Genomic DNA, 127,757 nt, shown 5'->3' with positions numbered 1-127,757 from the left:
CAGATCGCGGAGATATTTGCCTGGAAGACGCTGCACTCGTCAGAGAGTCTTATGACCGTTTAATATCTATCAACCACCGTGACCGTTTCTATCCATCAGTAAAAACTGCACCCCCATCAAACAGTTGATCGGATACAACTAGGGATGCTATCTGAAATCGCATGATTTGTTGAACATTTATTTAAGAAATAGTAAAATGTCATAAAACATATGACGTTGTCGCTGGAAAAAAACTCTCTCGCTGATTGTATATGTTGGAGAAATCCAAAGCATGACAAAGAATATTGTTACGAAATTGTACTTGAATTCAAATATAACGATTTTAACGGCTGATTTAAAAGTAGCCTAATGCTTTCAAATAACAGTGCTGTAACATATCTGTGGGAATTATTAACATTGAATAAAAGCTTTCAGTTGACCATTGATCGTAAGTTGGCAACGCTGTTTGCTGCGTCCGTATATTCGAATATTCAGTTAAAGAACATTATAGAAAGTACACCACAGATGGCGTATGTATTAGCAATCTCTAGACAGTTAAAGATAAATCTAGAGTGCAGATGGCAGTGTTATAAATAGTGGCAGAGGTTGTAGTCGTTAGTGAGTTTATCAGAGACGCTATTCGAATAAATATCAACTGAGTGCCTTAAAGTGTGTTGTGTTTTTCAAGTAAATTCGTGTACATTATAAATTGTGTCTGTAAATTGTGTCGGTTTATTTAAAGGAAATAAACCAGCGTTTTGAAAAGGTTAAAACGTAACAATATTCAATATCTCAGTTCTTTTTTTAGTTTTTTCTAAGCATATAAAATCCTTAGTTATACCATTGAAATCCTTTTTGGATTGTTTTAGATTTTGAATACTTTTAATAGTTTCGTTTAGTTATGATAAAAGACTCATTTCAAAAAAAAAGTTTCGTCTATATTATTACGAAATTGTGAATTCAAATATAACGATTTTAACGGCTGATTTAAAAGTAGCATAATGCTTTCAAATAACAGTGCTGTAAAACTGTAACATATCTGTGGGCATTATTAAATAAAAGCTTTCAGTTGATTTGATCGTAAGCTGGCAACGCTGTATTCGATTTCGAATATTCAGTTAAAAAACATTGTAGAAAGTACACCACAGATGGCGTATGTATTAGAAGCCTCTAGACAGTTAAAGAGCTTTCTAGATGGTAATGAAGTGTTATAAATAGTGGCAGAGGTTGCAGTCGTGAGTGAGTTTTATCAGAGACGCTTTTCGAATAAACATCAACTAAGTGCCTTAAAGTGTGCTGTGTTTTTCAAGTAAATTTGTGTACATTATAAATTGTGTCTGTATTTCTGAGAACTTATAAACGTGTATAAAAAAACATTGAGTGGCTATTTAATTCTGTTGTTGTTGTACATTTTGAATAAATAAAGAGTTGTTATAATTTTTAAACTACTAAACGGCTTTTATTTGCAATCAAAAGTATCCGGTTTATTTAAAGGAAATAAACCAAACGTTTTGAAAAGGTTAAAACGTAACAATTGGTGTCAGAAGTGGGATTGCAAAATAATAAGCATGAAGTTTGAGGAACTAAAAGTTGAACAACTCAAGAAAGAATTGAGTAAGTTCAGCTACCAACAGCAGGTAACAAAGCAGAATTGCAGAAGAGGCTCATAGATGAATTCAAGCGGCGTGATATTGACATCGGTGCTTACGAATTCGAGTATAAGGAAGAAATGGAAGTTTCTACACGTTCAGCAACAAGCAGCATGGATTTAAGCACAATGTTTGCGGCTATGATGGAAAAGATGGAGGGAATGCAAATGAAACTTCAAGAAACTTCTAAAGTAAACAACGAGAACCTGGAAGCGAAAATGAACGAAAATTCGAAACAGCTTGCGGAGGTTAAAACTGAACTTCTAGCTGAAGTCAAAGAAGAATTTCAAGAAACTTCTAGAGTCAACAATGAAAAATTATTAGCTGAAGTTCAAGTCAACAACGAGAAACTCCTAGCTGAAAAGGAAGCGAAATTTCAAGAATCATCTAGAGTCACAGACGAGAAAATTCAGGAAATGTCTGAAGCTTTTAACAGCAGAGTGGATGGTATTGACCAGAAGGTGTCAGATTTAGAAAATGGTGTTGATCAAAAACTGCATGACCTAGAAACAAAGGTTAATAATCTTCAATGCCAAGATGGACCGGTGCGAGTTATTTCAGAAGCATCTAGCAGAATAAAGGCCCCTAGTTTTGATGGCAGCACACCATTTAATGTTTTCAAGTTCCAGTTTGATACAGTTGCCATTAGAAACATGTGGAACAATGAAGAAAAAGCTATAGAATTGATATTGGCCTTAAAAGGGAATGCCGCAGTAGTTCTTGAAAGCGTGCCAGCAAGCAATAGAAATTGTTATGATGACATAATGGAGGTGCTACAACGTAAGTACGGTGGCGAGCATAAGAAAGAATTATACCGAATGGAATTGCGTGGTAGAGTGCAGAATGCCAATGAGACGCTACAAGATTTTGCGATGCAAATCGAGCGTTTGCTACAGCTTATTTATCCTGGAGAGAACCATCCGATTTTGGAGCATTTGAAGATAGAGGCATTTGTGAATGGTATTCGCGATCCAGAGATAAAATATGCGGTATGTGCCACACCAAAGTCATCATTCTTTGAAACCGTCTCATTCGCGCTTGTACAAGAAACAGCAAAGATAATTTCAAAACCCCAGGTGTGTAATGTGCGGAAAATCGAGGTTATGGCTGAAAATGATAGAAGTATGGTCAACGAATTAAAGGAATTAATAGAGGCAGTTTTAGAGGTATTAAGTAAGAGACAAACTAAAGCCAAAGTTAAATGTTATAACTGTGGAAAAATGGGTCACATTCAGCGAAACTGCAGAGCACCAAAAAAGCGAATCAGATATGTTTCAGCGTCAAGAAATAACCAGCTGGCGAATCATCAAGCATTACAGGAGCCACCTTTAAAGCGAGCTTGCACTGAGGGACAGGATCTGACTCCCACACCTGATGGCCCTACCATCTCCATATCAGTACTGCAGCAGGAAAATAACAATCTTACTGCTAGTGGGTACATCAACGGACGGAAGCACATCCTTACTATGGACACGGGAGCGTCGCAGTGGTGCAGTGAAATAAGGCCATAGGTAATAAGGCCATATGGCCTTATTGCACATTGCGTTGAGAAATAAGACCATATGGCTTTATTACCACCGAGGGAGTGAAATAAAGTCATATTGAATTAATGGTCAAAGTGGAAATAAAGCCATATCAGTGTAAAATAGTTTGTTATAATTACAAACATATGTATAGTTATTTTCTCGTGACAGGCGACAAAAAAAATATTTTATAATCATTTGCAGGAAAGGCTTCATTTAGCGAAGCCGCCTGCCGCGTTCCATGTAGGAAAAAGCCCCTAAGAGCGGCCACAGGCCGCCAATAAAAAAAACCTTTTCCTGCGAAACCGAATAGTTGCAAGCCATACTACTGAGTGCAAAAACACTTGTCTTCGCAAATAAAGTTCTTCTCTTAGGGACTTTCTCCTCCATGGAACGCGGCAGGCGGCTTCGCTAAATAAAGCCTTTCTTGTAAATAAATTATTAAAAAATACTTTTTTTTTTGGAGTGGATGTTCCTTAATTTTTGATTGAACTTTCTTTTTTTGTCAAATTAAATAAATCATTTAAGCAAACAAAAAATTTTCTAAGATGCAATAATGCCATAATGGCTTTATTTCACTACCTCGGTGGTAATAAAGCCATATGGTCTTATTTCTCAACGCAATGTGCAATAAGGCCATATGGCCTTATTACCTATGGCCTTATTTCACGGCACCCGTCGCAGTCTATCATCAGAACAGATTTAGTAAAGAAATCGATGGAACCAATTTGCAATGTAAGTCTACGCACCGCTACTGGAGAGCCTGCCACTGTCCATGGTAAAGTTAATGTGAAACTAACTATTGGTGGTATTAGCGTAAATCATGGCTTTGTTGTTGCCGATATTGTGGACGAAGTAATCATTGATGCAGACTTCATGATTAATCATAGCATTACTTTGTACATGGGACAAAAAGTCATGAATTGCCGAAATGTTAAAATACCCCTTGACGTCGGATATTAGAGCAAGTCTCAAGTAAGAAAGTTAGTTTTTGTTGAGCACAAAAGGTTGCCACCGCAGTCAGAGGATTTGGTATGGGCCCGTGAGGAAGTGGAGGATTATGGTTTGTTGGTGTTGGAACCAGCGGATGTGAGAAGCGGCCATGTAACAATGGAGGCCCTCGTTGAACAGTGCAACGACGGAATGGTTCCTGTTGGAGTGCTTGGTCTGTCCCGCAGAGAAAAGATCATCAGGCCGGGTTCCAAGATGGGTGAAGGTGCTTCAACAGAAAAAGAAATGCATGAACTCGTTCGGAGACGAATTAAAATGACAAATGACCAAATGAAAACTAGATATAGCTCACAATGTAATAGGGGTTTGTCATCCAAATTAAGGAATCACTGCAAAGGACCACATAGGGTAATTAAGAAATTGGACGACATGGTTTATAGAATACGGAAATGTGGAAGACCGATATCGGGAATTAAAGTTGAACATCTGAAACGACTAGCCGCCTATGGGAGAAGTGAATCTATGCCTATTCGGGACGAACAGGCTTAAGCGGGGGGCAGTGTTACGAAATTGTACTTGAATTCAAATATAACGATTTTAAGGGCTGATTTAAAAGTAGCATAATGCTTTCAAATAACAGTGCTGTAATGGCAGACTGTAACATATCTGTGGGCATTGTTAAATAAAAGCTTTCAGTTGATTTGATCGTAAGTTGGCAACGCTGTATTCGATTTCGAATATTCAGTTAAAGAACATTGTAGAAAGTACACCACAGATGGCGTATGTATTAGAAACCTCTAGACAGTTAAAGAGCTTTCTAGATGGTAATGCAGTGTTATAAATAGTGGCAGAGGTTGCAGTCGTGAGTGAGTTTTATCAGAGACGCTTTTCGAATAAACATCATATAAGTGCCTTAAAGTGTGTTGTGTTTTTTTTTTCAAGTAAATTCGTGTACAGTATAAATTGTGTCTGTAATTCTGAGAATTTATAAACGTGTATAAAAAACATTGAGTGGCTATTTAATTCTGTTGTTGTTGTATATTTTAAAGAAGTAAAGAGTTGTTACAATTTTCAAACTACTAAACGGCTTTTATTTGCAATCAAAAGTATCCGGTTTATTTAAAGGAAATAAACCAGCGTTTTAAAAAGGTTAAAACGTAACAATATTTTTTACTGGACAAAAAATGTCCAGTAAAAAATATCATGTTCTCTATCTACGAACTGTCACTTTTAACACTCTCTTGCTCTCTCGTTACAAGTTTTTAAAAGTAAACGAACGGAATCCCGTAACATCCAGTGATAATTTGTACAAATTATTACAAATTATAAAGTACGCGAACACAACTAATATTATCAGAAAAAGAGTTTTACTTAAGTTATAGTGAAAGAACTCCTGTTGCTAAAAAACATATGCTGAAACAAAACAGGTTAAACAAATTTTTTCTTCCATTTTTTTAAAGTTGTGTTTTTATGTATTTATGATATAATTCATTACTAAAAAATATAATATTCTCTCTTGTGACTTTTTTGAAAAAATTTGTACATTTATAAAATTTTGTGAAAAACAAAAATTAGATTTTAAATTAAATTTATATTAATGTAAATACATATAATAAATTTATTATTTGAATGTTTTAATAGCACATTAAGTTTGCTTTAATTTCCAATTTTATTCAATAATTTATCGCTTTCCATTCCAAAGTTACAGCATAAATTGTGAACTAAGGACTTTTTTTCATAAAACAATAATGCGCTTAACGGGTTAAAATTTTTTTTTTCTAAAATGCTGTGTTTTTATGGATTTATCATTATTAAATACCAAAAATTTGGGGTTTTTTGGTATATGGACGAGTTATTTTCGATCTCTGTTAAATGCTAAAAAATTATAATACTCTCTTTTTCGACTTTTATGAAAAAAATTGTACTTATATAAAATTCATTGTAAAACAAAAATTGGATTTTAAATTAAATTTGTACTAACACTGCAGCTACACGATCAAGTTTTTCTTGATAGTCTTTTACATATACTGTTTGTCAAAATTTATAAAAATTGAAAGCTGTGACGTAGGCTGCACGCAACTTGAAAACAATTTTAGTACAAATTGGGCAAAAAAATGTAATCACCTGTTTTCTTGAATGAAAAATTGAACACCAACTTGAATGAGAAATTGAATGCAAGTTCGTTTCAATTCTTAAAAGTGTGAGTGTATTAGTAAAAAGTGTGAGTGTATTAGAACTTGAAAGGCAAAACTTGATCATGTAGCCCCCAAGTAATATAAATACATATAACCCCCATTTTCTCAATATCTGGTTATCGTTTTTCGTAACGATAAACCTCCAATTAATTTTTTTTTGTGTGTCGTCATTGAATTATTATTTGAATTATTATTTGAAAGCTCATTAAGTACGCTTTAATTTCTAATTTTATTCATTAATTTATCGCTTTCCATTCCAAAGTTACAGCATAAATTGTGAACTAAGGTATTTTTTCCATAAAACAATAATAAGAAGATTTAACTTTTTTTCTAAAATGCTGTGTTTTTATATTCATATAATAACTCATTAATAAAAAATATAATATTTTAAAACTACGGCTTCTATGAATTAATCGCCACTTTAGGTAGAATTAAACCCACTGTGCAGTGCATCCATTATTATGATGAAGTACAATTTTTTACAACCAATATACAAATTTCTGATTACCAACACTGCATTATTTTCTTTAGTGTGGCAACATTGTATCATGCCGCATGTAGTAACCGCTTTTATAATAGAGTAATCAGTATTTGATAGAAAAAATAGTCTGATTTTCTCAACGTTGTGTAGCTGTATGGAAAAAAAGAATATAAATTTTGATTATTTTTCTCTGAATTTCTAAATAGTCAATGTGTAATTTATTCCTATTATCAATATTATTGCCAACGATAGATGGATGTAAATAAGGAATAATTGGAAAAACACGTCTGCCAACGTATATAGATCAAATCACACAATTTTTTTAGGTGCTCTTCCCCGACGAGCAGTAAAGTGAGTCTACGCAAGGTTGACACTTGGCACGCCGTCCATCGGCTTTACTTAAGCAAAGTGGGAAATTTGATTGTCGATAATTATTCAGAGCATACAAACTAAAGTATTATTAAGTTTTTGTAGTTTCAGTTTGTACTCAAAATTATAAACAACAAAATAATGTCATATCCACCACGCCCACCTATGCCACCATACATGAATCCCTCCATACCACCGCCTCACGTACGTATTTCCAACATTTATATATGTAGATAGACATTGATGAAAATGATAAAAAATTGTTTTTTCGCACAGATGATGGGACCGATGGGTAATCCGCCACCACATTCAAGAGGTTATAGAAATTCAGCAACTATTAGTTCGCAGCCGACGGTTTATCAAAGGCAACCAGATCCAGTACCTCAATTCAAAGGACCAGTCATTACGGTGTTTGTCGGTAAATATATTGCTTTGCATAAGCCACAATATGAATATTTTTAAATGTAAAGCTATGTTGTTTAAAACTTAAATATAGGAAACATTAGTGAACGTGTACCAGAGATGTTAATAACACGCATATTGTCTACTTGTGGACCCATTGTTAATTGGAAACGAGTTTCGACATTTGGTTTCTGTGAATACGAGTAAGATTAGCATTATTGTTTTACTCTGACAATTAATTTCTAACACGATTTGTTCTTTGTGTAAAACTATAGTGGGCCCACTGCAGGTATGCGAGCTGTTCGTTTACTTAGTGAAATTGAATTGAACGGCAAAACTTTGGTAGCAAAAGTTGATGCTAAAAATAAACTATTGTTGGACAACTTTAAAGAGGAAGAACGTAAAAATGGAGCTAGTGAAATTGAGCCTGATGAGAATGTGGACGATGAAGATGCGTTGCGTGCTATGAGACGAATTATCGACGAGCACAAGCATGAAATGGACGAATTTGATCCTAATGCACGCCCTGATTTATATGGAGTTCGTGGTGTTAAAACTAAACCAACCCGCAGTGATGAAATCAAAGTTCCCAAAGTACTGCACGAGACTAATTTGGAAGAGGAAAAGCGCAACCTAATTAGTAGTGAAATTGGCAAATTCCGTAAAAGAGCGGAAGCTGACGAGCATCGCAAGGAGAAGGAGAAAGAGCGTGAAAAAGAAAAGGAACGCGACAAAGAGCAACAGAAAGAGAAAACACGTGAAAGAGAAAAGGAAAAAGAAAAAGAAAAGAAAAAAAAGAGCGATAGTGCCGTTGAGCAGGACTGGGATATCGTCGAGCAGGTTAGTGGAAATGATTGCGTTCCAATTATATCGGCAACTAAAAAGGAACGCATAGCTGATATTTCATCACCAATCAAAAAAGAAAAGGAACGTGATAGTGGTTCTAAGGAATCGCGTCGTAAACGCAGTCGCTCACGTTCCAAAGATCGTGACCGTGAGTATAGAGAACGCGAGCGTGAAAGGGAACGCGAACGGGAGCAAAGAGAAAAGGAACGGGAACGTGAAAGGGAAAGAGAGAGAGAGAGGGAGCGTGAACGGGAACGGGAAAGAGAACGTGAAAGAGAGCGTGAAAGAGAAAGGGAGAGGGAACGTGACAGAGAACGTGAAAGGTATGTTTTCCCAATATCCCAATTATTATCGATATGTATTTGAAATTACCAATTGCACACACAAATTTCTAATAAACTTTTAGAGAACGTGAAGAAAAAGTGGTGAAAAATGTTAGAGATGTTCAGCGCGAAAAGGAAGTAGAGGATGAGATGCGCGAACGCAAGAAGGCGGAAAAGAAGGCACGTGAAAAGGAAGAAGCTTATCAAGAACGTTTAATAAATTGGGAGCAACGGGAGAAGCGTAAAGCCAAGGAATACGAAAAGGTTTGTTTTTTTTTAAATTACAAAACTCAAACTCGATCTCAATTTGACGATCGTTCTTCTTGTTCTCATTTTAGATACGTTTAAAGGAAAAGGTTAAGCAGGATGAACGTGAAAAAGAAGCAAAACGCCTAAAGGAGTTCCTAGAAGACTACGATGATGAAAGAGACGACGTTAAATATTACAAGTAAGTAGATACTTTTATTCGAAATGCTTTAAATACAGTTTTATGGATATATTCTATCTATCAAGGGGTCGGGAATTGCAAAGACGCTTGGCGGAGCGAGTACGAGAAGCAGATTTGGATGCCAAGGACCGCAACAAGGAACAAGAAGAGTTGGAAGAACTAAAAAATAAAATATTTAGTGGTGAATTTGAAAATCCCTCACAGGAATATGAAAGAGCCAAAAAGGAACATGAAAAACTATACAGGCCTCAAATAATCATTGATGTTAATTTGGAAAACTTGCAACGAAAGGAAAGAGAACAAGAACGTAGCAGGGATAAACATAATACTAATACTATGTCTTCGGAAAAACGTTCAAACTCAAATGAAATCTACCATCGTAGTGAGGATAGTGCGGTGAGTGGTGGTGTTGGTGGTAGTGTGGTTGCGCCTATGCGGCCACTTTCCAAGGCCGGTTCAGTTGATTCAACGTCAAATGAAGACGCTGCCTCCAGACATGAGACCATGTCTAATGCCAGTAGTCGATATAGTCGCCAAGATTCCGAATCTCGCGATTTTACAAGTGCTCCCGATATAGAATCCATGTCACCCGCAACACCTCAAGCTTTTGCTGCACATTCACAAAATAACGATTCCGCCTCAACACCGCCTATGATGCCTACCGTTGGCATAAGTCTGAATCTGGGCGCCAATGCCAAGAAAAAGAAAATTGAATCTACCGCCGGAGTGTTTAGCAATGACGATGACAATGATGATCTTTCAAATCCTAAAAAACGAAAATTAGTACCTTTAGGTAAGTTTATCAACAGAGTTCGAGTTTGTTTGTGAACGTGATTTTATTTTACATTTTCTATATAGACTATGAAGATAATCTGACAAAACAGGGCTCACATTCATCTAGTACGCACACAGGTGACCGACACGATGCTGCTGCTGGAGGGGGTGGGGGAGTAGGTGGTGGCACTGGTACTGGAACATCAGTAGCTGGTGGCGGCGCTGGAAAGGGGGGAAATGCAACAACAAACAAAAAACATGGTAAGAATGATACTTCTGCTGCAGCTGCTGGTAATACAGATGCAGCAAATAGCAAAAAGGATGATAGTAGTGGTACAAAGGTACACGATGAAAAACGACGCCACATAAAAAGCATTATTGACAGGATACCCACCCAAAAGGAGGATCTCTTCAACTACAAACTCGATCGCAATGAAATCGATAACAATCTTATGGAACGGAAAATACGCCCTTGGATAAATAAGAAGATTATTGAATACATCGGTGAACCCGAGCCAACACTGGTCGACTTTATATGCTCCAAGGTTTTAGCCGGCAGTTCGCCTCAGAGTATTCTGGACGATGTTCAGATGGTATGTATACATAAATTTTCAATTCACTCACTGAACAATATCAATTTTCATTTTTTATTTCATCCTCGTAGGTACTTGACGAAGAAGCCGAAGTTTTTGTTGTCAAAATGTGGAGACTACTCATCTACGAAGTGGATGCTAAAAAGATTGGTTTAGGTAAATAATTTCTAATTTTAATGCAATTCATTTTTTGTGTGTATTAACAAAATTACATATTTGCAAATAATAATTATAGTAACCACATATAAAGAACAAAAAAAAAAAGAAACAAAAATGAAAAACTAATTAATATTACTATTATACATATAAATATGAAGATTACAGTCAAAATTTTAAATCTATCTGTCAGTAAGTCAGTCGTTCATTCAGAACGACCAACCGATAGATAGATATTCAAATAGACATCATTCAAATTATTTCTGTCTGCTGTAGCTCTTGCAGCAGCTACACAGATTGATTAATAAATAATTAAACAAACAACAACATTTTACTTGAATAAATCTTTAAAGATTTTCACTATTTAAATGAACAACTAAGAAATAACTGTTTTTCTTTCCCGCCATCCATCCATCCATCTCTCATTATCTTGATATTGAAACTAAACTACGGTAAGATTAGTCTGTCTACAACCATAAAATCAAACAAAATATTTGTTTTTATTTTTTGATTAGGTTTCCCAACCTACATTTTGATTTTATTTATTTCTAATTATTAATCTTAACAAATTGCTGGTACACAAATATTTTTTTTTAATATATATATATTTACTAAACATGATTTAATGATTTAAGAAAAAAAGAAATAGGAAAATTATAAATAAAATTAAAAAATAAAATAAATGTACAAATAGTATTTCTTTATTACATACACAAACAACACACACGGAGACGACAGTGCAGACAAACATTGTTAATTGATGAACACCATCATATTTAGAATTCATTGTTGTTAATCAAATGATCAACATCTGCAACTGGATGCATCTGTAACATCAGTATCTTCATTAACATTCACCGTATTTCCATTATTTAGACTTTCATAGTGATCTGAAGAGACAATCTAAAAATAAAAGAAAATTTACATATGTATATTCAATTATTGTTCTTTATTTTTAATAAAAACTACACTTTGCTATTGATCACATTTTTCTGTCAATAGAATTGGGATGACGTTATTTATTGTGATGAAACAAAAGTAATGCTCTACAGCCCCGGAGGAACGAACATGGTTTGGAGAAAACCACTGACTGCCCTTGAAAACAAAAATATAATACTCACGATCAAATTTGGAAAATTGTCTGTAATGGTAAATTAGAATTAGAATTTTAGAAGACGTAATGACCATTAAAAGGTTCACTGACAATTAGTGCTCAAAAATTCGGTTTCTTTACCCTGAAAATGTCGAAAAATTTAAATACAAACTACAGCAAAAAAAAAAAGATGTATTATTCCATAGAACTTTATTTTGAAAACAATTATTTGACACTCTTGAATACTGTCATATTTTTTTCCTACATTCTTCCTAACTATAATTAGAATTTTAGGTTTCCTATGACTTACTTCTTTAAATTAAATAAAGAAGATAAATTGGAAGAAAAAATCTGCAAAAAATAAAAACATAAGCGCATATTCATAAACGATCACCAAGTGTTAACTTTTTTAAGTACCTATTTAAGTTATTCACAATTGGTTACTTTCAGCACAATTAGTTAGCACTTAATCATGAGTAAAGTTGTAACTAAATGGCAACTAACTAATACATTCAAAAAAACAGCTGATTGATTTCATTTTAATACATCTATACAAAAAGAAAATAATCTAGAGATGTGTTTTTTTTTGTCAACAACATTCTATTGAAAAATTTAATTTTACATGCCCTTATTTTAATTGATATACATACAAACTATAACTATAAATTTTGTATGTACTTTTTAGAGAACAAAAATAGTTGTTTAATAGCTTTATAAGCCTTTTAATTAATTACAGTATATATCGATCAAAATATTATCGACATTTTGTTTTCTCTACATGTCAAAGCAGTAACTAAGCTAGTTATGAATTGTGAATAAGATCTAGAACTATCTATGAACTATTTTTAGTTTCTGTTTTACTAGTTCCGACTTTAGTTATGATTTATGAATATGCGCCATAATCTTTTTATTTATTTACTAGTTGACCGCCCCGGCTTCGCCCGGTATCATTTACTAATGTTAGTTCTTCATCTGCCAGTTCTTATTTATTTGCAAATAAAATATCTAAATTTGTACTGCATACTTTAGGGAGCTTTTTTATTACAGTTGACTGGACTCAAAAAATAACAAAAATTTCGAGTTTTACCCGGAATTGAATTTTTTTCTTTACAAACCATCTCCAGAAAATTTCGAATCGAATAAAAAAAAATAACCAAATCGGTCCAGCCGTTCTCACGTGATGCCATTACATACATGGACCATTTAATTTTTTTATATATAGATTAAATTATAAATAAATATGTTGAATATTTTCAGTTTTGAAAACAATTTATTGACGAACTGTATATTCAATTATTAGCGGTATTCACAATGTAGAGTACTTGGGCTGGTAATGTAGTAAAACAGCACAATATCAAAAAACTGAAAACAAAATACATTATAAATTGAAATGTTTGTCAACAAATAGCTTCTCTGCTTTTTTTACTAGGCCATGTACTCTACATTGTGAATACCGCTATTGTTCTTTATTTTTAATAAGAGATAGAAAAAAGTTAGGAGAAATAGTTTTATCTCGAAAAAAAATTAACTATGAATCATTGATATTTTTATATAGAATATGTATTAGGGTATTCAATTAATCGGGTTTCTGGATTAATCGGTTAATCGAGCAAATAATTAATAGTTTTATTCGGTTAATAATCGCTTAATTTAAATTTACTCGATTAACCGAATAATTTCTATTTTCATTTTAAATTGAAAATACAACAACGAATTTTGTGTACAAAAACATAAAAAACAGCAAATAAGGTATTTGAGATCATTTTTGTAAACATATAGCCTATTTGCTGCATCAACGTCATAACTCAAAATCCGTGTTTTATGAACTGCGTAATACAAAATATGCGCTGTTCTATAATCTTTCATATAGTTTCATCAGTTTTCAAAAAAGTCAATTATTTTTTGTGTGAGAGTGTTTTTTGTTGTAAACATCAAAATTAAAATTCATGTTTTCTCGTATATGTATTTGATAAGTAAAAATTTGGGTTAAATACAGATTAGAAAGATATTAACATCTACTATTTATATTTCTGAAATCGTATTATTTGTTGAAAATATATTTAAGAAATAGTAAAATGTCATAAAATATTCAAAGACGTTTTTCTCGAAACGACTTTTTTTGAATTATGACGTTGTTGCAGCAAATGAGCGATGCGTGAGTTTTTTAGGGTTTTAGTGAGATCTTCTGAAATAATCGTTTATAAAAAGGATATAATAAAACTTTTTTGAAAAAAAAACTCGCTGATTGTATATGTTGGAGAAATCAAAAGCATGATAAAGAATATTCCTTTTTTGGATTGTTTTAGATTTTGATTAATTTAATAGTTTCGTTTAGTTATGATAAAAGACTCATTTCAATAAAAAGTTTCGTCTATACATGTAAATACAAACAAAGTTTCAAATACATGTAAATTAAATATGTCAGTTGTTATACTCACTAATCATGTTTATTGGTTGCTCAAAAATATCTAATTTTAATTTGAAATTTGTATTTGAATTGAAAGGGAAAAATAAATATGTACAAAAAAAATTTTTAAAGTGCAAAAAAAAAGGAATTTTGGTTAATCGACACAAATTAATCGGTTTATTTGTTATTTGAAAATCGACAATTTCAAATTATTCGAACAGTTAACCGTCCAAAATTAATCGGTTAACCGATTAACGGTTATTCAATTGAATACCCTAATACGTATGTACATTAGAGTGTCCCTTAGAATTAAATTTTTTGAAATGTTGAAACGGTACCCCTGAAAACTTTCGTAATGACCTAAAATACAACCAACAAATTTTTAGCTTGTTCTAAGAAGGCCAACCTGTGCCGACTTTCGATTTAGTTTTGAGGTGCATTTACAAGGGGAAAAATGCATTTTTTTCAGTTTTTTTTTTAAAAAAAATTTGCTATTAAGTAATTACTTTTGCAATTTAATTTAAAATAATCGAAATGTGTACGTAATTGTCATTCTAATGAAATATAAAAGACAAAAATTGGTTAAAAAATGTTAAGGTTATTAAAAAATCAATTTTTTTTTGTGGTATTTTAGGTCATTACGAAAGTTTTCAGGGGGTACTGTTTCAACATTTCTAAAAATTTAATTCTAAGGGACACTCTAATGTACATATATATTTTATATGAATATCATTCGATTAATCAACTCAAATCAAATAATCTCGGCAACAAATACAATATTTGTTAGTTGTCAAGTGAGTGAGAATGTCAAAACATATATGACATATGAAACATTATTTTCATTTAGCCATTTTTATGACTAAATCAAAACTTATATATTTACTCTAATGATCTGAAATTTTTGCGGTTGAAAATTAGTGAAATCAGTTCAAAAAAATTGGCAGGGATTAGAGTGTCCAAAAAACCGGCAAATTTAAAAAACCGGTTTCCGGTTTAACCGAAAAGGTGTGTTTTTAAAAAAAACCGGTTTTGATTTTTATCTTTAAAAAAAACGATTATCCGGTTTCGGTTTTTGTCTTCAAAAAAACCGGTTAACCGGTTTATATTAAATTTTTATTCAATATAAAAAATACGCTAATTCAAAATTTTTGAATTCTTAAGGCAATAATTTTATATATTTCACGAAATATTGTCAAATGCAACAATTTTCTATAAAACTAATCAATATTTTAAAAAATGGTATCATAAAAATATGTTTAAATGAGCTTTTGAAAATATGTTTCATAAAACCGGTTAACCGTCTTACAAAAACCGGTTTTTCAAAAAACCGAAATGTTTAAGAAAACCGAAACCGGTCGAGTTTACAAAGATGAAAAAACCGGTTGACCGGTTTTCGGTTTTGGATACTCTAGCAGGGATATTATGACAAAAAGTAATTAAAAATGTTGAACCAGTAAACAATTTAAGCACATACAAATTGTTGGACCTTCCATACATTAAAAAAAAATGCCATAACTAATATAGAGAAAATGAAAGTTATTTGAATAAAAATTGTTAATAAATATGTTAATGTTTTACGCGCGGGTCCGGGCGTTTATAAAATCATATATAGGGTTAAAGAGAATACTTTTAACTTTATCTGGGCGATGTATTGACGTAAATATAGTCCTTTAACAAATATTTTATAACACATGCCATGTAGTATACCGTTTTCAAAGACTACAATCCAACCAATTTAGAAAGAAAAATTCAGTTCATTATCGATAATAATTTAGCTATGGTCATTTTTATCTGATCAAATATAGAAAATTAACTTTTTTCCAAAATTAAATTAAATATTTATGTTTACATATTTTGGCTACCTTAGTTTTGATATGTTTACTAACTAATGGCAAAATTTATGTTTTTGCCAATGAAAATCCGGCGACGTGTATAATTTTTAGAATATTTTTTTTCTGCATTACATGAGAGGCATATATTCTCCATCGAAGTTATCACAAAGGATTACTTTATACATAATTCGTCTTTCATATAAAAAAAATTTGCTAGGAGCATTTTGTAGGCCAGGTGATAAATACGAGGCTTTAAAAACATCGGTATATGATATACGTGTGGCCCCATATTACGTTATTTTAAAGTTAAGGATCAACATACAGGAATAAATATTATTATTTTCTTGCATTTGAACGTGTGTTATATTCATACATTTTTGTTTGTCTATTCGGTATAGGCAAATGTAACATTCTAAGTAGTTTTTTGTGTCAAATGTATGTATTTTTTTAATTAAAAATGTTAGCCCATTTTTAGCCTTTTTTCTAAGTGTTTAGCCCTTTTTGTTCACCATGAATTGGCAACACTGTAGATATCATTAGAGATTTTATTGCGGCCTGACTGTCAGTATATATACGAATATCCCTGCCTGTTATCTTGTTATAACTGAGCCAGTTAGCCGCCCTTTTGATGGTTGATATTTCTACCTGAATAATGCAACATTCATTTGGAAATCTAAAAGATAATATAATGTCGAATTCCTGAATGTAGACACCTGCGCCAACTCGATCTCCCTTCATAGAACTGGCGTTACCGTATGGAGCGTGTTTCCACGCCCCAATCGCGTTAAGCCTGAATGCAGAGGTAAATGCCATTTTCCTTGCCATTATATCCACGGGGATCCAGTTCAATATAGTAAAGAGCGACTTTGTTGCGATCGTCCTTAGAGCTCCTGTTATCAGGATTTCCATTCTTCTTAAAATCTTCTCGAATAAACTGCTTTCTAGTGCCTTCCACCAGACAGAAACTCCATAAAAGAGTGTCGGCTTATTGACTGTATCAAATAGCCAGTTAACGAACTGGGGTCTAATACCCCACTGCGTACCTATGGCCTTCTTACAGACATACATAGTCGTCAAGGCTTTTGACGTCCTTAAAAGGGTATTGGGTTTCCATGATAGTTTGCTATCCAGAATAACTCCTAAGTATTTCGCATTGTCCGATAGTGTTAGTTCAACACTATTTAATCGGGGAAGCGAGAAATGAGGAATCTTGTACTTCCTTGTGAACAATACAAGTTCGGTTTTGCTTGGGTTAACACTCAATGCACTGTCCGTACTCCACCTTCTTAGTAAACTGAGTGCATATTCCAAGCGTTGTGATAAAGTGCCCAAGTGGATCCCAGAGACTGCCACTGCGACGTCATCCGCGTAGGCGACAGTTTTATAACCCATGAGATCCAATTTTATGGCCAGGTTCCACAGAAGTGGAAGGACACAAAATAGGTATAGACCGGTATTCGCCTGGAGGATTGTCATTCAAAATAGCTAGCCTAATCCACTGATAAATTCTGGAAGCTTGCCTATATCATATCTAAGTATATTCCCTATTGTCATTTTTGTGTGCCTTTTTTATGCATTTTGACATTCTACATGCCCGAATATCGCAAAGTGATGTTCAGCAAAGGAAAGCGGTATTTTTGGTTTTCCTAGAGTGGGGCTCTGGAAAATCAATTCTTCACATTTTCTTGTAACAAAACTCAATTTAAATCCTCTTCAAACGAAATTGATTTTATCTCAGATGAGGAGCTCGAACAAAATGAAAATATTTCGATTGCTCGATTGCTCGAAGGCTAAAAGATATTATTAATAAATGTAAAAAACCCAAATAACAATAACGAAACTAAGTTATAATGTCGATTTGCAACTTGCAAAAGAAATAGATCACTTTTTTTCTGAAGGAACAAGAGGAAAATACTTGCAGGATTTTCAAAAATCAGTCCCGATTAGCATCTCTACTCTTACCACACTGTACAACCATAAGTTTTTTTGCACATCTAGAGAAAAAAACCCTTTTACTCATCAATATTGGTGGACAATAACATACTTAAAAGTGTACCACAAAAAAACGTGTGGCCTATTTATATATAAGATGACATTTTACAATTTATGGCCATTTTCTTATGGTTCGGTTTGAGGAAATCTGCATTAATACTGCCAATAAACGTATTTGAATAATTCCACTGGAAGATCCATAGGATCTATTATGATACCCTTCAGGAATAAATCTAGACGTGAAAAAAGAAATGAAAACAAAGAATTGAGGTGAAAAACAATCCCAGGATTATCCGAGGATTGTGAATTAAAATATCCAGATTATTCCCCTGATAAAGGCTAATAGATTTCCTAGATCATATCTAGCTATGTTCCCTAGTTCATCGTGGAACCTATACCCTAGCCATTTGAGCTCACACGGTTAAATTAAAATTTAAAACTTTTTTGAAAAAAATCTGTTGCCTGCAGAAAATGTTTAAGGTACCAACACAAGTGTAATTTTATTACTCACGCATATTTAGAGTTAAGTACTTTTTTACTAACACATATACAGAGTTAGGAATGTTACCAAAGAGTCGGACTACTTGTTATACTTTGATTTATACCATAGAGAAATCATTCAATCACTTAATTCAAACACCGCAGAACAAAAATGAACAACTGAACAAAATGAACAAACTTGTTAATTTTTTCTTCTGAATAAAAATAAACAATCAGTAAAAAGAACAATTATGCCCTGCTCTACTTTAACACCTCAAGGATCCAAAGTGGTTTACCTCGGGTATGCGAAAAATTAAAATGATGCCAAATTGTTGTCTAAAATGTTTCTTAAAATTACCAATGTTTGTAAAAAAAGAAATACATACTTCGATGATGGTGAAATAATGATTCACAACCAAAACTTACTTTTTCCACAATATCCCTGAAAACATCTGCAACAAATTTATCATGTTTTGCTGAAGTTTCCAAAAACAGCGACCGATGTTTACGGGCAAATTTCAAGCCCTCTTCACGACTGATAACTCGTTCATTATCGATCTTATTGCCAACAACAATTGTAGCTATATTCGGATTATCACTATAGTTTTCCAATTCTGTAAACCATGCCTCTAATTTCACCAACGATTCGCGGCTTGAGATGTCATAAACCAGAATGGCTCCCAACGCTTTCCTATAGAAACTCGGTGTTAGACTGCGAAATCTTTCTGCTCCAGCTGTGTCCCATAGGGCCAATTTGTAGTCAACACCATCGATATTCATCACTTTACTCTTAAAGTCCATTCCAATTGTAACATCGTGATTTTCGTCAAATTTATTCTCCACAAAACGGCGTATAAGACTATGTTAAAAAATAAATAAAATAATGTTAATTGTAAATTCATAAGTTGAAAAAGTATATATGTAGGTATATAACACAAAGTACTAATCATAGGGTAACATAGAGACGAGACGTAATTGTAAAAACCTAAGTCTGTTGTCAAAAACCTATCTCTCGCAATAACAAAATACATGCTAGTCAATGTATTTTGATGTATCAAACAAATTTTTTGTTGTATTTTTGTTTGACAAATCGTAGTGTCTCGTCTCTATGTATAATTCTCTATGATACTAATAATAATGTATATTACAGTTCTATAGTGGAGAGAAAAAAATCTACTTTTTTCGATTTTTAAAAAATTTTTGAATGGTCGACTTTATGAAAATCGACTATTTTCGAATTTCATATTTTAAAATGATTTTTGTTGTAAAATTTTTTCTCGGGATATGGGCCCTAACCCCCTGGTAATACCTGATAAATTTTTATCATGATAAACTTCAAAATGGTTGTCTAGATAAAAAATTATCAGGTATATTCTCCATTTATTAGTATTATTGCTTCGTTATGATAAAATTGTTAGTGCTTTTGCTTAGACAACTTTGTCTTGAAATGTCATTTATTGTTATGATGAATATTTGTCAAGTATAGACAGGGGGTAAGTTCGAAGATTGGATATATTGTATTTTGGATAGGGTTTTAAAATACAATTTATATCATATAATTCCTAAAATTTCTGATAATTTTTAGAAAAAATATCTATTTACTTAAAATATGTCAGATTGAATGATATTTGCTTTCTTATTCCTGAGTTATGGGTCATTAAATAAAACTATTTTATGCGAAGCAGGTGTTCGACATACCATTGAGTTTAACATATAACTTGCGAGGTTAGGGTAATTTTACACCTATCTACGTATTTTAACTTGGATTCTGATATGAATTACATAATTCTATTATGAATAAAATCAACGATGAATTAGATGTTGAAAACGGATTTGTGAAATGAATGGATAACATTTTTTTATTCTGAATTAACATTTTGGCTCCATTCCATTAAATCCGATCGTCAATATCAAAGATATGATAACTCGGAAAATATAAACCAGATTTGTTCCTCGATTTTTTTTTTGGCAAACAAATTACTGTTCGAATTATAGACCCTCTGTCATAACTTTATGCTCTTAAAGTTTGCAATTCAATTATTTATAAAAAAACAACAAAAATGTTCCTACAGTGGCTCCATTGCATGACTACATGATTTTGTCTGATGTAAATGTGCTCTAAACATAAAAATAATGCACTAAAACAATAGTTTTTTTTCGCTTCTATTTACACTTCATATACCTACTAGGTATTACCTACTTACATACATATACACATCTGCTCAAAATAATAGATACACCTAATTGGAAAAAATTTAAATGGCGGTAACATTGAAAATTTCCTCGCAAGCGTTAAGAATACATCATATTATTAAAATTTCTATCTGGCAATGTCATGTCAGTCAAAAATCTGGCAACTATTTGCTTTCATGTTGATTTTTAAAAACGAATTTATTTGAATTACAAAAAATTATTTGCTCATAAAAATAGATACACATCAGTAATTTGTAATTTGTTTATATACAATTTTTTTTTTGTGCAATTTTTTGTTCCTATTTACGTGAAACAGTAAGTATAATTTAAATTATAGCAACAATTTTATAAAAAATAGGACTCTTTTGAAGAAAATGGGACGAAATCATCATTGTACCGAAGATGAGAAAAAAATTGTTCAAACGATGAGAAATCAAGGAAAATCATTACGGGAAATAGCAAAGAGCATAGGAAGATCTTTACATTTTGTCCAAAATGCTTTATCTAAAAAACAAAAAAGAGAAACTCGCGGTAGACCAAAGAAAACCAGTCCAGAAACAGATAGGCGGATCGTCCTTATGGTTAAAAAAGACCCTTTCATATCATCGAAAGCTATTTCTGCGGAGCTATGTAACGAAATCAGTCCACAAACAGTTCGTCGTCGTCTTTTACAAGCTAAATTGCCGGGAAGAATTGCCAGAAAAGTGCCACTAATGCGCCAAAAAAATATCAAGACAAGATTAGAATTTGCTAAAGAGCACTTACAATGGTCCGGGTGTGAAGGCGAAAAAAAATGGAGAAATATTTTATGGAGCGACGAAACAAAAATAAATTTGTTTGGAAACGACTGCCAAAGAAATGTACGCCGACCAAAAGGAAAAGAATTCCACGTTAAATTTACAAAAAAGACGGTAAAACATGGCGGGGGAAACATAATGGTTTGGGGTTGCTTTTCATGGAATGGTGTTGGTCCGATATTCCGAATAGAAGATACCATGAATGCTAGTGGGTATAGAGACATATTGGAAAACGTAATGCTTCCATATGCATCGGAAAATATGCCATTAATATGGACATTCCTGCAGGACAACGACCCAAAACATAGTTCAAGATTAGTTAAAAACTGGTTCTTGGAGAATAACGTACCTGTTTTAAGCTGGCCCAGCCAATCCCCTGATTTAAACCCAATAGAAAACTTGTGGAGTGAATTAAAGATAAGGCTTTCGAAGGAAGTTTTCAAAAATAAAGACGATTTATGGGAGAAAACGCAAAAAATATGGTACGAGATTCCATTGGAGAAGTGTCAGAACTTGATATCCAGTATGCCCAGAAGAGTGGAGAAAGTTTTACAAAACAAAGGTGGATATACTGGATACTAGCTTTACTTTAATAATAAACTAATTTTTTTAAGACAAAATTTATTAGCTTTTGTTTAATAAGAATTTTTAAAAATGTATCTATTATTATGAGCACCAAATTTTTCGAAATTTAAGAAATTTAATTTACTTTATAATATTTATTATTATGAAATATTTTGTTTTTGTTTTTTACTCTCCTTTTAACTATAAATAAAAATCGACTGATTTTTTTTTATAATTTTACAATATACCATTATTTTTTTTCGTTTTTAAAAAATAAATTTTGCTGTATCTATTATTTTGAGCAGATGTGTATATCTAAAAAATAACAAAAATTAAAATTTGCATAATAGAAACTGCAAATTTTTGCAGAAAAACCAAAATAACTCAATTTCTTGCGCTCAACACATAATCGGACAAAGTAAAATAAGTACTTCAAAGTGTGTGATCAATATTTAGTTGCATATCCTTTGATGTGTAGAATGGCCTGGAATGGCGTTATAATCGATTTTATCAAGTTTTGGCCCACTTTCGGCTCTGTTTCCATGCTTCAAGTAAGGACTCTTCTAGCTAATTCCTCCCAAAGATGCTCGACAGTTATGGATCAACTAACTTTTTCGCACTTTGCTTTAAATTTTCTTTTAAAATAGTTCAAAATGGTGAGAAAAACAAATTTGTCCATTTTGCTTTCAATAAAATGCAAATTGGCTATTCCTGCACTCTACATCCAGCTCCAAACTATAACCATAACAGTAGAAAAGTTTTATTTCTAGTTTTCATTATTTCAAGGGTTTGTCCAACGACGGAACTAAATTTAATTTACATGGGTCAGATTGCAAGTTGTTTGTTTGGCGGAAACCAAATGCCGAATTCCATTATAAAAAAACACAAAAGCCACTGTTAAGCAATTTGCATTGCCTAATGATACCCATAATGATCCATTAATTTTCTAAATATATGAGAAATTTGCTATATTATATATTGATTTTAAATTCTTATAACTCCTAAACTAACCCCAATTTTCTCAATCTCTGGTTATTTTTTATCGTGACGATAAACTGACAGTTCTCATACAAAAAAAATGTTAATTGGAGGTTTATCGTTACGAAAAACGATAACCAGATATTGAGAAAATGGGGGTAAGAGAGCAAGAACAAATTTTAATTTCAAATTGTTTTGACCATAGAGCTGAAACTATAGAGAACATAGAGCGGAAACTCGAAAAAACTCAAACAAAAAAATTACTCAAAAAAGTTACACATACCAGTGTTGTTTTTATTTTCACAGTTTCTTTTACTAATACGAGATTAGGTTTCTGACAACTGAGTTAGGTCTTTGACAACAGAGTTTCCGCTCTATGTCTATTCTCTATGGTTATTTCTACTAATACATTCTTACGACTTAGGTTTCTCACAACTGAGTTAGGTCTTTGACTGGAGATTCCACTCTATGGTTTTGACGATTTTGATTTATGTCAAAACGTAAAATAAAGTATTTGATTTTGTAAAAAAAGAAATTTAAACACACATTTTTGTTGTTTTTTGTAAATATGTAAGTGAATTACATACTTTAAGATCGTAGATTTATGACAACTAGTGTATGTAGGTGTATGCTACTTATTAATATCAACAAATTTTCATACTCAATGTGTAGTTTGATTTTTATTTTTTAACAAATACGTAGTAATTATTGTTCATGTCTAATTTAGTCATCATAGCCAGCCAGTCAGTGCTCTTTTTAGTCTGTTTCGCATTTTGTGTTCTCGGTCTGTGCCCTTTTTTAGAACTAACATCTCCATACATACATATAAATATTATTGATATATTTACAATTTATTTACCTGGACTTCCCAACACCACTCTCACCAATTACCAAAAGTTTTATAGCTTTATCGCTTAGCATTATTCCTTTCTTTAGGGGATTTATTAAGTATTTAACATTTATTGTTTAACCTATAGTTGTCTTGATTTAATAAACTTCTTAATTTTTACAGAATAGTAATGAAATGTATAAAAAAAAGCAGCAGCAGTAGAAATATTGTTAAAATTACTTCAACTTTTGATAAATCACTCCGAAAAAGGCGGTTGCCAGATGCTCAAAATATTGTAACAGAACATAAAAATATGGCATTTATTTATTGCTGACTAATGAATATTGGTAATGCAGTATCACTTCTAGTGTCGTTAACTGTGATGCCAATTTGTCACAATAAAAAGTGTGCATTTTATTTAGATAAAGATTTTGCAATTTTTTTAAAAAATAAGTAAGTGTATTTATTTTGAAATAAAAAACAATTATTTAACAAAAAATTTAAGTTACTAGTAATTGGTGAATTAAGCGCCATGAATTTTATGAAATACAGTTATCTTTTGTGTACATTTTTTACACATTATAATCAGCTCAAATTTAAATATGTAAAAAACGGCAAAATATACAGAAAAGCAAGGAAGGCATAGGAAAAATCAAAAATAAGAGTTTTATTGTAATAAACATACACATTTTACAAAGAACAATAAATTATTTGTCCAAAATTAAATTATATTTATTTGTTACATAAAAAGCCAAAATATAAAACAAAAAAGTATGACAAAAACTGACAGAGCTTAACCCCCTGTCTATACTTGACAAATATTTATCATAACAATTAATGACGTTTAACAATTTTGTCATAACGAAGCAATAATACTAATAAATGGAGACTATACCAGATAATATTTTATCTTCACAACCATTTTGACGTTTATCATGATAAAAATTTATCAGGTATAGACAGGGGCTAATCGTCTAAATTTCATAAAGACCCAATATACAAACAGTCAAGGAAAAAAGTCTACATACACCCTATGATTTAGGGGTTTTAGAGAGTTAGTGAAGAAAATTAAAAAAAAATGTTTATGTCAATATTTAAGCCATTACTTTATTTATAAAAAAAATTATTTAATTTACATAATAAAAACAATAATAACAAAAACATTAAAAATTCATAAGAAAAAAGTCTACATATAACTACAAAAAAATAAATATTATTTCAAAATTTTATTTAAAATTAAAAAAAAAATTAACTCTTAATATTTGGTTGGTACACCAAATTCTCTGTAATAGAGAGTGTTTTTCGGCTTATGCTCGAATAAGAACGGTTTTTAAAAATGTTTACAAAACGTCCCATATGTGCTCAATTGAGTTTAAGTCTGGTGACTGGGGTGGTGAATATAGCTGTCTTGGTGCATAATAAAAAAGCCAGTCTCGAACAACATGTGCAGTATGCTTAGGGTCGTTATATTGCTGGAAAATCCATTGATTTCCCACGCCCAAACTATTGATAGCTGTTCATGTTCATGTCAAAATACTGGTAACACCACGTCTCGAAAGCTTTATAGGTCTGCCAGATCTTGGCTTATTTTCGATTTTATTGGTGTTATTATAATTTATTTTGATCGTCTGTACAGTAACCGACTTAATTTTGTTGTCTTAGCAATTTCTCCATAAGATTTATTTTCCTTTCGGAGATTTACGACCATATTCCGAACTGGATTATGAATCTCTTTTCTATTTTGCCATTTTCAAGGATAAAAATTCAAAAAATATCTTTAATTATCACTTTAAAACATTATTATGTTTTAAACGACTCGTTTTACGCGGCAGAATCTTCTCGGCGTTTACTATATGTGTATGTATGTTCTTTTCGTATTTTATAAGGTTCTGTCTGACATGCCTCGGGGAAGACTCTAACTGTATGATGTTGAAGTTTGGATGACTCCTCCGGCGACATCACAGAAGGAACAGTTGCGTCAACATGACATAATGTTCCCTGACCGATAGAACCGTAGTTTCCTCGGGAAGGTGGTGTTCGGATGTAATTTAGAGGCAGCCTGTGACGGTCCTTAAGGCTGCATTACTCCACTGAGTATCACTTAACGAAGGCGACCACACTGGAGCAGCATAGTTAACCATTGACCGGCCAATCGTCTTGTAGGTTGCTAGCAAGGTTTCTTTGTCCATACCCCAAGTTCTGTCGGTTAGTGCCTTGAGGACCATGTTCCTATTTCGCAGTTTATGCGTGATTGCAGTGGCGTGTGCTGAGGAGGTGGTAAAAAGGCTATCAAAAGTGACACTCAAGATTTTCGGGTAGTTCACTGTCGGAATTTGTACGCCGTCGACCATGATGCATAAGTTGAGTTTTACCTCCTTCGTCCAGATGGTGAAAAGTATTGCTTCGTTTGGGAGTTTCTTTAACTCTATGGGGTTTTGAGCATTTGTCGCTATTCTCAACGAACGACTGCCTGCCACTCAGATAGTTTACTATCCATCTCTTCATGTTGTTGAGCATTGTGGACTGCAGAATGTCCTGGAAGAGTGTCGAAGGCTTTCGACAGGTCAAGTGTCACTAACGTAGACCATTCATTAAGCCCTGTGAGATCTGAGTGACTATGGTGGATAATGCTGTGGTGGTGCTGGTGCGTCTTACGAAATCCATGCTGGTGAAGAGCTACTAGTAGTTGACGTGATAGCTGGGGGTAGAGAAGAGCTTCGAGTACCTTCAGTTGGCGTGTAAAGTTGTGGTGTGTTCATAGGGTTGCCAGATAAAAAAAGTCAAATAACTGGACGATAGTAACAATTTACCTGAATTTTTAAAAAATAACTGGACATTTTAAAAACGCACTTATAGTTCAAAAAAATTTAAATTTAAGTTAAGTTTTTTATACAAAAATAAAAATAACATAAAAAAGAAACCTAAATTACCTTAAATGCAAACGGACGTAACCACATTTTTTTTATAGGAGAAGCGAAAAACGTTATACAATCATATACGATCATGAAAATCATTATAGTCCGAATTAAATTTTTTTTTCACAACCGAATCTATTATTCAACTTAATCTCCAACAAACCCAAAGATTAACCCCCATATGCATAAAAAGTTTATAAATTTATCAAAGGTTTATCAAACAAAATTTCCATACAAAATTTGTTCTATAAACCATTGATAAATTTATAAACTGTTTATGGGGGAAAATTTTAATCGAGGAATAATTTTTAGGATTTTCATTATCTTAAAAAAAATATCAAATATTTTTTGGTGTATACTCACATTTGAGGCTCACTGTACCTACATATCGTCACCTAAAATGTAAAACAACATATCAAAAAATTGAAATTGATTTTTTTATTGATTATTATTTATCATATTAAGCACATATGTGTAAAAAATTTTAAACTTTTACTTTCAAAAATAACTAAGTTATAACAAAAATTCAAAACAACGTATCATCAAGTGCATGATTTTCTTAAACAAAATAACTTTTACGTTTGTAGTAATTAATTAATAAATAGTTTTACCTTATTTTAGGTAGTTTCCTAATTTGTTTGCAATATGTATGGAAATTTAATGAAGTACATTTTTTTAGTTTAAATAAGTATCTATTAAAAAATACATAACTCCTTTTTTATTTATGATTTTAGTTTTTCATACAAATTTATATTGATGATACGTTATTTTGGTTTTAGAAAATATCAATTCAATTACGTAAGACGCATATCATAAAGTGTACTTTTTTATATATTTCTAGTTTCATTTAGTTTCAATATCTCAAGCAGTTTTAATTTTATATCGTTTTTTGCTTCCCCTATAAACTTGTAAAAAGTGATGATACATTAGTTGTGTTCGTGTACTTGATAATTTGTAATAATTTGTACAAATTATCACTGGATGTTACGGGATTCCGTTCGTTTACTTTTAAAAACTTGTAACGAGAGAGAGCAAGAGAGTGTTAAAAGTGACAGTTCGAAGATAGAGACATGATATTTTTTACTGCACATTTTTTGTCTAGTAAAAAATATCAACATAAAAAAACCTTTAAAACATATGGTTGCAAATACAAACAAAACTAAAAAGTTGAAAATTAATACAATTTACAAGTTTTGCAAAGAAAAGAAGTAAAATGGTACAAAACAAACGTTTTAAATTGATTTATAATAAAACACAACTCATTTTTACAAATTGTTGTTTGCGTACTTTGTTACTTTTCAGATTGAGAGTAATTTATTTTTACTCTCTAAAATAAAGTTACTGGATATTTTTTACTGGAAAGTATGCGAACACACCTATTATTTTGCATTTTAGGGGAAGATATATAAATTTAAAATACATAAAAAAGCAGAACTATATTATTTTAGCTGGAAACTCGACAAGACACAAAAAAACTGGACAATCCAGGTCATTCCAGGCCGTCTGTCAACCCTATGTGTCCGAGCCTGGAAGATCATGAAGTTTGCTGACAATACTTCTTTTCGACTTGTCTCTTTCGAGGTGCACAATAAATTGTCGGCAATAAGCACGAGCGCACCGTTTAGGGTCGGATATGGTGGTATCTGCAAACTTAATCGCGAACCTATCATCCTTCTTTGTCGGATTGAAGAAAGACCGAACTGTAGACCATAACTTGCCAACTCCAGAACTTAGGTTGCAGTACTTCAAATGATCCAACCAATTATTTCGCTTGTCCTCATTTACCAACCTGCTGATATCGCGGTTCAGCTGGACGATCCTAGGGTCGGCAGGATTGGTAATTCGGATGTCATCACGCTCATCTGCGAGTCTCGCTGCATATTTCTCTAGCCTAATTTCAATTTAAAATTTTTCCAAATTCCGACTTCAATTTTTAGCAAACTTTTGCACATACATAGATAGAAATATGTAAAAGCTTGAAATGCGTAAAATTGTTTAAAAGTTTTACATGGTCCATACAGGAAACAACTGAACAATATCCTAACTAGCTTCTACGGTTAGATTTGGGACATATATTATAAATATCTCGGATTTTCTAAATAAAAATTCTGTTTTCTTTCAACAGTTTTGACGTTTTTTTTCTCTGCGAATTCAATTTATTTTAAAAAATACTCAAGGCGAATTTATTGTACAGGTGGCGTTGATATTACAACAAGTACAACATAGCAAAAACAACATTGTGTTTTATTGTTGCTTGAGGGGCAAATGTGTCAAAACAAAATATGTCAAACAATCAAAAATTTGTGAAAACAAACAAAAATAATAAATTTAGTAAAAAATAATAAAGTAATTAATCCTTGTTATAGCATTTTTAAAATGGTTTGCTGTGCAAAATAAGAGAACTCCAAGGCGGACAACTCCAACAAGATGTGCCTCCAAAGAGGATGTGCCTAAGCCTGCGAAACGCAATGTGGTCCGAGCAAACTAGAGCTTGTCGGGAGAAGTCCAGACAGCAAATTTTGCTCCACTTAAGCAGGCGGTCATCACTTGGAATGCGAAAGAAGCTACCGTTTCCCGGTTTTTGTTTTTTTGCATAAGTTGATTTTATTTTATTTTCAAAAAAATAAATTTCAAATAATTTAATTTTGAAAGTAACATTTTTTTGAAATTGAAAATGTAAACGAAACACAACTTTTGACATAAAACAAATTCGCCTGTATACAACTTTTGACAAGTCGACCCCCAAGGCGAAGAAAAAAAAGTAGATCAGCTGTGCTGTTAACGCCACCTGTAAAATAAATTCGCCTTGAAAATACTTTTAGAAAATCATGAATAATCAATATTGCACAAAATTTTTAAACTCATATTTAAAAATTTTGTTAAAGAAATTAATGATAAAGACAAATTTGTAAGAAGTTTTGGAATGTCCGAAATCTCTCTACACCATCAAGACTGGAACAAGTTTGCAATGAATTCAATTCTTATAATCTGGATATTCTTGGTCTGATTTCGAAGGTTAAATAATAGCTGCATGCAACTTCCAACGGGACATACTTTTATATACTCTGGTCATGACAGAAAACGAATAAATCGTGTCGGTCTTCAACTTTAATCCAGGGCATGCAAAACTCTTATCAGGGCATTATGTACCCTTCTCGGATCGAATTGTTAAGGCAATATTTAATTCGAAATTCCGCAAAATAAATATCCTACAGTGTTACGCTCCTACCGAACTTGATGATGGAGAATCGAAAGAAATCTTCTACGAACAACCCGAGGCTGCATTTAACACCATACCAACTAGTGATATCAAAATCTTACTAGGCGACTTCAACGCTAAGGTGGATAACAACAACGTCAGCATGAGGAAATTTATGCGATGGGTATGGAACACCAACACTATGCCCAAGTCACTATGCCAAGACACTATGCCTCTCGCTTTTAGACCGAGAGAGTCAACCATTCCAAACTAATTGTGGCGCAAAACAAGGCTGTGTTCTGTCTGTAATTTAGACACATGTAGGGTAGCCAAGTTGATGCGGTCATCTTTTAACGAAAAACGTACTATGTAACTTATAACCCGGAATAGAAAGGATATATCAAGGTTGCTGGCAGTTTTAACGGAAACTGGACGTTAAGCAAGCATGCAAATCGCCTGGGACTCTCTTTTAACGACCATTGTCGTAGCTGTAAATATATGAAAAAAGGGGAAACGATTTTCCACCTTCTCTGCGAATACCCAGCCCTGAGTGTCAAGAGACATAAATTCATGGGCAACTATACATTGACCAACCGGTTCTAAACTACTTGGATATCTCACAGCTACAGGTTGGGTCTAGCAAGCTCGACGTTTTGTGCACATTTTAACCCTTTGATGTCAAATGTTGCTTATAGGCAACTTTGTATATTTTCGGTCATAGTTCCTATAGTTACTGTTATTTTTGCTGATGGTTTTTTCCAACTGAACCAATATATGTGAGCATTCGTTTATGAAGTTACATTTTTAAAAACTTTACAAGTGTCCATTTGCGAGCTAGTTGAAGTGGTGTTCAGACGCGTGCAAAAGAAAGTGGAATAAGTTGTTCTACAAAAATTCAAATAAAAACTAGTCACGCATGATTTTTTTTATAAAAAGTGAATTTTACTATAAATAACAGATAAGAAAATCAAATAAAAGTTGCAAACCTTAAAAAAAAAATTATTTTATGTCAGGAATTTTATGAACACATTGTTGCTTATAGGAAACATTTGTCCATAGTAGTAATTATTTTTTTTGAAATGCGCCCAAAAGGTCTCACAGAATCAGAATTAAAACAGATAATCGATTGGAAAATTCTGATGATGCAGATGGTGAAGAAGAAGAAAAATTATAATTTGGAGAGAGTAATTGAATCAACAGTTCATCAGGTAGCTGAAAATCCAGTTTCAGAATGCAAACGCAGATGTTGTAAACAAAAGAAGTATATGTCATTGTTGAATTTTAAATTGATGATAATATCAGATGCGTGTAGAAGCATACGAGCTTCTACACGCATCTGATATTACGCCAACAAAACAACGCAAAAGAGGTCGCCCATCGGCAATCCCTTCAAGCTTGCAATCAGATTCATCGTCTCCAGCGCCATCTAACATTTCATCACATCCATGCGTCTTGATCAAGCCGGTCATTGGGTTGAATGGCGAGCAAGAGGAAGGTGTAGATTATCCCACACCGGTATTCCAAAATCAAAATGTTCAAAATGTAAGGTACTCTTATGTTTCAAGCCACAAACAAATTGTTTTGTTTCATATCACACATGAAATGTATTAAAAATTAACAAAAATAACATGAAATATCAATATTTGTTTGTGTTTTAAAATGTACCACAATGGCGCAAAGTTGCTTATAACGGTAAAACCATAAGTGATAGAGGCTTGAAATTTATATCAGTTTATATTCGGGACTAAACCAATGACTTAATGTATTCAAAATATTTTTATCCACGACAACTTTAATTCTGACATCAAAGGGTTAAATACATTGCTATGTAAACGACATTACATCTGACGAGTGTTGTGGTCTTGTCAAAACGGAGTCCCTTCGACTATACTTGATTGTTCACACGTAGTGAACTACCACGTAAACCAACCAACCAACTGTCACCTACACTTTTCTTGCTTATGTTATGGAACAAACTAATATCGACTCTCCCCGTGGTATTCGCTGGAATTTCAATGAATATCTCAACGATATAGATTATGATTTGTGCTTATTAATGGTCCATCGTTTCTCCGATATCGAAGACAAACTCAAGAAACTGGCAGCCAACGCATATCTAGAAAGAAAAAATACGCATATTCAACTGCAGTGTATCAATTCTTCAATACGGCTGCACTACCTGGGATACAACACAACATCAAATAGCCAGAATACAAGCTTTCATCAATAGTTGCCTCAGTCAAATAAACGGAATATTCTGGCCCAATTGGGTGACAAACGAGCAGTTACTAGCGATCTATAACATGTCTCCTGTTACTACGGAGATACTTAGATGCAAATGGACTTGGATAGGTCACATAATCCTTAGACAAATCCCCAAGGCCTACGAAACAGTTGACAGCGGACAACACTTAAAGACTGTCAAAAAAGGCAAATAAATATTGGAACCAAAACAAAGCACTTTCTTTTTATCAAAAAGTAGCTTAAAATTTAGGGAATTTAAAAAAATTTACTATAAAAAAATTGTTGTTTGTATTTACCAGATCAGTTGCGGCGGAGTAGCTAATTCAGCTTTCGAAATCAATCACAAAACCTCGTAACACTATTATAAATTCAGCGATTCTAGTGGAATCGGTTCTCGCGATTTTTTTAGGATCATGAAAATCATTATAGTTCGACGTAAATCTTTTTTTCACAACCGAATCTATTATTCAATTCAATCTCCAACAAACCGAAACATTAAAATTTTAATCGATGAATAAATTTTAGGATTTTCATGATCTTAAAAAAATCAAATATTTTTTGATGTATACTTACTTTTAAGGCTCACTGTATAAAACCAACGGTTAAGCATGATGGCAGTTCTATGATGGTCATCTGGCGTTAGAGTTGGCAATGTTGCATTTATTATAGGTATTAATGGACTACCATTGATATTTGTTCATTCTGAAAAAAAATCGCAACTCAAGTTCTCAAAAATGCTTCTGCAGAGAAAAAGCTTTTTTTTTCTTGTAAATGTTTTATTATTTTATATTTCGTAATTTTTAACACAAAGGGTACTATAAGGATTAAATTATTACTAATTACATTTGGAAAATACATAACACGTATCCTTTTAACAAAAAGATTAATAAATTACAAGCTAATTTGAAAAAAAAAAATAAAAGAAACTCAAACAAATTGACTGGAATTTAAAAAAGGAAAATTACTTTTGTTACCTGTTAATTGTGATGCAAAATAATAAAATGAATAACAACTATACAAAAATGAATATTGTTACAATTTCTTTGGGTTTGTCTAAATATGCGTAAACAAAACACTTTTCAGATACACTGTATAGTATGTAACTGCACTTTTTATCGTTTGCTACACTTTTTGCGAAAAAAAAGGTACATGAATCAGTAATTTAAATTTGTACCAAACAAGCTCTGGCAACACAGTAATTTTATATGCAGTCATACATACATATTTACATAATAATGTAAGTATGCCTGTATGTATAAACTTATTTACAATGAAATGCAACAAGTTGCATTCCAAAATTATGGCACAACCGACTCTTAAGTTCATAGTGTTACAACAAGAATAAACAAACATAAATAATTTTATAAAATTAAGAACTTGCAAACACAAATTTTAGAAACACGAGAAAAATAAAATGCAGTGTAATAATATTTTATTTACTTTATGCATTCTACATCGTATATTTGTCATGCGATCTGTTAAAAACTGATTGCCTGTCGTTAACAAAAAGAAAAACAGCAACAACAATACAACTACCACTAAATAGTAGAAGCAACAATCATAGTACACGGACATTTTTTACTACCACCAGCAGCGAGCTGGTTGCTTGTATACAAAAATACCACCACTAAACTCTCAAGTAAATAATGAAATAACAACAAAAACCAACGTAACGACCGACAACCACAACGTAATAATATACAGAAATATACTGAAAGAAAAAACTACAACAAAATCAAATCATGTCTCGGTGGAGCACACAAAACAACAATAAAACAAAAAACAGAAATAAAGTTAAGTAAAGCAGCAAACTTTAATGCTACACTAGTCTCACATTAACAGTCGCCAAGTAACGATCTAAAAAACCAGTGCTCCAGTGATCGGACGAAAACACATACAAAAGTAGTGATTACAATTACACCCTTCTTCTTCTTCTTCATTATTATTATTGTATTGTGTTCAATTCTGTTTTAGTCATTTTGTTCGCTAGTTGATAATAAGAATTAGATCTGAGTTAACGAATAAGAAAACAAAGAGAAAAACAAAAAAGTAAAGAATAAAATCTTGAAAAAACGAATTAAGAAAAGTAACAAAGAAAAAACACGTTTAAACACGACGACTACGACGAGAACAACAAATAAGAACTACACATGTGTGTGTGTGAATATGTGCATGCAGAACGAAGCAAATTCAGGCAAATAAATTGAAAGAACTGTCGAAAAACAACACAAACGAAAAGAATAATAATAAAGCAACCAAGCACTTTTTTATTTTATCTGTCTTCTCAAGAATCAAAATAACAATCAGTAAATAAAAAAAATAATACAAGTATTTTCCTACATATGTGTATATACATTTTGATATTTTATTTTTTTATTATTTTTATGAGACTAATGTTTTTTCGTTGTTGATTCCTTTTCTGCTTCTTTGTCGCCTGTTTCTTCGTTTTTTTATAATTTAAACATCGTATCAACGTCGCCTCATCGCTATAGCTACTGCTCACTCTCCTTTAATTGTGTGTGCTTTTTTGAATAGCCGCCCGTCTTTCATAAAATACGAATAATAGTGATTGGAGATCATTGCGATATTGACTGGAGAGTTTTTGTTTCTTTGCTAGAGCTAAAAAATAAAAAAAGGAACGCGTAATTTGGTGAACATCGATCGGTTGCATTAGAAACAAAGTTTCAAATTGATTGAACCTCTCCTGTTGCCCATCTCTGTCCCTAATCAATGGAAAAATAAATAAAAGAAATACATATTTGCATCAATTGTAGGTCTGTAACACTCGTCCAGCACCGCCAAGACAATAAATAAACAATAATAAATGCAAATACGAAAAAATTAATAGCAATTGAGAACAATAGTTTAAATATAAAGTACATATCTATTGATGTATGTATATTAATTAAGTTATTTTTAACAAATATGACAAATCAAAAACTATAAAATTGTACCAACAAAGAATAAACCAGAATATAAGCAAATCAACAAGTGCCAAGTGTGTTAAACAATAACAAAATTTTGACTACCAACAAAAATTCACTTTCTATTGCAATCTATCTGTAAACAGACCTGTTGCATGTCATTGTTATTTAATAAAATTGCATTAAAATTAATCTAAAACAAATACAAAATGTCTGCAGCAATTGTGCAAAATAACACCACGACCATCACCTCAGCAACCACAAACTCCACCAGAGCCATTTATTTTGATTGCGGTGACATTTTTACAACGGTAAGTTTCCTTCGTTTAGCTTAATTTTTGCCTCTTTCTGCTTTTTCATACATGCAAAATATGTACATACATCTGTAATTTACATCCCTCAAGGGCAAAAAGGACATTGAAAATATGTATGTATTTCGCATATATTTATGTACATATTTATTTATTGTAATTGTGCTGTAATTAAATAATTTCTGTAAAATAAGTTGAGTTAAAATTTAACATGTGTTATTGTAACATAAAAACAAAACACATGCAATTTATTACACGTCTTGGATACTTGTGATTCCAAAACTGGAGGATGAATCATGTGCATACAAATTATTAAATTCTGTAAAACATTTCAAAGAAACTTCTTTATCTTTATTCATTCTCATTTTAAGCATTTCACATGTTTATACTTAAGTCATTTTAATTTTACTAACTGCGCAATTTAAAACCACAAGTAAATATCAAAAACTAATGAATGAAATATAAAATATAAGAAAACTACCCAGTAAAAATCTTGCAATAAAAATTAACGTTTTTACATACTTGTATGCGAATGTTTTTCCCGTTTTTCGATTTCTTTTAGAAGCTCCCAGATAACGTATAGAACAAAAAACATTTATGTGCTGTTTTTCTATAGCGAACGAGTACTTTGAGTGGACAAAATACATGGAAAACGTCCACTCAAACAGCACATAAATTAGAGTGGTCAAAGCCGGTTTTCGAGTCATTAATCGTTGAAATTTAAATATTTGGTGTGTTGAGAGTGCTTATGTGCCAGCCATGGTCTTTTGACCGATAACATGAACCTATCCAGTGTACTTTATGATTCAATAAATAAATAACAATCTGATGAACAATCTTAAAAAAACCCTATAATATTATCTTCTTAAGGATAATTTGCTTATTGTACCATTTGACATTTAATTCACAATTTATTTTGTTTGGTTTTCATATCACAACCTGAGATCTTCCTGGTGTAAAATAAATACCACATGGCCAGCTAATTCAAGCATATCGCAAAAAATAATAACAAAAATTACATCCATTTAATGAATCAGCGAATATGAGAAAACAACACCACTCACTGACTATTAGTTGAAAACAAACCTTTGTACACAGTTCATGGAATACACTACACATACTACATGTTGATATATTAGAATTCAAAGCTAATTAGAATGAATTTCATGTTGCTCCTCCTAAGTAGCGATTTGTTTACATATGTGCATACATACATACACATACAGTGGTGGCCACGAATTTAAGACAAAAATTGTTTGCTAAATTCCACGTGATTGTCAATTATTTTTTCAAATATTTCCACACATATGTATGCATGAGGACTGTTTTAACACACAAGTGTGTTTTATTCGACTGTGGCAATTCATACATATTCACCATGAATACATAAAATTTTTCTACAACTTGACCCAAAATTTTTTTTTTTAAATAAACATATTTTCTCACATTTATATCATTATAATTTTATTATTATAAAATATTCGGACCAAATTTCGTATTTTTAGTTTCATTAGTTTCGGTCATATCATGTTATTAACAGCGGATGTTCGCTGAGGTGGGTCAACGTATTTCCACATATCTTTGTCCATATATGTTTTACCGATTTTTCCAAACATTTTTCAGAAACTAGAAACATTAATAATAAATTTCATATCCTTAGAGGTCCTTTTATTTTGGCCTATCGCACTTAAAATTCAGTTGATGAAAAAAATTCAAGTATTTGTCTTAAATTGGTGGCCACCACTGTATGTATTAGGGTGGCCCTTAATAAACGAAAGTTGGATTTTGGCCATTCTCACCCCCCAGTTTGGTGAACATTAGTAAAAAATCATCCTGAACATTTTTTAGGTAAATCGGTTTGGGGTTAAGACGTGACGTGCCGGCAGTTTCAAAATTCCATTTTCAAATTTTTAAAAATTTTGTTAAACAAATTTCTGAATTTTTTGATCATCTCATAATAGGGAATAAAAATGTGAAAATATCTTTTAGAGTTTTTCCGTATCTGCGATTTAAATCTTGAAATTTTCGAGAAAAACCAATTATTTGGCCATTTTTTGCGAATAAGCTCTATTTCCTTCTGTTATGAATTATAACTAAAACCTATTCAGAATATTAGTCTAGATATTTCTAAATATACTCTGAAAGTTTTACTAAAATTGGAAAACGTTAAACCTTAAATCGTGAAGGTCAAATGTCAAATTTTTCAATATTTGGAATTTCTTTTGGAAAGATACAAATTTATACTTTTTTCGTATAATTTTTAAAATGAGTTATTAAGAACATTAATAATAACAGTTTATATAAATTGAATATTAATACCAACACAGTTTTTATACCCACCTCCAAAAATATGATTTTGTCATTCTGTTTGTAACACACATCGAATTATTTGATTGTAGTTCCATAAAAGTATATATGTATGTACAATGTATTTACTTATATTTTAGGTCGAATTTTTAGTAAATTATTTAGGATCGAGTTCATTTTCCTTAGAAAGACAAGTTTATTTATTAAAAAATAAATTATCATAATTTCAATATAATTATTTAGACATACGGCAGAATGGAATGCATTATTCTATTATTTTGTGTTGATGCATTACCGCTAAAGTCCCATTACCGAAATAACTAAAATTAGCGATGTCTTTAACTGTTAACTGTTTCGAATCGGTATTAGGATTTGAATAATTTCAATCCTAATCACTTTGGTAATTTTGATTTTTATAACATTATTAAAAATCCAGGAATGTTTTTACAGCATCTGCAGTGAATTTCATTAAATCTAATGCGACAGATTATAACATGATACGAGTACCTATGAAGTTTTTAAAAATTATATTTCCACTGATCTCATTTTTTTAATTATCTAATGTTGAAAATAAATTTATTCCATTACTTGACAATTATTGTTCGAATAATTTTTTATTCTAAATTGAAAAAAAAAAATTTATTCGATTATTCGAATAATTTTTATTCGAATGCCAACCCCTTATCTACGTGTAACAGCGTCTAAATTTGTCTAATCTTGTTTTTGCTCACAATTATTAAACATTATTGTTTGGTTGTTGTGATTTGATGTAAAGTGAAGTGAACCCACCAAATACTTATTTGTTTTTAAATTTATTCAATTCTTTTGTAAGGAGTGAGATCGAAAAATTCTTAACACACGTTTTTCATTACATTTTTTAACCCAAGTATTATTTGAATTTTTTTTTGATCAAGTTACCTTTGAAAAACATGTCAGTTATTATGTGTAATGTCAATTATATTAATTTTTTTGTTAATCTGATTAAAATGAGTGACCAGAAAAAAGTGCGTACTGAAATTATTAAATATTTTCAACAAAACCCAACTTGGTCTTACAAAAAGTTGGCCAAGCATACAAAGGTCTGCCGTCAAACTGTTTCCAATGTTATTAAACAGTACCGGGAGAACTTGTCAGTTGATAGAAAACCTGGTTCAGGTAGAAGGAATGGTCCACATGATGTTTCTAAAGCCAAAAAAATAGAACGCATTTTCAAAAGAGCTCCCAACACATCCGGTAGGAAAGCAGCCCGGTTAGCTCAGTGCTCGGACTATTTGGTACGAAAAGTTAAAGCTAATGCAGGTTTAAAAACATACAAGGCTCAAAAAGTTCCTGACAGGAACGCTACTAAAAATTTAGAGGCCAAAAACAGAGCACGGAAATTGAAGTCAAGTTTTATAAAAAAATATTCTTGCTGCATAATGGATGACGAAACGTATGTTCTGGCAGATTTTTCGCAACTTCCAGGTCAAAAATTTTATGTTGCTGATGCTCGAGGGAATGTTGAAGAAAAGTTTAGGACCCAAAAGCAGACAAAATTTCCCAGAAAGTTCTTGGTATGGCAAGCAATATGCAGTTGCGGCAAAAGAAGCCACTCATTTGTTACAACGGGCTCTATAAATACCGAAATTTACATCAAGGAATGTTTACAAAAAAGGCTGCTTCCATTCATAAGACTTCATAATGTGTCCACTTATTTTTGGCCTGACTTGGCATCCTGTCACTATGGCAAACAAGCCCTTGAGTGGTACAAGAACAATAATGTGGTATTTGTACCAAGAGAGGCAAATCCTCCAAACTGCCCGGAGCTAAGGCCAGTGGAGAGATATTGGGCTCTTGTTAAAAGAGAATTGAAGAGTACAAAAAAGGTGTCCAAAAGTGTGGTAGATTTTAAACGGAGATGGACTACATGTTCGAGCAAAGTGACAGAAAGCACTATAAAAACGTTAATGGAAGGGTTTCCGAAAAAGGTTCAAAATTTCATCACTAGTGATTAAAACTATAAAAATAATTTTTTTTGTAAATTGTAATAATAATTTCAATCAAATAAAAAAAAAATTAAAGCTGTAAGTTTAGTGGTTTCTTTTTTATAAACATATATGTATGTTAAGAATTTTTCGATCTCACTCCTTAATATTCGTACAAGTTTTTTTCGATTTTGATTTCGTTAGCTTTTAGTGTCTTGTTAAGTGTATTTTTGTTGTTGGGAAGCTTTATTTAATTTTTTTTCTTCGTTAAGCTTATCAGAATTAGCGCAATTTATGTGTTAATCTCTTGTCGAAGCAGGTTATTATTATTATTATTTGTTGTTATTTTTTATTTGTTTGTTGTATGTATATAATATATACAGATACATACATACATATGTAGTATAGTTGTGTGGATGTATTGACGTATTGTTATGATTGTATTGGTGTATTTCTTTCTTAATCAATTGTGTCTCAGTTCCGGGTTAGTTTTTAGAATTTCGTAAGTTGTGATTTTCAAAATGAAGAAAACAATAAAATAAAAATAAACAAAATTAAAAATTACGACCAATAATATCCATAAAAAAAATAATATAATAAATAAAACATCAAAAATCAAACGCACACGTACAATATCAATTTACATAATTAATTTTATTGTTATTTCTTAATTTTTGTTGTTTTAATTTTTAGGATAACTTAATTATATCTATTTTTTGCCTTTTTTGTTCTTTATACAAATTTTTGTTGGTAAAACATTACCCTCATTTAATATGAAATTGATGAAATAGTAAAAAAAGGATGATGATGATGATGGTGGTAGATATACAGTGGTGGCCAGGAATTTAAGACAAAAATTGTTTGCTAAATTCCACGTGATTGTCAATTATTTTTTCAAATATTTCCACAAATATGTATGCATGAGGACTGTTTTAACACACAAGTGTGTTTTATTCGACTGTGTCAATTCATACATATTCACCACGAACACATACAATTTTTCTACAACTTGACCAAAAAAATTTTTTTTTAAATAAACATATTTTCTCACATTTATACCATTATATTTTTATTATTATAAAATATTCGGACCAAATTTCGTATTTTTAGTTCCATTAGTTTCGGTCATATCATGTTATTAACAGCGGATGTTCGCTGAGGTGGGTCAACGTATTTCCACATATCTTTGTCCATATATGTTTTACCGATTCTTCCAAACATTTTTCAGAAACTAGAAACATTAATAATAAATTTCATACCCTTAGAGGTCCTATTATTTTGGCTCTATCGCACTTAAAATTCAGTTGATGAAAAAAATGCAAGTATTTGTCTTAAATTGATGGCCACCACTGTACATAATTTGACAGTGATGAATTGTCATTTAACAAATTTATTTTGTTTTGTTGTTGGAAATGTTGTTAATTAGTGTTATTTTTTATTTACACTTAAACTTAAAGAAGCAAACTGTGTGTATTATTATTACTTGTCTTTTTAACCCTTAAACTGAATTCCACTAAAATTAAATCAACATAAAACAAGTAAGAGAGCTAGCTATATTCGGCTGTGCCGAATGTTATATACCCTTCACAAAATTATATTTCAAAATACTAATTTTAAATAATTTTAGGTAAACAAAATTATTTTTTTTTCCAAAGTTGTTTTTTAATTTTTTGGGAAAAAGTTTTTTTTTCGAATTTTTATTTTAAAATTTTAAAAAATTATTTTTTTTACTATGGTCTTATATACGTCGTTGCAAAGGCCTTTAAAATATCTATCATTAGATGTAATCATTGTCTATAATAATCACTTAATAATCCAGATATAGGTAAAAAATAGGTAAAAAATCGAGGTTGTCCTGGTTTTTTTCCTCATATCTCAGCCATTTGTAGAGCTATTTTGCTGATTTTAAATAGGAAAATTCTTGAAAGTATGTCTGGCAGAATTATTGTAGATTTGGATCACGAAGATATCTGTGGTCTTCAGAAAATTGATTTCAACAGACAGACGGACATGGCTTAATAGACTCCGCAATCAATAAGGATCCAGAATTTATATACTTTATAGTGTGGAAATTATAAAAGGAATGACAAACTTATATATACCCTTCTCACGAAGGTGAAGGGTATACCAAGTAAGAATTTTATTTTGCTGTATCGAATCTTATATACCCACCACCAATACTATAGGGTCACCGATTGTTGTGCGTTTTGTAGAAAAACATTTATTTGGTTCAACCGATTTGGTTTAGTTTTTCTATTACTAGAAAATATCTGTGTTAAATTTCACATAGCTAGAACTTTTTTTTAATCAATATCGATATTCAAAGTTTGCATAATTTGAACGGAAATATTGGACCTTAAGTGGGATATAATTCCTTGTTGGTCGATTTGGAACTATGAATTCAATTTTACGAAGTAGGAATTCCGAATTAGTTGTTCCATTCAGTAAATTAACCATGAATGAGATATTCATATATATTCTTCTACTTTTTAGAGTAGGGAGTTTTATGAGTGCTAATCGACTTTCATATGATGGTAGATTAATGTTTGAATTCCATGGGAGTTTGCGAAGGCAAAATAAAAGAAATTGTTTTTGTATCGTATTGCGGATCCCAGACAACACTGGCATATTCTAAAATTGGTCTCACAAGTGACGTAAACAATTGCTTTGTGACATAAGGATCAGCAAACTCTTTTCCCCAGCGTTTGATGAAACCTAATACCACTTTGGCTTTGTTAATAGTTTGTGAAATGTGAGAATTAAAACATAATTTATTATCAAGTAATACGCCCAGATCAAGGAATATCTCAACTTTATCAAGATGATGATCATTGATCGAGTATCTACAGATTACTGGACTTCGTCTGTAGAATGTCATTTGTTTACATTTTTTCAAATTCAGATCCATTAAATTCTTATTACACCATTGGTTAAAATTATCCAGATCAGCTTGAAGTAAAGAACATTGGTTAGATTGATTTAAGATAAGCAAGAGCTTAACGTCATCGGCATACATTAACATTTTGGAATTCTTAATACAGGATGGTAGATCATTAATGAATATTAGAAATAATACTGGACCCAAATGACTACCTTGAGGAACACCAGATATAACTGAAATATTTTTTGATTTATAGTCTCTGAACAATACACATTGATGTGTGGTTTTCAAATATGTGGAAATCCATTTGAGAAATACAGGTGAAAGTCCAAGTTTGTCTAATTTATACATAAGACGATCATGATTCACTTTATCGAATGCCTTACTGTAATCCGTATAGATAGTGTCAGTTTGTAAGCCGGCATAAAAAGATGTTATCACTGAAGTTGTAAATTCCAATAAATTAGTGGTAGCTGAACAACCTTTTCTAAATCCGTACTGGAATGGAGATAGCAATGATGTAACTTGATGTGATAATGTTTCAGATACTATTTTCTCAAAAAACACTCAAAATAACACTTGTCCATCGGGACAATATTTATCTGAAAATTTTAATTTCCGTATGGCTGTCATAACAGTTGATGTATGGATTACTGGGCAATTTATTTGAGTCGCTTCAAATATTGGATACGGATAATTAGATAATTGATTCAAGCTCTTATTAGAATACAAAGAGGAAAAGAAGTCAGCAAACATGTCACAAATCTCCGAATCATTTGAAGATTCTATGTCACCAAATTTCATCATAGATGGATATCCAGACACTCGACGTTTCGAATGGACGAACTGATAGAATGATTTAGGATTATTTTTGAAATTTCTCTTTACTTTAAAAATATATTCATTGTAACATTGGATATTTTCTAAATTGTAAGCTGATCTGGATACTGAGTATCTCGCGTAATCAGTTGATAGACCAGATTTCCTGTATTTTTTATAATGTTTATTTTTTAAACTTGTAAGCTGCGTGGTGTTCCAAGGAGGACCATTCGGAATTGTTTTCTTCATCATTGGAATAGATGATTTAAAACATTTAAATAAGCCATCATAAAATTCATTTAGAATTAGATCAATGTTATGGGGACTTAAATTGTTATTAGGATTAATTTCGAACCAATTTTCCGTTGAGAATAGGTGATTTAATTTGGAATAATCAGCTTTCTTAAAGTCAAAGACTTTTTCCTCATTTAGAGCAGGTTTTGCCGATACTTGAGTTTTTAAATATGCACTAATTTCAAGAGTAGGGTGATAAGCATCTTCTGGTGTAGATAAAGGATTAATGCGTTGTTCATTAAATTCATCAGGTTGATCTACAAACACTAAATCCAGTAGTTTTCCTAATGAATTCGGTATGCTATTTATTTGAAAAAGTGCCAAATCTGTAATGGAATCTAATAGGTCTACATTTGATTCCGAATTTATTGATGGACTTAAAAAACAAGAATCAGGAGTTTTACACCACATTATGTTCGGCATATTAAAGTCTCCTAGAACAATAATCATGTCATCAGGTTTGGATAGTTTTACTACGAGCTTTATCGCTGTAGCGTGTAGTTTATATATGTGGATACTTGACGTAGGAGGAATATAAGAGCATGTGATAAATACAGTCCTAAATTTAGTTTTGACACATGTAGCGATGAATTTGATATCTTGGACATCATTAAGGATTATTTCTTCTGAAGGAAAAAGAGTTGAGACGGCAATCAAAACTACGCCACCTTCCTTTCCAACTCTATCGCGTCTATAAATTTGGAATTTACTGCACATTATTTCGGAATTGTGGATCCTCTTCTCAGGTTTATCACGGAGCCATGTGTCAGTTAGAACTATGATGATATGTTCAATGTCAAAGCTTTGAAGAAGGTATTCATGCCACGAACATTTTGATAACCGATAGAGATTAATGTAAGATTATTAGATTGGTCAAGTCTACATTTAGCATTTAACGGTTTACTCGATTCGCCTTATATGAAAACTACCACCAATTATCGGCCGATCTTAATAAAATTAGGTGCGATGATTCTTAAACTAATTATGAAATTTATACAAATTTAAGTGATTTTTGGAAGTGGACTAATATGATCAAATATGGACCGATATGCACAAAGTCCGGCAGTTGGATTACTCATCTCATATATCGAAATCGATATTTGTAATATATTTATGTAGGTTAATGCGTTCTCCGGAACTGGTCATTATATGGGTGCTGTATAATTATTTATATATATGGGGCATTTCATGTCAAGTGAACCAACTTTTGAAATCGATGTCTTCCGATCGGGATGAAATTTGCACCAAGGTTAGCTCTATTGGATAGTAACTCAGACACAATTTTTCAACAACATCGGTCGAGAACTCTCTGAGTTATAGCGGGTAAAATTTTGACAATTTGGTCAAACAGGGGTTTTTTCTTATCCATGTAACTTATTACCTATTGTTCTTAGCAAAATGTGTCCCAAATAGTATAGATAGCTATTTCTTCGATCTTTCGAAAAAAAATATTTAAAAAAAAAATAAAAAATTTTTAATATTTTTTTTCCGAAATCAAAAACTTTTTTGACTTTTTTTAAAATGCGTCCTTTTTTTTTTTTTTCTTAAAATAAAGTTTAGATATTTTCCTTGAACACCTACTTGGTCGCTTAGTGGGATGCGAGTGGGATATCTATCAAAATAAATATTTTGTAACTCAAAACATAAAATTTTTGACTTTTTTTTGCAAAATCAAAAACTTTGTTGACTTTTTTTTTCAAAATGGACCCTTTTTTAATCTTTTTTTTTAGGTCAAACAAAAGCTTAGATATTATCCTTGAAGACCCTTTTGGTCGCTTAGTGGGATGCGAGTGGGATATCTATCAAAATAAATATTTTTTAACTCAAGACTTACAATTTTTGACTTTTTATTTTGCAAATACGATTTTTTTTCCAAATGGGCCCTTTTTTTAAAATTTTTTTTGTAGTCAAAAGAAAGCTTAGGTCCATTCCTTTAAGATATTTTTAGTCCCTTAGTGGGATGCGAGTGGGATATCTATCAAAATAAATATTTTTTAACTCAAGACTTACAATTTTTGACTTTTTTTTTGCAAAATCAAAATTTTTTTCCAATATGGGCCCTTTTTTAATTTTTTTTTTTGCTCAAAAGAAAGCCTAGGTCCATTCCTTTAAGATATTTTTAGTCCCTTAGTGGGATGCGAGTGGGATATCTATCAAAATAAATATTTTGTAACAATTTTTTAATTTTTTTTTGCAAAATCGAAATTTTTTTCCAATATGGGACTTTTTTTTAAAAATTTTTTTTTGCTCAAAAGAAAGCTTAGGTCTTTTCCTTTAAGACCTATTTTGTCACTTAGGAAGATGTGAGTAGGATATCTATTAAAATAAAAATGTTGTAACTCAAGACATTCAATTATTGACTTTTTTTTTGCAAATTCGAATTTTTTTTCAAAATGGGCCCTTTTTTAAAATTTTTTTTTTAGTCAAAAGAAAGCTTAGGTCCATTCCTTTAAGATATTTTAGGTCCCTTAGTGGGATACGAGTGGGATATCTATCAAAATAAATATATTGTAACTCAAGATATACAATTTTTGATTTTTTGGCAAAATCAAAAACTTTTTTGACTTTTTTTTAAAATGGGCCCTTTTTGTAATTTTTTTTTTTTTGCTATAAAGTCAAAAATTTTATGTTTTGAGTTACAAAATATTTATTTTGATAGATATCCCACTCGCATCCCACTAAGCGACCAAGTAGGTGTTCAAGGAAAATATCTAAACTTTATTTTAAGAAAAAAAAAAAAAAAAAGGACGCATTTTAAAAAAAGTCAAAAAAGTTTTTGATTTCGGAAAAAAAATATTAAAAATTTTTTATTTTTTTTTTTAAATATTTTTTTTCGAAAGATCGAAGAAATAGCTATCTATACTATTTGGGACACATTTTGCTAAGAACAATAGGTAATAAGTTACATGGATAAGAAAAAACCCCTGTTTGACCAAATTGTCAAAATTTTACCCCCTATAACTCAGAGAGTTCTCGACCGATGTTGTTGAAAAATTGTGTCTGAGTTACTATCCAATAGAGCTAACCTTGGTGCAAATTTCATCCCGATCGGAAGACATCGATTTCAAAAGTTGGTTCACTTGACATGAAATGCCCCATATAAAAGTGAAATGGTCCATGTATGTAATGTCATCACGTGAGAACGGCTGGAGCGATTTGGCTGATTTTTTTTTATTCGCTTCGAAATTTTCAGGAGATGGTTTGTAAAGAAAAAAATTCAAAAATTCCGGGTAAAACTCGGAAATTCTTTTTTTGTGAGTCCAGTCAACTGTAATAAAAAATCTCCCTAAAGTATGCAGTACAAATTTAGATATTTTATTTGCAAATAAATAAGACCAGCATGTGAGTGGGTTGGAGAAACTTGAAGAACTAACATTAGTAAATGCTACCGGGCGAAGCCGGGGCGATCAACTAGTTATATATAATTCTTCTGTACGTGTGTTAGAAACTAAACTGCTCCCTAACGGCTGTGCCGCTTTCAATGTGTGTGTTTGAGTGGATTCTGGATGGGTTAGATTCACAATTGACCTATGTAGGTACAATGGGCGTGGCACCTCCCATACAAAGTAACAATTTATTATTACATATCTGGGGTACTATTATAGTGGGAGTCTTCAAACTTTGTGTGAGCTACTCTGATAATATTTAATATGCGTAATCAAATAGCTACCGAGCGAAGCCTAGCTGACCGTCCCTAGTTTTATATAAATTCTATTCGAAAAAGTTAACAATTAGGTATGTACAAAATATATTCTGTTTTTATCACAAGTTGCCCAAAGGGTTAATAAATTTATATTATATTTACGTCAACTAGTTGTTATTGTTTTTGAATAATATTTATATGTACAAAGCTACACACGTACATATGTTTGCATGTAAGTTATACATGTATATATGTACATATGTATATTGTATATTATTTAAAGTGTTTTTCTTTAAAAAGTAAATATTTGTACGTCATATTGCTGACTGCATTCTGCTGTAAAAATTAAATAGAATACATATTATATATTTTTTAAATTTCTGAACGATATGAATTTAAAATCTTGCATACTTATAGTCAAATTTATTATATGCTAAACAATGGTGGTTACACAATTTACCTCAAAACTGTTCTTTAAGCAAGGAAAACACCTTTTTGTGTTTGTTTATACCAGCAAAAATTAAATAGTTTTGAGATCCTTAATAAAATCTAGAGTTGAACTCAACAGAACCTATGAGTTGGTCAACAAATTATTATTTGGCCTAATACGAAACTGTTTGAATGTAGTATGAAGATCATGTTTCAGCTCATTTTTAGGTGCGTACTCCAATAATGTTATTTCATGTTGAAATGAAAAGTTTTTCTTGATGAAATAGTTTTTATTATTAATTACATATACATATGTATACCAAATATGTACTGGCATTGGAACGATTTTTAGCCCCATTTCTTTATAAGTATTATTTCTTCATAAATAAAGAAGATTCGTTTGTGTTTGTTAACATCTAACCAGACATCGTGATGTGATTTAGGCTCATTAGGTCTTCCGGTGCATAGATCCTGTCGTGGGAAAACTTACACAAAATTCAAATAATTTATTTCAAATTATTTAAATTTCGAAATAATCAATTATTCTTTGCTTTGAACAATCAAATTAATTCTGGATATGAATAATCAAAATGTTTGATTAATCGAATAATTGATTAATCAGGATTTTAGATTATTCGCACATCCCTAGTAACAAAGGCGCATATTCAGAAATCATAACTAAAATCGGAACTAGTGAAACAGAAACTAAACAAGTAAGTGAGCTATATTCGGCTGTGCCGAATCTTATATACCCTTCACCAAATTATACTTCAAAATTATATTTTTTCCAAAGTTGTTTTTTTCATTTTTTGTAATTTTTTTTTTTTCAAATTGTTATTTTAAAATTTTTCTTAATTTTTTTTGTTATATACGTCATTGCAAATGTCTTTGAAATATCTGTCATTAGATATACATATTGTCTATATTAATGACTTAATAATCCAGATATAGGTAAAAAATAGGTAAAAAATCGAGGTTGTTCTGGTTTTTTCCTCATATCTCAGCCATTTGTAGACCGATTTTGCTGATTTTAAATAGGAAACTTCTCGAAGGCATGTCTGACAGAATTATTGAAGATTTGGATCCGGAAGATGTCTGGGGTTTTCAGAAAATTGATTTCAACAGACAGACAGACGGACATGGCTTAATCAAACTTCCCCTATCTGCCTTTCAATTTCTGCATTGTAAAAGGGGATTAAGGATCCAGAATATATATACTTTATAAATATACATAGTTCATATTTTTTATTCTGATCGATTTTGTTTTAGGTTCTTCAGATTCCGTATACATAATTGGTTAATTCCAAAAATATTTAAGAATTCTGTATTTTAGTTTTTTATTTGACAGCGTTTTTTTATATTAATGTGCTGTTTTTCTATAGCGAACGAGTACTTTGAGTGGAAATTTAACATGTGTTTTGTTATTGTAACAAAAACAAAATACATGTAAAACGTCCACTCAAAGCGCTCATTCGCTATATAAAAACAGCACATAAAACAATAATTACAAACAAATATCAATTGAACTTTGAAAACTGAAAGTGGTTTCATTTCGAAATTAATTTTACTTTTTCTGAAGAATCGAAATATGGAATTAATACCACTTTCGATCGGAATGAAGTTCTGTGACAGGCCTGTTTTTTTTTTATATTAAAAAATTACACGGGATCTGAAGAACCTAAAACGAAATCGATTGGAATAAAAACCATTCCGAACAAATTGTGTGACAGGCTTGTATAACTTTGAATTTCTATTATCAATAAATTTTAATTAAAATAAAAACAGGTTTGATTTTGTCTTATTAAACATACATACATACATATTATGTATGTAACAATATTTCAATTTGTTTTAAAAAAGGAAAAAAAAAATTGTATTTATGATGTATGTATGTATGTAGTTGCGTAGGAGGGTTTGGGGTGATTGTAAAGGCAATAGGTAGGAAGTTTATGAAAATATGTTTAACCGAAAAGAGTGCAGAAATCGAGTTTATCGTTATTAACATACATACATACAACTTATTAACGTTTTTGAAATCATAAAAAAATTATTATAATTTGTTTTGTGGTTTTAACTACATACTCGTACTCGTACTCCTATTACTTTTATATTATTTCATTTTACGTAATATTTACAACGAATGACTGACTGTTGCTGGCTGACCCATTGGACCATTTTACTTTCAACATTTTTTCAGTTTTTCTTTTTGTTGTTGTTGGTTGCTGTTGTTGCTTTTTATTTTAAATACAATAACAAGCAATAGTTTGTGTAAACTTCAACATTTTTTTTTTGTTTCTTTACATGCGGATATGATGAAGACATCTTTTTATCTGTCTATAGGTATATGTGTATGTATGTATGTATTTTAGTTGCATTTTGTTTTGTTAGATAAGTTTAGTTTTTTTTTTACTTTTGTTAGTTGGTTGCTTGGATGGATGGATGGCTGGTTGTATGTCTGTCCATTTGGCTGGCTGAGTTGGTTAGTTTGTTGCATGATTGTTGCTTGGTTGGTTTTTATTTCATTTGTATATGAAATAAAACAAAACAGCACAAAAAATGTGACTTTTATTTAACAAAAGGTCAGCAGAAAAATATTAAATAAAAATAAAACATTCATGCATTCGTACTTGTGTTGTTGTTGTTGGCTTTTGTTTTGTTAGTTTTTTTTTATTATTATTAATTTTACATAAATTTTCATTAATTTATTAAACAATTTTTTAGTTGCAATTTTTTCTTTTGTTTTTATTGGCTAATGCCGTATTTTTTTATTGACAGCTGAAAACTCAAGAATTTTGTTGTTATTATTGCAATTGCAATAGAGTGTTAACAAGTGTTTTATAGAACTAGAGCCTTAAATTTATCAACAATTATGTAGGTACATTGTTTAGTTTTGTGTTGTGTAATTGTAGTTTAGCGTGGGAGCGATTCAGATAAGTTTTGGTCACAAATTTAATAAAATAATTTTTTTAAAAAACATTAGCCTAAAATTAGAGTTCTTCACGGGAATTCCCGGGAAAGGAAATCTCGGGAATTCTGAATTCTGGGGAAATTTTGCGAGAATTATTTTCCTTAGTTTTATGTGGTGTTTTTTGAACTTGACTTTCTCTAAAAGAAGAAAAATACAAGAAAAAAGATTTAACCCAAATAGACCAATAACAACTTCATTATTCAAAATATGTATTCCAAAAACTCGTGAATGGTTACAACTGTCACAAAATACTTTTCCGTTCTAGTGGAATTATTTTAGTATTTTGCTTTTACACAAAGATTAAAACTAAAAATTTTGAAATAAAATATTTCTTTTTTGCGAATTAACTGAATTATTTTAAATCTAACGCAGGTAGAACAAAATCTAATTGAAGCCATTCCGATATAAATGGTGACAGGTTTGTATATAACCAAAATTAGAAATCGAGTCAGTTTTTCTCTTTATATTAATTTTTTATTGGATTTTTTATTTGCATCCAATTACATTTTAAAATCGAAGACTTTTTTAGATTTTTAACGAAGTCTACATTCTTAAAATTTAATAATTTGTTCTAGGCAGGAATTCTCAGGATCCCAGGAAATTTCAAAATGAATCCCGATTTCCCGGGAAATGAAAAAGTGCGGTAACAGAAAAACTCTACCTAAAATGTAATCTTTTTTCTAATATTTAATTTCAGTTTACTTCTACCATTAATAATGTTAAACTATCAACCAGATTCATTCACCCCTATCGCGAATCAATATTTCACATGAAATATTTTCCCTTTTCCCATTTTTCGTTCATAAACTTTGTTCACGGGAAAAAATTCCCCATGTTGTGAAATTTTTAGATGGAATTTTGTAAACATTAAACAGCTGTTACGAACAAAATCAACTATTGTGAATGAAAAGTTTAGGGGAATATCACGATAGCAATATATAGGGGTGATTATTAAAGGAGTGATTATTAAAACTATTTTTCCAATACAAAGATGTTCTTAGTAAGAACCATTTAAAATATTATTTTTTTTTGAATTTAAATCTTTAAAGTAGGAACAAAAAATGTGCATTTAATTGTTTTAGAATTTAATTTGGTCATAGTCGCATAATTTTAAAACATTTATAGTCTAATTTATATGTATTAATTAATTCATTCAATTTGAGCTTAATTCGGAATTAAAAAATGTCATTCCATTCATTATATAAATCCATTTCCAACATTTAATTCTTTAGCTTCATTCAAAGGCTTTTATTTAAATATAACACAGTACAACATTTTTCAGTTCATTGCTTTGGGACTCAATTCTGACAATTGCACGTGAAAGTAGCCTCAAAAATAAGAACTTCTGCATCATTAGTTTTTTCAAGTTGGCTGCCGTAATAATTTAATGGCCATACGATTTTTTTTTCCTCAAGGTGGATTTTTATCACTTTTTCTATATTTTAGCACGGTTATATCTCGTATACCGTACGGAATATCACTTTTGTTTCTGAAGCAAAGTTGTAGATATTGAATAGTAGAAAAAAAGTTCGGAACATACCTACCCGAAAAAGGCGCATCCAGTGCGTTAAAAATCGCAAAAATGCCTATTTTTTAATTTTTTTTAACAATTTTTCACCTTTTTTGTTCAATAACTGGATTACAAATCCAATTATGGACCGATCACCATGAAATTAGGTCGTGTGATTTTTGTCTATATGAAAGTTATTTATCATGAATTTTGTATGTATACCATCATTTTTAACAGATTTATTCACATTAAAGTGATTTTCGGAAGCGGGTCTTATATGGGAGCTAAGAATAATTATGGACCGATCATAATAAAATTTTTTGACATGAATTTTGTATATATAAAACTTATTTGGAGCGAAATTTGTGTAGATACATATATAAATTCAACATTTATGAGCGATAAAGTCCAATTTCGGGAGGACATTTGAATGGGGGCTAGGTGAAATAATGAACCGATTTCAGCCAATTTCAACAGGCTTCGTTATTGGGCCGAACAAATTATATGTACCAAATTTTTTTATGATGGGTCCAGAATTAGTCATAGCTCCCATATAAGACACTCTTCCGAAAATCACTTTAAAGTGCATAAATCTGTTAAAAATGATGGTATACATACAAAATTCATGATAAATAACTTTCATATAGACACAAATCGCATGACCTAATTTCATGGTAATCGGTCCATAATTGGATTTGTAATCCAGTTATTGAGCAAAAAATGTGAAAAATTGGTAAAAATTTTAAAAAATGGAAATTTTTGCGATTTTTAACGCACTGGATGCACCTTTTTCGGGTAGGTATGTTCCGAACTTTTTTTCTACTATTCAATATCTACAACTTTGCTTCAGCCACAAAAGAGATATTTCGTACGGTATACGAGATATAACCATACTAAAATATAGAAAAAGTGATAAAAATCCACCTTGAGGGAAAAAAATTCGTATGGCCATTAAATTATTACGGCAGCCAACTTGACAAAACTAATGATGCAGAAGTTCTTATTTTTGGGGCTACTTTCACGTGCAATTGTCAGAATTGAGTCCCAAAATCATGTGTTGTACTGTGTAATTAATTCATAACAAAATATGTACCTACAATGATTTCATTTTTTTTTAATTCGAATCTAATACCAATTGAATAAAAATATGTATTTGTTCTTCATTAAGTTTTGTTTTTTATCATTTGCAAAATGATTTGAAAAAAATTTAAATTAATCATATAATAAATTTTTTAAAATTTGGATGGTTCAATAAGGAATTAATTTATTAACTTATTGGATTTTGGAACTCCAAGGTGGAAGCTTCAGCGGTTAGTGAACAAACTAGCGACGTTTGTTAAGAACATTTCATTTATTATTTCAGTTTTTTGTAATTGTTTATAATAGTTTTTTTTTTCAGCAGACTTAAATTTGAAATAGCACACACTACTTATGAGGGTTGCTCTCAGCAGTCATATTTTGTGGTGTTATTATTTTATGATATACGACCGTGTGAATACCCTAAATATGTTTAAAGGAATTAAGCGAATAAATTCATGAACGGAATGATTAAGAGATAAAATTTATTTTGTTTTCGAAAATGGAATTATGAACCTTTGCTTCGAAATTGCAAATTATTTTTGACTACGGGTAAAATTTTTGGGATTTGAGATATGCATGGATGAAAGAAAATTTTTAGTAAACGAAATATGTAGGTACAAAAACTATTTTTAATTGGATTTTTTTCTACATAAAATGTTTGAAAATACATTTCTACCTCTAAAAGTTATCTAATTTTAATTAAAATTTAGAAATTTAGACCTTGTTAGAATCGAAAATCCCAAAAGTGCAAAATAAGATCCACCGTAATGTATACCATATCAATCGTTATACTACCTACCTTTGCAGTATTTTTAGTCATATGTATGTATTTAGTGTTCGAATATATTAAAGCTCATGTAATTGTAATTCGTTTCCAACCAAGTCTGTATGTATGTGGCTACATTAGGATTCAGTATTTGGCCCATTTTAAAACATTCGATTCTCCCATCCCTGAAATGAATACATATCATTTTTCAACTCATACATATTCAGTTTTGTAAATTTGCAAGTATTATGCATTTGTTGGTGTAACTTTTGCTGCTATTTTTGTCGTTATTGTTGCTGTTGTTTGTTGTTCTTGTACATATTTATTTATTTATTGCCATTTCATCAAAACTCTCTAGTTTTGAGAAAAAAAAATTAAATATAAATTCCATTTCCTGCCATTGCGATAACAAAACTCAAGCATTATTGAGTGCCTTCTTTTTGCTGCTGCTGCAAGTAACATTTATTTTATATCATTTTATTGTATTGTATTGAATTTAATTTTTTTTTTATTTCTTCTCAAACCATTTAATTTGTGTTGTTTTTTTTTGTTTACTTTAGTTGTGCTATTGAAAGCACAAGTCAATAACAAGCGGCGTCTCGGGCTTCTTTCTCTCTTTTTTCAGTTTCTGTCTCCATTGTCAACAATAACGTGAGCTAAAAATGTTTAAAATATATATAAAAAAAATACTATATAAACGACACAGAATAAAAAATGCCAGGGAATGAATGATTAACTACTAACTACTTGTACTTTGCTGAGTTCGTCTTTTTCATATTAAATTCAAAACAAAAAAAATATAAAAAAGAAATAAATAAAATTAAAAATGAAATGAGAATAATAAAAACAATATGAAATAAAATAAACATACAACGGCAACGACAAGCAACAAGAATTGTTATTATCGTCGTCGTCATACTAGTTGTTGTTTGAGTTAGTGTTGTTGTTGTTGCTGTTGTAGTAGTAGTAGTTGTTGTTATTTTATTATTTTGTATTGTATTTAAAGTCGTTCGATCACTTGTTGCAAAGTAAATTAATAAAGTAGACTCAGTAGAACAGCTGACTATTTTTTTTACTTTGGTCTGAACTGTCAATTCACTTGTGGTTGTTGTGGCGAAAAATACAACAAGCCCAAAAGCAAAAACAACAATAGGCAACTTTGACAGCTCAGACCTTAAACCAAAAACAAAATTGCTTGTGGTTTTTGTAAATGTTGTATTTGTTGTAGTACTGTCGCTACTTTATTAATTTACTTTGACTTGTTGTTCGACCACTTTGGGGTTTTTTCCCAACCATTTATATTTTGTTTTTGTACAATAATGTTATGTTGCCAGATTTCTAATATTCTTTTTTCTAGAACAATTCTCTAATCCCAATAAACCAAACGACATTATAACGATATATGGATAATATTTGCGGAATTAATTGTAGCGTTCCAGACAATAATGATATCGTGATATGATATCCTTCATTGTACCATTGACGTCCATTTGGATTTTTTAGATTTTTAATTATGTTCGAATAAAATATTTAATTTTACTTTGACTTTTGTATTTGAATGAAAAAAGAAGAAATTTCGGTTAATCGACATAAATTAATCGGTTTATTTGTTATTTGAAATTCGACAATTTTAAATTATTCGAACAGTTAACCGACCAAAATTAATCGGTTCAACGGTTAAAATCAAATAATAACGTTTTAAATGATTTATTTGAAAATTTTTTTTTAAATGTTTGTGGTTTATTTATTTTATTGGAAGGAAAATATTTGAAAACTATATTAAGGAATTAAAACAACGAACTAATTCTTATTGAATGCTTTAAGGGAATTGTTAAGATAGTACCTATATTTACATATTTTGATTTTGAAAATTGATTTAAGAATTAATTCTTTCGAACTTTTGAACTGCATACAGGAATCAAACAGTTTTGTGTACTCTTTAAAATTTGAAAATTTGACTCTGGCATCATTGAGTCATGTTTTTTTTCATGGCTTCTCTTTTATAGAGTTTTTTTTTTATAAAAACAAAAATAAATAATATTTTTTTCTTATAAAAAAAAAAAATACAAATTTTAGTTGCTCTCCTAAGTAAAATTTCGTGTTGGAATCGCGTTGTTGCTATTGTGTCGTAGTTGTTTTTTTGTATGTATTATATTCGTGTTGTAATCAGCATTTATTTGTTTGAAATATTATTGGCTTGCTTTGTGAAACACATGTGCGGGTTGGTTTCTGTACGTCAGGAATGGAAAATTCGATATCATTAAATTAATTTCCAATAATTTAAAATTTATTTAAATTTTAAATATTAAATTTGAACATTAAACTATTTATATAAATTGTAAATGGATTGGAAATGGAATTAGTTGAAAATGTAGTTGAACTTGTAGATTATTTGTAGATTAAAGCTAGCAAAAATCGTTTTAAATGTAAAAGTTTTGAATATTTTAGATTTTTCAATCATATTATGTAGTTAAACTTATTCTCGGATTCAAAAATTTACTATATTTTAATAGAAAACCTAGTATGTATCTTAGTACATATCACACTCGTTCAACAATACAGTATTAACTCAAAAACTTGTAAGTGTTCAGGAGAGAAAAAAACTGTTTGTGGTTACATTTTAAGAGAATTTGAAAATCCGAATACATCATAGTAAGAAAATTCCATTTGAAAATATATCCTTTACATTATTGCAAAATAAATCTATATTTTGAGATAATAGGTACCTACCATTTTTCTAAAACTTCTCGATATTTTTTTTTTTATTATTTTATCAACAAAACAGTATCAATTCAAAATACAACCAAATTTAAATAAAACAATTTGATTATTTTTAACTTGATAAAGGCTCAAATCTAAATAATACCTTTTTTATGCAAATATACCATGTATTTCTATTTAAACTTTTGTATTAATTCAAAACAATATCTTTTTGTTGATATAAAGGTAGTCAATACACTATCACGAAAAGGGTCTCAAATGTTGTTTTGAAGATGAAAGAGTAATCGGAATACGTTGAAATTTTTACAGTTACACTATAGTTTATAAAAAAAAGTTTCCATTGCACTGTTACAATAACAATACTACGTAATTGATAACTCGGGAACCAATAATTTGATAATCTAAAAAAGGATCAATTCTATACAATATGCAATTCTTTTGATATTGAAAATGTTTTTCTAACTGCATGCATGCTCAAACATGCATTGTTTTTGGCATCTAGATTTTCCATTCCTGGTGTAAGTATTACTTCTCTAGTATGTACAAATACATTCAACCACCATGTGTGTATTTACATACATCCCAGTTGGCCACGTCTTTAAGACATCCTGAATAATAGTTGCACGACAATGTACATTCCTACATGACATATTAATGACTGATACAACAAATCGTCAATTTCTTTTTTTGAACAAATAACGCGAAAATCGTGGACGACTTAAAGAGAGGCATTGTGACATTTGTCGTTCACACAATAACAAATAAAAGTTCGGCTATTAGTTAACAGAAGTCCACATTTAAGAATTCGTCAGTTTTCTTGTCGTCAACAGAGTTGGATATATGATAACATTGAAGACATTGTCGCTTATCTTGTTATCATTTGTATCGAGGTAGACAATGTCGTCTACCTCGATTTGGCCAACTGGGTTCTGTTGTCTTCTCAATGTATTAGTACAGCTGGATTCTTTCAAAATGCGCCTGTTTGTTGGCTGCCTGTAAGACAAACTTATTTAATGTCTGTCTGCTGTGTCTGACTGACTGCCTGCCTATTTGTTTGCTTACCATTATCATTATTATTACGATATTATTTTTTTTATTTCTTGTCTTTTTCTTCGTATAAAATAAGTACTTGGTTTGTTTGGTTCATTGAATCTCTTTTGCGAATTTACTTGTTCGCTGTCTTACAGTCACCCAGTCAGTCATAATGTCTGCTTTATTTAGCTGACTGACTATAGAAAAATCCCATTTGTTATACATTGCACATACATATGTATATGCGGGCAATTAAGTGAGTATTAATTTAAAGACTGAAGTTGGCTCCCTGCAAATGTACATACATAAATTGATATGATCTGTGTAGTGTGATCTGATCTGCTAACTGGGAGAAGAGAGCCAAAATATATGAAAATATGAATTGAGTAAAACTGTACACACAGTAATGTAAACATATTCAGAAGGGGACTGTCTAAAAAGTCCTTTAAAAACAAATTATTTAGTCTGCTTTTACACAGGACAAATTTTCTTGCCGCAAGTCTGAGTTTATAGGAGAGATAGGCAAGAATCTTCAATTATCTTTTGTTTTCTCATTTTCACTATGGCGTCTATTAGGTTTTGACATACAAAATTGAACACAGACTTACTGTGTGTAAATAGACGAGCAAGTTTAAACGGGAATCGAAGAGACTTGCTTCAAGTAAACTTGCTGTGTGTAAAAGCAGACTTACTTATTTTTGTTGTTTTACGAAAAACTCTTATCGTTGTTGGTGAATGTTGTTGTTGTTGTAGAATCATAAACAAGTTTGCAATATTTAATTTGGGGATTCTGCATGTAGATCAAGTAAAAGGAATTGTGCTATTTCGACAGGATGAGTCCATAAATCCTCTAGACGTAGTTAAATATGTGGGGGTGTCATGAGGACCCTGACAAAATGCTGGGCATTAAGCCTGTTGCTCCATCCTGATCTTAGTTATGCCAGAACGACTCCTGTTTTACGCTGCAGAATCTTCTCGGCTTCTGCTATCGGCGGTGGGCGACCTCCAAGTACGACATTCATACAGTATACTGCTACCGCGGATTGATGGTGACTACATATGAATGTCGTTTATAGCTGCCATATAAGAAGAAACTGCTGCATTGTATTCCTTGACCGGTAGAATCTTAGTCTCCTCGTGAAGGTGGTGTTGGGAGATTATTTGAAGACAGTCTGAATATTTCTCCACTGGGTATCACTCAACGATGGTGATCACACTGACGACCAATGGTCTTGTAGGTAGCTAGTAAGATTTCCTTATACATTACAAAGGATCTTTCAGATTGCCTTCGTACAAACATTGCTTCTACTTTCGTATGGCTGGTTGTCCGTCCAAACAATTTATATAAAATTTTGTAAGTGTGTAAGAAAGAAGTATGTAGTTAGGTATTGGTTTGAATGAAGAAACAGAAGAAGAAGAAGGTACTCTCCAAAACCAACATAAAAGATATACAATTGAAACCAAAATTTGTACACGATATACGGTACTATACAATACTCCAATGTACTTATTTATTTATATATTTATTTCAGTGTGTACCAACTTTGAGTATTAGATAATAACGCACATTGTTTGAATTTCCTCCATTCACCATCATTTTCAAAACAATTCGAAATTGTTTTTTATTTATTTATTTCTTTGCTTCATTCAAAGTTGTGTGTTGTGGTGTGATTTCTTTCGTTTTCATCAAATCATGTGGATGGAGTGGAGTGGTGTCTTGTTGTGGTGTTGTGTGGTTGGTTAGTTACTTGAATTTTGCCTTTTACTTTTAAAAAGTAATTTAATTTTCCTTTAAGAGAGACAGAGAAAGACACACACAAATGGGCAAAACAATTAATAGATGTCTACCAGTTGTTGGTATTGGCATCGGGAACTCTAAATGAATCATTAAATAATTTTATTTAAATATCAATAATAATAATAATAATAATATGAATTTGCATTTGCATTTATTTTAAAAGTATTTACATTAGAGCGACTCATAGAAAAAAGTGTATTTGTTACTTGTCAGAACATTTATTTTGATAACCATCCAAAACATGATGTTTAACAGAATGGCTGGATTTACTTTAAAAATAATAAACAATTCCATACAAAATTCTTGAAAAATCATATGAATAATGGAATATTACAAAAAAGATTTTTCAAACGATACAAATATGTATTCATCCGGAAGACCCAAAATACTTTGGGAAAAGATCAATACAAAATCATTTTGTTCCACTCTATGCTTCTCATAGAGTGATTCAGGTGATTTTATCTGATCATTCAAGGGCTGTGTGCAGAAACTTGATAAGTCACTAAATGAAAATATTGGAAGAACACTCTAGATAAATTTGACAATTTTATTAACATATTCGATTTCGTATCCATGTGGCTTTTAACATGTGCACTAAGCTCTTTCTTTAAATATGAGTATCTTATGATCTGATGTTATACAATTTAACACTCACAAGTTCTTATTATTAACGTGGTCGTGGGCACGGTTTTTGAGACATCAGTTGACCCAGAACTACTTTCGTTTCCGCAGCAAATACTTCTCTGTGTACAACATTAATGCTGTATCATGTGAACGGCATTTATAACGTCTCTATGGATATCATTCAAAACTAGACATATCCAGTATATTCTCCTCGTATACATGAGGGTCTTCCCTGACGTATCTTGGGTGGGACTCCAACAATATGATGTTGTAGCCAGGAAAATTTATCCGATGACATCCCAGAAGGAACTGTTTTGTCAGTTACGCATTATGTTTGATGTTGTTAAGAGGTAATTTGTAAGCAGCTCTTGACAGTGCAGCAGTTTGGCAGTTTTGAATATTTCTTTACTAGGAATCTCACAAGGAAGAAGACGACCTGGAGCAGCGTAATTGACCACAAACCGACAAATCGTCTTGTAGCTAACAAGGTTTCTTCTTGTTTCTACTGAGTGGTTCACAGTCGGTGGTGAAGTGTTACCGATGACTTCGCTGCCGTTAGTTGCAGGTTACTAGCAGTGAAGAAGTTGTGTATTTCGCTATGACCGTTGTCATAGGTCGCGGTGGTTCCGTTGTGATACAATGCACCATTCGTTCTATGTTTCTTGGCTGCCAACATCTTGTTGATCTAAATCAAATATACATAAAATGGTTTTGTCAATAAGTCCCCAAATGCCGGACAGCGACAGGGAAAATGTTCAGTGCTATCCTCTTCTGCCTCGTCATTACAGCTTCCACCTAGAGTCTAGTGTCCATGAAATAACCTCTATGATGTTTCCTAGATATATACTAGGCAGATTTATCGTAAATCCTGTCATCTGCTTATTCATATTAGACCAGATTTTTCAGATCTCCTTGTAAGTAGGTTCTCTCTTCATCTTACTTTGGCAATTAAATGAAGTTTATGTGATATTAGTTGTCTTTGGCTTTCGGAATTGCATCAGCTGGGTAACCGATGAATGTCTCGATATCTCTTATAGATACACCGAGCATTCTTGGCCAATATTCGATGTGATGTACACAATCTCTAGCGTTATAATGGTGGACAAACCTGTTCGATATCTCTTGATACTGAATTTATTCCGTCGCCATAATGTTGCAGTCTTCCGAATTTGTGATCACTTCCACTCTTTGTGGATATGCGGGGAGTTTTAGAGACTTTCAAATTAAACGGAGACTTTCAAATTAAACGGAGACTTTCAAATTAACTACAGAGTTTTGATCTTTTGTCTCTAAACTCCACTATAACTCATGAGAACTCAAAACTAAAGAAGAAATGCGACCAAATCGAATTTCCACAAGGAAATGGTACCGCTAGTTAAAACGACTGTTGTTATTTTATGGATTTTCAGAAAAGGACTTTTATTATAAAAGAATTAATTTAGTTAACGGTCTGTATACCTTGCCCTCGGATTATACGTTATTAAGAATTATGCATAAAAAATACACACATTTGTGTTTTGTCTGCATTTATTTATTTATGAATACAAGTATTTGTTTTTGTTTTCCTTCTGTACATTAAAATGTTCATCATTTTGTGTCTTCTGTCACAATGTCGTTTTCGTAGTAGCATTCAACAATTCTAACCACGTGTTTGCCACATTTACAACAACAACAAAAACGCTGTTGATGTCGTTGTGTTTGAAAACTCTTTTCTACAAAAATCACATGTTGTTGTAAGTACTTTGACCATTGTTGGCAGGAAGAGAAAAACATGGAGGAGAATCAAAGGCAACAAACAACAAAAACTTAAGTATGCACTTACACAAACAAACATTTTACATGCACATGACAAAAAAAAATAAAAAATACAAAAAAATAATATTAAAAGGGAACATGTTTAACATCGTAAATAGGAAGAAAGAAGCAAATAATAAATTGTATGAGATTTAAAAATAACGATAAGAAATTGGAAAATAAGAAATGTAATACAAAAATATAAAATTAAAATGTAAAAAAATCCATTGACGATGATTTTTTTTTTACATTCTGTTTTGCTATTACTTTCAAGGATTAAAACTAATCGTATTTTAAGTGTAGGAAAAGTTAGACAATAGTGTTTCTAAAATATTTTTGTATTTTCATACAAAATATTAATATTAGGTTTTCAGTTGATATTATTAAAGGACATACAGTGGCTCACATTCAAAGTGAGCCATGGACAGTTTTCAGATAAAATGATTAATACATAATGAAAAGAAAATTTTGCTGACAAAAATATCACGTAGCTTTATTAATTCAATTGAATGCTTCAAGTACATGTAAATTTTTTTTAATATATTAAATGCTAAATGTAAAAAAAACACAAAAACTCAAAAAGGACTTCAAATCTACATCACAATGAAAGTGAACCACTTAAATTAAATACGGTTTATATATACATATATTATTAATATTTTGTTGGACCACCTTTCGCTTAGATCACAGTTTGTAGACGCCTAGGCATTAATTCTAATACATTAGAAGTGTACGTGGTACGTCCGATATGTTTTCTGATATTTTGGTCTAGACGGACCCATAAATTTTCAATAATATTTAAGTCGGGAGACTGTGGTAGTACTTCAAGGACTTTGGACAGTTATAAAGCAACCATTCTCGGGCAACATACGTTTTATGCTTGGGATCGTTGTCCTGGTAGAAGTAGAAGTCTTCTTCGGTCCCTAGTTTTTTAACACTGGGCTTGATATTTTTCTTCAAAACGTCTAGATAAACAAATTTATTAATTATTATAAATCATAGTTACCAGGGTCCCAACATGATCAGTTATTTACCTAAAGAACGCAAAATCTACAAAGTTCACTATAATAAATAGCTGATCAGACAGATTACATCAGAGAACGACTGGGAATAACATGTTATGATAATCCATGTTCAATGTTCCATTTATGCCGACCACTGATTTAAATTCATGCTCATTAGAGTTTTTTAATTTTTTTTAAGAAATTTGAAAATTGCAATTCAGATTAGTGTGACAATTGGTATAAAATTGCAACGCTTAAAATTTTATCCAAATCGGCATCGGCGCTAAAATGCAATAGAACTAATGAAATTTTATTCTGGTTCTGTAAAAAAAAAATTGTATTAAATATTAATTTTTCATTTTGTTATAACGGAACCGAAATGAAGGGTGATTTATTTAGAGTTTTTTTAATATGTGGTCCATTCGTAAGGACCAAAATCGTACTTGCATTAATGACGAAGATAGACAGGTCCATTTCAATAAATCAATGTTTGCGGTCTTACTGTTGAAACCACATATCGCCCGGCTAAATGTAATCCATATTTTCAAACAAAAAATCATTGATCATGGTTCTGTAACGATCTCCATTGACCGCAACGCGAGCTCTGGCTTCATTTCTGAAGCAATAGCATCCAATGATGACACCAGCAGCATGTAAACAGCACCAAACTGTGATTTTTTCTGGATGTAATGAAGTTTTTAGAATTTGTTGTGGATTGGTCTTACTCCATATGCATAAATTTTGTTTATTAACAAACCCGTTAAGCCAGAGTTGAGCCTTATCGCTAAATGTAATAAAACAGTCGACAATAAGTTTAGTGAATCAATAACTGATTTTCAAAGTACATTTGGATAATTTGGTAGCGTTGTTCAAGCATCAATCTATTTATAATGACTTGCCAGAGTATACTGATCCTAAATGTCAAAAAGTGAGAACAGTGGAACAGTTAATTGGACAGTTAATCCTTTCGCAAACACCCTATATTATTAAAATTTTAGAAAATTGTATAGTATTGAGCGTATGATTCTTTGGAGCGACTCCTGTGTGCCACAAAACAGAAATAAAATAATATAGTCTACTTTCCTTGACATTTTGTATAAAAGAAGTAACTTGAAAACAATTGTTCAAAAATGTTCAGAGCCGGGACATTCTCAAATTCAGCAGATTTACACTGTACATAGAACGATTCCTAAAATTAAAATAAGTCATTATCATTTTAGATTCGATAACAATACAAAAAGTTAATTTTAAAAATTATGGAAATGCTTCCGGCCGATTTGAAAGTTTATTCGTTACTAGCATGCCAATAAATATATATAATTTTAATAAAGTTCCATTTACCAAAATTAAAGTAATAAAATATAAAAAAATCAATTAATTTTCTCTAATCTATAAAACATCTATACCTAAGTGAAGACGAATTTCCATCATCAAGTTTTAAAATACTAGCTGGAAAGAGAGTTTTGGCAATTGTATTCATGCACATGAATAAATATTTCTCAAGACAAAATGTAAGATATTCAAAGCATATACATACGTATATCTTGTCATCAGATCCGTGTGGTCATTTGACAGATATTTTATTCCATAGTTAATCAGAACATGTCGTCCTTACAATCCAATAAAAAATCACAACTATCTCAAAAAATACATGTTTTTATTTTAAAATTAAAAATTGCTATATAGATTGCGTTATAGATTGTATGCTGTAAAATTCACGAATATAAAACAAATTCGAAATGCCTATTATAATTAAAATAAAATATTTTTTTCTTTTTTAAAAACTTGTTAAATATTTGTATCACATACGTGAAGATAACACAAGATATTTATATTTACAAAATGTCATACACTTTTTATTGTATATCCACAAAAATGGCACATACGGTATCATAACACATTAAATTTTTAGCAAAAATGGATATGCAACAAAATTGCTCCACAATATCTCTGAAATTATAAGAGATATAAACTTGTCGGTTGAACAGATAGCTAGATCTAAGAATTTTAACCCAGAAAATGGTATTAACTCATTTTTTTTTGGATTTTGTGATATACGTGAAGATAACTTCTGGACGACGATATGTCTGAACGTATGGGTTACACATATTGTAGAAGTTGTTTAGATCAAGAAGAAGAGGAATCGGCAAAACACCTTCCGGTTCTACAGGAGCGTAGACTAAGATATCTTGATACTGAATACAGATGTATATTGGAAGTCTATACAGATGTATATTTCAAATTTAAAATTATTGGTATTCTAAAGGAAAGTGCATATTATTCAACAATGTTTTCTGTGACAGCTAGGATTCCTAATTTCCTGGACTTTTTTCATTCCCGGGAGGAAATTAAAAAATCGTTTAATTTTTTAATACTAAATTTAACCAATACCCAGAGTTTTTTTTTCCAATAAATTGACTTTAAGAGCATAAACTTTAAATTTGATTCATTTTTAATAACCGAATTTTTCTGCTGTGGCTTGAGTTGAGTGAAAAAAAATCGGGGGTTTCAACCGTAATACTTCTTTGCCAAGTGACTATCTGTTGCTAGAACCGAAAAAAATCTATGGATATAATAGACTAATTAGTTAGCAACAAATTTTACCATCGAAACGAATCTGTATGTTGTAACTTTTAAAAGGAATCCCGATAAAAATTTCCCGAAAATTAAAAAAAAATATTCCCGGGGATTCCAGGGAAATTTTTCCCGCGTAGGAACCCTAGTGACAGCCGATTTCACAGATCTCGGTTGTTTTCACTGATCATTTTTAAAATTATGATCTTGAAATCATGCATTTTTACCTGGATTCTCCTAAATAATTAAATACTTTATAAATGGAATTGCTATGTACATACATATTTTTGGTATTGTTTAAATAAATAAATCAATTTGCTTGAATGTCTGCTTCGGCAATATTCTAAAGAAAAACATATCACTAAGCTTCATAGTGTTTACAATATTGGCAACACTGTATATTTGAACATCCGCTTCAAAAACTGCAGCAACTTCAAAAACAACAACAATACACAATAACAAATGAAATGATAAAAGAAACAGCCAAAATATTAAGTTTTAAAATCCTCTCTCTCTCTCTTCAAAAATGGCAACACTTATGCAAAATAAGACACAACAACAACCAAACAAACATCTAAACGTCATGATGGCAGGCAACTAATAACTTGGTGTTTAGCGAATTTCGTCATTTAATTTCAATTTGATATTGTAACATTAATAATAAAAATATTAAAACAACAAACACAAATACTACCTACAAATACAATACATATGCATGTACATCCAACAAAAGACTCATCAAGGTGCTTGAGTACCAAAAATTTTAATTGTTTATATTTTTCCATTCGATTTGATTTTTGATGTTTAAACTTAATAAAAAAGCTAAAATCATTATTGAGCTTACAAAATATTGCCTGGCTGTCTGTCTGACTGACACTGGTGCTTTTGTGTAATACACTCTACTCTGCACATGATCAACCAGGTGTGGAGGCCGTTGTTTTTTTATATATATTTTTTTTTATTTATATAAATATCAATTTTTCATAATACATTATCATAATTTTTTTTATTTATTTATATTTTTAGTAGAGCTTTTAATACATCTGTGCGAACAACATGTATATTTTTTGTTATTTTATTCTGAATAAAACGAAATTTAAATAAACAATTGAGAGTAAGGAGTGAGATCGAAAAATTCTTAACACACGTTTTTCATTACATTTTTTAACCCAAGTATTATTTGAATTTTTTTTTGATCAAGTTACCTTTGAAAAACATGTCAGTTATTATGTGTAATGTCAATTATATTAATTTTTTTGTTAATCTGATTAAAATGAGTGACCAGAAAAAAGTGCGTACTGAAATTATTAAATATTTTCAACAAAACCCAACTTGGTCTTACAAAAAGTTGGCCAAGCATACAAAGGTCTGCCGTCAAACTGTTTCCAATGTTATTAAACAGTACCGGGAGAACTTGTCAGTTGATAGAAAACCTGGTTCAGGTAGAAGGAATGGTCCACATGATGTTTCTAAAGCCAAAAAAATAGAACGCATTTTCAAAAGAGCTCCCAACACATCCGGTAGGAAAGCAGCCCGGTTAGCTCAGTGCTCGGACTATTTGGTACGAAAAGTTAAAGCTAATGCAGGTTTAAAAACATACAAGGCTCAAAAAGTTCCTGACAGGAACGCTACTAAAAATTTAGAGGCCAAAAACAGAGCACGGAAATTGAAGTCAAGTTTTATAAAAAAATATTCTTGCTGCATAATGGATGACGAAACGTATGTTCTGGCAGATTTTTCGCAACTTCCAGGTCAAAAATTTTATGTTGCTGATGCTCGAGGGAACGTTGAAGAAAAGTTTAGGACCCAAAAGCAGACAAAATTTCCCAGAAAGTTCTTGGTATGGCAAGCAATATGCAGTTGCGGCAAAAGAAGCCACTCATTTGTTACAACGGGCTCTATAAATACCGAAATTTACATCAAGGAATGTTTACAAAAAAGGCTGCTTCCATTCATAAGACTTCATAATGTGTCCACTTATTTTTGGCCTGACTTGGCATCCTGTCACTATGGCAAACAAGCCCTTGAGTGGTACAAGAACAATAATGTGGTATTTGTACCAAGAGAGGCAAATCCTCCAAACTGCCCGGAGCTAAGGCCAGTGGAGAGATATTGGGCTCTTGTTAAAAGAGAATTGAAGAGTACAAAAAAGGTGTCCAAAAGTGTGGTAGATTTTAAACGGAGATGGACTACATGTTCGAGCAAAGTGACAGAAAGCACTATAAAAACGTTAATGGAAGGGTTTCCGAAAAAGGTTCAAAATTTCATCACTAGTGATTAAAACTATAAAAATAATTTTTGTAAATTGTAATAATAATTTCAATCAAATAAAAAAAAAATTAAAGCTGTAAGTTTAGTGGTTTCTTTTTTATAAACATATATGTATGTTAAGAATTTTTCGATCTCACTCCTTATGTACGAATATAAAATTATTGTCTGAATGTTTTTTTTGTTTTTTTGTAGACATTACGCAACTTTTTTTTATTGTTTATAAATTATACAGTTGTAACTTTAACACTTTTTTTCTTGGTGTCTGAGTGTAGAATGTCAAAATTTAAAACAATTGTATATTTTTTTTGTGACTGGTTTGTAATAAATACGAGTAATTTAATTTGTTCATCTTCCTTCCAATAACAATATTTATTAACAAATTACAATTATTATCAGGTACTGTTATTTTTATTTTTTAATTTGTTAATTTGTTAACACTAAAGGCCCCTGATCCTGTAAATCCACAGAATTAACAGATTTGTGAAAATAAAACAAATACTGTTGATACGCGGAAATAAAAAATTATTGTATCCTCTATACACACCTGTTTGATTTAAATTGAAATTGGGAGTTTAAAACCATAATGAATCAAATAAGAAACATTAACAAAAGTATAGTAATTGTTTAAATTTTTTATTTCAATACGGAACAATATTAATTTAAACTTGAAAATTATTGATTTAATGCATTTCAATATATTTTTTATATTATATTGAAAATTATTCTCAGAAATTTTTTCAATGTCCAGTTTTTTTTTCGTTTTGTCCAGCTTTTTAAACCCCAATGTCCAGCTTTTTGCGAATCTGAATCTGGCATCCTTAATAACAAACGTCATTAAATGTTATGATAAATATTTGTCAAGTATAGACATAAGGTTAACAACATGGTTGATTGCAAAACAAGAATTCTTTCTCTTTTTAATTATACTCGTAAGTAGAGCATTTTCATTAAAAATTACTAAATTTTATTTAATAAAAATTCCAAAAATATAACCATCGTAAATTTCCTTGTATATACAGGTGTTTTAAAATCTGTTGTATATTTGGTTTTATTAAAACATTTTTGTTAAAATAAAATAAAAAATGGTTGGAAAAATATTAACTATACACTTAAATGTATGTGTTTTAATTAAAATCATAACATAATATGTATATGGCTGTTTATCGATTTATTGGTAAATTTCCATATCGAGATATTACTTTTAGATAAAATGCTTCTAACGCTTTGCGAAATAGAAACTCTGCGGTATTTCCGTATAATGACATTTTAGTACTGTCCTGCTGATCTTGAGCTGTGGTGCCCTTTGAAAAGATGGCAATCAAAGACTTCCAATATGAATATTTATGTTAGAAATTGATGATCTTCTTTCGATCTTGAAATGAATACAGACTGATACTAAACATTTGTACATATTATTTAGTGTGTTTTAGTGTAGTTATGAGTGTATGCAATAATTAATAATGTTTACTAAGAAAAAAAAAACAAATCTTTGTTTACAAAAATTATCAAGAGTTTTACTGATAATTTTTCATTTAATCTTGCATTTTCTGCTTATCACACATTGTTAAGTGTTTTCATTTTAGTTCTTTTCTTTTTTTTATTTTATTGTTTTCTTTCTTTCACTATTTCTATCTTAAGTTTCGTGTGTTTTTTTTGTTCATTAACTAAGAGTAAACAATAAAATTAATGCCGCCACCACTAACCAACCAACCACCACAATCTAAAAGAAATTGTAATCACAACAAGGAATACGATAACATTTTTTTTGTTTTCTATATATAAATTCAGTAATATATATGTATATACCTATGTATGTAGATAAGTATGTACTCATACTATTGTGAATGATTAATAGTAAATAAAGAATTAATGACACTCACTCTGTCAAGTGTGCAAGAGAGTGATTAGTTAAGTACAAGTGATATTACTTTACATTCTCTTCCTTGAAAATGTGTATGTATTTTGTTTTTGTACTTTGTTTGTTGTACATAATTATCCATAGTCGACCTGTGGCTTCGGCAATGACAACCGTGACACATCTATGAACATTGGTCAATGTCTTCTTGAGCCACTCTGTTTTTGTTGGCTCCCACGATATAGTGCAACTAAAGGTTTTTCCCGACATTTATAATCTTAATTCAATAAAATCTTAATCCGTAATTAAAAAATGTCAGCCTTTCCTTTCATAAATCCATTCCCAATATCTAATTCTTTAGCTTCCTTCAAAAGCTTCATTTAAATTGAATTAATTTTGAAGTTAATTAATAACAGAATTTATTCAAACTTTGAATGATTCAATTTTTGTTGATTCAAATCTACTACATATTTAGCTTCTAATCATTTTAAAAATGAATTGAAAAAAAAAATTCTTAAGCCTTTTAGTAAAAGGAATGAATTCAATAATTTAACTGAATAGCTAAGAGATAAAATTTATGTTGATATCGAAAATTTCCAAATTATTGGATTCAAAGGTGAATTTTTATAATACAACATCTGCAAAACACACTCAGAATAAAACTGACATTGTTACCAAAATGACCAAAATCAATTCTATACTTGAAAATACCAAATTGTGTGCCGCCATCAAAACGTTTCACTTTAAAAAAAAAATATAGAGTTCTAACTTGTTTTTGGTTTAATTCCCGGGAATCCCCACTAAAAATCCCGGGAATCGAGTGGCAAAATTCTCGGAAAATTGGTCCCGGGAATTCCCGCTATAAAAAGACTAGATAGGTCTCACAACTGAACTGAGTTGAGTCAAGTACAATTTTCTGTCCAAGAACACTCCTAAGTGATGATTTTGGAACAATCTTCCATCCACACTTCTCTAAAAGTTTAAGGATCACTTCTTCCATATTGATAATTCTGCTACTAAGCATCTTTACTATCCAATTCATCTCTTAACGATTGAGTTCCTAATCGGAAAAAATTTCGATATTTTCGTAAAATTTTTATCGGAACTTTCAGGAATATCTTTATAAGTTTTCTTCTTAAGGTTACAGTATTATTTTTGCACTGAAAACTTCAATCATTTATAGTAAATCATTTGATTATGAAGTAGGCGGACTTCTGAAATCTTTTAATAAGACATGTCAAACATCTGACTACTGGATACATTTCGTAAAATAATATTAGATGTGCGAAAACATATGATTTTTAATTGGTTGTTAGAGAATTCAATCAGATATTTCTCCGATTAAATAGTATGATAGTTAATAATGGTCTTAACTGATAATTTATGAAACTATGGGTTCATTAGCAATAGATGTAGATGTAAACAATAAATTACGATTATTTTGTAAATTTTCCATTTGTATCTATATATACAATTGGTCAATTCACAAGGTCTTTTATCATGTCATATTGTTTTTATTGCATTTCTAGCAAAAAAATTCCTAAAATAATACTACTCTGTATGCTATATTTATTGTGTTATCGTAACCAACTAGAAGAGACCTACGACGAATGCCTAAGAGTCGGTTAAGCCGAGCCTCCGAGACGTGATATATTAGGTCATTATGACAATATGACAGATAAGAGACCTTGTGAATTGACCAAATATATTTCATAGAAGGTTCACGATTTGAAGAATTATGTACTACATTTTTTCATGTTTACAAATTAACAAGTTCAAATTCTGTAGTTTGTGTAATATTCAAAAGTAAAACACTAATAAATTTATGTTGTACAAATGTTCTATAATTAATCTATCTTATTATTTGTTGGTTTATTACCTGAGACATGTTGACAGCGCAACCATAATGTGTCTGAAGTAACTGTGTAGTATCGTCTAGGGTGATACTCTCTAATCTAAGACAGAAAGTAGTGATAAGAAAACGAAATGAAACCCAGTGAATACCATTACCAATGGAACTCTTTACAAATCAGAACGTTTACTTTATAATAACTAATCCACTAAGTAATTTAAACAAAAACAAATCCTAAGTGTTTAAAATGGAACTCAAACACATGTGAATGTATATATGTATAATGTACATATGTATGTTTATTTTATTTTCTATCTATATTAGCAACATATGTATGTAATTGACATTTTTGTGTTATCTTGAAAGTTGTCAAACATTTAAATAAGTTATACATATGTATATTGAAATCAATTGTTCACATACACACATTTCCTTTAAAAATTACAATTGTTGTAGGAACACAATTCCATTTTTGACAATTATAGGTATATACAAATTTCAATTTTAAGGTTTCTTACGGACCTTAACCGTTTCAAATTTATTGAAACTTCGTACACAGGTTGTTTATGGCCACACAAAATTTAAATTGATTTAACATTTTAAATTCGCGATGGTTTGTCTTTTACTAAGAATGGTGTAAAATCACATAATTTCAATTGTATATGAATTTTTAATCGCTTATCCATATATCCTTTAACAAAGAATATATCGAAAGAGAGCTATATTCGGCTGTGCCGAATCTTTTATACCCTTCTCCAAATTATAATCTAATATATAAAAATCTCGTATCACAATGTTAGTGTTTGAACTCCTCCGAAACGGCTCAACCGATTTTTATGAAATTTTGTATGTATGTTTGGTAGGTATGAGAATAGGTCGTAAAGTATATTTCATACCGCTAGGTGACCCTATCCAAAATTTATTTTTACAATTTTTTGACCAAAAGTTTTTTTTCGCATTTTATTTATTTGACATTAAAAAATACCTATAACCTCAAGTTTTCTTCTACCGACCCTCACCCACTCGTTTCTTAGCCGATATTTAAGTATTTTGTATGAGCAATATCCAAATGTCAATATTTACCTATTTTTATGAAATTTTGTACATATTTTTGGTAGGTACGAGAATATTATATTTCATACCGCTAGGACATTAGGATGTCCCTATCCACCCATTTTTTAAATATTTTTCGCAAAAAAATTTTGTTTGTATTATTTCTCTTCATTTGGCATCAAAAATACCTATAATGCCAAATTCACTTAGAATACATTCGTTATTTTTTATTTAACAACCAAAATATTCATTAGAAATAATTTGTATGGCAGAACAACGTTTGCCGGATCAGCTAGTTCAAAATAAAAATTTTAAATATTTTTAGGTAAACAAAATTTATTTTTTTTTGCAGTTTTTTCATTTTTCGAATTGCTTTTTAAATTTTAAAATTTTTTTTTTTAAATTTTTTTTTGTTTTTCTATATTTTGTTTTTATATAGCGAAAAAAACTTTTGATGAAAAAAAATCGGGTTAAAAATTATTTTTTTCGATTTTGATCGATTGTAGGTCCAACTTACTATGGTTTTATATACGTCAAAGGTATTTGAAATATCTATCATTAGATATCCATATTGTCTATATTAATGACTTAGTAATCCAGATATAGGTCAAAAATAGGTAATAAATCGAGGTTGTCCTGGTTTTTTCCTCATATTTCAGCCATTTGTGGACCGATTTTGCTGATTTTAAATAACAAACTTCTCGGAAGCATTATTGAAAATTTAGATCTTCAGAAAATTGATTTCAACAGACAGGCGGATATGGCTTAATCGACACTATCTATAAGGATCCAGAATATATATACTTTATAGGGTCGGAAATGAAAAATGTAGAAATTACAAATGGGATGACTAACTTATATATACCCTTCTCACGAAGGTGAATGGTATAAAAAGGACAACACATAAAATAATCAGAGTGGAACCATGAGAGGATCTCTGGAGAATATTTTGAAGAATAATCAAAAAACTTCAAATATATTTTTAGGAATATCTTTGTAATTAGTTGTCCGATTTGTATAAAATTAAATCGTAGGGACTATTTTCTGAGTATATCACCAAAAACCTTTTCCGAAGTTAAAATAATAATAAATTTAATAAACAATATCCTTTAAGCAGGGATTTTTTAAAATACAAATTCCTAAATTTTTGGGGTATTCACATGGTCTACTATTTGGTCATATTGTCATAATGTCCTAATATATTATGAAATTTTTAACAAATTTTTATTGTGTTTCAAACAAAAAAATTTCTAATCTAATAACCAAAGCAAGGATTTTCATGCACTAAAAAAATTAAAAATATGAGCTTATAATATGCACTATAAAGAGAGAAAATGTGCACTAAAAATGACAAAAATAATTAATACAAGAGAAATATAAATTTCAGGCACGAGTGCCTTTAAAAACACTTTTTTCTATTCGAAATTAATAAATCTATATCTTCAAATTGAGATCTAATTTCTTCGGCTACCCGATGTAAACAATGTGTAAAACATATAACATGAATAAGTTTTGAATAAAATACCTTTAGACTATTTGCTGCTATAAAAATATATCCAAAAGAAAATTAAATATGCAATAAAATGGAAAAATATGCTAAATATATGCATTTAAAAGAAAAATATGCAAAATATGCATTTATAACAAAATATGCAACAACAAATCGATGCCATTTTGTTGCAAAATCTTCGATTCGAAAAGATAAATTGTCAAAAGTGATTTTGAGTTATTGACTATAAACATGCATTTGCATAGAAATTCTTGCCCTGCTAATAACACTATTTGAACTATGTTTATTTTTTTGTCATAAAATAATACTTTTTTTTTTTTTGTTTAAAACACAACAACAACTATTATAATATATTGGGACATTATGACAATATGACTAATAGAAGACCATGTGAATTTCCACATTTGTATATTATTATTTAAATAATAGACCATAATGTAAATTTAAATATGTCAAAAATGTTCCTGAAAAATATCGTATTATTTTGAATGTCTATATGTATAGACTTTTAATTTCTATAAAAACTATAAAATCTACGATTCATTGGCATTAATATGAGATCAAAAATTATGCTCGCATCTATTAAAAAATATGAACTTTGAGCCTATATGAAAACCGATCTAAAGCTAATTTCGAAATTCTGAAGAACTTTACGTATTCTATTGCCATGGAAAACATGTCTAATCGAATTTTTTTTTGTGATCGAAAATTTTCGTTTCGTCCCTATGATCAGTATCGCGTTAGCACAGCAATAATAACTGTTTAAAGCAGGATACATTGAGATCAGGTTCCTTCTAAATAAAACTTTAGTTAGCCATTTTTACAATTTAGATTCTTAAGTATTATTTTTTTTATTTAATGCCTTGAAATGTTTGTTAATGGATCCTTTATTGTTGTAAGAAAAGACAACAAAAACCAACTGAAAATATAAATAGTAGTGAAGAAACTGGCTTTACATTGCTACAGGTCTATCTAAAGGGCACGTACAAATATCAACAACAACAATAACAACATCAGAAGAATACAAATAAAAAAAATCAACATTTCTACCTGATAATTGAACAACAACAAAAAATTAAATTCACAACTTTGAATCATCAATATATAAACAAATTAAACGAAATAAAAAAAAAAGATTGTTAAGCATTGGAATAACTGGTTTCTCATCAATTTATCCATTCCTCGGTCCGTCCGTCCATGAGTTTGTTTGTTTATATGTTTGTATATGCAATGTGTATCTATGTATGCTCACACACACATCCATCCATACAAATGTTCATATTTAGATACATTTTATACCTTGAAGGTGCGACAAGCGAGGGACATTCATAATTTTTTTTTCGTATGGTCTTGAAAAAAAAAATATATTTTGTAGCTCATTGATTTGTTAAAAAAAAAACGAAGAAGAAACATAAAAACAATAAATATATAAATGTTTTAAAATTTGCAGGTTTTAAATGTCTTTTATTTAAAAAAGATATTAAGTTTATTTTTGGATACTTGTTGCTTCAAGCACGCATTAATTTAAATTTAAATATTTAAATTTTGTTTTTAATTTTGTAAGAAATAAAACATACCGATTTACATATATAAATAAGTAATTAATTACTGGTCGCAAACATATAATAAACATTTACAAATTTATATAAATAGAATATCTCTTTAATTTAGGCAAACAAATCTAATTTATTCTTTTTTTCTTTCTTTTTTTAGGTAAGTCATCAATTCAAATTCAACATTTAAGAATTAATCTGGGATTTGACAAGTCGATGTAGGTGAGTTTTTATTATACAGATATCTGGATTCATTTTGGCCTATAATTGTTTTAACAATTTTAAATTGATATGTATTCAAATATCAAAGAGGAAGAAAACATTGGCAATTCTGACAAAGAACTAGAACCGGTTAATATCGCCGAGGAACTAATGACGGTACCAGTTCTAAGTCGGTTCACATTTATGTAGTTGGCTCACTGTAAGAAGATTAAACCGTCAAATGCGTGTGTAATCGACACAGTTGTACTATTTTGTACAGGAGCATAAACATTGATTGGAGAGGAGGTTTTGAGATAAACCAAATTTTGGATTTACTGCAAAATGTATGAGAAATTATGAACGCAAATCATGATTTGTGGAAAATCAAGTCGTTTTTAGCAAAATATGTTATTTCTATCAAAAAGAGATGCCATCATTTAATTGTGAATAAAGTTAAAATTTATGCATCGATTGTAACGAAATTTGCCCCATTTATGTATAAGATTTATGATCGAACATTTTTCAATTTACTTTTTTTTTTGTTGCTTATCAGAGAAATTGTTCTCGAGTAAAGTCCAAATATTAGATTTCGAAAACCGAACAGAACCTAATATTCGGCCAAATCCGAAATAAAGCAAAATATTTCAAATGTACCCACTACGAATTTCCAAAAAAAAAAAAATATTTTAATTTTGGAGCTTTTCTCCACATTTATATTATGAACGAACCCTTTTATCTTATTTCTTCATCTTGTATTGAAAAGGTTTTTTGAGAGAACAGTTTTTACTTGACATAAATTTCAATGATATATGTATATCTATTTGTTGAAATTACGGGAATTATTGTTTATTGTAATTCTCATTCGCTATATAGTTTTATTTGTATAATACGAGTATCTGTTGCTTTCCTAAAGAATTCGGGAAAGGGTTTCCTGTTGATCTGGCCTAAGCAAACAGTGACAATAAACTTCAGTGAATTTATCAATAATACATATTTAAATTGGGAATTTAGCACATTAAAACTAAAACTTATTAAAATATGTTTTTGTACTCTACTAATTATAATGAAAAGTAGTTTCTCCTCCACGACTGAAAACACAAAAACCGTTGAAACATTTTTTCAAAATGATTTGAATAGAAGAAAATAATAAAATGTTACTATGTGAAAGTATTTAGATCATATTACAACATTTTAAAGACAAAAATAATAGTTTAAACTGATTAATGTTTTAGGCTAAAATTACGGCGAAAACTAGGCTCCCAATTAGCTTGTCATAGTATGAAATGAATTTGACTCTGAAAGTGATAGGAAATGCTGCTAAACCCGACTTAAGTGATGTTGTTTTAATTTTTTTTAGTGTAAATTTTTTTTAACTTACAAATACAGCTTTCAACGAAAGAAATTTAATTTGAATTCCTGTATGTAGACTTTATTGGGCTACTGTATATTTTCTATTCACTTTTTTAGTTTTTGTATACATATATGTACATATATATATATAATATATATATAATATATATATAATATATATATTTACAGAATATATGTATATTGTTTTATTATAAGAGAAAAATCTGTCACGTACGGTATGTCACGTACGATATTAAATTTTATTTATTATAAAATCATCCAAAGATTGTTTTTATTTAAATATGATGGATTGTAAAGGAAAAATATTTCGTTTAGTGTAAGAAATTAAATGAAAACATAACGCCTCTCACGATTCGAATCAGACCAAAAAACCGTTACCGAACAGCAAATGCAGTTCTTGTTACTGAAATAGTACAAATTAACAGTTTCGAATCGGTAGCCAATAATCAGTATTTTTAATGTTCCTCTTTCATATTTAAGTATTAGAAGAGGACCATAAGTTAAATGAGATTATGTACCTACTATGCTTGTAAATTTGCATCCTGCTTTTGACAAATGAGGACAGTTATGTAGGTATATTAAATACATATGTATGTAATTAATTAATCATTAAAATAAACTTTTTTGAAGTTTGCTAGGTATTAATTACATATCTATAGTAAAAGAATCAAGTCTATGGTTTTTTTTTTTTAATTTAAACGCAGAAACCCCAAAAACACAAATTAATTTTTGTGGTCATTTATGATTGTTATTGTTGTTTTTCACTACATATTTATAAAATTTTAAATTTATACTACATAATTTTAAGATGATCAAAGTTGTTGTAGTTGTAGCCTTCTTCTTCTACTTCTTTATTTTTCTTCATTCAGTTGCTAAACGTTGAAGACGAGTTCAAAAATAAAAAAGAAGAAAAAAAAACATGAAAAATAATTTACATAATGCCCATTGATTGAGGTCTAGGTCGATTTTAAACATACAAACAAACACACCGCACATACAGAAATAAAACCTCAGTTAATGTGGTTGTTGGTTGTTTTGTTATTGTGTAAAAATTCGTTAAACTTTATTGCCAGCTATAGCTACTCTTCTTCTTCTTCATCAACTTTACCACCGGTATTATTTTTGTTATTGTTTTTTTTATTTCATTTTGTGTGTTTAATATGTCTTCACACACACACACTACATAAAAAGCTCTAACAACAAAAAATATAAAATGGTATAAGTATTTTGTTTTTGTTTATGTTTTTTTTTTTTGGTAACAAACAATAAAACTTTACAATGAAAAAAATATATATATAGACAACTAATGACGTTATTTGGAGCACGATCACCACTGTGTACAAAGCAGGCAGGCGCGCAAACCAAAAGACAAATTTTAAAATCACATTTATACCTACAGTATGTGAAGAAACTTTGTTGACATTAAGAAATCCATTTTTTGTATAATATTCTCCTAATAACTTAAACATACAGCCTAAATACAAATGAAATTTTATAGTTAATATTTATTAAAATGGAACTTTTGTATTTTCCGTAACATAAGAAATATTTTCCCAACTCATTTAAATAATTGAAAATATTTTTCAATGAATGAATTTTTTTAAAATAATAAAACAAGATTTATATGTAGGTATTCAGTTTGAAATTTGTTAAATGGCATGAAATTTAAAATAATAGTCGACTTTATGGATTTTTTACAGTTAGGCTGATAATTTCTACAATATCAATATGACAAGTCGATTTATTCGCCTTTTCGAATCCCCCAAATAAATAATGGGCACACACGTGGTATCAACATATCACATACAGTCATGTCTCGGTCCACAAATGATACTGTTATATCTCGTTTTTTGTACGTAAATAACTAAATATGCTCAAATCTGCTAAAAATACTTTCTAAAAGAATCACAATTTTGTGAATACAATTATGCCTAAAATTTGTGAATATCTATGAAATTATTGAGCAGATTAAAAAAAATAATGTTACAGCCTAACCACAAAAGCCCTAAAGTTGATTTTAAGTCCATAATGTTGACTATTTTTTTATATTTCGTACCATAAAACAAATTTTAAATATATTTAATTTAAAATGTTGTTTTATTATTATAAAATAAGCTTTTTGTTTTGACGCTAAGCTAACGTTACCAAAATAACTGCAATTAAATACAAGTAAATACCGATACAGATATAAAATAAATAATTTAAATTATAAAAATACGAATTTTTAGTTTCAATAAGGATTTTAATGAAATCTACAAAATTTTAAATTGCCAACTTATCATGAATAATTTAATTCTGGATGAAATTACCGTTCATTGAATTACTGTTATTGAAATAAGCGTTACCGTTACCTTTTAACCGTTTTGAAGCGGTAGCCAACTAATAAACGTAAGAAATTATCAAAAAAAACGTAAGAAATTATTTGATAATTTTGAAAATTATTATTATCTCGCCTATTGAAAGCAATTCCAGCTATTTAAATGACAATAGATACTTTAAATCAAATAACTTTAAATCAAATCCACTAAAAATTACAAAGTCCCAAAGAAGGACTTATAAGTCCTCTACACACTTCTTCTAAACTTTGTATCATTATAAATCAAACCAAACTATGAATATATTAACAAAACTGCATTGACAGATGTAAAAAAGTATTTAAATCCAAGGACTTTATACGGTTTTTTGTGTCTGCTAGCGATTAGAGTATCCGAAACCGAAAACCAATCGTTTTTTTTTTCATCTTTGTAAACTTCACCGGTTTTGGTTTTTTGACAAACCGGTTTTAATTAAATATATTTCTAATGCTCATTCAAACATATTTATGAAAAACTTTGATACCATTTAAAATTAAAATTGAAAATATTCATTTATTTTATAGAAAATTATACGATTTGACAATATTTCGTAGAAGATATAAAATAATTGCATAAATATAGAGCCTTAAGAAATCAAAAATGCTAAATTTCCGATGATTTAGTACATAATTCTTAACACATTTTCAATTAACGTCCAAAAATATTAAATAACAATTTATTATAAACCGGTTCACCGGTTTTTTTTAAAAGACAATAATCAAAACCGGTTTTTTTAAAAACACACTTTTTCGGTTAAACCGGTAACCGGTTTCTTAAATTTGCCGGTTTTTTGAACACTCTACTAGCGATATTTATATTTGTTTGAAGCTAGGTTCGATACCGTCACCTGTTACCGCTAAGCTATAATTTAACTGCAATTATATATATAATTTTATTTTTAATAAAAATGCAAAAATAAATACAGTGCACTCGCGATAATATGAACTAATTAAAACCAGGCCAGTTCAGTTTTGCAAGATTGTTCATATTTGCGGATGTCATCTAATTCCCAACTACAAACATTTGATTGACAGCTGAAGACAATTTAAAAGCAAACAGCTAGGAAAATCCCCATATTATGCAGTTGAATTAGATGCAGTTGAATTAGAATTTAGCCACTACCCTGTTGATTTAGATTTCAACTCTGTGTAGATATATAAAATCCGTTAAAAAAAAAACTAAAGTAAGCTGTTCATATTTTAAAGCTTTTGTACACCAAGTTCATATTTTAGAGTAGCCAATGGAAGTAAAAAAGTGTTCATAATATCGCGAGTACACTGTACATTTACAAACATTACCCCCTCTCTATACCTGATAAATTTGTATTATAAAAACTTCAAAATGGTTGTCTAAATAAACAAATATCAGGTATAGTCACCATTTATTAGTATTATTGCTTCGTTACACCCCGTCTACAAAATACACGAAATGCTGTTAAAACATGGTTTTATAAGAGAGTTGCTAAAACATATGGCTTAACAACCTTGTTAAAACATTGATAAAAGCCTAAAATAATGAGTTATACCCAACACTAACATCATGTTAATGTTGTTAATGTTGAACATTTCATGTCAGTTGTAGACATAGTGTTATGATAAAATTGTTAGTGCATTTGCTCAGACAACTTTGTCTTGACAACAAATGTCATATATTGTTATGATGAATATTTGTCAAGTATAGGGGTTACAATAGTTTGTCTATGTCAAAATTGTGATGTGACAGACTGTATATACATACATAGATACTTTATGTACAATTCCAAAATAAACTCTGGTTCATTTATTGTATATCATTTGAATTATTAGACATTTTAAAAGCGTTTGATTATTGTTTTTATTTTGATTTTGTATTTATTTTTTTGTTTTTGCGGTAATGATGGCAATAAAAGGGCAACGTTTTATTAAAGACATTTTTTTTCTTTTTTGGAATGATCGATGCCAATTGTGTTCGATCGTTCGATATGAGTGTGTGTGTGAATGTTTTTGTATTGGTAGTTGGGAGATGGTGGCGAAAGAAAATGAAATGAACAACAAAAAAAAACTGGAAATTTTGTTTTGCTTTTATTTATGTTTGTATGATCAACTGACGTTTGTCAGTCTGTTTGTAGTGTATTGTCGATAGTGTTGTTGTTTTTACTAGTAAGTAGTTACTTTTATTTTAACATGCTTTTGACCATTCATTTGACCATGACCTAAACTATATATTATTTACCATTTTTTTGTATTTTTTTTATTCGAGCACACATACGAGTAAATACTATGTATTAAGTTTTAGTGATGGTACGTATGGATGGACGGTTGGTTTGTTGATTGTTCAAAATAGATAGTGTGCTGTGCTGTGCTCTGCTGTGGTGTGCTGAGTATATTTTTTGGGTTTTTTATTTTGATGTTAGATTGCAAAAAAGTAAATACTCGCACATTTCGCAATTGTAACCATTTGTTTCAGTTTATTTCAGTTTGTTGTTAAATTGTTTTTATTTATTTATTTAATTTATTTTTGTTTGGGATGTCCTTGTTAACTTCCATATTTGTGTAATTATGTTGAAAATGCCAATATGTAGATACAATGTATGTATAATTTTAAATGCCAAGTATGTATTTATGTATGTATGTATGTAGTTGTGGTGGAAAATGAAATTTAAATTAAATATTTTTACTTACAATTGCAGCACATACACATGATCTCTCTTAATTTATATTAAAGTTTGATTTACACAGTTTGTTTCAAGAACTAACTTTTTGGAGTTAATTTAGATGCATATGATAATGAAGTTCAAAACCTATAAATTACATACATACATATCGCACAACAATTATTAACAAGTATTAACTCAAAATTTAAAAATTTTCAGTAAAGGCCAAAAACTGTTTGTGGTTACATTTTAAGTGAATTTTGAAATCCGAATACATATGTACATCATAGTAAGCTAATTCCATTTGAAAATATACATTTACATTGTTTTTCTTCTAAATTTTTTGCAATTATTGCAAAACAAATATGTTTTTTGAGTTAATATTATTTTCCTGAAACTTTTCGATATTTTTTTTAACTTGAATAAAGGCTCAAATCAAAATAATACATTTTTTCATGAAAATATACGATGCATTTCCTTACCTTTTTGTTGATATAAAGGTAGTCACTACATTATCACGAAAATGGTCTCAAATTTGTTTATAAAGGTCAATATATTGTTTGAATAGTCTCAGGTTCTCGATAACCGATAACACAGCTAAATATTATGGTACTGATTTTGGTTCACTCCTAGTAATTAAGTGCCATAAAATGTAAGTGTGTTACTGATGAATTCGTTTCGCTATTTCTGTCAGAAGACTGACTAAATATTCGGATTAGGCACATAATCTGGTTTCGGTCAGTATTCGAAAAAAACTATAAACTATAAAGAAAATTACTAAACTAAAAATTACTGCCTGTTCCACGATGTCAAAAGAAAAATGAGCCGAGAAAACAATCAGTTTTTTTCGAATCATTTTTCTTTCGATATCGTGAAACAGGCCTTTAATTTATTTAAAAACCATCCAGAAAATTTTCCCCCAATTTAGTGTGCTAATCAAATGATTCTAAAGCTACGTTTCCGCATACACCGTAAACGGTACCGAAAACGAAATTCCATAAATTTGCACCGAAAAAAAGTTCGTTTCAGAAATCGGCAACGAAAATTGAGAACGAAACGGCACCGATCAGTAACGAAAATCCTGTCATTTGGGGCCGGAACGAAAACAACTTCAAGTAGGTTGTTTTCGGTGCTGTAGGAACGGAATTATTTTAATTATTTTTTTATTTCAAATTTAAAGAAAATCAAAATGAATAAAAAAAATTAATTTTCTTTATTGGAAGAGGAAAAAATAATAGATTTTGTCAAAAATAATGAAATTCTATTTAATGTGCGACATCCAATATTAAAAAATAATATCATTTCTGTATTTGCTTCAATCGGCAGTTTTTACCCATTGATTTATATTGTTTAACCCTGGAATGTTACTCTTCATTTTTAAAAAACGTTCTAACGGAACGATTTTTAAAGTAAAAAATAAACAAAAAATATTTTTAGTTAAGCATTTTATTAAAAAATAAGAAAAATAATGTAATATATAAATAAAAATTATTATTCTCTCTTTTAACCCTTTTTTGGTTTTTTCAAATTAATTAACTTTTTAAAACGGAAAAAACTTAAAAGATAGAAATAAACAGTACTTATTTCATAAAAAGCGTTTAAAGACAATCAGTCAAATAATACAAATGTAAACACATTTTTAATTGTCTTATTTTAAGCATGAGACACAAAGCTCAACTCTGTGTTCACCACAGATGATTTTCTTGCATATATTACATGATATAGACAGAGGTGACATATTTTACGCATTTTTTGGTCTTTATCAACATTTTCTCCACCTTCTTGCGGATTAGGTATTATATTTTGACATTTTCTTTAAAGCCTCGAGAGATTTTTGGAAATCTTTCAGGCACTGTCGTCGGTTTTAGGGTTTTTGACCTTTATGGAACATATTGTGATACAGAAGTATTATTTAAAATTCCCCAAAATAGACACATTGTCCACCTGTTTGTTTTTCGAGAACACGAGAGAATTCTGGACATTTTATCCAAAGTGTCGACACCGCATTTTGTCTGTTAAATTCTACCATGTAGGGTTTTCCCTTTTTCGGATTTATGGTTACTTTTTCATCGCAACTTGATTAAATATATACAAGTTCATTTTGTTTTGGTTTGTAGGATAATAAAGTCAGTTCATTGTCGTAACAAAACATGGATGGATGCTCACAGGCCTTTTACATAGACCATAGTTTTGGCAAGGTGAACTGATGTGAACCAGTTATCCATTTCAACATTGCGATTCGGTCCATGAACAGTTTTCGTCAGCACTTTTACTCTATCTCCCAGAGAAATTGCTGTTGGATTAGAGCCCAAAAAGTCACACTAAAGTTACTCTTCGTCGTTTCGACGAGTACACACCTGTCATAATCAACTTCAAAAAAAAATAGTATTCAGCGTACGTCCGCTCATTTAGAGTTTTCGCCATTAACTAACGTTGTTGACAAAATGAGAGTAATTTGAACACGCATAATAAAGTTATATGATGAATAGTAAATGTGCTTCGTTGATTCGACGAACAGTAACCATCCAGGGTTAAAATTGGATTTGGTATTGACTAACCACAAGAATTCATCAAATGCAACTAGATGGCATTATTAGATAAATTCACGATTAATTTTAAAGTAATGAATAATGAGTTCATTGCATGATTTCTTTATTTCAAGCCCTAAATACTGTTTTATCTCACCTTTTATCTAAAATGTTTTATCTCATTTTGTAAATTATTTATGCGTGTTATCTAATCTTAGTCAACTTTATTGTTTGTTTTTTATTATTATTATTATTTTTGTTTATATTTTAAACATATGTATGCATAGATTAAACTGCTGTAAAAAATTGAATTACTGCAGAAATTTAGAAATTGTAATTGCGTTTCTAACAAGATATAAGTACAAACAAAAATCGCTGCGAAAATGTTACCAATTCGAACCATCATTAAATGTAAATCAGAAATGGATCACATCATTTACACTACTATCATTTTATTTGTTTAAAAAAAATTCTAAACTATGACCCCTGTAATTATGACCTGATGGCCATGTCCTACCACCATGGCCACAAATTGATATTCCGACTCTATTTTCCTACATCGATAAGTTTCGCATTTTCGTTTCAGTTTTATTGTCAGCAAAAGTACATATGAGTGACATTTTTTTAGTTCCATGCTTACTTCTTAATGCATTCAACAAAATGTGGTCTGTTTGTGTTTAATTATGTCGGAATGATTAGAATAACTTGTACTTGCATTCTCCCATGACTTCTAAATGGAAAATTATGATGGTAGGCAAACATACTACCAGGTGTTAATAATATGCGGGTCTTAGAATTTATTAAGGGTGGAGAGGAACTAAATAAATCTAAATGCGTTTAAATGTTTAGTTCCGTGTGGATAATTTGATGTGCAAATAAAATTTCTATGACAATATCTACTTTAATATTGTTATCGTATTGTAAATACACTGCGTGCCACAACTATAAATTCATCCCTGATATTTAAATTAAGGAATAACATTTGCCATTCGTTACATACTTTATTCATAATAAGTAACTAAAGAAATGCATCAAAATACAAACGAAAGGGGGAATATCGAATGCATTAATTTGAACCCGATTTATTCAACAAGAAATTCTTCAGTTCTTAACTGGTAAACTACGATTAATTGGCTAAGGGCCGTTTTCTCATTAGGTGATTATCTTTTTTCCGCTGACAAAAAACATTACAGGCAATACCTGTATAGTTGTCAAATATTCGACATATTCAAAAAACCGGTTTTCGAATAATTCGAAAAAGCGTAATTTTTAAAAACCGGTTTTCGGTTTTTTCTATCAAAAACCGGTTTGAATAAGCGGTTTTTAGCCTTTTTTGTCAATTTAAGAATTTAGGTATAAATTAAGCTTAATTTTTTTTATTAAAACAAATTTAAAAATCGTTCAGTCTTTCAAATATTAATATTAATTTAACACATAATTTAAATTTACACATTAACTGTTAAAATTGCATTGTATAAAAGATTTAATTCAATATTTTTGAAAATTTATCCCAATAATTAAAATCTAGTTTTAAGTCGCTAGTTCTTGCAATATTAGTTCCTTTGTGCGGATTTTGAACATCTTTTAATGTTAAACTGAGCTTCAATATATGATTTGATGAACTTTCATTTAGTTCTGACCAAAAAGTCTATTAAAAAGTGTTACTACATAATGTATAACATGGTGAATTTATTTACGTTAAAAAGCCAGATTATTTTTTGCTCGATATGTTTTTTGACTTCTATCTGTTAAAGTTTGCTTACATTGGTTTGACCCCTTTCACACTAGGCAATTTAGTTGCGCAAGTCTCTTGTGTTTGTAGATGCTAGAGGTAATGTCGGGTTAAGGAGAAGAACATTTTGCATGATGTTCTGTTGTTGGGATTTACTTCTAATCTTAAAATAAATTTTAAAAAATATTCGATTTTGTCGAATAATTCGAGACAAAAAAACCGGTTTATCGAATAACTCCAAAGCCGTTCTTTTATAAAAACCGGTTTAAAAAAACCGGAAAATTTAAAAAAAAACGGTTTTTCGAATAATTTGAAAACCGGTTTGACAACTCTAGATAGTTGGGAACCCTGCCTTCAAGTGACAACATGTTTACATAAATCAGTTGTTTAATGTGGCCATCCGGAATCTTTTGAAAAATTCACTATTCTTCATGTCTGCCAGGTAGTTAGGCCTGGCATGATAAACTCTTTCAGCATTCACTTGGAACTCATGTTCTTCGAGTTCATCCTCCATCAAATTAATGTTAATTCCTCTATTAAACTGTTTTTGTTATAAAATCTATTTAATTTCGTTTACATAAACACAAACACATAATAACTATGAACTGCAGTCAGCTGATTGCATTTATCTGTACGACGATTAGCTTTGCGACAGAATTGAAGCAAATGAGACATTAAGAAAACCAAATTTCTTTAATCTGCAGATTTTCGTTGGGAAAAAAGATAATCACCAAATGAGAAAATCTTCCTTAATGCCTACGCAAACCGCAATAAGGGTTCCAAAGTACCGAGGTAATTCCGTAATTATGACTTGCTTGGAAAATCAAATGCAATAAGATCAAGAAATAATACTAAGAAACATGGAAAAATATAATTGGTAAATCTCACGGTATCCTATCATGTCATATTGTCATAATGTTTTAATATTTCACGATTCGGCGGCGGCTCGGCTTAACCGACTCTTAGGCGATCGACGCAGATCTCTGCGGTTGGTTACGATGATACAGAGAAGTATTATTTTAGGACAATAACTACATTTTCAAACCATTGTGAAATATAAGAACATTATGAAAATACATGTCGTATGACATGATGAATCGACCAAATGTATTTAAAGTTATGACACGCAATGTATAATACACCATAATTTTTATTAAACATTTTTATAATTGTTGTTCATTACATTACAATTGTTCTAAAAAAAAAGTTATTGATAATAATTCTTCAATTTCCTCTAACCATTTAAAACTGTGTATGTTTTTTATTTGTTTGTGTCTTATTAAATGACTTTGTTAATGAGTTGGAGTTTTATTTAAAGAAATGCACGTACTTAGGTTTTTTTTTAATTGAATCACAATGACTGATAATATTGTATATTGAAAATTACAACATTGTTTTTGTTGTTGTTTAGCTGTGACCGTAAAGAAATTTGATAAGCGATCAACTACTTACTGCTCAATCTCTTTTTTGTTTTTCGTTTGCGATAAGCATTGAAATGTAATCGAATTATTTATGGAAATTATCGAAAATATGGATGGATGGATGTACTCGTAGTTTGTTTTTAGAATATTTGTTTAGAAGTGATAAATGTTTTCAAAACTACGGGTATAAATACATAAGTGATCGGCGTATAGAGAACATGCTATTTGTATTATAATATGTACTATGTTATGTATTTTCTCTCTGTGTTGCAATCTGATTAGCTACATATGTATGTATGTATGTATGTATTTGGTTTTGTTTATTTTTTGATAATTTTTATGAACTTTGTTGACATTTATGGTATCTTGAGGTAAATAACTGATTATGTTTTATCCCTGGCGTAGGCCGGTTTTCGAATTATTCGAGAAACCATAATCGGTTTTTACAAAAGAACGGTTTTCGAGTTATTCGACAAACCGGTTATATATATCAGTTTCTAATAAGTTTTTAGTTGTTTTGAAATTTAGATTTATTGTGTAAATATACATACATATGTATCTACTACATTTACAACTGATTGAAAACGCCTAGACTTGTATAAATTGATATTGATGAAAATATCATAAACGAGTTCCTTTTCTTTCACAAAATTTGGGATAATTTAATCGCCCTAACATTGAAGGAACTGAAATATTTTTTGTTTTGTTTCAGCGTAGTGACATTTGTTTATGAAGTATTGTAGTAAAAATATCATGAGCTTAACAAAATACGTCACAAAATATATAAAAGCAATAACAGCAAAAACAAACAAACCCCAACAAAACAAAACAAATTAAAAAAAAAAACTTAAGCACGTTTGACAAGTCAAATTTTTTATTTAAACACTTTGTTAGATTTACATACATTTGAATTTATTATTATTAACGTAATTCTTAAAAATAAGATTGCGTAAGTTCAATAAAATAGTTAGAGTGGTTTTAATAATGGGAATTTAATTGCTTTTGAGTGGGTTTAACCGCATATTTACAGATTAGAACGAAATAATAGCTAATAATTTACAGGAACATATTTCGGTGCATTAAAATTCGAACTCGATTAAATTTCGATAAAAGTTTCGGTGAAATTTTATTAGAAATAATTAGGTACATATATGTAAAAATTAAAAAAAAAAATATTTTGGCCATAAATTTGAATATTTTTGGACTTACACGATAATCTCAGATACAATATTGAATGAACCTTTCAAATGTCTTTCACATTATACTAAAATTTCATATGGGCAATTCCACGAGAATGACTACCACGACCGAAAAACCAAAAACCCTTGAAACTCTTTTTCAAGATGATTTGAATATGAGAAAACACTAAAATATAACTATGTGAAAGTATTTAGAGCTTATTACAACATTTTAATGGCAAAAATAATAGTTTAAACTGACTTTATTTATTTTTTAATTGAATTGGTATGTTTTAGGCTAAAATTGCGGCGAAAACTAAGCTCCCAATTAGCATATAGTGTGAAATGAATTTGACTCTTATTTTTTTTTTTTTTATTATCAAATTGTTTATTGAAACCGAATGTATATTTTCTATTAATTTTTTTAGTTTTTGTATACATATGTATATTTACAGAATATATATTGTTTTATTATAAGAGAAAAATCTGTCACGTACGGTATGTCACATACGATATTAAATTTTATTTATTATAAAATCATCCAAAGATTGTTTTTATTTAAATATGACGGATTGTAAAGGAAAAATATTTCGTTTAGTGTAAGAAATTAAAAGAAAACATAACGCCTCTCACGATTCGCAAATTTTCGTATATTTCTACGTGTAACTCAAAATGACTTCCGTTTTATGTCACGTACGATATACCCTTATTTCGCTCGATATTTTGGACAACAATGTTTCGAAAGAACTTTTTATTATTATTTTCAAATATAGTACCCTCTGAATGGAACATAAAGATCAAATTATTTTTCAGATACTCTTATTTATGCAAAATCTATACCACTCTATAGGCGTACAAATGTCACGTACGATGACATTGAATTGCCCATATATACATATGTGTGTGTTTTTTGCCTGAATAATATATCCTTTGATCTATCTCTATTTTTGTCCATATCGATGTTGAAGAAATCGTCATCGTTTTTTCAATTTCGAAATCGATTTTCATCCCAGATGAATATCCTTAGAAACGTTATTTTGCTGTTTTAAATAAAATATGCTATGTTTTCTGGCACACAGAGGACCTAATTTTGTAAAAATCGAATTTTTCTGTTGTAACAATAAACTTTTAGTTGGTGTGAAAAATATTAAAACGTGAATAAACAGCCAAAATTCTTTATGAGAGCAGTGTCGCGACATGTCGTCGTGAAAGTATTTTTTAGGTGCCTATGATTTGGCAAATAGTTTTGAATTACGCTTCTGATTAAAAAAACAACCAGAATAAATAGAGAAGAGAATAGAATAACTTCTGAATAATATTACATATGAAAAAAAAATAAAGTCTGTTTTTTGAAAAAAGTTGCAGTTATAAAGACTCTAATGTTAAAAAATAGGCTGTTGCGCTAATCGGTCAGTTGCAATAATAGGTAGTTGCACAAATCGAGCCCGTACTGTAATTGAATTATGGGAATTCCCAGGAAATTTTTCCCGACTAGGAACCCTACTGTATTTATAAATTATTGCTTTAAACTAGAATTCGGTTTGTGTGAATTCCCCAGCTAATATTACTGGAGACAATTGTTTAAAACAAAATGAATACCTACATTAATATGAATATTTTTTAAGACCGAGAAAAGTTTGGGTTATAAATTTATATAGAATAAAACTTATTCTTGTCTTGGCCTATTTATTTAAAACAAAAAATATCTTTAAATTATGTCATTATTAACTAATTAAAAAAGTTCGTGAAAGAAATAAAATCAAGTACATTTTCATTGTTGTTTTGTTTTTTAACTCTAATGATTACATTATTAATAATCTTTACACTAAATCTACTTTTCCTTTCAATATTTGAATTGTTGGGAAGTGTTTAACATGGTTACGAAGAAAAAGTAAAATGAAGAAGGAAAAAAAAGTTCACTTGCATTGACGCAAAGACATAAACTACATTTCTCGAACTACTTGCACTTACAATGACACTAATCTATGAAATGTTAAAACTTAAACTTACAATTCTTTGCATGTGTATGGATGTAGCTGCTGCATTTACCCAAGTATGTATGTATGTACAGTGTTGAAAAAAAAATTAATAGCAACAATTACTTCTAAGTGAAATGTTGTAAACTTTTTCAAAAACAAGCTACATATTTCATTGGCACCTGCAGTGATATAATTTGTTAAATGGCGTGGTATTGTAATCTGTCTACATGTTTGTAGTTATCTTTTTAAATAATATTTTATTTGTAAAAAATAATCGAGACATACCTAGTTTCCGAAATTATTTAAATTCATGTCATTTAGAATAAAATTTGCACAAATTATCAAAAGATTTAAAAATACAATTTTTATCGAGAAAAATGGAAAAGAACTTATAAAACGATTCGATTCGGTTATTTTTATTTATTCAATATTAGAAAAATAATAGCATTTTCAAGTCTTTAAATATACATATCGCTCATTTGCTGCAACAATGTCATAACTCAAAATCCGGGTGTTTTGAACTGAGTAATACAAAATATGCACCGTTCTTTAGTCTTTCATATAGTTTTATCAGTTTTAAAAAAAGTCAATTAAACGTCAAACTTAAAATTCATGTTTTCTCGTATATTTGACAAGTAAATATTTTGGTTAAAAACTGATTAGAAAGATATTAATATCTACTATTTAAATCAGGTTTTGTTTCTGAAATCGCATGATTTGTTGAAATTTTTTTTAAGAAATATGTAGTAAAATGTAATTTTTGAATTATGACGTTGTGGCAGCAAATGTACATATTTAAGAAAATTCAGAAATTTTTCCTCTTCCCTATTATATTTTCCAACACTATATGTAACTATCTACATGTACATATGTATGTATGTATGTACAGCAACTCATATTGAATCAGATTTATTTTTATAAAATGTAACAGCACTGTTATGTATGAGTGAGATATATATGTAAGTATGTGTGTGAGTATGAGCGTGTATGCATTTACAACAATATTGCACATAAAATGGTAGCAAAACCACCAAACACGCTTGCAGCTACATACATACATACATACATATGTATCTATGTATGTATGTACGTAGATTGTTGTTTTTGCTTACGTCTTTAAGTGGAACAGGAACTAAATGGTATAAATAAAAATTTAAAATAAAATAAAAACAAAACAAACAAACAAAAAATATATATAAAATACTACCACATACTACATCATCAACATCAACAACGAGAAAAACGGCAGGCAGCAGCAGTAATAAACAGCAACAGCAGCAGCCAGCCGTTTTAGTATTAGCAACTTTTTTTGATTTTGTTTTTTTCCAATTTTAAATCTCGATTATTCGCAATCACAAAAACGTAACGTATATTTTAACTGACGCAACAACGAATTCACAAACACTTACAAACTTGCCAAACGACTTGAATAAACGAACAAATAAACGAATGATTGAAATGAACGAACAAACGAACGAATTATCTCGATCAACAGTCAGTCTGACAGACGGACAGACTGACAGTTGTAAATATGTATGTGACTGTGCGGCAAATTGCTGCTGTATTATTAGTTCTCTAAAAAAATGTAACTCCTATTAATGTAGCTACAGCGTTTTTAGTTAATTGACAGCATTACAATTTCGACAATATGTAATACCTTCGTACATCTACACAATCATTCTGTTGCATACGCAAGGAACAAGTAATAGTATTATATACTGATGTACCAAATCTTCTATACCCACCATCAACATGTGGGTGTTGATACATACATATTTTTAATATGGGCAATTCCACGATAATGACTACCACGACAGAAAACCCAAAAACCCTTGAAACTTTTCAAGGGTTTTTCCTATTCAAGATGCTTTGAATAGGAGAAAACACTAAAATATTACTATGTGTAAGTATTTTGAGCTTATTACAACATTTTATTGGCAAAAATAATAGTTTAAACTGACTATATTATTTCGTTCGATATTTTGGACATCAAAGTTTCGAAGAAATTTTTTATTATTTTGAAATATAGTTTTTCAGATACTCTTATTTTTGCAAAATCTATTCCACTCTATAGGCGTAGAAATGTCATGTACGATGATATGGAATTGCCAATATGTGTGGTAGGGTATTATTATGGACCGATCCACACAAAAGTTGGTAGAATGATTTAGGTTCATATATAATACTTGTTTATGTACAATTTCACCATGATATTAATTATTATATGACAATTATGAATGTTCAATTAATTTTCTGAGGGGTACCTTGTATGGGGATTATGTACATTAGAAAAATGTTATCAGGATTACATGTATGACTTTTCTGTGGGGATATGTGAAATCATTGACCGATATTGCCCATTTTCAATACCAAATCAACAAAGTGTATTTGTGGAAAATATCAGCCAGATAACATCTTTCGTTTGAGCGTATAGTGTTTTCAACAGGACGTATAGTGTTTTCAACAGGAGAATATACATATATTCTTATGTGGTTCTGCGACAAATATTTTGATATGTTTTTGATGTTGAGTATAAAAATTGTTTTGAAATAAATCATCATTTAATCCTGCAGAATAAATAGAGTAACAGAAATCACAACTGAATGTTTGAATTCTAGTGATCACCAAGCTTTAATAACAGAGTCCGTTAGTTATTTCATAACACTCCTTATGAAAGCCAAAATGTAACTACTTAAGATCATGAAGAAGAATCACCTATGTGACTCATGAACCAAACCTACCCATCTGACGGCGAGCCGAACCTTCCAAAAATCACATCGATTACATTATTCAATACCCTCTATTTTAGATTTACATGAAAATGAGTTTTTGATGGCAAAATATTCAGCAAACATGCCCATATGGTGCCCCGATAGACCAGTCGATAGTGTGCTGAACTAATCTGAGGGTTGCGGGTTCGATTCCCGCCAGAGACTCTGGGTGTATCTGCAGACAAGCAAAACGCTTCGCAGTTTGTGTTTGTTTTATTTTGTTAATTATAAAATTGATAATTATTAACATTTTTGGCGGTATCGAATATGATTGATGGATGGGAGTCAAAAGAGACAGAACTCAGGTGGTCTACTCTCTTGACTTTTGGTAAAAACTCTATTAGGTAACTATGGTTACCCACCTAAATACCATTATCGATGTTTGAGAACTCTTTCGGTTCTGATTACATTTTGAAAATCTTTATTTACCTTGTCTTGCAAAAAGACGGAACTAAAGTAGTGTACAATTATCACTTGTATAATATTTAAAATGGTCTTGGAAAGGAATGTTAACTGGGTACTGTATATTTGGCATATGTAGGTACAAGAGTATCCGAAACCGAAAAACGGTCACCCGGTTTTTTCATCTTTGTAAACTTCACCGGTTTCGGTTTTTTTAACTTTTCGGTTTTTAGACAAACCGGTTTTTGTAAGACGGTTAACCGGTTTTAATGAAATATATTTCTAAAGCTCAATCAAACATATTTATGGAAAACTTTGATACAATTTTTAAAAATATTGATTTATTTTATAGAAAATAAAAAACACACTTTTTCGGTTAAACCGGAAACCAGTTTTTCAAATTTGACGGACACTCTAGTAGGTACGTGTAGGTTACCCACCTAACAACTATTACAGAATTTATGTAGACGAAGTGGCGGCAGGATCTGTTCAACATTATCTCAGTGATATGTTACTGACAAATCTAGTCAAATTTGCCAAAAGTACCGGTTATTTCTCACGGGTACGTTGAAAACTCTTCCGATTTTGATTACATTCCCGATATCGTTCTTTCCCTTGTATTGCAGTAATATGAAATATTGGACTAAAATCTCCAGATTTCCAGATGATTAAATCATAGAATGAAATGTATTGAAATACAAATGACGCCGAATGTTATTTTCTGGGGAAGAAGCTTACTGTTGTTACAGCTGACATGACATGTCACTAGATTACATATTTATTGTTATTCTTTGGCGGAATGGAAATATCAGAAAAATGTCCGATATTTTAATAGAGAATCAATATGTGGCAACACAGTCGTCAGTCTAAAGAGTAGTGTAGGCAGTGGGCAATAGTGGCAAATATTACGCGAGTATAAATGGCTAACAAAAAAATTTAAGTAAAAACAAAGTATCTGCATGGCTGGCTGGTTGGTTGGTTAGTTCACTCACTGGTTTATGTATTTGTTTATTTGTTATGCCTGTCCTAAGATTTGTTTCTGGTTTCAGTGGTTAGATTGGTTACTTTGTTGGCCAAATCAATGAATGACTGGTTAGTTTGTAGTTTTAGCTTTAACTCTGTGCCTGTTTGGTCGTCGTTTCTCGTTTGACTGCTTTAAATTGTTAAGCAACTGTGTTGCGCTGCTGCAGCAGCAACAGCACCAGACGCTGTCGTTACTTGCTACTTCTCCTCAATGTACGGCCAGACAGACAGACACACTAATTTTTATTTATAATCTTTGTTTTGTTTCATTTATTTATTTTTTTTTTTCTTAACAAAAAAATAAAATGTATATTCGAGGTGTGTTGGTGGAGTTGCTTGCTGCTGCTAATCGCTTTAGTATTTGTGTTTTGTTAACTCATCGTTAAGCAATTACGCGAATTTCATACAACCAGATTTTGTTTTATTTTATTTGTTGTTATTTCTGCTGAGGCAAACAGAAAACAACAACGTTTGTGTATTAAATATATTCTTTAAGTTTAATAAATGAATTAATATACAGAAAATAAACATTATTCAGCAACTTTAGCTAACTAAAGGGGAATTTTTAATTTTAGCATTTCAACTTTCAAACCAAAAAAAAATTCCTAGAATTTAACATTTATGCATTAACAATATTTCAATTGATGCCAAAACCACCCACTAGATCCTAAACAGATTTCTTAACACTATTTCAATGTCAGAAAAGTAAATTCACTTGTTAAACAAAAATAAATTAAGGCGTCCTAGAAAAAGTGATTCCAAATGCCTATTCTTTATATATATTATACATAGTATATCAATACAAATTGAAATTTGTTCCCTCAGGTCGGATTTTTGACTTGAAGATGAAATGCCAATTAATAACCAGATTAGTTAATCCACTTTGATGTTTAAAACGTCAGAAAAATTTCACATTTTGTTATCAAAACAGTGAATAATTTATGAACAATAGCTGGCTGTGAGTGTTGAGAAAAAAATCAAATTTAAATAAAATATTTTTATCAGCTGTTTATACCTTTAGAGGTTTTCCAAAGATTAATACGCCAAACTAATCGACGACCCCAAAAGACTACCCGAGGCATATCAGACAGGACCTTAGAAAATACGAGGAGAGCATACAGGGGTATGTGCAGGATCCATTGGAACGTTGATCGTATATGACAGCTTTGAACGACATTCATAGAGACGCCATCAATTCCGCGGTAGCAGGATACGGTATGAATGTCGTACTTGGAGGTCGCCCACCACCGATAGCAGACGCCGAGAAGATTCTGCCGCGGAAAACAAGAGTAGTTCTGGCACAACTAAGATCAAGATGGAGCAACAGGCTTAATGCCTTCTGGTCCCGCATAGACCGTGCCGTCCTTAACTTATGCCCAGCATGTGGTCAGGGTCCTCATGATACCCTCCACATTTTCAACTGTAGGGCTGGCTGGCAGCCCTACTTCACTACGTCCAGTAGATTTATGGACCCATCCAACAGAAGTAGCACAATTTCTTGGCCTTGGGGGTTCTGCAATACCCCCAGATTAAATATTGTAAAATTGTTCATGCTGCTACAACAACAACAACGACCACAAAAACAACATTTGTAGATTGAACATAATTTAATCTCCAATCTTCAAGTCAAAAACCCGAGCTTAGAATATCATATTTATTTAAAATTTTGCTCGCTATTAGGAGACAATTTGTTACCAATGCCGGTTTTCTACATATCCAGTGTTAAAACTCCTTAGCCCATATGAAAGATTATTTTAAGAAATCCCATAAACAATTTTTTTTGTCATTTTTATTTTTAAATAAAATTTTAAATTAATTTGAATCCACTTTTTGGTGGGCCGAGATCTAATTACTGTTGTACCTGTTTAAAATAATTAAAATTCAAACTATTTGTTTTTGCTTTTAATCATTTACAAAATTAATTGAAATTGATTGTCTAAAGCCTAATTGTAATGGATTTGAATTGAATAAAAATTGAATCATTCAATGAATTTTATTAATTAAAGAAAACTTGAATGATTCAATAAAGAATTAAAAGATAAAATTGAATTAGATTTTTTAAATTGAATTAAGAATTATTTATTTCGAACATTTGATCATGTGTCCATAATTATGCGGGAATTTTTAATAACACCAACATTTTCCAATCTATAACGATTCCGATATTTTAAATTATTTACATATGTGATTTTACTCAAATTGGACTTGGAAAAATCTGGGTAATTCATACTACTCAATACTTTGCATTATTCTTATTTCACAAACATGTAGTATTTTTTCTAGAGTATCCAAAACCGGTCAACCGGTTTTTTCATCTTTCTAAACTCCACCGGTTTCGGTTTTTTAACAAACCGGTTTTTGTAAGACGGTTAACCGGTTTTAATTAAATATATTTTCTAAGGCTCATTCAAACATACATATTTATGATAAACTTTGATACCATTTTTAAAAATATTGATTTATTTTATAGAAAATTGTAGCATTTGACAACATTTCTTAAAATATATAAAATAATTGCATAAAGAATATGAAAATGCTAAATTTCCATTAAATAAAAATTCAAAATAAACCGGTTAACCGATTTTTTCAAAAACACACTTTTTCGGTTAAACCGGAAAATTCTTATTTCACAGTTGTATAATACGATTCTGAAAGTATCGAGTAGTTACTTGTTGGTATTGAGTATCGAGATAAATCGACATTGAGTACTGAGCACACAAATACTCAATTCTTTCACAACTCTATATCAAATCAAGTGTCATATTAATCCTACCCGCACCCCACGAAATTCCTAAAATAAAGATTATTTTATACAAAAACAAAAAACCACCCTACTGTATAGTTGTGTATGCACAGATGTACTGGTGTTTTTATATTCTAAGTTGAGATCATTTTTGGAAAAAAAAAATTTAACACCCCTGCAAAGAATAAATAATTAACTGGGAATATTTACTATAAGAAAAAATTCCTAAGTACGCTGAAAAAAATGTACAATAACAACAAAAGTGTATGATATTATTGTAGCACCCTCATTTTACTATATGCGTGGATGTATGGACAGAGAGAATAATTTTGTTGGTAAAAATGTCTTGCAGTTAGTAAGTACAGATCCGTTAAAAATACACACATATGTTGAAACTAATTTGAATCTCGTTTAAGATTTGGGTTAAATTAATAATATCCTTAGAATCTCTAACTTATAATCCAATCTAAAATAAATAATTTTACTTCTAATTTGGAATTTTTAATGATATTTGTACTTAAGAAAAAGATTATCAAGTGAACTTAAATACATACAACCACAGTGGCTGATAAGTACGAGTAAAATCATAAACACTTTGTGATTATTTCATATTTTTAAGTTTGTTATCGCCTTTAAAACGGCCTGGTAATTTAATATGTACATATATATTTTACAGCATTATTATTAGTATATTGACCCAAATTGTTAAAATCTTTAAATTGAGTACGTGTAACATTAATAAAGTTCAACTTTAAAATAATAAAAATAAAACTATTTTTATACCTTGTACTTGTATTACGAATTGATAAGTTTTAAGCCAGAATTTAAAAACTTCTAAACAAAGGTAATTTATAGTGATTTTTAGAGAAATATATTCAGAATCTATTGCTATAGGGCCGATACGAAAAATGTCGTTTAAAAAATTAACTTTTCAACATTTACTCATCTGAATTCAATAATATTTAGTAACATGTGAACACTGTGCAACCATGGCAATACAAAATTTGTTTTTTGTTTTTTTTTATACACCAAGGTTCAAAGTTTATATTTTTTATAGATCCGTGCAAAATACCTAAATCAAAACTGTTAATAACTCTGGAACTGTTAGTTTGAAGATAATTTTTATAACTAACTGATTATTTTTTTTATAAACTATGATTAAGTTTATTATTCATAAAAAAATTTATCAGAATTAGGATTATTAGAAATTCACGGTCCTATATATAGGTATTTTGTATGTATTTTTATATACTTTTTGTGAAACAACTCAGAAACTATAAATTATGTTGGTAAGAATCAAATTTCGTGTTTATTTTTTCATTTGGCACCATATTTTCTCCATGTGCATATTTTGTTATTAAAATAGAATTATGTAAACTTGTTTTCATTTTTTAAATGAAAGGGAAATTCTCATACAAAAAAAAAATAAATACTACACACAATGTAAAATGTATAGAAGTAGCATAGAAAAAGAATTGAAAAAGCAATAGTTATAATAATAAAAATAAAACCCATACACACTACCTAACTACCTACCTACATAAAAAAAAAACATGGATACAAACATAAATACACAAACATATTTATTAGAAACAAGAGAGTAAAACAGACTTAAAAAATAAACAATTTGAAACTCTGTTTTTGTTGTTGTCGTTGTTGTTAAATCGCATAATAAGATAGAGCTGATAGACTGACATCTAATAAGGGTTGCCATATTCTACACACATGTGTATTGTATTGTTTACTTTTAAATTCAATTCGTGGTTCAACACGTGTTTGTTTCATTTCATTTCATTCGCTTTTGATTTTACTTATTTAGTTTACATTGAGATTTGGATTGGAGAGGTCGTCCTCCCTCACGAATGAATAACGTCTTAACGTGAGTTTAAAAATTATTTCGTGTTTTTTTGTTACACTTTTTCAAAAAAAGAAAATAAGTGAGATATTTTCATGAATTATTTAATATTAACTCGTGTTTAAATAATAAAAAAATTATTTATTTGATTGTCGGGTAAAAAAAATATAAAATGAAAGATAAGAGAAAAAAACAGTTTGTATTTTATTCACAGCAGTGATCAAAATAGCAGAGTAATGAGTTCAAAACATGTGTATTTAAAAAGAAACATAAATATGGAGATGTTTTATTTTTTCTAACTTTAAATAATTATTATTAAAGTCGAATAGTTTTAATATGTAATTTGTTCAAGAAATAAAAAAAAAATATTTTCAATGTGATGTTTTTAATCTTGCTATTTTATTTTTATTAATTTTTTGAAAATACAGTTCATTGAAAATACAGTTAATTTAAAATACAGTTAATTTAAATTAATAATCACCTAATAAGTAAATAAAAAATCTCATGAAAAGAATTTTAAAAAAAATAAGAAAAATCTTTTGTGAATAATTTTAAAAAGAATGCGAAACTAACAAAACACACAAACAAATCACAAAATGACATCTTGAATTAGTGATGATAAAATATTGAGTAAAAGTCCTATAAAAAAGTACACACATACAAAATATTGAAAATTATTAAAGCTCTAATTAATTTAAATTGATTTATTATTTATATTGTGCATATTTATTTTAAATATCTTTTACATAAAGGCAAACCTTTTTGAAATGAAAAAAAAATAATAAAATAATAATTTTTATTATATACATATAATATAAGGAATAAAAAAGAAATTGTTTTATGTATTTCGGACGGACTGTGATGTGTCGAAATTTTGGAGAGAGCTTAAACAAATTGTGAAAATTTTAGAAAAATCTGTGTTTATTTATAGAGTTTAATTGATGCATTTTTTACCATTCATCTAATTGTTTAAAAGTAAAACTAATCGGTGTAATTTGTATACTTATGGAAATCTATGAAGGCAATTCATACCCTCTTATGCACAGCATTTTTTCTGTATAAATAGGAAGTTTTCTTTATTTTCGTTCGAGGAGTGCGGGTGGTCAAAACAATTTATATTTATTATATTATGTTATATTTAACAATCTATATAAAACGACAGTTATTGAAAATTAGAAACGAAATATAAAACAGGGTAAAATTTGAATATTTGAGATTTTTGATAACAGGTTGGAATAAAAAATGTAATAGTTAAATATTTATTGCCAAATTTGATGAAACTTCAGTGCAATAATTCCTAAGTTCTGAAGATTAAAGTGCTGGCAAAATTAATCCTTTGATGTAAATGGATTCAAATTTGTCTAAAGTTTATAAAACAATATTCAGATTAAAATGTCTGAAAATTTAACATATTTTGTTTTTTTTTTATTAATTTTTTAAAATCAAAATTTTAAATTATCCTTTCATGCTGTTTTTTTATATATATATCTTTTGTAAAATTTTGAGAATTTTACAATAAGTATTAAAATCTTAACATAAACTAAAACTAAAGTTGTTATTGCCGCTGCAATGACCAACATGAGTGCTCGTTAAATGATTATCTGGCCAGATCCAGTGTTTCCAATCGCCTCAGTCGTCTCAATGACAGCAACTCCTTGGCAAGGGGGTTTGGATGATCCATTAGTTTTGAAATGTATTTTAGACTGGAGAGTTTGATCTCCTCGCGTATTATGTGGACATTGAGATCCCTATGGATATTAATATTGCGAATGAACCATGGGGCTCCTGTTGTTTTCCTTAACAGTGCTGACTGCTTTTTTTTTTTTGCAATTTTTCAACGTTAGATGAGGAGGCTGTTCCCCATAGCTGAATGCCGTATAGCCATAGGTTTTATAATTGTTTTGTACAAAAGCACTTTGTATTCCACGTCTAGAGCAGACCGTGGGCTAATTAGCCAGTACAATTGAACTGACTTTCATTTTATTTGTGTAACCTTGGCTACAATATGGTGGGACCATGTTAAACGGCGATCATGATGGATACCGAGATACATATCTCACATGGCTCTGTTCTGGAATTTTGATATTATTTATCTGTATGGTTGGGCAACTTTCTCGTCTTAGAGTAAATGTAACGTGAATACATTTTGTTGCATTGACCTTAATTTTCCATTTGTCGAGCCATTTTTCCAAATCGCCGATGTGAGACTGGAGTTGTTCAGTAGCTATTGCGGGGTTTTCATGTGTACTTAAAAATGTGGCATCGAAATTGGCCATACATTTTAAATATCATTTTGGTGCCAAGGGCATAAAATAATTAATTTTCATATTTATACATACTACATAATACAACATAGGTTGTATTTTAATGAAAATCCTCAAATACTTAAATAAAATTTTTATTTAAAATGATAATTGTCATAATGCAAACATATTATGAAATCATGCCATAATTCGAATTATCTTACTGAAGTTCGAAACAAACATCATGTTTATTAAAAAGGTTTACAACATTTATTTTAGAGGAAAGTGATTATTATCCTGTCCAGTCCCTATTATTTTTTTTTTTTTCAACATTGTATGATTTAAAAATTCTAAAGAACAATTCTTAAATTTGAAAAAAGCTTATCCATAGGTACTTTTTCTGGCATATTTTCCAGTAATGAGCATTACCTAGGTAAGGAGTGGGTAAGGTATTCTTTATGTATTGCGTAACCGATTATAATTTATTGTTTTTCCGTTGTTTGTTTGTTGTGCTGGCAACTCTACAATTCTTTGTTTGAATCTCGAAATCATGAGAGTGTTTAAGCTCCTACCACATCAGTTAGTTATAAATTTTAGATTTTTTTATCAATTTGCTTGAGGTATTATGGTCTTGTACATTACCGGATTTGCTTAAACATTATCAGAAGCGCACTCTGATCGTTCGTCGTGGCTTAAAGCTGAAAAAGTTGTTCGAACATTCGCATGCTGAAATAAAATTGTTGAACATTGACGGTGTTTATTTTATTTATTTTTTAGTTTTGTTTTTATACGTCTATTTTGTGTTTTGTATTATTGTTGTTGGTGTTGTTATATCCATTTACGGATGATGAGAGATGATGACGGTATGTAGTGTGTGTGTTTGGATATGTTGGTTGTTCGGCAACTTTGGCTTTTAGCTCTTGTATATGGATGACGAAAAAGAAAAGAAGAAGCAGAAGAAAAGGAAGGTAATGAATGTTTGTGTGATGTGCGTGTTTTTCTTTGTGTGGCTTTGACAGACGGGTTTTTACGTAGATTGTTGTTGTTAGTGAATGTATTGGTGGTTTGAACTTGAGCTCTATACATAATTGGTATGTTGCATAACATTATTACAGCATCGAGAGGCGAGCAAGCGAGTTAAACAGACAATCAGACTTACAAACCTATAGACAGACAGACAATCTGTCAGTTTGACAATAAGACAGAAACGAACGAACGAATGATGAGAGAAGAAGTGACTACAGCAACAGGTAATTATAAAGATTAGTGGTTGTGGTTTAATTTTTGGGAATATGTTTAAACTATTGAAGGTTTTTGTCCATTCGTTTGTTCGTCTGTCGATTTATGTTTATTAATAGGGGCTTTAAGAAGTACTCTTGTTTTCCTTCCTCTTCTTTTTCTTATTTCATCTTGTTTTTTTTTTAAATTCGCAGCTCATGAAATTAATGTGCTGTTACGAACTCGTATTTTCGTGACAGTTTTTCATATGGGTTTTCCTTCTTTTTTGCTCTCTCTCTCTTACTCTAGTCTCTCTTATACATACGTATGTAAATAATGTTCATATTTATGTCTCTGTGATATTTTTTTGTGGCTTGTTATTTTATTGTGTCTTGGTATTAGGAGCATTATTTTGTTGTTTCGCTTTCATCGTTTACCTTGGATTACAAACTTTGTTACATACAAACGTGTGTGCCTGACGGTGTATTAATTTTTGCAAACATTCCACTTGGTGTGTAATTTTATACATATTTTGCAATTAATTGACATGAAACAAAAGAGTTTCTGTTTCATTATCAATTTTTAGGAAATTTTTATAAAACATAATTACTATACACATAAATAAGTAAATGAATGAACAAGTAAATACATACATATGTATTGAATAAAAGCAATATTAATTTGTTAAATATTTTTTGTTTTTCTTATAATTTTAGAACAAAGCCACCGAAAACTTACACCAAAATACTAATAACTTATCAAATGGTCATATCGACATTGACAACTCAATGACTGAACTAAACATTATGGATATTAATTGTTCAAATAATTCTTCAATGGATCAAATGGATAAAATGGATCAGATGGAGCATATTCAACAACAGACTCAAAGCAAAACACTCAGTCATCAATTTCGTTTTCATGCAGCATTAACACGTACAATTTCGACACCACAGCCTCAGTTGAAACAACTTCATCTCAGCCAACTTCATTCCCAACAACAGCAGCAACAACAACAGCAGTCACCTACTCAACAGGATTCTAATGTGGCAACACTTGTAAATACACTTATCGAAAACTTGGGTAACATCAATTTACATCGAAAACTAGAAAGAACTCAATCCGAACCATTGCCCCAACAGCAAGTCAACGCTTCAAGGTAAGACGTCAATAATATTATTTAAATAATTAGCAAACTTTGCAATTCATATGTAAAGCTTTATGTAACGTATGTACTAAGGGTGTAGAAAGTGAGTAAACACCAGTGAATTATATATAAATCTGTGGTCGTATGGAAAAACTAGTTAACTCCACTTTTTGAGAAAATCGAGATAACACCAAACACAGAAAGTGCATTTCATTTACTATCACCCTGTCAGATAAGAGAGAAAGAGCGAAGTAGAACAAATTCGGGTCACAAGCTCTTTGGGTCCAAATTTTGAACCTAATAAAAGAAAAAAACTCGGCTTATTTTTGATATGAATAGGTATAAGAATAAAAGGAAAAACTATTTTTTTGAAAAAACTAGGTAACACCATTTTTCGTTAAAAACGGGTAAATTAACATGCTGAGTCAAATAGTTAATGTTTTTTTTCATAAATGATTTCTAAAGTTGCCTTAATTGCGTGAAATATCAATATAAATTGAAAACAATTTTTTTTTGGAAAAACTAGGTAACTCCATTTTTCGAAAAAAAAACCAAGGTAACTACATCGATTTTCGGTTTTAATGTCCAAAAATGAGTTCAATGGAACCAGAAATCTTTAACATTATTTAAAATTATGTTTTCTTTAATGCGCATGTATAATAACAAATTCATATTAAATAACTAGGGAAATATGTTTAAAACGTTACGTGCGATTTTCTCGTGTTTTAAAAAAATTTAGCTATCTAGTTTTTCCATACGACCACAGAAATGTTTTTAATTAAATAATGTGAAACATTAGAGTCCGACCTAAACCTTTTTTCAGAACCGAATCTAATATTTGGCCTATTCTGCAGCAAATCGAAACTTAAATTTTAATCGATGGATATGATGTTCATTATCTTAAAAAAATAATTTACTGCCGTTTACTAACTTTTGAGGCTATATTTCCAAAGGTTCCGTTTACTTAACTTAAAACTGAATTGCGATTATAATCGTAGATCTACAATGATTTTCTAGACGCCAAAACTAAAACTGTTTAAGTATGCATATTCGATTCCCTGATTCAGAAATTGTATGGGTAAAAAGAACTGAAAATAAACGATTTTACATTTTATTAAATTATTTTACATGTTAGGACCCTCCATCTCGTGTGATAATCCAACAGTAATCTGCCATATTATGATCATCGCAGCGACCTTGGTATTTGTCTTCCATCACTTCTGAATGTTTACATTCCATTGAAGCGAACTTCTTGCAAACCAATAGAAAAATTGTGATTTTATCAGATATGCATTCGCTAATACAACTTCGCGATTAAGCTATTCGTGCGTCAAAGTACTAAGTGTTAAGAATAATGCTAATTCTTCAATAGCAATTGATTATGATTATTTCAACACGTCTACTGCATAAGAGCAAGGTACAATTTAATCGTAATAGTCCTACAAAATGTTACCATTACATTGCCTAAAAATATAGTATAAATTCAACTAAGCGCAAGTGTATAATGGCATTTACAAAGTTATTTAGTAAATATGCCTAATATTTTAGTTGATTTCCTTGTTCGAAAAATCAACAAAATTTTTTGTTAAACTTGCTTACAAACTTTTCAAAATTACAAACAGGGACCCGAAATAACTGTTATTTTTTTTAAATAAGCAATGGGTTATAGAAAAAATAATAACAATTATAAAAAACTCAAACAAATTTTAATCTTTGATAACCATTATGAAAAATTTGTTTGGTCTTCTATAGATTACATCCATTACAAATATTTATACCCTACACCACCATAGTGATGTAACGTATAGTGCCCCAAGGACAAAGCCTATTGAATTTGGTTAAAATCGGTCTATTATTTCTGCTAGCCCCATACGATTATCCTATCTGAAAATAGATAATCTCTCATAAATATCTTAGTTATATAGATATCCAAACCAAATTCAGCACAAATAAGTTTAATATAAGTCGCACTCTCACTACTGATTTTTGTGGTTCATTGGTTCATAATTAGTCGTAGCTCCCATATAAGGGCCTCTTCCGAAAATCACTTTAACTTGTATAAATCTCTTAAAAATGTTGGCATTCAAATAAAATTTAACACAAATAAGTTATATATATACAAAAGTCATGTCTCCAAATTTGATAACAATCGGTCCATAAATACGCATAAAATGTATGCGTATTCCTCTCTCTCATTTATAATTGCAATTCTTTTCTTATAGGTATTTCATGAACAAAAATCGTATTTGTCTTTTTTCTGAATGCCTAAGCAGATTTTGTAAATGTATTAAAAAAAATATATTATTTTGAAATAAATTTAGTATTAACAATAGAAAACATAATCTCCAAACGCAACCGCACTTCGCTCATCCGAATCCAAATTCTGGAGTTTGTGTGTATACACTTAGCGAAATGTCAATAAATTCCATTTTTTTTTTGAAAATTGCTAAAATTTTAATTTTATAATTTTTAAAAAATTAGTTAGATTTTTTGAAAAAAATTAATTTCAGATTTTTTTTTAAAAAGGTATGATTTTTTTTATAAAATTTTCGATTTATTTATTTTTTATTTTTTAAAAAAAGAGAAGTAACACTCAGGCTATTAATATGCCTATATATATTTGTGTTACTTTCTTTGGTAAGGGGATAGACTGTGGAAGAAAAGGTGGAGAAAGGAGGAGAAAAGCTTTTTAATAGACAACTCTGCAATTGCGCGTTGTATTTGTTATTAGTGCAGGTTGCAGCGCCTCTGGTGGTGAGATGGCGCATTTTAGTCAAGCCAACAACCTTTATTTAATTATTTTACTTCGGTGGCGTTTTAGTGTTATACCACCTAAGGAGGGCGCTGTGATAAGTTATTAGTAAACTAATAATTATTATAAACTGATGTTGTTTGGCAGCGGCTGGGAATCGAACCCAGGCCACAAATACCATATCATGCTTAATGATCAAACGCGCTAACCAATTAAGCCACAGCACCCACAATTTATTTATTTAATTGGTCAATTCACAATTCACTCTTATCAGTCATATTGTCATAATGTCCTAATATATCACGACTGGAGGCTCGGCTTAACTGACTCTTAGGCATTCGGCGCAGGTCTCAGCTGGTTGGTTACGAAAGCACAATAAACATAGCATACGGAGTAGTATTATTTTAGGACATTTTTTGATTGAAAAGCAATAAAAACTTTTGTGAAATATTAGGACATTATGACATGATAAGAGACCTTATGAATTAACCAAATATATTAAGCTTTGATTTGAATTTTAGCCATTTATTTTTACCATCTTAATAATTTGTGTTTTTCTCTTTTCTGTTTCTCTCAACTAATAACCTAAAATGTTCTCTTATAAATCACTCTCTCAGTGATATAACACAAAAAACGATTTTTAAATGATGGTTAACCCGTTATAACTGAAAATAATTTAGTTTTCAGTTATAACGGGAGTTTTATAAAAATTTATATTATTATACCCTTCACCTTCGTGAGAAGGGTATATCGTGCCCTTAATAAAACAATAGTGTATAATTTTTTTGCCGTTTCGAAATAATTGATTTTAATTTTGACCACATATAGAATATGGTCATATGCTTATACACTGTTGTTTTATTGAGGGGACGATATATAAGTTTGTCATTCCGTTTGTAATTTCCACAATATAATTTTCCGACCCTATAAAGTATATATATTCTGGATATTATAGATAGCGGAGTCGATTAAGTCATGTCCGTCTGTCTGTCTGTTGAAATCAATTTTCTTCGGGATCCAAATCCTTAATAATTCTGTCAGACATGCGAAGTTTCCTATTTAAAATCAGCAAAATCGGTCCACAAATGGCTGAGATATGAGGAAAAAACCAGGACAACCTCGATATCTGGATTACTAAGTCATTAATATAGACAATATGGATATATAAAAATAGATATTTCAAAGACTTTTGCAACGGCGTATATAAGACCATAGTAAGTTGGACCTACAATTTTTTTTTAGTAAATTTCTTCCGAATGATAATTGTGGCTTTGTCTAATTAAACCCAAAAACTTAGCATTTTCCCAATTTAAATCGCATAAGAGTACACGTTTCCTAATTCGACAAACATTTCATTGCGAAATTTGTCACATGTTTCTCAACTACATCGATTATTTTGCAAACTATAGATTTAACAAAATATTTTGTAATTAAGTATATTTTATTTTGGAGATCTAATTCTATTTAAAGATTGTTTTGAAAATAATTAAATTATTATAATTCCTTTTTTTTCTTTTTCTTATTATATAAAGGTATAAAACGGAACTTTGTCGCCCCTTTGAAGAAGCAGGCGAATGCAAGTACGGTGAAAAGTGTCAATTTGCTCATGGCTATCATGAGTTGCGTAATTTGCAAAGACATCCCAAGTACAAAACCGAATATTGTCGTACATTTCACAGTGTAGGTTTTTGCCCCTATGGACCACGTTGTCATTTTGTACACAATGCTGATGAAGCACGTGCTTTACAACAACAACAGCAACAACAACAGCAGCAGCTTCAGCAACAAACAAAATTACAACAACAAAATCATTCCAATTATTATCCATTGAGCGCAAAATCTAGTCTCAATGGTGGTGGCGGCACAATTAATCATTCCCTACCACTTAGTCCCCCCTTGAGTATGTCGACTGGTTCAGATCGCGAATCACCAACTGGCTCGTTGTCACTATCGCCCACAAGTTCCATGACAAATTTCCCATTCGGCGAACAGATTAGTCCAGCCAATTCGGTGTTTCAAACTGCTTTCACATATGTAAATACACCACCCGAAAGTCCCAATGCTCCCATGTCTCCAGTTAATACACCACCACCGTCTCTGATGCTCGGACACCAGACTACACACTACATTAAACCAGTTGTTGCCAATAACGTTGGCGGTACTGCAGCTGCACAGCCTCCAGTCAAGCAATTATTGCAAAAAAGTTCTAGTTCACCAATTGCTATAATACGTGGAGGCAGCAACGCCGCCACAGTCAACAACACCAATAAGCCTCCAATCAAAGTTAAATCTGTGTCATCATTAAATGGTGCTTTAACAGCCGAAGAGGCACGTTTACCTGTGTTCAATCGCATTAGTAACAACTCCACTGCAGACGCATTCTCGCATGTAGCTTTATAAATTCTATTACAAGTAGATTTATTATTATTATTATTATTTTTTGCATTTGCATTTTCATTTTAATTTAATTATTTGTTCAATTGACTAAACGTAAACAAAGTCACGCAATGTAACTGGAATCGGTTCGGTGAGGTGCGGTGCGGTGGAGCAGTGGAGACGTAAAGGTTTTTTGATATTGTGTTGCAACGTCTGGACTGGGAGAAGAGAACTGTGCGCCAACGATTGATTAATTAATTGTGAGTAAGTGAGCAAAGCGTTGACGCTTACGTTAAAAAGGCAAATTTAAAAAGAAAAACACACATCAAACCAACAACAAAATCTCAATATTCACAATATTTAACTGAAAACAAAAATAAAATTCTAGTTTTTTCTCTTTATTATTATTATTATTATCATTATTTTTTTTATCATTTTATCTCTATATAAATATACATACTATATACGATATATACATACATACATACACGCATACACACTACATATCGTTACCTAAAATGCAATAGAACGTAATAACATTTCAACAAATTTCAAAAGAAAAATTAATCAAACATTTGATTTTCCTATTCATGTTCTTACGTTATTATTTAGCATTTTAAGTGGCGATATGTTGTTTGATTGTTTGTTTGTTTGTATGTTTCTATGTATCTTTATAAACAATATATTTGTTTATACATACTTACATTTATACATTTAATTGTTATTATACCTACTATTATAATGAAAATACTAAATTATTTAAAGAAAATACCTTTTTATATATATTTCGATATATAAACAAATTTAAAAGGAAATGAAACTAAAGACATTTTTAAAAATAAATAATTTTACTTTTAATTATTATATTTATATTTATACTTATACTTATATAAATATAAATTATTTTATATGTATAACTTTATTTAAATCCAGATTTAAAAGAAATTTATTATTAATATTTATAATATTTTTATTATATATACTTTATGTAAACATTTATTATATGTATATTATTTAATTTCTATTTCTATAACTATTTCTATTACTATTTCTATCTATTTATCCATTATTAAATGGATATGACATTTCGAAAAACAATTTGAAAATTTTATTCTTTATTTTATTTAAAAACAAACAAAACAAAACAAAAACTATGTAAATTATTATTATTTTTTATTTTATTTTTATTTTTGGCTGGGTTGCTTTATAATCTAATTGATGTAAAAATCACTTTAATTTTTATTTTATGCATTTATTAAAATTAATATTTTATTTATTTTAATAATTTATATACACTTTTATAAAAGACATTTCAAGACAAAAACATCTGAAAATATGTTACAAATTCACCACAGATCGTTTATCGATATTTCATTTACCCTTTGAGACGCCAACTAACTGAAACGAATTCCTCTAGTAAATTATACAAGTTTGGCTCTTACAAGAAGCTACATTTTTGTAAATACACAAACAATATTAATTACTTTAAACCTTAGTGCCTGGTTGGTGAATGAAATAAATGAACGAACATCTTTCGTAGACAAAAACAAAATTACATTTGAATGATGGTATATAAATTTGATTTATATAAATATTGTTTCTATTAAATACAATTTGAGACAACATGTTAGTTACATCAATTCAATTCAATTAATAATTATTAACTATTAATTTGTTTGTTATTAATCATAAATTAAATATTGCAACAATGACTTGATAATTTAATAATTTAATTTAAAATTGACATGTTAGAAACGAGATTTATTTAGGTGCGTGCAGATCTTTTATAAATATTTAAGTTATATAAATTTAATTCAATGTAAATGTGTAAAAAAAAAAAATAATATTTAAACAAATAAAAAAAAACAACTTAAACAACAAAGAAATTGAAAATAATGTGAAATCTTAAAAAAAAAGAAAACTCTTAATATAATTTATTTAAAAATTATTTGCATAATTAAATTATTGATTCAACTCGTTAATTTTACGAAAGAAAAAAACAACATAACTTTATTTTTTATACTAAATATATACATGCATACATATTAAAATATTTATACATATTTAAACTTAAAAATGTAGAATATAATACAATGGCAATTATTTAATTTTTTTATTTTTTTATTATTTATAAACAAATATACAAGCGTTTATTTATACATACAAACAAGTGTGTTTAATAAATATCCTGTATAGCTATAGATTTTTTTTTATTTAATTTTATTTAAAATCAAAGGAATTATTGAAATTATTGAATGAGAATAAATTTAATTTGTTTAATATAACTACACATTCAGCATACATAAACACATACATATTAAATTATAATAAACTACTATGAAACTACATATTTTTATTTTTCCCAATTGCATCTGCTATTATTATTGCTACACCTATTTTAAAATCAAACAAAAAATACAAACATTTCTTTTTTTATTTTATTATTACATATTTCCATTAGTAATATTTATTATTTCTTCTTGTATTATATAAATAAACACAAAAACATAAAAGATATCAACAAATTGAAAGAAGTAAGAAAGGAAAATCCAATTGTCATTGAAAAATTCTCAAGTGCCTTAATAATGTTTTATTTTATTTTATTTAATTTTTTATTATTATTAACTATTTATATGTAATTTAATTTGATTTGATTGGTTTAATTGAATATTTTGTTTTTATTTTTACAAATTATTTTTAATTATTTAAATGGATTTAGTGTCTTCCCCCTTTAATTTTTTAATTTTTTTTTATAATAATTCTTAATTATTATTATTCTTATTTTTTACATAGTAAATGCCAGTTAAGCCAGTTACTATGCTATTTAAATACAAAAACAACAACAACAAAAAAACCACAAAAAAACGAACTATGCTTCCATTTTTATACATATATATTTTTACAAATAAAAACGAAAAAATTAAAAAAAAACATGAAACACTCTTGTGCTTATACAAATTTTTTGAATAAAAATTACTTATTTTTCTTAATAAAAAATATAAAAACAAAATGTTGTTTCATTTCATATAATTTAATAAATATGCATTTACATAGGGAATACTACTCTAATGGATGTATTTTCAACCTATTCACCCCTATTCTGGTAGTCGGTAAATGTTTCGCCGATATCGATAACAATTGGTAACTATTGACAGCGTTTTGTACTTTAACCCGACTTATAAAAGTATAAAATATCAGCGAAACATATACCATTTTTTTTTGCTAGGTTAAAGACCCATCGCTCCCAGATAGGTTTCCCAATTTCCCGAATTTTTTTTATACAAATACCTGAGTAAATGAGAAAAATAATTTTTCTTTTAAAATTTCATCAAGTTAGGTCGTGTAATTTATTTCTATATGAAAATTGTTTCTGTTAAATTTTATGTTAATACCAAAATTTTTATGAGATTTATAATCGTTAAAGAGATTTACGGAAGTGGGCCTTTTATGGAGCTATGACTAATTATGGACAAATCGCCATGAAATTTGGATACCAAAATTTTTAAGAGTTTTATGCTCGTTAAAGTGTAATGCTTGAAGTGGGAGGACAGGTGATATAATGAACCGATTTTTACCAGTTTCAATAAAATGTTATCGAAATATCTTCAAAATTGTGACCTGTACTTTGAGCATAGACCGCCAGCCAGATCAATGGACGAACATCGCTAAATCGATTCTGAGTCGATCGATATACTTTAAGGTTGGAGGTAGACTAATATATATGGCGTTCAAACATAGATTTTTTCGATATTTCAATTTAATTTTTATTAAATAACACGTTGTTTTCCAAAATATACTTTCAATAAAATAAATCTTTGAATACGAATTCTATTACTCGAGGTGTGTATTTTTAACTGTTATAAAGATATTTTGTAAATGTTTTTATTTAGCACTTATTTTGATGTTTTACTGGGTCATCTTTTTGGGAATTTGTGAATAGTGTTGTCTTTTGTGGAGTAGAACTCCCGAAGGTAACTAGCAATAAAGGAGATTCCTACATGTGGTTTTACGTGGAGACCAAGGTTTAATGCCATGTTAGCAAATAAAAACTCACGACTTAATGCTGCTTTTTTTAAAGGGTAAGTTCATATGGGAGCTCCACGAAAAAACTGACACGATTTTCATAATTTTGTCTAAGATTTATAGAAATGTATCTATCAAATTATAAATGGGGTGTTTTAGAGAGTAGGCATTCATTTTTTTTCGAAAATTCTGCATACCAAATTTGAGTCTAGCTTGTTGGGAAATAGTTTTTGCCGCTACTTGGGGTTTTTCGGCCGTAGTGCTATGGTGGTGTCGGTTTCGCTAAATATTAAATATCCTCCACCTACATAGATATGAAGAGGTGTGTACTATAGAAGTACGGGTGTGTTCGTAAATGCAGTAAATTTGTGCATCACTGATGCCACGACCTGCAAACTTTTGCAACATATAACTTAATGATGCATTGGTTGCACAAATTTGCGGCATCACTGCCAACAATTTGCATTAAAAAACGTTTGACGTAAAGCAATAATCGCAAATATGCTTTTTCGAACGCTAAACTTTTAATTAAGTGATGCAATCATACTGAATTTACGAACACTCCCTACATTTCCACTCGGAGACCCATAGTACCCATTGAAATATAACACGGCGTGAACTTGATGTGAAGATAAGAAATGAAATTGGAGAGAAAATGAAAAAAAGTCAGGTGACATAAAGCTAAATATAATGAAAACCCAGTCCAAAGAAAAAGGTCAGGATATAAGTATAGACTGGGATTATAAATTATTAAGTAACGGGACTCTGTGAAAGTCAATCGATTATCTAGATCATATCTAGCTATATCCCCCAGTTCATAATGCAGTCCTTCCCGTAGGCATTTTTGCCAGAGACCCTGTAGTCTAGGACAGTTATACAGAATATGTTCCACTGTTTCTAGTTCCTCAATATCGCGCCCAAATCCCATTTACCAATGAAGAATTCAATTAAGCGGTATCGTGAAATAACTCCCAAATGAAATAATAACTGTATTGGGAGTTATTTCATTTTTGTTGGGTTCTACTTTGCAAAAGCAGAACCCATAAATATCAAAAACTGGCTTCACTCAGAAAAGTTTTTTACATTGCCGGCCTTCGGCAGGGCGCAAAGGTTTTCTCCTCTGGGGTGTATCAAAAACCGGTTTCGCTCAGAAAAGATTCTTTTTACATCGTCGGTCGGTGCAACGATTTCTTAATCTGGTGCGAAATGCAAATTGAAGTTCCTTTTTTTAGATTACATAAATGAATTGCTTCGGATTGGGAATTATTTCATTTCTATTGGGATTTTTTTCATTGGGAGTTATTTCGATTTTTTGGAAGTAATGTTTTTAAAATTATGAAACCGCCGATTATTGGGAGTAATTTAATTTTACCCTTTAGTAGTTATTTAATTTTTCAAGTTTGGGAATTATTTAATTTTTGATGGGAATAATTTCATAGGGAGTTATTTCATTTGGGAGCTATTTCACGGTACCCAATTAAGCAGTGTCCCCAAAAATTAGTACAGAGAGCAACAACAACGATTTTTGGGGTGTTATTACATTTTTTGGGGTATTATTTCATATGAAATAATATCATTTCATTTTATAATTTATGAAGAAAATGAAAAATCTGTAAATTAGTTCAGAATGTCAAAAAGTTGGTATTCAATAGTACAAGTAAATACAGGAATAAAACTTGCAAGGCAAGAGTAAGTGTGCTAACAGCTGGTAACTGCTTACTTTCCAGGATCACAACCACAAGTACGAAGAAGAATTGTATTAGGAGTTAAAGGCTCTTAATATAATTAAGGGCGAAGATCTTGCAGGAATATTATGAGGCGATACCTCTAAAATGAGCTTAATAAGATTTGTGAAACTTAAGTTGTATGTTAGGTTAGTTTTCCAGGCAGCCACGAAATGAAGAAAAAGAAGAGCAGCTCACATGGGTCCAAGCAATGGTCCCTTTGTGTTATCTGAAAGTAGAAGAAAACATAAGAAAGAGGGTCAGATATAAGTGAAAAAGAGAGAAGGAGAAGATTGAAAAAAAAAAAAAAAAGTTAAGAAGATGTCTGAAGAAAGAGAGAGGGAGGAGATCTTAAGAAGTTACCAATGAGTCGGCGGTTATTAGGTCACTCTAAAGAGATCCCCGTGTCTTGTCTTTTTAACCAATTACTACTTCCTATAAAGGCATTAATGCCCTCAAGCCTCATATTCGAGAGCTCAGAAAGACTATTTAGTGGACGATGTCCCAGAAACCTTAGGCGTAGATCTCCTAGTACCGAACAATGACAAAGAAGATGAAAAATAGTCTCACCCTCCTCCTCGTTTTGACAACTTCTGCAGAAGTCGTGGTATGGCAAACCAAGTCTCCTAGCGTGGTTACCAAAGGTGCAGTATCCAGTTATGACCTCCACTACACCACTCAATTGTGAACGTGTAAAGCCAAGAAGATGTGTTGTTCGTCCCCGATTTAATCGGGGCTATATCGTCCTGGTTATAGTGCATGTGGGTTCACAATCCCATCTTGCCTGAGCGAGCTCATAGTAGAAGTTACTAATTTGTAGCTTGCATTTGGCTAACGGAATCCCACATAGGAAATCTATGTCTCAGTCAGGTAACATGGCGCCTTTTTCGCCAGATCATCGGCAATACAGTTGCCCATAGTATCCCCGTACCCACATGAGTACGACTGTTGAATGTCTCGCCATCCTGTTTAAGGATGCCCGGCATTCCTGGACAAAATTAGAAGTTGTGTATACACCTGTTAGGGATTTTATAGCGTCCTGACTGTCAGTATATATACGAATATCCCTGTCTGATATCTTGTTATAACTAAGCCAGTTAGCCTGATAGCTGATATTTCAGCCTGAATAATGCTACATTCATTCGGAAGTCTAAAAGATAACCTAATATAAAGTTCCCGAATGTTGACACCTACGCCAACTCGATCTCGACTGAGAGATCCGTTGTGTCATGTAAAGGTCCGTCCATTGCTTCCGTAACGTACGGAATTGAGAAATCGAAATTCCTCGCTATGAATGGCCTAGAAATGCAGTAATCGATATTCTCCGGAAGAGTCTGAATACTACCTATTATGCAGTATGGAGCGTGTTTCAACGCCCCAATCGCGTTTAGCCTAAAGGCAGAAGTAAATGCCAAGGATCCAGTTCAATATAGTAAAGAGCGACTTTGTTGCGGTCGTTCTTAGAGCTCCTGTTATCAGGATTGCCATTCTTCTTAAAACTCTCTCGAATAGCATGTACGTCGAGCCATTGTCTAATGCCTTCCACCAGACAGAAACTCCATAAAATAGTGTTAACGTATCACATAGCCAGTTAACACTGCGTACCTATCGCCTTCTTACAGACATCCATAGCCGTCAAGGCTTTTGACGTCCTTGAAAGGGTATTGGATTTCCAGGATAGTTTGCTATCCAGAATAACTCCTAAGTATTTTGCATTGTCCGATAGTGTTAGTTCAACACCATTTAATCGGGGAAGCGAGAAATGAGGAATCTTGTACCTCCTTGTGAACAGTACAAGTTCAGTTTTGCTTGGGTTAACACTCAATCCACTGTCCGTACTCCACCGACTTAGCATACTGAGTGCGTGTTCCAGGCGATGTGATATCGTGTCCAAGTGGATCCCAGAAACTGCCACCGCGACGTCATCCGCGTAGGCGACATTTTTATTACCCAAGAGATCCAATTTCCTGAGCAGACAATTTATGGCCAGATTCCACAGAAGTGGTGATAAGACGCCTCCCTGAGGTGTACCCCTAGTGGCCATTCTCGTGATCACTACCGTTCCCTTTTCGGAACGAATGATCCTGTATCGTAGAAGGTTCGTGATGAACCTTACAGTTGATTGGCCTAGACCAAGATCCTGTAGAGCTGAAACAATAGTTGCAGATTCTACGTTATTGAAGGCTCCTTCTATATCCAGAAAGGCCACTAATGAGAAATTACCAAATTCAAGAGATTTCTCAATATATCCCTCTAAGGGGTGAAGTGCTGTCTCAACAGATTTGCCTTTCATGTAGGCGTGTTGAGAAGGAGATAATGATCCTTGTTTCAAAGACACTCGTATGTGGATGTCGATGATTCTTTCAAGGGTTTTCAGCAAGAATGATGATAGACTTATTGGTCTGAAATCTTTTGCTTTGGTGTGTGACACTTTCCCTCCTTTCGGAATGAATGTCACAGTGCATTCGGTCCACCATTTTGGTATATACGACCATGCAAGACGCATGATAAATAGTTATCAGCCAAGGAGTTACTAGATCTATATTATTCTGTAGATCAGCGGGTATTATGTCATCTGGGCCCGGAGACTTATAAGAGTCAAAACTCCGTATGGCCCATTTTAACAAATGTTCGTCAATTATAATTGACGGAGTTGTTCGATTGTTCGGTTGGGATGCAATAGCCATGTCTGGAGGCAAGTTCCCCGGAAAATGAGTGTCCATGAGTACTTCTATTGTCTCACGTCCATCAGTAGTCCATCTACCATCCTGTTTCTGAATATATATAACAGTTGGTGTTTTCGACAAGATCTTGCGTAGACGATTTGTCTCACAGGAACTTTCGACCCCGCTGCAGAAATTCCTCCAAGACTTACGTTTCGCGCTGCTGACCTAATTCTTAAATTTGTTCAACATAGACTTGTACATTGACCAGTTGCCTGATCTTTTCGCCTCGTTGAATAGTTTACGACAACTACGCCTAGTGTTCGCTATGCCTAAAGACCACCATGAAGGTCTTACCTTTCCTCTGCGTGCAGAGAGAGTGCATGTACGTCTTGTGGCCTCACTGAGAGAAAGTGTGAGCTTTTCCACAGCGCTTTCAATGTCCCTAGTGTCACTTATAAGAGGGGGTGAGGGAAGTAAACCATAAAGGATCCGCCTATGATCATCCCATTTGGTTTTCCTCCTATTTAGAAAAGGCTTTTCCTTTTCAACTTCCAATTCTATTAAGAATGTCAGATACCTATGATCCGACAGAGAGCAATCATCTGAAACCTTCCAATTCCTTATGACATCCGAGTGGCTTGCACTGACAAGCGTAATGTCCAGAACTTATTGCCTATTTGCTACCACGAAAGTAGGTTCTACCAGATTAAGGTCTAATATGAAGTCTAGAATGTACTCGAGGTGAGTACATTCGAACGAGGTGTTCGTTTATATCTGAGCTACCCCAGATTGTGTGGTGAGCATTTGCGTCAGCTCCGATAATTACCGGAGTTCTGGCCTGGTTTGCGGCACGCATCATATTATATACCAGGTTGTTTGGTGGTGGTTCAACCTGGTCGTGCGCCATATAACTTGAGAGCAGCCACACCTTACCTGCACCTGTCTCCCAAGCAGCAGCTATTGTATCTTCATCGCTATAATCAGGAAGAATGAAGATATTATGATGGTTCTTAGCCAAAATACAAGATCTTCTTTTACCTGTGCGTCTTATGTACAAAAGTTTGTACTCTTTGGCGTTGAGTCCACGTATTTCGCCATTGTGTACCCACGGCTCCTGGACCAACGCAATGTCCTCCCCATATTTAGCAATGTGGAGGAGCAGGGCAGCCGAAGCTGCTTTAGAGTGGTGAAGGTTCACTTGGATCTCCTTCACCATGGTCTGGATCGTATATGACCGTAACGTCGACGTCTTCTGGGTCTGATTCCAGAAGAACATCTTCATCCTCCACATCGCCGAGAGTGCAGAATAGGTCCCCAACCATACTGGAGTGTGATTGGGTCTCCATTTTGTCCTAAGAGCTAGCGGGGTCATACAGTTTAACTTGACAGTCCATATCCTGCGGAGCTTCCAGTTTAACACCGGAAGTTTCGGGGTCGAGCTTGTCGTCACCACGGTAGATGCGCAGCTTCTACCACTTTCGAAACCATAGTATATCTTGCTTTGCCTCTCACGTAGTGGCGCCAAGGATTCCTTGTTAAGGACTACGACCACCTTTCTGTGCGCACCTTCAGGAGCGGAAACCTTAACCACCTTCCAGTTATGGGTTGGTAGATTGGGATTACCGTTCTGGACGTATGCCAGAATCTCCTCAGGTTCATGTGGTTCCGCCGGAATAACTGCGACTGATCTCGGTCTGCGAGGTATCTCGTTTACCGGGATCACGTCCAGTTTCGCGCCAGGCCACAATTCCCCTAGGGACGCAATTGCTAATTTTAGCAGTAGAGCTGAGCGGTCATTGGTACACGCTAGCAGTCTGTGCGCACCTTCAGGAGCGGAAACCTTAACCACCTTCCAGTTATGGGTTGGTAGATTGGGATTACCGTTCTGGACGTATGCCAGAATCTCCTCAGGTTCATGTGGTTCCGCCGGAATAACTGCGACTGATCTCGGTCTGCGAGGTATCTCGTTTACCGGGATCACGTCCAGTTTCGCGCCAGGCCACAATTCCCCTAGGGACGCAATTGCTAATTTTAGCAGTAGAGCTGAGCGGTCATTGGTACACGCTAGCAGTCTGTGCGCACCTTCAGGAGCGGAAACCTTAACCTTAACCTTCGACGATCCAACCTGTAGCATTTTCGCAGAGACAACTGTCTTATCGACAGTGTCCAACAAAGGGGTTGTTGCTGGTGTATTACCAGCGAGGGCTAATGAAGCTTTAGAGGTGCTCGGCTTAAAATCCAAGGCTACCTCGCTGCTTTTAATCAAACTGTCACCATAAGATGACTGTTTGCAATCAGCCAGCATAGGTTTCCCGTGCTGACCTTTTGCTGTTGTTTGTTTTTGTTGTGTTTTGGTAATTTTGTTAATTTTGTTCCCACGAGTGAGCGCGTAAGGTTATGGCCACTCCATGCAGGGACGGCGTACATGGATTAGGCAAAAACTGTATTACAACCGACCCGTGCCCTGGCGCCGGAGGGGAGCTGTTAGCGACTAGTTTTCTTTAACCACTTACTAGCCATTCAGGTCTTCGGCACTGCTACCATCACTTTGACCTTACAAGTGGGGGGGAAAGAAAGAGTAGAGAGAGGAAATAACAGTTTTGGTCCGCGGGTTGTAACACTAAGAAGAGAGAAAGAATGTGTTAGCACTAGGCAACCATTTGTCAAAAATGTATCACCAGTAATAACATTATCCTAACACCAATTACATTCTACTGTTACCATTTGTTATAAAATGCATCACATTATTATGATAGTCGGCTAGCGCAGTTCCGTTTACTAACCTAGCTATGTGAAGAAGTTTAGACCATTTGTTAAAAATGTATCTTAAGATATTGACATCGCTTGAGCATTTGTCAAGGCTAATGACCTGCTGGCAAAACAGTATCACTAGACTAGGCAATTGCTCCCCCTATCCGCCACCTGGGACGCGTCCGATGGGAGACTGAGAACTCCACACGTTGTATGTGAGGGAGTTAAAAAATATTCCTTTCTAAATTTCTAATGGTGTTTTAAAATACTTTCCGAGAAAGCAATTCAATTTATTTTCTCATATTTAAATAAATAAAAATTAAAAAGATTTTAATTTTAAAAAAACGTCAACTTTTTCATAGGAAATTTGTATATTCAGTCTGCTCTAACTTTTTTTAATAAGAGCTATAAGGTTTAACTTACAGCAAGTTTAGTTGAAATATTGTTTTGTAAATTACTGTAATGTTTTGTAATCAAATGTGTAAAAAATAAGAAATCGGGTGATTTTTTATTTTTTACACAATTTTTCGCGTGCGGCGCTTGATTACAAAGTATTACACTAATCTTATATATAAAAATAAAATGGTCCATGTATGTAATGGCATCACGTGCGAACGGTTGGAGCGATTTGACTGATTTGTTTTATTCGATTCGAAATTTTCAAGAGCTGGAGCTCGTTTCTGTATTTCTCGAATCGAAAAACTTTCCGCATGAAACGATTGAATTGCAACAAAAACAGTGTAAAATGAAACAAAATATGTTTTTTCTCGCACAAGTGTTTCTGTATCTTGAGTTTGCGAGAATTATCTTCTTACAACCGATGTGTAAATCCTGTTTACCATGCCAGGTCGTAGTCCCCAATTCTTACCAATAGAATTCCTGCATGTGTAGTAGGCATTGAGATCCCTTTTAAGGCTTTCCTAAATATTTTTCTTCCATTATAATTTGTTATATAGGAAGGTCCCTAATTACTTGGATCCCTCTGATAAAGTCAGCATGATTTCGCTGATTGTCGAAAGAAACTTTCCATAACAGGGAGACAATACTCCACTTTGCAGTGTACCCCTGGTAACCCGTCTTCTAATTGCCTCTATCCTAATGCTATAAAAGGCTCGCTCTATATCCAAAAATGCAGCTAAAATATATTCCCTATGCTCTAAGCCGTGCAACCCACAAACTCATGTAACGCAATCTCCACAGACTTACCCCTGACGTAGGAGTGCCGAGTTGCTACTGAGGGTGCTATCTATAAAGATCTATCAGTCGCTCAAGAGTCTTCAACAGAAAAGACCACAGGCTGGTAGGTCTAAAATCTTTTGGATTCGAGTGGCACGACTTATCAGCCACCCTCTAGGGGGTATCTACTGAGACAACTCCTGAAAATATCAGTGAATAGAAATAATGCGACCTATGGACTATTATATAGCTATTAACTGCCCATACTAATTTTCCCCTGCAACTAGAATGTGACTGTAGGTGCTGTCGCCCTAGTCGTTAATCCCTTATGTGAGTTTCTGTACAACCAGGAAAGTGTATTTCCAATGAAGGGAGATTGTCTCTGAGCTAAATTGCGTCCATGGGTTGTTCTCCCTTTGAATGTACCCTACGACTTTTGGGTCTTTGCATAAAATTCGCCGGAACCTTGTCAACTCGTTGAAACATACTTATAGTTGTTACAGTCGCTCGAAAGTCTTGTGAGCTTGGCCTTATTGAACAACCTTCTAGCTGTCGATCGTTTAACATAAAGTTCTTTGGTTGCTTCCGTCTGCCTGGAATCTTCAACGGTCAGGATAGCTCAAGCTCTCTCTTAGTAAGTGGATAAATTTGTTTACCACACTCTCCATGTCAAATGGCAACAGTACACGTGAAGTGAGCTGCGTCATACAATTCTGATCCCAATTTGTCCGTCTGAAAAGGCCTATCCTCAAACTGTCATAGATTGGTAACAGGCACGGATCGAGGTCAATCATTTGGGGTGAGGAAACAAAGTAATATTTATTTTACATTCTTTTTTCGTTTTTTTATGAAAACTTTTCGGCTTTGTTTATTTTAAGGTTCCCTTTACGGAGTACCCTAGACAGATAATCATATTCTGATATACGACAAAGATAATCATGCGTAAAATTTACGCATGCTTTTTGGAAAGCCAAATTGTGTCATTTTGTTCATTACTTCTTTCAATATAGCTGAAGTAAAAATACCCGAGAAAAAACAAAAGAACAACTTCAGTAATTAACAAAACTTTTTCTTTCTAGAGTTAACGAAACTAGCGGTAAGTTTCCCTGCGCTCTTCGCCGTTGGTACCTGTGAAGATGATGGTGATGCCTTACTATCATCTACAGCTCTTGCCGAAGCCCTGAGCGCTTTAGAAGTTGGAGCACCACCGTCCTTATTTTCACCTAAGCGACATATTACGAGTGCTTGCCTGGTCAACGTCAGCATCTGCATCACACTCCTCAGAAGACCAACCCAAAACTGCAGTTACAGCACGGTAAATTCTTTAGATCTCTCTTCTCCATCTTAGCCAGATAAGCTAGAGATTTCCAGGTTCCGCTAATAGCTTTGTCTTCCTTCGTTCGGCTGGTATTCAGAATATCACTTGGAGTGCCCAACTCCTCCACGGCGACCTGCCGAACAAGCTTGGCGACCTCAGTGCCATCTAGGCGATCTTGTAATAATCGACTCTTTTTGATTCCCTTGTCCTCATCGGTGTGTGGTGATCCATCTGTCTTCTGACTGTTAATAGATATCTCCTCGTCAGAGAGCAGTGCCATCTCGATTCACCAATTGAGTCTCTTAACAATACTGTCCACATCCAAAATCCTAACCTCCCCTTCATGCTCTATTATCCTGGCATGAACCTCCGTTAGGGTAAGACCTCAATCTATCTGCATAAAAGTACACATCTGCACAGTCAATTAGAAAAGTTTCCTGAAAATCTTTGACCGTATAGTGAAGAACAAGCAGAACGTTTCCATCGAGATGAACGTATGATTTCAAATTACTATTATCATACGGGAGTGTCCAATGAAATCCATCGTAGAAAATCTAAAAACGAAGCTTCTAACCTGTGAAATAATTTAATAAAAAAATTCTTGAAAACCACACTCGAATAAACCAAACGATATTGAAACGATATCATATAGATGATATAAACTATCATATATGATATCGTTTGCGTGTCATAAACGATAGTTTTTGCGGACCGTTCCTTATAATATCGTTTTTCATAATTTCCAATAAAAACGATAGTAAAGTCGCCATGCTACAGATTTTATTATAAATGCTAAAATTATATATTTTTTAACTGTTACATACATACATATTTCGTTAAAATAAGATAAAACCTAAAAGAAAAGGAAACATAACAAACCATATTTTTCATCTAATTCATATTACATATTTTATTGCAAATATTTGAAAATTTGAAATATTGCATATATGTAGGTGAATTCACCATAAAACTGAAAAAAAAAACATTTGCACCATATTACCCACCATTTAAATGATTTCATATTCATTTTGTATTCATTTTTCTTGTGTTGTTTGAAAATTTTTAATTAAAATTATTTTTCTGTTTGAGGTTTTTTTCTATTTTTTTTTTTTTTTAACGTTTATTTATTTATCGAATCTGCCTTACTTAGGCCTGACAATAAGTAATAAAATCTAATAACTAAAATTAAAACTAAATGCTCTCTGACGGGAGCGTTGGTAGATCGGCTCTACGAAGCCTTGATCTTGTTTGGGTCTGTGTGAGATGTCTTGCAAGCGGGTTCGGGTGGTTCCACAATTTCATGATGTATTTCTCACGGAAATTCTTGAATTCATCTTTAACTAACGGTACTTGTAGGTCTCTATGGATGTTCTCATTTCTTATGTACCAAGGTGCACCTGTCATTGTCCTAAGAATTCTCGACTGGGCCCTCTGTATAAGTTCAATACTGGAATTACTGGCCGTTCCCCACAATTGGATTCCATATGTCCAGATTAGTTTTAAAACACATTTATACAGTCAAGGCTTAATTTTGATTGGTGATTGAGTAACCAGTGAAGGCTAGAGGCTCTTAACTTCATGTGAAGTCTCTTGGCTTCTATATGACGACGCCAAGTAAGTCGTCTATCCAAGTGAATACCAAGGTATGTAACAATGTCTGTGGAATGTTTATGTTATTTAGTGTGATAGGTGGACAGTCACCCCTTCTGAGAGTAAATGTGATAATTTTACATTGCAATACTTTCTCAAATAACTTTGATATGCATGGCAGTAGACTTATAGGTCTGTATGAAGACGGCATTGTTAAATCTTTTCCTGGTTTAGGTATCATTATGATCTGAGCAATTTTCCAATTAGTTGGGAAAACGCCTAGTCTAATGATCGCAGAAAACAATACAGATAGCACGATTATAGCTATATTCGGTAGGTTTTTAATCATGTTGGGTGGATTTGGCTTAAATACATTACGTAGCTGCTCGGCAAAAATTTATGCTTTGTCCTTAGCATTTCTTGCCCAATTACCGTCAGATTTTCTCAACGGAGTTTTTCCCTCTACCGGTGGTTTGATGTTACGTGTGGCTTTCCAAAGAGAAAAGTTCGTATGTTTAGTATTCGTCAAACTCTTCAAATCTTTGTCGTTTTTTTATTTATTTTATTGGAAGGAAAATATTTTAAAACGCTATTTTGATAATATAGTTTTCAATAATAAAATATGATATTATAATCGTCCCCATAAAGTAATACCGTTTTTACTATCTTATCGTTTTCTAGTTTATTGGGACGTAGCATTGACAAAAAGTATACAGTTAGAATCAGGGTATGAATATGCTTAAAATCTGTTTTAATTTTGGCGGCACCAAAATATTTGTAGACCTGGGTGTTGCGGCGATGTTCGTTCACGATATTTATAGGGGGATTGCATGACAAGTGAACCAACCAACTCACAGTGTCAGATTTTCCAATTTAGGGGGACTAAAGTCAAAATTTTGTTTGTGTTTTTTTCCTTAAGTTTCAATTCGGTGTGAGAGACAATTGTCCAAATAATAAATAAATGCATATCAAAGTGAAGAAATTTGAACCAAAACAAAGTAACGGTGCTCCGAATTTTTTGTTAAATAAATTACGATAAATTTTCCGTGTTATTTTAGATAAATCGTTTTATTGTAAGTATATCTGAAAAGTAAGAAATCTTTCATGGACTCCAAAATATAGAAAACATTTGATTCCAGGGTTCTGTTGTCTTCGCATGATAAATTGATATATAACCTATTGGGATTACAAAATATTTCTTGCAACCTTTTGCATACTGCATACACATTATTTCAAAAGTTCAGCAAAATAGTTTTCAGGGTTAAAGTTGTTTTTCCAAGGTTATGTTTAATGGTTAACGTTTACAGATTTTAGTAAAACTTTCAGACTATGTTAAAAATTATATGCACTATAATATTCTGAATAGGTTTTACTTAAAATTCATAACTGTAAGTCCCCTTTTACGGTGCAGAAATTGAAAGGCAGACAAAGGAAGTTTGTAGGCGAGGGGTTGTAGAGGTAGAGTGTTTATTACACAGGTTTAGCCTTTCAATTTCTATATTGTAAAAGGGGACTAAGGAAATCAATCGCAAGAATATGGCCAAATAATTAGTTTTTCTCGAAAATCGCAAAATTTAAATCGCAGATACGGAAAAACTATACGAGATATTTTCATAATTTTTTCATATTTTTATTCCCTATTATATTCTCAATAAATCCCAATGTGATGAACAAAAAATTCTGAAATTAGCTTAACAAAATTTTTAAAATGGAGTTTTGAACTGCCGTTACTTAAATTTAATTTTTTTGGTCATACCTGGTTAAGGGTATCCTACGAAGACAAAGTAATTATGGATATATTTTAAGTAAAAATGAGCTATTATTTTAATATTTCTCAAAATATGTAAATTTTCTTTCTACATTTCTTGTTTTAGTGGCTTGAGACAAGTTAATGTCCTGGGGATTTTTTAATAACTTTAAAATTTTTTAACCAATTTTTGTCTTTTATATCTCATTAGAACGACAATTACGTACACATTTCGATTCCTTTAAATTAAATTGCAAACGTAATTACTTAATGGCTTAATACAAAAACTGAAAAAAATTTATTTTTTCCCCCTTGTAAATCCACCTCAAAACTTCAGCGTCGTTGCGGCACCAGTTAACGTTATCCTATCATCCTAATATTTTACACAACGTGTTTCTACAATAATTTGAACAGTTCTAGACTGACGGTGGTCGTTCCAGTTGTCCGATTTCGCCGAGATGCGTATTTTCATGATAATAACTTGTGCAAAAAATCGTAGCTTTACCTTTAATAGTTTTCAAAATACAGACTTTAGTCCCCCTAAAATTGCACCAAGGTTAGACCTATTGGATAGTAATTCAGACACAATCGGTCAAGAACCCTCTGAGTTAGAGGGTGTCAAAATTTGACATTTTGGCCAAACATGTGTTTTTTCTCATCCATGTAACTTTTTACATATTGTTCTTAGCAAAATGTGTCCAAATAGTTTAGATAGCTATTTCTTCAATCTTTCGAAATACATAATAAAAAAAAATAAAAAAATGTTTACATTTGGGATCATTCGGTAATCGAGAATACTATATTTTATGATGAGCATTATAATCGCAAAGTATTATTTTGTTAGAGTAAGTTCGGGTAATGTGGTATACCTATTTTATATTTGACTATAATTTTTAGAATCTTAATTCGATTGGAACAGTTTTCAGGTGGTGTTTTACTACAAGTGTTAGGTTTACATCCATGAAAGTAAAAAAGTCTTTTAAGTTCAAGTTTCAGAGAAATTTGGGAAAAAGAGTAAACACCCATAAATAAGCCATTGAAAAAATTGGCGGGTAATGTGGTATACCATGTTCTTTTAATATTGTAT

The 127,757-nt window shown here is 31.0% G+C and overlaps 3 protein-coding genes across 4 annotated transcripts; 2 read left to right on the top strand and 1 right to left on the bottom strand.

The window, feature by feature from the left end:
- Positions 1-6,917: 6,917 nt before the first annotated feature.
- LOC135956374 (RNA-binding protein 25) lies at positions 6,918-10,814 on the top strand. The gene is made up of 9 exons (XM_065506835.1): positions 6,918-7,351; positions 7,424-7,565; positions 7,644-7,752; positions 7,825-8,718; positions 8,802-8,982; positions 9,057-9,166; positions 9,232-9,959; positions 10,025-10,533; positions 10,605-10,814. The coding sequence occupies exons 1-9, from the start codon at positions 7,289-7,291 to the stop codon at positions 10,695-10,697; spliced, it is 2,829 nt and encodes a 942-aa protein (XP_065362907.1). The 5' UTR covers positions 6,918-7,288; the 3' UTR covers positions 10,698-10,814.
- Positions 10,815-11,182: 368 nt separating this feature from the next.
- Positions 11,183-24,103, bottom strand: Rab18 (RAS oncogene family member Rab18). The gene is made up of 3 exons (XM_065506838.1): positions 23,885-24,103; positions 18,920-19,352; positions 11,183-11,592 (listed from the first exon to the last, which is right to left on the bottom strand). The coding sequence occupies exons 1-3, from the start codon at positions 23,944-23,946 to the stop codon at positions 11,494-11,496; spliced, it is 594 nt and encodes a 197-aa protein (XP_065362910.1). The 5' UTR covers positions 23,947-24,103; the 3' UTR covers positions 11,183-11,493.
- A 9,632-nt stretch (positions 24,104-33,735) lies between these two features.
- Positions 33,736-112,685, top strand: Tis11 (Tis11 zinc finger protein). 2 transcript variants are annotated; one of them, XM_065506836.1, is made up of 3 exons: positions 33,736-35,447; positions 104,117-104,559; positions 108,832-112,685. In XM_065506836.1, exons 1-3 carry the CDS (start codon positions 35,346-35,348, stop codon positions 109,697-109,699), a joined length of 1,413 nt encoding a protein of 470 aa, XP_065362908.1. In that variant the 5' UTR covers positions 33,736-35,345; the 3' UTR covers positions 109,700-112,685. The 2 variants fall into 2 exon arrangements, with proteins under 2 accessions (XP_065362908.1, XP_065362909.1); XM_065506837.1 differs by lacking the exon at positions 33,736-35,447 and adding an exon at positions 99,928-99,963.
- Positions 112,686-127,757: the final 15,072 nt, after the last annotated feature.

This window comes from Calliphora vicina, chromosome 4 (assembly GCF_958450345.1).
Source record: "Calliphora vicina chromosome 4, idCalVici1.1, whole genome shotgun sequence".
Taxonomy (NCBI): domain Eukaryota; kingdom Metazoa; phylum Arthropoda; class Insecta; order Diptera; family Calliphoridae; genus Calliphora; species Calliphora vicina.
The sequence above is the reverse complement of the archived record's forward strand: the minus strand, read 5'-3'. Positions and strand labels throughout refer to the sequence as shown.

What these genes read in the sequence shown, in the direction of transcription:
- LOC135956374 (XM_065506835.1), top strand. Translation starts at nt 7,289, where the DNA reads ATGTCATATCCACCACGCCCACCTATGCCACCATACATGAATCCCTCC. An exon ending in CCTCCATACCACCGCCTCAC is followed by an intron (nt 7,352 to 7,423) that starts GTACGTATTTCC and finishes TTTTTCGCACAG; the next exon opens with ATGATGGGACCGATGGGTAA. An exon ending in CGTGACAGAGAACGTGAAAG is followed by an intron (nt 8,719 to 8,801) that starts GTATGTTTTCCC and finishes ATAAACTTTTAG; the next exon opens with AGAACGTGAAGAAAAAGTGG.
- Tis11 (XM_065506836.1), top strand. Translation starts at nt 35,346, where the DNA reads ATGTCTGCAGCAATTGTGCAAAATAACACCACGACCATCACCTCAGCA. An exon ending in GCGGTGACATTTTTACAACG is followed by an intron (nt 35,448 to 104,116) that starts GTAAGTTTCCTT and finishes TTATAATTTTAG; the next exon opens with AACAAAGCCACCGAAAACTT. An exon ending in CAGCAAGTCAACGCTTCAAG is followed by an intron (nt 104,560 to 108,831) that starts GTAAGACGTCAA and finishes TATTATATAAAG; the next exon opens with GTATAAAACGGAACTTTGTC.
- Rab18 (XM_065506838.1), bottom strand. Translation starts at nt 23,946, where the DNA reads ATGCTAAGCGATAAAGCTATAAAACTTTTGGTAATTGGTGAGAGTGGT. An exon ending in AGTGGTGTTGGGAAGTCCAG is followed by an intron (nt 19,353 to 23,884) that starts GTAAATAAATTG and finishes TTTTTAACATAG; the next exon opens with TCTTATACGCCGTTTTGTGG. An exon ending in TCAGGGATATTGTGGAAAAA is followed by an intron (nt 11,593 to 18,919) that starts GTAAGTTTTGGT and finishes TTTTATTTTTAG; the next exon opens with ATTGTCTCTTCAGATCACTA.